This window comes from Dermacentor albipictus, chromosome 4, assembly GCF_038994185.2.
Source record: "Dermacentor albipictus isolate Rhodes 1998 colony chromosome 4, USDA_Dalb.pri_finalv2, whole genome shotgun sequence".
Classification (NCBI taxonomy): domain Eukaryota; kingdom Metazoa; phylum Arthropoda; class Arachnida; order Ixodida; family Ixodidae; genus Dermacentor; species Dermacentor albipictus.
The window spans coordinates 170,860,135-171,002,119 of record NC_091824.1 but is presented as its reverse complement, the minus strand read 5'-3'; the positions used below and the strand labels follow the sequence as shown (position 1 = coordinate 171,002,119).

At 45.5% G+C, this 141,985-nt stretch overlaps 3 protein-coding genes and 1 long non-coding RNA gene across 4 annotated transcripts in view; 1 reads left to right on the top strand and 3 right to left on the bottom strand.

Moving 5' to 3' along the window:
• Nucleotides 1–15,246, bottom strand: part of LOC135902490 (uncharacterized) — a 17,944-nt gene extending 2,698 nt beyond the window's left edge. The window contains exons 1-3 of the mRNA XM_065432599.1: nt 15,108–15,246; nt 7,864–7,965; nt 2,736–2,841 (exon numbers count right to left, since the gene is read on the bottom strand). Of these exons, the coding sequence (XP_065288671.1) occupies nt 2,736–2,841; nt 7,864–7,965; nt 15,108–15,228 (329 nt within the window). The 5' untranslated portion in view covers nt 15,229–15,246. The remainder of the gene's footprint in view (nt 1–2,735; nt 2,842–7,863; nt 7,966–15,107) is intronic.
• A 26,001-nt stretch (nt 15,247–41,247) lies between these two features.
• Nucleotides 41,248–52,382, bottom strand: red (LysM peptidoglycan-binding domain-containing protein red). The gene is made up of 3 exons (XM_065432530.2): nt 52,186–52,382; nt 49,552–49,814; nt 41,248–43,618 (listed from the first exon to the last, which is right to left on the bottom strand). Exons 1-3 carry the CDS (start codon nt 52,351–52,353, stop codon nt 43,477–43,479), a joined length of 573 nt encoding a protein of 190 aa, XP_065288602.1. The 5' UTR covers nt 52,354–52,382; the 3' UTR covers nt 41,248–43,476.
• Nucleotides 52,383–52,795: 413 nt separating this feature from the next.
• LOC135902451 (uncharacterized) lies at nt 52,796–58,553 on the top strand. The gene is made up of 2 exons (XR_010564513.1): nt 52,796–53,061; nt 57,556–58,553. It is a non-coding gene; the product is annotated as an uncharacterized lncRNA (long non-coding RNA).
• Appl (amyloid-beta-like protein) lies at nt 58,120–100,262 on the bottom strand. The gene is made up of 8 exons (XM_065432531.1): nt 99,861–100,262; nt 87,017–87,214; nt 84,510–84,891; nt 81,841–82,049; nt 81,209–81,472; nt 67,358–67,628; nt 60,961–61,274; nt 58,120–59,464 (listed from the first exon to the last, which is right to left on the bottom strand). The coding sequence occupies exons 1-8, from the start codon at nt 100,245–100,247 to the stop codon at nt 59,363–59,365; spliced, it is 2,127 nt and encodes a 708-aa protein (XP_065288603.1). The 5' UTR covers nt 100,248–100,262; the 3' UTR covers nt 58,120–59,362.
• Nucleotides 100,263–141,985: the final 41,723 nt, after the last annotated feature.

The window sequence follows — 141,985 nt, the reverse complement described above, 5'->3', positions numbered from 1 at the left end:
CCACCTGTCTCATCTATAATCGTGTCTATCTTCGGCATGGGAAATGGTATAAGCTCTGTCTGGCGGTTGAGAACCCTGTAATCTGTGCACAGTCTGAAAGTTCCATCTTCTTTCGGCGCAATAGTTATGGGAGAGGCGAAGGGTGACACCGAAGGCCGGATTATATTCGCGTCTAGCATCTCCTGCAATTCCTTCTTCAACCAAATCTTGCGCTCTCTTGACATGTTATAAGGCGATTTTCGGATGACAGTCTTGTCGGTTAGTTCGAAAGGCACCTTGTGTGACGTCATCGCTGGTGGGTAGCTTCCTATGCATACCAGTTCAGGATAGGTCGTTGCAATATCCCTCGCGCACTTGACAACTCGCAGGTTATCTTTTCTATCAGGCTGTGTCTCTTGCCTTGATAGTCCTTCCACTAAAACAGCATCGTCCCAGTAAACGTTGATTTTTAGTTTCTTTATATCTGGTCTGGATAGCAGAAAGTCATACGTCACCCCCTCAATCACCAGTACTTCACTCTCTATTTGATGACCTTGGAACTCGATGTTTACTGAGGCCCATTGATTATGCATTGTCACTTTTCCGTCGTAGCCTTGCACCCGTAGTACTTTTCCACTATGCAGGTGACTTGCATCTACCAGCTTGGCATTAATTATAGACACAGAGGCACCGCTGTCAACCAAAGCCATCATATGTCTGTTTCCCACTTTGACAGGGATGAGAAGTAGGCTAGAGCAAGTTAAATAAACAGTCTCAGTTGTGGTAATCGGGTCGGACTGATCACCCTTGTTTATCAGTTTTGTTGTCGTCGGAGCCTCTTCAGCGTCCGAAAGGAGGGGAACGGGGTCGCTGTCGACGTTATGCACCCGACCTCTGGGAGCGCGCCAACCCAAGTTCTCTGTGCCGCCTGCAAGGCGGCGCGGTTCTCGCTGATTACGGCTTGACCAATCCGCGCCGGACCGTGTGAAGCGACCGCTTGAGCTAGCGTTTATATTTTCTTCTGAAGTAAATGATATGTCGTGAAGGCACTCCAGGAGCCCGTCCATAGTTTTAGGTGACCGTATTTGCACTTGCTTCAGGACTTGCGCGTGCAGTCCGTGCATTATTAGTGCTACTACGGCAGATGGAGGAAGCAGAGGCTCGGCCAGCTTTAAAAGGCGGCATTTGTCAAAGAAATACTCGACGAGGGAGCCTTGCTTGAATTTGAAATTAAGCGCGGCGTCCCACCTTTGCACTGGGTTGCTTCGGAATGTCGTCAAGAATTTTTCTTTCCACTGATTCCAAGAGTTGCCAGCCTCTTCAATAACGTGCAAATCATACCACTTCCGTGCAACACCGCTTAAGTAACTACGCATGTTAGTAATCTTGTCCTCATTAGAGTGCCAGTTGTTCTTCCCAGCAGCATAGTCATAGAATTCAAGCCAACCTTCTGGACTTGATGACATGCCGTCGAATGCATCGGGTTCTACAAATTTAGTCACTGGCTTCTCAGCGTTTAAAGAGCTTATAAGCGATGTCACCAGCTGGTTTTGTTGCGAAATCTGTTCTTGTTGTAGCCGAAGTGCTTTCAAAACGAGGCTCACCTCTTCCGTCGACGACTGTGATCCAGAGTCCTGTCGACGCATCGGTTGAAGAACTAATTCGTCGAAGATCACCAGAGGCAAGTTCACGTTCACAGCACCCTTCCGACGTAGTTCATCAGGGTCCATGGAAGCCTTCTCTAAAACCAGGTTCATGAGTTCTGCCGAGTTGAGTTCGCGAGGTAGTTCCACCGCTGGTTCATCTTCAGCTTGGTATCTCGAAAAGATGATCTTGTCCGCGGAGGTCTCCTCAAGGAAAAATCTCACCCACATGTTGGAGTTCGCTCTCGACTGCGCCAAAATAATGTAGCGTTCCTATTTAAAGGACACAGTAGACGTAAAGCATTGCTGTGGAACTGGCGTCCATCTTGTCTACATTTTTATTCCCACCTCCTTCTTCTCTTCTCCTGTCTCCCGGTTCTCGCGCTTCTTCATCTTCTATTCGAAGGCTCATACCGCTTCATTTCTATGTGTCTATCCCTGTCTTTCTAGCGCTATTAAGGTTCCCACTATGACAGGACAACGAGCCCGAGTCAATGCCTTGATATCTTACATAGCATATAAAGCAACTGAATCATTTGAAAGGCATCACGATTTCACGTGACGAGTATGGCGCCACCTTGCACTGAACTGAAAGTCATCTCGTGGGCGTATTATCGCAGAAGTAAGCGGAGTTATTGAAACCGCAGTGAATTGTGCTTTCCGCTACTTCATATAAAGTTATTTCGTGTCGTGGCACCGTTACAGCTCATTTCTTAATCCTTTGGACATACGAATGTGTAGAACTCCCTTTGCAATAAGTATGCACTGATCTTCCAGCAAGCGATGAAAAGTACCGTCATCGTATATCGCGCCAACACAAGACACAATATGGGTTTAAAATGAATTAAATTCTAATTTGTTTTTAACTACCTGGTCTTTTTAGCATGCACGTTAATTTATTTACACGAACGTTTTCGCATTTAACCCCCGTCGAAATGCGGCCGCCGTTGCCGGGATCCAAGAGGCGACCTCGAGCTCAGCAGCGCGCCACCACTGCCACTAGGCCACCAGGTCCGGTCACACAATATAGATGATGCATCCGTATACGTATGCTTGCAAATTGCATATAGGTAACCAGAACGCAGCGTAGCATTAAGAGTGCTGCGCACTCACAGCTTGCAAGTGGTGCTCCTGCAAGGGCGAGCTGCGTCCTCGCGGCGCTCGTCCTCGGTTCCACCAGTTTCGTCTACGAGGGCTGCTTCTGGAGTGTCCTTCGCTCCTGGAAGATGGAAGGCAAGGAGCTATTACCGTTCATAAATTCACAGGGGCTGATAAGACTGCTCCTTAAGCATCGTAAGACGAATTTCAGCACGTTAGCACTAGAATGCGGACGTCTTGGTCGGTGCGACAAGCAGAAAATAGCCACTCATCAGTCCCACTGTTAAAATAATCACCGTCGATCACGATACTCCCTTATGGGAAATTTCAGCGCAGCTGTAAGCATGTTTTCATTTCGCATTATATACGCTGGCGCGGACAGTTTGTCACTTGCGGCACGTTGCAAAAGGGCCGAATTATGGCGCGACTGCCTCGCTAATCGGCGTATCGCGAGAAACAATGGGTGGGTGATGCATGGGCTCGATTCACAGCAGCCGCTGCCGACAGACCTCCGCTCATGCAGCGCTTTGTTTCCATACAAACGACACGCGTTACTCTGGCGCCATGTCGTAGCCATCGCCACCGCAAATCCCGCTTTGCGCGGCACTAGTTGGCTGTTTATGATTGTTCTAGAGCGCAACTCTTAGGTGCCCGTTCCTGCGGCGAGCGTCGGCGTCGTCCCTCGGCGTCCTCGCAACCGAGCGAACGAGCACAGCGAAGGATGAAAGAACGAACGCGGAGCGCGGATAAAAGACGGCGATAGCAACGCGAGAATTCTCTTCGCACGCTTTCGCTATACCCTCCTTCTCAGCATTCCGCCTCCTAGCTCCGTTGTACTCTTCTCCTCTGCTTTCCTTCTCGCTCTCGCGTTGCTATCGCCGTCTTTTATCCGCGCTCCGCGTTCGTTCTTTCATCCTTCGCTGTGCTCGTTCGCTCGGTTGCGAGGACGCCGAGGGACGACGCCGACGCTCGCCGCAGGAACGGGCACCTAAGAGTTGCGCTCTAGAACAATCATAAACAGCCAACTTTCCCGAACGTGGCTGATGGGTGATGCTGCTGTCTTTGCGAATACTTTATATTCTTTCAGTTGACTTTAAGTGCCCCGATGGTGGAATCATGGTGGATCATGATGACCAGAAAGTCGAAAGCTTCTATGAAGACGTGGAATCGGCGATGGGTAAACTCCAAACAAAATACACAATACTGACGGGCGACTTCAATGCCAGGGTAAGCAAGAAGCAGGCTGGAGACAAGTCAATGGCGGAATATGAAATACGCTCTAGGAATAGCAGGGGAGAGTTATTAGTAGAGTTTACAGAACAGAATAATATGCGGATAATGAGTACCTCCTTCCGCAAGCGGGATAGACGAAAGTGGATGTGGAGGAGCCCGAATGGTGAGACTAGAAAGGAAATAGACTTAATACTCTGCGTAACCTCTGCGCATCATACAAGATGTGGACGTGCTCGGCAAGGTAAGCTGCAGTGACCATAGGAGGGTAAGAACTCGAATTATCCTAGACTTGAGGAGGGAACAGAAGAAACTGGCACATAAGAAGCCGATCAATGAGTTAGCGGCAAGAGGGAACATAGAGGAATTCCGGATCAAGCTACAGAACAGGTATTCGACTTTAACTCCGGAAGAGGACCGCAATGCTGAAGGAATGAACGACAATTTTATTAGCATCATTAGGGAATGTGCAATAGAAGTCGGCGGTAACTCCGTTAGACAGGATAACCGTAAGCTATCGCAGGAGACGAAAGATCTGATCAAGAAACGCCAATGTATGAAAGCCTCTAACCCTACAACTAGAATAGAACTGGCAGAACTTTCCAAGTTAATCAACGAACGTAAGACAGCTGACATTAGGAAGTATAATATGGATAGAATTGAACATGCTCTCAGGAACGGAGGAAGCCTAAAAACAGTGAAGAAGAAACTAGGAATAGGCAAGAATCAGATGCATGCGTTAAGAGACAAAGCCAGCAATAACATTATTAATATGGATGAGATAGTTTAAGTGGCTGAGGAGTTCTATAGAAATTTGTACAGTAATAGTGGCACCCACGACGATAATTGAAGACAGAATAGTCTAGAGGAATTGGAAATCGCACAAGTAACGCCGGAAGAAGTAAAGAACGCCTTGGGAGCTATGCAAAGAGGTAAGGCAGCTGCGGAGGATAAGGTAACAGCAAATTTGTTGAAAGATGGTGGGCAGATTGTTCTAGATAAACTGGCCACCCTGTATACGCAATGCCTCATGACCTCGAGCGTACCGGAATCTTGGAAGAACGCTAACATAATCCTAATCCATAAGAAAGGGGACACCAAAGACTTGAAAAATTATAGACCGATCAGCTTACTATCCATTGCCTACAAAGTATTTATCAAGGTAATCGCAAATAGAATCAGGCAGACGTTAGACTTCTGTCAACTTCAGGACCAGGCAGGATTCCGTAAAGGCTGCTCAACAATATACCATATTCACACTATAAATCAGGTGATAGAGAAGTGTGCGGAATATAACCAACCCTTATATATAGCTTTAATTGATTACGAGAAAGCGTTTGACTCAGTCGAAACCGCAGCAGTCATGGAGGCATTACGGAATCAGGGTGTAGACGAGCCGTATGTAAAAATACTTAAATATATCTATAGCGGCTCCACAGCCACTGTAGTCCTCCATAAAGAAAGCAACAAAATCCCGATAAAGAAAGGCGTCAGACAGGGAGGTACGATCTCTCCAATGCTATTCACAGCGTGTTTACAGGAGGTATTCAGATACCTGGATTGGGAAGAATTGGGGATAAGAGTTAACGGAGAAAAGCTTAGTAACTTGCGATTCACTGATGATATTGCCTTGCTTAGTAACTTAGGGGACCAATTGCAATGCGTGCTCACGGACCTGGAGAGGCAAAGCAGATGAGTGGGTCTAAAAATTAATCTGCAGAAAACTAAAGTGATGTTTAACCGTCTCGGAGGAGAACAGCAGTTTACGATAGGTAACGAGGCACTGGAAGTGGTAAGGGAATATATCTACTTAGGACAGGTAGTGACCGCGGATCCGGATCATGAGTCTGAAATAAACAGAAGAATAAGAATGGGCTGGGGTGCGTTTGGCAGGCATTCTCAGATCATGAACAGCAGGTTGCCTTTATCCCTCAAAAGAGAAGGGTATAACAGCTGTGTCTTACCATACTCACGTACGGGGCAGAAACCTGGAGGCTTACGCAAAGGGTTCTACTTAAATTGAGGACGACGCAACGAGCTATGGAAAGAAGAATGATGGGTGTAACGTTAAGGGATAAGAAAAAATTGGAGGCTTATCAAGGTTAAGCCCAGTGGATGCGAAGCATCCACTGGGCTTAACCTTAGCGTATCCTTAGCGTTTGGAGGCGTCTTGACCGCATACACGCCCGGCGCAAAGACGCTGGCGCGGTTGTGGGCACAGTGACTGACGCGACGGCGGGCGCGCGCCGCTTCATCCCTGGCGTGACGTCACATATCACGTGATGCAGCGATGGTGGCGCCGCCGCCGCGTCGCGCGCGACGGCGCGAACCGAAGCGTGGAGGCCTCCGCCGGGCGACGTCCGACGGCGCGGTATGAGGCCCCATCTGCAGCCGGTGTGACGTCATCACGTGACGTCACATCATGTGATCTCACTTCAGGGTCAATGGTGGCCACCGCCGGGAGGCGACCGACGGCGCGATATGAGGCCCCATCTGCAGCCGGTGTGACGTCATCACGTGACGTCATGGCACGTGACCTACTTGAAGGTTACTTGAAGGTCAATGGTGGCCACCGCCGGGAGGCGACCGATGGCGCGATATGAGGCCCCATCTGCAGCCTGTGTGACGTCATCACGTGACGTCATGTCACGTGACCCCACTTCAGGGTCAATTGTGGCCACCGCCGGGCGTCGCGCGAAGGCCCGAAACCCACGTTAATATGCTTCGCATAAAAGAGCAGATTGGTTGAAGGAACAAACGCGAGTTAATGACATCTTAGTGGACATCAAGAAAAAGAAATGGGCATGGGCAGGACATGTAATGAGGAGGGAAGATAACCGATGGTCATTGAGGGTTACGGACTGGATTTCAAGGGAAGGGAAGCGTAGCAGGGGGCGGCAGAAAGTTAGGTGGGCGGAAGAGATTAAGTAGTTTTCAGGGATAACATGGCCACAATTAGTAGATGACCGGGGTAGTTGCAGAAGTGGGAGAGGCCTTTGCCCTGCAGTGTGCGCAACCAGAATGATGATGATGGTGGTGGTGGCGGTGGTGGTGGTATCGAACCTCTGTCCCTCAACATAGCAGTCCGATCGATGACCTAACCATTTGGCCACAGTCACACTTCTTTCTTTTTTCTTTATTGCACGAAAATATCAGTAATGTCGACAGAACACTATTTACGTTACATTTAGACGCACGCACGAAAAACAAGCGCACACGTGGTACACAAGTTCAAGAACGGGGCAAACAAACACAAGCGTCCTGATGGGAAATGCACTAAGGAACGGGATCGAATATTTCAAGCACACTACGCACTTGAGCAGCCTTCTCTCGAAAGATGGACCTTGCCGAGCCAGATGGCTCGGCGTGCCTGCCGATCATCTGGTTCGTCTATAAGGATTAAAATCCTAGTAGCTTGAACAAATCATGCTGTACATTACACGTATACCGCTGTCGTTCCAACGCCAACTAGCTCTTTGAGATGATCACCGCATGTATCACATTGCGCAACAGCACGGGTGCGCGAAAGCACATGCGCGCACGCCAGTGTCCTCTTCGCAAACACGCAGGGATGAAGTGGGCAAACTCAATGGTATTTCATTAAACGCAAGTTTTCCCAAAATCGAAGTTTTCGCCCTTTTTCTTTCTTTTTTTGCGCAGGAAGGGGCATTTAAATCACGCTTCGCTCATTATCGGACCCGGCTGCAAACCCATGCGTAAACCACATCATCGCAGCATGCAATACGCGAGAATATTCTGGCAGAACCTTTCTGGCATACAAGCATGACACAGCGTAAAAAAGGAGGTGATTAACCCACTGACGTGGTACTGCTCGCAATTGTTACAATAATTACAGGAGACGAAGAATACCTCACATTGGTGAGTGTAATTCAGACACAGAGTTGCCACTCACCGTTATCGCACCAGGGGGAGCTCAGCTCGAGCAGCACGCAGACAACGCGGTCCAGGTTCCCGTTCTTCACTTCCACGTCCCTCCTTAGGCGGCGAAAGGAAGCTGCGGAGAAGGGCGTTTATAGGACATAAACGTTAATATAAAACGCACAATGAGAGCTAACGAAAACTATTAAATCGTGGGGATATAACGCGCCAAAACTGCACAGTCGGTTATGAGGGATGCCGTGGTGGAAAGCTCAATAATAATTTTGACTGCGCTTCTCTAACCTGCGTCTAAATGTAAGAACACGGTCGTTCATGCACTTCGCTCGGGTTGAAATTCCGCCGCTGTCGCGGTCGGGAGTTAAACCGGTGACCTCATGGTCAGCAGCAGAATGACATACTTAACCAGTATACGCCAGATTCAATAAAAATATTCACCGACGATTGCGATACTCTATAATGCGAAATTTGAGCGCAGCTCTATATATGTTTTCATTCCGCGATACATTTACTGGCGCGGACAATCTGTCTCGTGCGGCACGTTGCAATGGGAGCGAAATGTGGCGCGGCTGCCTCGCTAATCGGAAGATCGGGTGAAACAGCGCGTGTGTGACGCGTGGGCGCGAATCACAGCAGCCGCCTTAGGCAGGCCTCCCCTCACGCATCGCTGTTGCCACGTATGGTATTAGAGAGTTTTAGCTTGAGCGTTTTTACGGCCAGCGGGGCGGAGCGGGCGAGCGGATACACCAGCGGAGAGGCGCGCGAGAAAATATTAATAGTTTTAGCCGGGCGGAATCGCCCGTCTTCTCGAGCGGAGTAGAGTCACTTGCTCTGCTGCTCCACCTATTGGTCACAATTCGAGTTAGAGTGAAAAGAATATCAATTAAACCTGCTAATAATGCGCTGAAACTGTTTAATAAAAGTAGGTTATGTGTTTTTAGTTAGTTATTTGGTTAAACTTCTAAACGGGCCTGAGCAGCGGTCGCCGTCGACAACGCAGCAGCGCCGGCGCTTGTGTTGACGGCTGCCATCTTGAATACCCATACACGCCCGCGCGCTTTTACGCACGCTCGCGCGCTGCCTATCGCTCCGCTGGAGAGGGCTTCCCAGCGGGCGTAAGCTGCGCTCCGTAAAAACGCTGGCCGGCCCAGCGACGTGCGCATGCGCAGTGGCGTCTGCGCTCGTCCGCTCCGCTCCGCTGGCCGTAAAAACGCTCAAGCTAAAACTCTCTATTATTAGAGAGTTTTAGCCCAGCGGGTTTACGGCCAGCGGAGCGGAGCGGGCGAGCGGAGACACGACTGCGCATGCGCACCACGCTGAGGCGGCCAGCGGTTTTACGGAGCAGCGTTTACGCCCGCTGGAAAGCACTCCCCAGCGGAGGGTATTGGCGGCGAGGAGTTACGGAGTCGCCATCTATCGGAAGCGCCTCGCTGGCGTAGTATGAGGGATCACGTGGCGCGCTCCTCATAGGTTTTGCTGTCAGCGCTTACTGAAAACACCACGCGCGAGCTCTCCCGGACATTTCTGTAAGTACTTTCGAAACGAGAGAAGTTTCTTAGTGTCTAAATAATAATCTTGGGCAAACTGAAAGCACACAATCGTTTACAGACGCTATATCTTTACCGAAAACGTACAGTGAACGCCACTGTGCGCGGTCGCCGTGATGGAGTCTCCCGAACCGGCTTCTTGCGTGAAAGGTAGGTAAACGCTGAGAGCAAACTATGTGAAATATGTTCTTATAGTGTTTGTATAACTAAATGGAGTGTACTAGAACGAAGCCTCAATGCAGCGATCGCGCAGATTCGCAGCGACCGACTGCGCGTCTGCATGCTTGTCCGCGCACTGTTTCGCTTTCTCCGCGCGCGCGTTTTCGCACCGTGCTATGAGCTTCAGGCCGCAGAATATGAGCATTTAACAGTATACAAGCAACCATTGTTGCGTGGGCGCTATCAGCGCTGTTCAAAAATAATGTCTTGTAGGGACTTCGATGCCTACGGGGACTCTGATGTGCCATCGCGACGATTCAAACTTTTTTTTTCTTCTAAATTCTTTGACCTTTCAATATTATTTCTCGAGTTGCGTCGCACTGTATGTTTATCGGTGTTCTCAGCGTGCAATTTCCCGCTGCTCCTCTTTGTAATCCAGTGCATTAATTCATAACACAAACATGACCATATGCCATGCTTCTTTAAAATGTGCTTCTTACCGCTCCCTTTCCATTCCACTGAACTTGCCAGTATCTATAGCATCGACAAGTTCATAGACCAAACCGTCATGACATTAGTCGGGCAGCTGACTCGGGCGAGCGTCTCAGTGCGCGTTTTCAGAACATCGCAGACCGGGCGCCGTAGCAGAAATCTTCCTCGCGTCTGTGCTTGCTGCATACCCGAGTTGTAGCCGATGACTGTTTGCCGGTTTTATGTTTCGCGAGCCAAGGTTCACGCAGCTTCTTGTCCTGCGGCTACGTGTGAATAAGGCTGACACCGGCCTCCGTTACGAGCGTCCGGCCCTGCGGCACCGAGTAGTAGCCTGCCATGTTGCGCGCCTTCAAGGGCAGCCACTACCTATTGTAGTGCTTTCAAGCGTTGTAAAGGAGACACTCGAAGCGGGAAAATTTCGCCACTAAATGAGGACCGCAGTGTACGAGGGAATTTATACTCGTTTTCAGCTCGCTTCGGCGCGCCCGAAGCAGCCGACGCGGCCGCTATGTCCACGTGATCCCTCCTAGCACGTCACGCCGACGGTGGCGCCAGCTTTTCCAGTGGTGGAGCTCGAGGCCAATACGCAGCGCGCGAGCGTGCGTAAGGGCGCGCGGGCGTGTATGGGAAATGCAAGACGGCAGCCGCGAACATGAACGCCGGCAGTTCTGCATCGAAGACGGCGACTGCCGCGCTTACCCGTACATTAGTACTCAGTACATTATTAACAAATAATGCACTGAGAACATGTAATATATCTTTATTCAACATTTCTTGCATAATAAAAGCAAGCGTAATTCAATTTCATTTCTCAGTAACTCCTATTCGAACCAAGGTGGGGCAGCAGAGCGCCCCGCTCTTTACCCCACTCGAGCGGGTGATCCGCTGGGCTAAAATTCTTTTTTCGCGACCCGCTCCGCTGGCGCAACGCTGGAGACCGCTCCGCTCCGCTGGCCGTAAACCCGCTTGGCTAAAACTCTCTATTGGTGGACCCGCTCGCCGCGTATCATCGGTGAACAGACGACGGCGCTGTGGCGCCATCTTGTAGGGGTCGTCGCCGCAGCGCCCGTCTTGCGCGGCACTACGCTTTCCTTCTCAGGCTTTCGCCATGCCCTCCTCCTCCACTTTCCTCCTCGCGCTGTCTTCGCTGTCGCCGTCTTTCATCCCCCGCTGCGCTCCGCGTCCGCTAATCACCCATATTTACAAAACAGGAAGCAAATTGTAGATATAGAAGGCTTTTACTCGGACCCATTAGCAGTTTCTTGTGACGCGCCACAAGGCAGTACTTTGAGGCTTTTTCTTTTTAATCTCTACATAAATGATATCATCAGTATAGCTCTAGCAATAAAATTCGTCATTTACGTGGATGATACAAGTATATTTTTGTCAGCGAGAGAAACCGACCAAGTTATTCGCCTTGCGAATGAAATTCTAGCTATGCTAGAAAAATGGACAGAGGAAAACTACCTAACATAAGTACACAAAAAACAAAGACAGTGTTATTCTATGCTAGAAATAAAAACATAACAATAAATGAAAATGTCCTGCTGAAATCAACCCCTGTTGAAATCGTCCCGTGTATTAAAACATTAGCTGTTGTCCTTCACGAGGTCGTGTCTTGGAATGCCCATATAAACTACTTAACAAAAACACTATCGCAAGTAGCTGGACTCATATATCGAAATCCAAATTTACTGCCATGTAATGTAATGACGTTACTCTATAATCCGTTATTTTGTTGGAGACTTAATTATTGCTATTTAGTTTGGGCCTCTACGACACCAACAATCTGCATAAAGTTTATGTTGTACAAAAAAGGTTTCTCCGTGTTCTGGCAAATGTCCCCATGGACTATCCCTCTGAACCTCTATTTCTCACGTATAATGTATTACCTATTGCAAAGACTTATGATTATCGTCTGTGGAAACGAGATAAGCAAGAGATAAAGAATAATACTTGTTTCTTTCACCAGTTAGTAAACAAAAAAAGCACTCTACCACATGTAACACACGAACTTTTGAGAGATATGAAGTTGACACATTGTTACGAACAGCCTGCAGGGGTGCCGACCTACCAAATTTTCCCAGCCAGCCGCAGCTGCGGGGGTGGCGAGCTTCCCAGAAGCGACCTTGGAACCCTTTCCCACCTGCTGCGGCGACTCGCTTTGTAGGGACGTCGATGTGCCGCGTCAAGACCCCCTCGGCGCCGCTGTAGTGTCACGGCCGCTCGATCCAAAAGCACAAGACACGGCCGCTCGATCCAAAAAGCACAACCTTGCTTTGCATCGAGCGGCCGTGGCAGTGTGCATTCCTCTTTCAGTCATCTTAGACTGATGAACTTTGACGTCCTCATGTACATACTGTAAATAAATCCTATATCCCTCGTTCTCGATGAGAACAAGTCTCTACCTTCAACAACGTCCTCAGCGCGGATACGTTGGACGACGGCATGGGCCAGCTACCACCTATGTTATGCCCGACCCCAACCATTACAACATGTAGGACAACATATGGTTTACAAATGTTGAAAAACCGGCTACCGAGGCTGTTAAATTAATAGCACAAGAAAAACATTGAACCTGAGAACATTACTTTCAAGAAATGTCGTGACTACTTTAGCAAATAGAAAAAAAAAACACGAAATCACTTCGCTATTCTTCCATTTGCTTTCTTTCATTACAATGCTTTTTGTACATATTTCCGGCGGTAATCTATTGTCGGAGTTACGCTCTATGTTTAAAGTCAAGCCTTTGAGTGGATTTGTCTTTGTTAATGTAGTAAGTTCTGTTTGTTTAATTGACTGTGAATTTGAACTTTGTTAGATGTATGGTGCCCTGAAATTTGAATGTATGCGGTTCGCACTTCTGGACATTGAAACACGATGCCATAAAAGTTGAACGTATTCTTTTTTTCTTTTGTATGCACATCTTTCAATGCTTGTGGATTTCCATATTAAATTTTGCACGATTTTCTTATCGCTACGTGACCTGCGGGCCTGCTACGGGCCTGCGGGCCTGCGGCCTTGTCAAGCTGCCATTATGACAGCTTTTTCTGCAGGCATCCATCACCATGTGAACGCGTGATCCCAATAAAGTTTATTATTATTATTATTATTATTATTATTATTATTATTATTATTATTATTATTATTATTATTATTATTATTATTATTATTATTATTATTATTATTAACATCCTTCGCGGTGCTCGTTCGGTTACGAAGACGCTCAACGCAGGAACGGGCGCCTAAGAGCTGCCCTCCTAAGTCTATCAAGGCAGGTTGTCTGGGCGGATTGAACGTGACCTAAGAAACGGCCACAGTAGACGCGTGGCCGTAATCGTAGCTGCAAGACGTGGTTGGTGGGCGAGAGGAAAATTCTGGGTCAGCCTCACGGAACCATAGAATAATGACAGGCAAGAAAATGCACAGAAATAACAGTTGTCAAGTCACTTGGACACTTGGAACACTTGGACGCTTAACAAATGCGCCATCAACGAGCAACTGCGGGGATGAAGTTCTCGCATTTTAGCACATGCTTTCAAACAGCAATGTGTTAGATATTCAAGAATTACGCCACGATGACCTCAGGTGCCGCTGCACAAGCAACTTCTGATAGATCAGAAAGGAATCAGAAACTTTTGCGAGAGTCGTGAGCAAAAGCTCATTTGCGAGAGTTTTATTGCAAGGCACCTGTGAAGCACAAATTTATTCGTATCTTTTCTCACGTTTCTATCTTTCATTCTTTTCTTTTTTTTTTTAGAAAGCAACCTTTGATGTCTAAGGTAGCTGCTGCCTGTTAAAGCTCCCTGGATAAATGTACTAGATAAGTTTCTTTTTTATTTTTCCAACTTAGGGCCTGAAAAAGAAAGCAATTCTTTTAATTGTCCGTTATGTTTTCGCGCAAAATATGTTCATCACGCAAGCTGATAGATAAGCCATTCCGGTGTTCTATAGCCCTTGCTGACCACGACACGAATCTCCTATCGCTCGACGGCGTGTTCAAGGAGTTGCAACAGGTCTCTATCGCGATGCGTAGTAGCTCCACGATAAAATTATCTGCCTACGGCTGAAACACGTCCTTCCACACGCCCCTAGACATCCCTTCCCACCACAAAGTTACCACATAGGCAGTTATAAGTAAGCTTTCTGTCTCTCTTACAATATTGCTTTTCAGTTTAGGGGGCTATAGCATATTACGTTTCAGATATCCAGAACATTTATCTGGAAAATCGGTTCTTGATATAGTGTAGAACTAAGGCTGGTAAAGGCTGGTACGCGTGTTCTTACGACGCCGTGCACCTTAGTGGGCTGTTTCACGTCATTCTAATTTATGGCGCACAGCGGAGGTGTTTTTTTTTTTTTTTCCTGTGTTAGTTGTCCTGAGCTCCGGAAAACAACAGACATGTTCTCTGAACTGCAGTACACTAATATATTTACGCACCTTTAGCGGTCACATGAAGTTGCAGGAAGTTTTAAAGATAATCCGTCATTGATTTGATTAGAGTCGCACAAGATACAAAATCTCGCTAATCGATTTTCCTTTGCCTTAATTGCATCGGCACGAATATTAATGTTGAACTACGGAGCTCGGAAAGTCGCTTCACAGAGGCTTTACAGGATAGACAGCTCTTATGTCGCATGGCGCCTTCTCCTTAGGCGCGCACAAAAATTGCATAATTAACGCGATATACGTGTGAACAGGAATGTGCTGGCCAGGCTACACTGATGCATATATACCCGAAAGAGCAAGCATATTAGGCCTTATGCCGAGGACCCGCACATATTTACCGGCAATTTTAGGCACGTATGGCTATGAGCAATTTAGTTAAACGTAGTATAAGCTTCCATCCCAAGAGGTGGAAAAGTTTAATGTATTTTTGTGTTCTTATGGGCTTGCCTACGCCGTAATCGCGATTTTTCGTTATCAGATTATGAAAAATATTGAAGTCTACAGGCACTTCTAAAACTATTGTAATTTCTTCGTTTGACAACGAATTCGTATAATCCGGTTTGGAAAACGGTCTTCGGCAGCAGTTCCGCATGACATGTCTGGAAATGTTACCTGTGCGAGCCAAGTTCATGTCACGCCGCCCCATCCAAGGTATGGCTTGTCCCGGCGACGCAAGAGCTCCCACCACCACGTTCAAACCGATCAGCAGAAGAAGTGCCATCGCCGTCGCCATCGCGATCGAGTGTGTGGGTCTGGCCGCGTTAGCGCCCTTTGTAGAGCTTCCAAGCCCGCATGCAATTTCCGGGTCCTGCCGGCCAATGGCTAAGCGCCGCTCGTGCGTCACAGCGCTGCCGTTGTCCAATGACAGCCCGCGGTGAAAGTGGGCAAGAAAGGCGGCGTTGTGTGGTCGCCAGCAGGACGTGCGATTTCCGATCAACGGATGGGCAGACATTCTAGCAATACAAAACAAGGGACAATAATACGTCCGTCAGAGGGCAGCAGGCGGCCATCGGCAATTCTCGACGCCCGCGGCACTCGGTCATTTCTCCGCCTTTTGTGGGAGGTTATTTGACGTCGCCGGTGCTGACGCCTGCGAAACCTTTTTTTCTTTTCCTTTCTTTTTTTCGAAAGTGCGCGAATCGAACACGCCATGTCTCACGCAAAGACCAGAAGTGAAGAGCGGGGAAAGCCTGAAATATTTGAATTTATGGTTCTACGTGCCGTTGAAGTATTTACGCTTTCTGACCCGGCCATATTGGTGTGTTGTCATTGCTTCAAAAGAGGAGAACGGCACAAAAGAATGGGGCCCGTTTGCTGCAATAGAGCAGAGTACCCAAAGTTCAACTACATTTTATCATTAGCAGCGCACCTACATTGGAAGAACTGGTGTTCTTTACATAGCACACTTGTCTGGAAGTCAGTCAGGAGCCCGTATATTTCGCATTCCTTGCAGGCGGAATAGAATAAACTGAACCATGACGTTAACACCGCAGTTGGAACATTATAGAGCCAGCTTCTTCCAAAAATACGGCCTATTCACGTTATCGCATGCAAAATGGCTATGCCAGAGGAAATCCCTCGTATCAGGAGATTAAAAGCAAAACGTTCAAGATAGCGTTACCGTTACAGCTTATTTCCCAACTGCGTATGCGCAATGAGCGGCAGGTGGTATCGGTAAAGATAGAATGTTAACGCTGTTATCCTAATTTCTGTTGGCGGTGTAGTCATCGTACCGTCAGAGGCGAGGCTTGGGGCCAGTGTTTGGGACGACTGTCACTTCAGATACATGGTCCAGGAAACCCCTCCTTAGCCCCAACTTCTCATCATGGCACACACTGATTCGCACAAGATGTTCCCCGAGCTTATAAGCAGCTTTGTGGCGTACTTGTAGTCATCTGCAATGCTCAGTCCCAGTCAGCTCTGAGAAACAAAAACACGGGCCAATAAACCATCACGCGGGTCACCAATATCAAGTACCGTCTCCATGAATGAGCAGTAAAAATGCGTCAAAAGTGTATTCGAAGTAGTGCCGGAGACTTTCTTGCGATAATAATCAGCTTTTAAGCCGCCGCATTCACACATTGAACACCTCGCGAATAGTGCTGTGTTCTCTCGATAGATATTGTGGACAGCAACCGCCGACAAGGATTACTCCTGGCTTATCCAGGCACGGAGCAATCTCACCGTCAGGCGCTCGATATTAAACTGTGGCGGAATGGCAGCACGTACTAATCCGTTCAATTTTGCGGCCGTTGGTCCGAACTCGGACGAGCTGCAGAGATTCCGCAATTCAGAACGCGGTAGCAGGCAGTTGAAAACTCGTTAAAACATCTCGGCGCTGTGCCGCTAATCATAGTTGTACTGCCCCTCACCGTCTTATAGGTTTAATCCTTTTTTTTTTACCGGTGAGGAAAACAACGTTGCAGCACGCATCCGTGCCTACGCGGTGATCAAGCTACAGGAATACGACACTATCGACCGCGTATAGCACGATGAATTTGAAGCATGAATTTATCGCAAGTGCTACGTCAAACAGGTTTCAGACGGCGTATACGTCGCACACCATAGTAGTTCTCAAACATGAGGCACAGTCCGGGCATGTCGCAGCACCTCGCCAGACACTACTCATCACCTGTCAGCACGTAATTATTGAAAACTCACACGCCACTGGTTGGAGGAAGGAACCGAGCCTGCATTTCATGATTCTATGCCCAGCGTTAAACACGTACCATACCGCGCAGCCAGGAACTTCATCATGCCGGCATGGGCCGATGAAATATACCGATGACGCTACCACTGTTATAGATGGCGTTTTACTGGTGAATACTTACATGTAAGGCAGTGGGTACAATTTTCATGCTGCGGCCGCTACATGCAAATGGGAGTGCAACGCAACAAAGCTCATGGGCGAGCTTTGGGTGCACGTGAAAAACGGCAGGCGGTCAACAATAATCCGGAGCCCGACATTACACGGTGTCTCTCATATGCTGAGTTGCGTCACCTCACCCCCCCCCCCCCCTGTCATCATCATCAGCCTGGCTACGCTCACTGCAGGTCAAATGCCTCTCCCATACTTCTCCAACTACCTCAGTCATGCGCTAATTGTGTCCATGTTGTCCCTGCAGACTTCTTAATCTCATCCGCCCACCTAACTTTCTGCCCTCTGCTACGCTTCGCTTCTCTTGGAATCCAGTCCGCAACCCTTAATGACCATCGGTTATCTTCCCTCCTCATTACATGCTCTGCCCATGCCCATTTCTTTTTCTTGATGTCAACTAAGATCTCGTTAACTCGCGTTTGTTCCTTCAAACAATCTGCTCTTTTCTTATCCCTTAACGTTACACCCATCATTATTCTTTCCATAGCTTGTTGCGTCGTCCTCAATTTTTTGCACGTTAAAGAACCCCAGGTGGTCGAAATTTCCGGAGTCCTCCACTACGGCGTGCCTCATAATCAGAAAGTGGTTTTGGCACGTAAAACCGCATAATTTAATTTTTTCGTCCTCAATTTAGGCAGAACCATTTTCGTAATCCTCCAGGATTCTGCCCCGCAGATGAGTACTGGTAAGACACAGCTGTTATACCCTTCTCTTTTCAGGGATAAAGGCAACCTGCTGTTCATGATCTGAGAATGCCTGCCAAACGCACCCCAGCCCATTCTTATTATTCTGTTTATTTCAGTCTCATGATTCGGATCCGCGGTCACTACCTGTCCTAAGTAGATATATTCCCTTACCACTTCCAGTGCCTCGCTAGCTATCGTAAACTGCTTTTCTCCTCCGAGACGGTTAAACGTTACTTTAGTTTTCTGCAGATTAATTTTTAGACCCACTCTTCTGCTTTGCCTCTCCAGGTCCATGAGCACGCATTGCAATTGGTCCCCTAAGTTACTAAGCAAGGCAATATGATCAGTGAATCGCAAGTTACTAAGCTTTTCTCCGTTAACTCTTATCCCCAATTCTTCCCAATCCAGGCATCTGAATACCTCCTGTAAACACGCTGTGAATAGCATTGGAGAGATCGTACCTCCCTGTCTGACGCCTTTCTTTATCGGGATTTTGTTGCTTTCTTTATGGAGGACTACAGTGGCTGTGGAGCCGCTATAGATATATTTATGTATTTTTACATACGGCTCGTCTACACCCTGATTCCGTAATGCCTCCATGACTACTGAGGTTTCGACTGAATCAAACGCTTTCTCGTAATCAATGGAAGCTATATGTAATGGTTGGTTATATTCCGCACATTTCTCTATCACCTGACTGATAATGTGAATGTGGTCTATTGTAGAGTAGCCTTTACGAAATCCAGCCTGGTCCTTAAATTGACAGAACTCTAAGGTGTCCCTGATTTTATTTGCGATTACCTTGGTAAATACTTTGTCGGCAACGGACAGTAAGCTGATCGGTCATTGATTTTTCAAGTCTTTGGCGTCCCCTTTCTTATGGATTAGGATTATGTTGGCGTTCTTCTAAGATTCTGGTTAGCACAGAGTATGAGGTCTATTTCATTTCTGGTCTCGCAATTCGGGCTTCTCTGCGTCCACTTTCGGCTAGGCCGCTCGCGGAAGAAAGTACTCATTATCGGCATAACATTCTGTTCTGCAAACTCTACTAATAACTCTCCCTTGCTATTCCTGGAGCCTATGCCATATTCCCTCACTGACTGGATGCAGGGGCGTAGACCTATACGGCGTTTATTTGTAACTCTTACTAATTGTCCCAAGACCGGCCACCCTCTCATTAATGCTATACAATGCCTGTATGTTACCAGCTATATCCTTATTAATCTGGAATCCGACTCCTAGTTCTCGTCTCTCCGCTAAGCCCCGGTAGCACATGACGCGCTCGCTTTTTAGCACTGTATGTGCTTCTTTTGTCCTCCTAGCTTCACTGAGCCCTATTATATCCCATTTGCTGTCCTCTAATTACTGCAATAGCACTGCTAGACTCGGCTCACTAGATAACGTTCTAGCATTAAACGTTGCCAGGTTCAGACTCCAATGGCAGCCTGTCCGGACCCAGGGATTCTTAGCACCCTCTGCTGCGTCACAGGTCTGACCGCCGCTGTGGTCCGTTGCTTCGCAGCTGCTGGGGACTGAGGACCGGGGTTTGATTGTTGTGTTCATATAGGAGGTTGTGGTCAGGTACTGCACGAGGGTGGCCAATACTGCTTACCGGTTCTGGTCACCGGCATCAGGCTGCTCCGTAAGACCATTCGTCTGCGGATGGTAGGCAGTTGTCCTCCTGTGACTTGTCTGGCTGTATTGCAGAATGGCTTGCATGAGCTCTGCTGTAAAAGCCGTTCCTCTGTCGGTGATGAGGACTTCTGGAGCACCATGTCGCAGCAGGATGTTCTCGACGAAAAATTTCGCCACTTCGGCTGCGCTACCTTTCGGCAGTGCTTTAGTTTCAGCGAAGCGGGTGAGGTAGTCCGTCGCGACGACGATCCACTTATTTCCGGTTGCTGACGTCGGAAAGGGTCCCAGCAAGTCCATCCCGATCTGCTGGAATGGTCGGCAAGGAGGCTCGATTGGCTGTAGTGATCCGACTGGCCTTGTCGGCGGTGTCTTGCGTCGCTGACAGTCTCGGCATGTTCTGACATAACGGGCGACGTCGGCGGTCAGGCGCGGTCAGGCGCGGTCAGGTCTTGTATCCTCGATAGTGTCCGGGAAAATCCGAGGTGTCCAGCGGTCGGATCGTCATGTAGGGCGCGCAGTACTTCTGGACGCAGCGCCGACGGAACGACAAGAAGGTAGTTGGCGCGGCCTGGTGAGAAGTTCTTCTTCACGAGTAGATTGTTTTCAAGCGTGAAGGAAGATAATCCGCGCTTAAATGCCCTGGGGACAACGTCGGTGTGCCCTCCTAAATATTCGACGAGGCCTTTTAGCTCCGAGTCTGCCCGTTGCTGTTCAGCGAAGTCTTCCGCGCTTATCATTCCAAGGAATGCGTCGTCAATCTCGTCATCGTGCGGCGGCGGGTCAATGGGGGCGCGTGATAGGCAATCGGCATCGGAGTGTTTTCGTCCGGACTTGTAGATTACAGTGATGTCGTATTCTTGTAGTCTGAGGCTCCACCGCGCCAGTCGTCCTGAAGGATCCTTTATATTCGCTAGCCAACACAACGCGTGATGGTCGCTGACGACTTTGAATGGCCTGCCATAGAATGGCGAAATTTAGCTGTAGCCCAAACGATGGCGAGGCATTCTTTTTCGGTCGTAGAATAGTTGCCTTCCGCTTTTGACAGCGACCGGCTAGCGTAAGATATCACCTGTTCGACTTCACCAGGACAACAGGGGATGCCCACGGGCTTTTTGACGGCTGGATGATGTCGTCGCGCAGTAGTGTGAAAAGCAAAACTAGCTTTTATTGGGCGAACCTGTGCCCACAAAACAGGCTACACTTATAGCACAACTATAGCGGCGAACACGCCCGGCGATCGTCGAAAATCTGATCAGCGGGTCAAGCGCGTCGGCTTTTATAGAGCAGTCATCGAATGTTCCAGACTAATCGTTCGGACCCGCGTGCCTTCCACAAAGTTCTACACCATTCGCGTCAGGTGATGAAATCAGATAACATAACGTTCGGCGACGACAGACAGCGGATAGAAGCATCGATAACGTTCCAGAAACTTCGGATACATACAGGCGCGTCCCACGCTGTGCGATTACATTTGTTAGGCTGCGAAACGTGGTTGCCCGATAAAGATAAGTATACGTGTCAATACGATCATATAAAACTCTTGCAATTGGTTTTACCATATTTGACGTAAGAGAGATAGGCCTAATGTTGTCAAGATTGTAGCCGGCTCCTTGTTTTTTAAGCAACGGAATAATTTTGGCTGTCCTACATTCTTGTGGAATCCAAGCATTTTGTAGAGAATAATTTACTGTGTTCAGAATGTCATCAGGAGACATTTCAAACAATAATTTTAGCATGGCATTGGAAATGCCGTCAGATCCTGGAGCTGAGGCAGGCAGAGATCTACGGACATTAGACAATTCTGACACTGTGACTTCCACGAAGTCATCGGCTATTGGAGACCTTAGTGGCCCATTCGGCAAACGTGATCTTAAGCGTTGCCCTAAGCTCTTTCCTATGAATTCTAATGAAGCAGATATCTCGCGTGGTGAAAGAATTATCGGTTCAGTATAAGCTGGTGTCGGTATGAATTTTCTATATCGAAGGAATCAGAACAGAGCTTTTCTGTTGCTGGGCTTAGAGAGGAATTCATTATGTTTTTCGTCATACTCGTGTTTGGCATTCGATACTGTTCTCTTGAACGCAGCAGCAGCGAATTTATAATCGCTCCAGTTACTCGGACACTGATTGTTAGGCAATTTCTTCCACGCGGCTTTTCGTCTTCTATAATCCCGCGTGCAATCGGAATTCCACCAAGGAGAGGTAGTACTTTTGCTTATGTTAACAATAAATTGGGACTTTTTAAATGAACTTTTTAATGCAGCGCAAAGCATCATGGCTTTGATGTCATTGGGTACCGTTTTCTGGGAGTTGAGGACCGTTTTCAAGACACTTTGAAATTTCTGGTAGTTAACAAAAGTCCGAGTCGGAGACTCCAGGCGAATAACAGGGCAGACAATATCAAACCTAATAGGTAGACGGTCACTATTTGAGGCTGAGTCGACAGTAGACCAGGAAGTTACGGAAATTCCTGAACTGGCAAATGTAAGATCCAATGCTGATTTAGAAAGGCCCTGAATATAGCTGAATTCGTGTTTAAGCAACAAAAATTTTGACTAATTGCCCAGTCCGACAATCGCTTTCCACATGAGTCCAGTAAAGTTTCGTTCGTTCTCCGCGTCCTCGCTTCACCGTTGGAACTTGAAGCTTCTCGGATGATGATCGGCAGATGTTGATCAAACGCAGGCAGGAAACGATGAGGTCAGATGTACAAGAAATATTTATACGTGAACTTTTCTATATACATGGCAGGTAAAACAAATACATTACAAACTTGAACAATTGAGAAACAAAGTCTCGCTCTTCTACTGTCTCAATGACTGTTAGAGCCCAGACTCGTTTTAACGTACATAGTACGGAGGCTCACTGATCTATCAGCAATCCTGATTTCAGCCAAGTCTGAAGGACAGCATGTCGTCCCGATTTTTATAGTCCAAATATACAAAGAAAAAAAGGCGGTAGGGCCGTTGGCCCGTCCCACAGGTTCAGTTGCCAATCAGAGTCAACCGTTTGTTAAGCCACAACCCACAGGGTTGGGCTTACTCTTAAAAATAAACATATTGGAAAACAAAGCTCTTTTCCTTCTTCGCCAAAACTCCGTTGCCCTCTCATTTCTCCGTAGTTAGTGGCGGGCTCAGCAAAACACGCCAGGCCCGAACAAGTTATCGCTAGACCGTTTCAAATCCCAACGGCGTCTAGGCCGCAAATGTCTCGGAAGCAGGGGCATCAGCACCACGAAGTGCCGCTGTACTCAAAGTTTGGCCGTGCGGGAGACGGATGACCCTCCTTGTCCTTCAAACTTATTGTCTACAAGACAAAGTTCTCCGAGTGCGTGTTTCCAAGACGCCGTCGTCTGAATGCACTCTTTACGTGTGCACCGCATTCCTACAGCGTGCACGGTAAGCTGGCCTTCTACACCACACAGGCAGTCGCACCCAACAATAAGGCTGGCGATTGCGTTCCGGACGCGTAGCAGATTAGGTCCATGCTCACTGCATGCGGCACGGGGTCAGAGTTGCTAAGTCCTGCTTAACCTCGGCGGCGCCTCCAATTAGTCAGGCACGCGGGCGCCAGACCCACAATACCTTGTACAGCGGTCCGTTTCAAGGCTGGTCTGTGTGACCCGTCGGCGGACTGCCAACATCGTGCGCACAATACCGACTTCCAGGAATCGGCACTCGCCCGCCTGGCACCTGCCGCGACGCGTCACCCAAGCCTGCGCGTTGCCTGTGACCCCACATAACACAGCAACTGTCGCCCCGCTGACATGGGGGGAAGTGAACCCCCTCTCTATACACAAAGCACGAGGCCGATTCGTGAGACTTAAGAACCCGAAAAATCAGAGCGACCTTACAAGTCCGTTTTGAAACCCCAAGACACATGATGCGAATTAAAGTCTCCTGCTACCACAATTTCTTTCCTACAAGATTTGACAACGGTATCGAGGAAACGAGTATCATGCACGCCTGTGAGACAATATGTATTAACTAAAGAAAATGGGGAACAACCAGGAATAGTTACATCTATTGCTAATATCTCACACTTCGTAGACATATATTGATAGTAAATTTTTACTTTGTGGCATATTTTAGATGTTATCAAGAAAGCAAGTCCTCCGCCTCTCGATGGACGCTCCAATCGAAATAAACGATAATTTTTATATGAAAATCTTTGCCATTGGAAAGCCAAGTTTCCTGCAAAAGGATAATGTCGGGAGAAAGTTGTGCACAAAAATATAATAAGTCGGTAGCTGCTGAAATAATGGAACGGCAGTTCCACTGTAATATCTTTAAATAATTAAATAACCTATGATGAATTAATGCCTACTTTGGAGACCGCTTGCTCGAAAATACTGTCTTTTAGAAAATCTTTCTTCGAAATACTGTCTTCACCGTACTTTGTGGGTTTTGATTCAGGGACAGAGCTGGAAGAGTTAGGATTAGAATCTGACTTGAAGAGACTATCTTTCACAAACTTCTTGTTTTTTGAGTGCGGCACAGAGACCGACGAATTATCGTTAGGTGATCTTGTGCGTTTGAGCGTCGGGAGGTCCATTTCTACATCGTGGTTGTTTTACGACACTGATCCAGAGAAGCATCCTTTGTCGGTCTGCTGAGTTGAAGTTGATGGCCTCGCATTGTCTGCGTCATCTACAATAACTGATAAGGGATGCATTAGCTGTTGAGCATTCGATGTTAGGGTCTGTGTAAGAATCTGCGAGCTAGCATTAGAACTCGCTATAGGACTGAACAGCTGAATCATTTGTGAAGTCAACACTTGAGCTATAGCGTCTCCGACAGGTTTGATGTTAATTGTTCCATAGCTTTTGACAACGCCTTTTCGACCGCTGTCGTAAAGGGCTGAGTCTGCAACCATTTGCTGACGGGCTGTCACTCCTGCATATCCCCCAGGTCTCCCCTGGACCTCAACAACAGCATCACGGGGAGCAACGTCTCCTTTTAATTACATCTATAATTTGCATTTCCTGTGTTCTTGCAGGGCAATTCGAGTAGTTGGCGGGGTGATCTCCACCACAGAGGCAGCATTTCTCTTTTTTTTGAAGAACACTCACTAAAATTGTGGTTGTCTCCACAAGTACGGCAGCGAGGTGCAGATCTACAGCCCCTGACGCTGTCACCAAATCGCCAACATTTGTTGCATTGTAGAATGCGTGGAGCCAGAGCCTCTACCTTGTAAATTAGGGGCCAGACCTTAATTTTTGTTGGCCGCATCGTCCCAGCACATGTAATTATAACCGACTCTGTTGGTACCTTTTTATTGTGAATTACTCGACTACACCGACAAACGGATATGACTCCAGCCACCGAGAACATGTCTAAAATCTCGTCAGGGGTTAAAGTGACGTCTACTCCTCGCACAATGCATCTATAGCACGCGAGATGTGGCGGTACAAAACAGCTCACCGGATGTGAAGCGAAGGTGGTACAACTAAGTAGTTCTTTGACACAGGTCTGGTCTGGTGAGCAGCACAGTATACCCCCTTTGCCGAATTGGCGAACCTCTGTGATCTGGCGGAAGTGAGGTGAGGCCTTCTGCAATTCGCCCTGAATCGTCTTTGGATTTTTCATATTGATCGTTCCGCCGTCGGTGGGCACCATGGCCACAGGAACATTGCCGGCTCCACTGCGAAGAAAAAACTCAAGCGGCAGCTCCTGAGGAGCTACCGAGGCTGACCACGGAGAAGCCCCGTAGCCTGTTGATGATACAGACATCAAACAAGGCTAGCACAAAAACACATAAAGAAAAAGAGTAACGGAAAATTACAAGCTGAGCAAAGAAAATACCACCCGATACTTGACCTATGCCCCCAAAGCAGGAACAGCCAGAATCGAGGAACTCGTTTCCTAATCGCAGGAAACGAGTTCCTCGATTCTGGCTGCTCCTGCTTTAGGGGCATAGGTCAAGTATCGGGTGGTATTTTCTTTGCTCAGCTTATAATTTTCCGTTACTCTTTTTCTTTATGCGCTTTTTTTGTTCCATCGTTCCATCGCTCCATCGTTTTCCTAGCTTTACCGCAGCAAGCACATGATTCTTCCTTCTTACATCTCGCTTTATAGGTGGGTGTTCTAAGGCATCCTGGTCACGCTTCGAAAAGTAATGAGCTCCCCTTTGAGTTATTATAAATTGTTTCTTTCCTGATTTCGTTTTTTTTCCCTCTTAAGTAGTTACTCATGGCAGGTCTCTTTTCTATTGCCGCCACCCATGAGATTATTTCAGCCTCTCTGACTTTCCGCTTGACGTTGTTTGTTGCTGTGTTGCCCATCCTACATGCCGCATACTTGCTGGTAAGCTTTCTCATTCTTTTCATCCACTGTGAATCAATGTTTTTCCTGTACAGATACATCAACACTATCCCAGCCCATTTACTTTCTTCCATATTCCTCAGTTGTTCTTCATAATAAATTTTACTGTGAGCCTCCCAGACTTCAAAACTAGTGTGGCGGAGGCGAGTACCATCTGGAAGTGTTTCAAGGAAGCGGGCGCGCCGCTCCGTGTACTGAGACGCCGTCTCCGGTCTGTGCATTGTAGAAACGTTGAAAAAGGGGTTTGAGTTTTCGCGTAACAGAATTACGTTTTTTCGTACAGTCAAATTACAATCCGAGAGATGTCATGTCTGTAGTTTGTGTGTAAATCGTAGTTTACGATTTTTCTACATGTTTTAGCTTGAGAAATCCAATTAGTGCAGTGAATTCCTTGCATTACATGAAGGGCCTGGGTACGTGTGGCTCGAAAATCATCTTTCTTTTTTTTTTGTCGTTAACAAAGTTTGACGCCGGATTTTCTGCGACACGGGCTCCTTAAGAGGAATCTTTAGCTCGGGCCCAACTCCGACGCGGCCTATTCAAATAGATGTAAAACGCAAAAACGTTTTTCTGAGATAACCCAACGACCGATTTTAATAAACTTTGTTTCATTTGAGAGGGAAAGTTAAACCAGGGGGCGAACACTCCGTATACATCCCATTGGCCGTTTTTGAGCAGACGCTCTTTCGACGCTAGCGCCAAGGTCCCCTTCAGTTACGGCCCTAATCAAGGGGCGACGCATTAGGCAAAATGGCGGCGCACATGATTGTTTACGTTGCCATGGCAACAGCAACAGCAGCCGCGCGGCGCCTCCTCTCCCAAACGTTTTTCTTTCCTTTTTGTTTTTATTATGCCGACCCGCTCCACTCTCTTTCTCTCTTTCCCCCATGTCGCGCGCGCCGCTCACTTTTTTTTTGTTTTTACCCGTAAGCGGCGCGTTTTTTCTTTTTTATAGCGCGCTTGTTACCGCGCGCCACGCGCCAGCTCGCAAGCAATGCGCGCGCTACGCGGCGCATTGGCATTGCTTGCGAGCTGGCGCGTGGTGCGCCGTGGGCTATGCATTGGCACGCACGCAGTCTTGCCCATACTTATATTATACCAGCATGTGGCGGGACATAAAAAAAATTCTACTTCCAACACAACAGATGTTTAGCCTCGCTTTATTGACTTCGTTTCCGAAAAGAGATTTTTCTTACAACGTGGTGTGATACACGCTCCAAAAATGAGCAAAAGTGAGAGGTGCATGACATATACAAGAGTACTAAAGACAAAAGTTCACAGATGGTGAAATAACAAAAGAAAGCGTGCAGTGAAAGCGCTAGAAAACGCGAAGGCCATTCCATGTACACACATAAAAACAACATTTTTATATAACGTCCTCAAGACCTAAATGTAGACGAGCTCCTGATATGTGCACTAAGATATTGCACAAAATTGGACGACGTGTATGACGTAGTCATGACGACTATAAAAAGGGAAAACTCACTAGTAATGGCAAAAACAAGGACACGCAAAACACCTGAAAGATAGAATAAAATGCTAACATTGTTTGATTGAGAGCCATACCAAAAGAAAGCTCAGTTATAGATCTGCACGAAAATATATGAAATGCTTGACATGTTCATTACTACTGAACAATTTGAAAAAAACATGGCAGAAAAAATAACATCGTACTAAAAACTGAAACAAACATTATCACATTATTTCGCACTTGGTCACAACTTGAGTAAAGGTGGCAAGGGAACAGGAGATAGTCGGCTTTTGCAGCAGCACATAGAAAACATTCGCAGAAAGGCGTATTCCTCAATCAAAGACCAGGTAAAACAAGCCAACACGACCCTTCTTTCTACCCGAATGCAATGCTTAGCAGTAAAATTACGTCACTTAAGGCACTAAGTCGTACCTACTGGGCTGTCCCTTGTATAATAAACATGAACTGCAAAAATCTGCATGTAGGACACTTGCAATGCTCATGCTTTCCAGAGGAAAAAAAAAGCGTATCATGCCTACACATGAAGGTTGTTCGCGCGGTTTTCCCATCGGGGGTTACTGAGATAGTACACAAACACTAACAGTAATTTTTCAGCTGTTAGTTGGTTTGTAGAACGTGATACACAGAAAAAGCACTGAGGGCGGTATGGAAAGCTGGGCAAGTTACTGAAGTTGCAGAATGAGACATGGCACAGAAAAACACAAGTCACAGACCAGGTGACAATGAGGAGGAACATCTATTTGTCAGCTTTCTCTACCGGGAAGAGGCAAGTGTAGCACAATCAAGGCGCAACGACGTCCGGAGCCTCATGGAGTACACAAATGGACAGGGCTGTGTTCGTGTACATGCGCCTTCTGATGTCCTTGGGTCTGAGCGCTCACCTGTTGTCTTTGGGCACCCGGAACAACCTTGCAGGGCTTGTTTTTGAGGTATTTGTGCACCACTGCACGATGCACGAGCGGTACGAGTCGTGAAACGGGTGAAACATCGCGGAGCACAAGCACACAGCTACCGAGGAACACAGAACTGACTAAACTAGCCACGTCGGTAAACGCACAGCAGCGCACGTATCTCGATGACAGTAGATAACAAAAATAAAGCGTTACGTAGCGGACTAAGCAGCAGCCGGGCCGGCGGGGATGGCACGGCGGCGCGGCGCGTAGACAGTCGAAGGTGAGGGAGTTGAGTGTATTACGAGAGAGGGCGTAGGGAGAGGAGCCTAGCGGGGGGAAGGGCTTGGCCACCTGGATCGGCGCGCGTGCGCGCGATGATCTACGAGGCCATGCAAGGGAAACGGATTTTTGCGTCGCCCTGTACACAGATGGCGCCAATTTCCTGCGCCACCGGAACCGAGGAGTGTCCCCCCCCTGGTTAAACTCTAGTGACTGTTGGAAGGGGGATTTCGATTTAGGGCTTCAATTTTGTTTAAAATATTTTCAAATATTCGACCGTTTGAAAAAAATAGAAGCACGAAGGTTACAAATTCATAGGTCTGCATAAAGAACTGATATCGCGGTTCTGTATACGGCATCCATTAGATCATTCAAAGCGGACCAATCCGATATGTCATTTTACAACTTACATGAATTTATTACGTTGGTTACAAGGGTTCGGCAAAAGCTGTATTTCCATATTACTAATTTTTTTTATTATGTGTAACATACCAATTTTGCCCGCTTTAGATGTACTGTTAGATGCAATCCACAGAACTGTATTATCAGTTTTCGTCGTTGAGTGACAGAGTTGTAAACTTGATAGTTTCGTTTCTTGAAAATTTTCGATATTAACCAATTTTTAATAAAACATTGACGATCGAACTCAAAAATTCGAAACCAACAGTCACTAGATCTTAAGTTTTTCTTTTAAATGCAACAAACCTTGTCAAATTTGGTGCAGTGGTTGCCGAGAAAAACGAATTCTCCTTTTACATGTATTTAGATAGGAGCACACGAACAAAAGCTTCCTCTTAACTAACAGTGTCAGTATGAGAAACCGGGTGACAAACTCCACGATTTGAAAATATAGCAAGATATTGAAAGTAATGTTCTGCTCACCGTGAAGAAACAAGTCCCAAGTAAAGTGTTTCGAACAAACCGGTATCGTATCAGTCGTCACCTTTTCCCAATGCGAAGTTTCTTATCCAAGTTGCTCTCCGATGCGCGTCCTCTGCTTTTGCGAAAAGATTAAATCGCACATTGCTGTCTTTCTACCGCGATGGCACGCACAATGGTACGCCACAAGCCTTTCGACACCTGTCCTTTTTTTTTTTCGGACTGGCGCACGGTGGCATCACGACGCTTTGTGAACTATGAAGCATTCAGCGCATGCCGCACGTGGTAGAGGCCTTCTTCCGCTTCAAGCTTGAACCTGGATGAGCTATTTCGCGACGCGGGCGCTAGGGGGCGCGTATTTAGTTGGAGTCGCCAATAGATTTGCTGGAATTGACATGAACTTCATCACTATGTCAAATACATACTACAAACCGGCGCGAATACTGTGCCACGTCTATGGTGGACTGGGAGTGACACGACAATAAACGACTGGGTTGTTGCAGTATGCCTTGAATTGCGAGGGCATTTGAAGCCTCCGGCTTCGGGTGGCGTGTGTCGTGTGGGGAAGAGAGGGGAAGTGCTCGGCTCGGCATCGCTCAGAACGTGGAAAAACAGTCGACAGTCGCTCTACCACAGCCGCAAGTCACTACTCGTGTACTGACATTCTAGTACAATTTCAAAATTTTCGCACCACTCCTGTCAAACTCTGTAAGACAATCGGTTAATCTTTGATCGGTTAATCGTTAATCAATATTACCAACCCTATAACGCGGCCATACCATGCACAGCCGCCGCCGGAGTAAGGTTTATCACGGTTGATAATGGTTCGACGGGCATGGATAAGGCGCTAAATGGTTATAACGGCTTATACTGATCGATACGTCATCAGTGCACCTGGCACCGCCACCTGCAGTAGTTTGCTTGCGTCATCGATTCACCTTGCGCTGCTGTTCAAAGCAGTTGGTGTCACCGCAGCGCTGTCGTTTATACTGGCCCGAATTCATAACATTCATAATGACACCGAGCTGCTTGGAGATGAGCAAGTGTCATGGTGCTTATGCATACTTAGACAACACCCAGAGGAGTTCCTGTGTTACTTTTTTTTATTGTTGTAGTTTCAATATTGAATAGGCATGTTTGAAGAGCCAAATTTTTTTATCGAATCAATACCTTATTCAACAAAAATTACCTTTGCAATATTGAATCGAATGCTGAATATTCCCAATTTCTAAAATAGTAAAATGAAAAGTTCCGTGGAATCTGTCCAGCGCAACTAAAGGCATTTGTGCGTTATCGGACATGTCTAATGCCATTGACACTTGAATGTCTGGTCAACTCAGAAGCTTGTAAATGGGAAACAAAGGAAAGTACAATCACATCTGGTGCACAATGACAGTGACACTAGTACAAAAAAAAAATGAGCAGCACGTCACAGATACATGTAGTAGAGTATAGTAGAGAATAGAGCTCTAGGAAGGAGATATAGGGGCAATACTGCAGCCCCGCGTATCATTTTGAAGGAATCTAAACATATGGTAAGGTTGGCCAAACAACAAATTGCGTTGCCTAATTAGACGCAGCAAACGTAAAGTTTGCCTAAGGCAAGATATGCTTGCCCAACCAGGCACGTACCCAGGATATGTTTCGGGGGGTGGGGGTCCAATCGAAGGTAACTTTTCTATGCAAATGAGAGGGGGGGGGTACCTTTACTAGTACAAATGTGAATAACACCCACCATTCGCCATAAAAACGCGTAAACCCACAAAAGAAAAATGAAATAAGGTGTATTTTACAGGTACGCCTGTGCGATATACACCTCTCCTTTACTTGGCAAACAAAGAACCACGCCAACTGGACTCGCGCAGGAAGAACACTGCCAAGAAGTAAAGAAGCGAAAGTGTAAAATAAAGATTACTTTAGTAGAATAGAACTTTAAAAACAGTAGATAGCAACAAAGGCACACGGACCGCGCGGAGTTGTGTTACTCCGCCAACCAATGACAGAAGCAAAGACGTCGTCATGCGGCCTATTCAACATGGCGTCGTACTTGATACCTCCAGAGCGCCTGCTGTTCTCCAAAACTCTTTTCATCGGCGGAAACAATGAAGTGTGCAACAGACATGGATAAAATGTATCGAGTACGAGCATTTCACTCTTCAAAAGTCTGCTGTGCAGCTCATCTCACTGCTGAACCCGTTTTACTCATGAAACTTCACTGCCAACTGAAGTGAAACTTCACAGCATATATAGTTGTAGCGAAGCAAGCATGTCATTTCGGTTAAATAATGAATTAGGCATTCGCCATTCCACTATAACAGGCGAGGGGAAAGGTATAAAATTACGCGCTAACAATTTTATTTTTGTAGTTACCGCCTTATTTGGGTAACAGAAAAGGTTTGAAGTACGAATTATTTGCAGCCTCGCGGAGGAACAGTGGCTGGCGGCTATGAGGGCGTGGGCAGGGCTTTATTGCAGACTTAAGAGGAAGCTTTAGCTCGGGTGCTCCTATCTAAATACATGTAAAAGGATAATTCATTTTTCTCAGCAACAACTGCACCAAATTTGATGAGGTTTGTTGCATTTAAAAGAAAAACTTAAACTGTGACTGTTGGTTTCAAATTTTCGCTTTATATTGTCAATTTTTTATTAAATATTATCAAAAACCGAAAATTTTCAGAAAACGAGACTATCAAGTTTACAACTCTGTCTTTCGGCAACGAAAAATGATATCACAATTCTGTGAATTGCATCGATTAGTAGATTTAAAGCGGACAAAAGTGATATGTTACATATGAATCTCAAAAAATTTAGTAATATGGAAATACACCTTTTGCAGAACCCTTGTAAACAACGTAACAAATTCACATATGTAAAATGATATATCGAATTTGTCCACTTTGAATGGTCTAATGGATGCCGTTTACAGAACCACGAATTCTGTTCTTGATGCAGAGCTATGGTGTAAACTTCGTGCTTCATTTTTTTTTTCAAACTGTCGAATATTTGAAAATCTTTTTAACAAAATTCAGGCACTAAATCGAAATTCCGCTTCACACAGTCGCTAGAATTTAACTGTATCTCCCAAATACAACAAATTTCATTAGAATCGGTCCAGGGGTTATCTCAGGAAAACGTTATTGCGGTTTACGTTTACTTGAATAGACCGCCTCGGAGTTGGGCCCGAGCTAAAGCTTCCTCTTAAATTGTATCCGGCTATAGTAGCGTTTTTTAATTATCTCTGGAAGAAATATACAGAAATACATATTTGCAGAACAATCACAGTTCTTTTGGATCCCTCATTTACTGCTCTAACAAGTTAAGTGCCACAACCGACTCGTATTATTTGGGAAGTTACGTAACGATGCGTGGCCGCCAGTGGCCGCCATACAACCGCGTATGGCGCAGGAAGCTGCGACTCTACACGTACTGCGCCCACAGCGGAAGGTTAGAAAAACATCTACATAAGCACAGTAGAGAAGTGGCAACGTTAAGCGGCTCGAATGATAACTGTAGAAGCGTCGTTCAGACACACGGAATTGTCCTCCACTTCCGGCTACGTTTTCTCTACTTCCTTTTTAAATAAAAAGATGTTGATCGATGAATATGTTAATAAACAACGGTTACATTTGTTAATTTTCGCTTTTCCTTCCTGTTTGGCTGTTGCCTTGGCTCTCTCCTTTAGTAGATCGCTTAATTTCTCACATCCTTGCGACTCTTGTTTCCAGCTGGCAATCTCGCACGAAAATTTAAGAGGGAAAAACCGGACGAGTTAAGAGGTGACAGCCATATATTGCCTATAAGTTTCAAGGTTATTGCAGGGATTGATGATGGATACTATCTCGCATTATTTTATTTTCCACCTTATCTAACCCATATCACGGATGTATGGGTCCGATGATCTGTCAGCGTCGCGGCAAACCGTCACTCGAGGAAATAACGAAACAAAAAGAAAAGTTAAATGCAATTGGCATTTTCTCTGGCCGCAACTCGCTCCACGTGCATACAGGCCAGCTGACCACGAACTGAATCCATTTCGTGGTCCCTGGATCAGTCTAAACGAAGAAGGTTGAACTTACGAAGCAACGAAGGGCGTGACCGTTGAATAGACGGTAGCAACTGAATGCATCTCGAGTTAAACGCGCGGGCACCGAATTGATGAGGAAACTGGCCATCACATCCCAGGAGACGCCGATAACTACCGCCATCCAAAAGGAGTGAAAAAGGCAACAAAATGTTGATCGCCGAATAGCTGCCAAGTCTCAACATTGATTTGGCGGCGCTTTAGGAATGTGTGTGAGAAAGGGTGGCGTGGGCGGGGAACGGGGGGGGGGGGTTATGAGTCATAATTTAAGGGGGGGGGCGCCCCCCCCCTTGGGTACGTGCCTGTGCCTAACTATAGTGCGTAAATGACCTCCTATATATTTAGTTCAGAAACTGAATCACCTGCCCAACGACCACAGTTATCCTGCAGCATAATCATTCAACGGGTCTCCATTTATGTCAGTCTTTCTCCTTGACTGCAGAACTGTTGTTGTCCCTTATAGTATTCAAACGAAACGAAAAATATACTATTTGACCACTTCAAGTAGTGAATTCTCAAATCAAATACAAATTGAATAGCAAGGACTATTCGATTCATATTCAAAATTTTGCATATTCGCACACTCCTGGTACGAAATATACTATTGGACCACTTCAAATAGTGCATTCTCAAATCAAATACGAATTGAATAGCAAGGACTATTCGATTCATATTCAAAATTTTGAATATTCACACACTCCTGGTACGAAATCGAAAGACTGCCTTGTAATTCCAATATACAGCGAATTTTCTTTAAAAAAAAAAGTAGGTTAGCACCCACATGCATCTCATTTCCCAGCCAGTCAACCATCCCTTATTTTCTTTGTGTTGCTACTATACCCTGTCCTTTTACAGTGTGCCACATTTGCCCTGATACTAATACTTGCTACTGGACAGGAAAATTTGGTATGCAGCATCACCTATGATAACATGCATATATTAACAAAGAATAGATGAAGTTAGAAATTGTAAGTGAGCATATATAATATGCAAAATACTTAACCAATAATCTATAAAAGTACCAAGATGGGTACCAGATGAAAGGTAGGCAATAAAATGCAGCAGAGGATTAGGAGGAGTAATTTGAGATTACATAATACACTGGCGTAGAATGGAGTTAGCTAATACAAGGCAGAGATGTGACTGGAGCTTGCAGTCCTGCATCAGACATAAATAGGCTTATCATTATAATGATCATCACGTATGCAGTTTACAAAACATGGGAGCTTGAACATATCAATTAAAAGTACCCACCAGCTCAGATTGGATTCAGATTGTATTTATGCCAGAGGATGCCCGTCTGTCCTGCCAGATGGTGTCCTGCTCGTCGCCCCTCACAGCCACCAGTAGTGAACGTTAGTGGCAGCTGATACAACCAACACATACAATAATGCAGAACAGACTCTAGGTGAATTTTTGAAACATGGAAGCCTTTGGAGTTCCACAGTTGGTAACAAAAGTCGTACACAAATTTTTCTGTCTTAGCACAATTTCTGCACATGCAGACTGTTTTCGTGTCGGATCCTAGCTGTACTTCAAACCACAGTGTGCCACATGGCCCTGTTCTTGCCCTTTTACTGTTCAGCATTCGTCCTGCATGGAGGCTACAAGACATCACAAACACAGAGTTCTCAATCTATGCTGACGACAATCTGATCAATGTCTGGGAATCTTGGTAAGTAATGTAAACAGTTACAAAATTTTCTTGATGCACTCAATGAATATATCTACAGACTGCTGGTCCCCAACTATCAATAGGAAAGTGCTGCTGCATTCATGTTACTAAAATTAAGGTCAGTCTTCGAAACTGACTTTGAGCTAGGAATCAACCCGTCAGTCTTGCTAAAAATGAAAGAGTTACCTCCCTTAGCCTTGAGATACATCATTCGAGTTCAGGCTCAAACTGCCCTAAGGCGGTCTCGAAGTCATCGGCCTTGACTCTGCACTTACCATAGTGTACAGGATTGAGCCAAGTACTGTTGGAGCTGGCACTGAGGTTACTCGCCAACTCGCAAGTTTTGTACTTTGACCATGTATTACCCATCACATACAGTTTCGTTGACCGAGTGCTCAGCAGAAGGCTAGACTTGATGTCGCCATTCGAGAATTAAGTGAGGGCAATAATATAGCACTAAGTTGTGTCTTATCTCAATCCAAATACTTAGTTAAATTATGGTGTTTTATGTGCCAAAACCATGATCTGATTATGGGGCTAATTGTAGTGGAGGACTTTGGAAATTTAGACCACTTGGGGTTCTTTAATGTGCACCTAAATCTAAGTACACTGGGGTTTTTGCCCCCATCGAAATGGGGCCACCGTGGCGGGATTCGATCCCACGACCTCATGCTTAACAGCCCAACACCATAGCCACTAAGCAACCGCAGCGGGTAAATCCAAATACTTAAGCTGCATGCCCAGCTTAACACAATTACAGGATTTGTCATTCTGTGCAGCACGTAAGACAGCTACAATAACAGATCTCTCCATGGGTCGCAGCTCTCTCTTATTTCTACAGAGATCCCCCTATGAACATGACAGTTTTGACCTCCTTCTATATGGTACCATACTTATATTAACACTAATAAAACAATAAAGCTTCGCATAAGTAACCATGTAGCTATCTCTCACATGAGAGATCAGGGTGCCTTGAGGACACTGTGATTTACACAGACTATGATGTTCAGAGCAACAGAGGATGAGTCGCAGTCATCATCCCTTTTACAGCAGCAAAATTATTTTTTCCTTTTTCTGAGCACACCTGTTCATTCGACACAAAGAAAAGCCTTATTGCAAAACTGAAGACACTAATTATGAAGGCTGCGAGATCCTGCCACACTAAATTATCTAGGAAAGCTGGTGAATATTATAGACATCGAAGAGAAGAAAAATGTAAACATGAAAACTATAGGCAGGCTGGTGTGTACTTTCGGGCTACCATTTATTACTGTAAGGATATTCTAGCTTCATATGTGATGGCTTTGTGATGAGAAAAGAAAGAAGTTATGCAAGGATGCCAGCTGCTATGGGGTACGCTTTACGAGAAAATATAGGCTGCATTTGTACCTGTCTGAGTAAACCATTGTGTTCCCTGAACAATGAAGCCATTTTAGCCTACAAATGCTGCCTTGAGCTTACATCTCTTGCTTCAATTTTGGCAAAAGGTATCTTGCTTTTCGAAAACAAATTTCACAGCGAAGTGCTGCATACTTATAAGGTGGATATGATATCTAAGGCAACATGTAAAGCTTTATTTTGATGGTGCAGCTCTAGTAAATCCTTAGCTGTTACTAATATACAAGCCTGTTACAAGTCTGTTTCACATACTGATTACGCATACATAGCGTCAGTTCCCAAAACTAAGAAATCGGCTCCATGTGCCAGGTGGCACGTGTGGTGCCTGTGCACTAAAGAAGGGAAACTCGGGGCTGCCTAAATCAACACCTAAAATCTATTGTGTATTCTTCTGTTAAACTGTTCAAGCCTTAGGTTATCTTCACATACTTCTCCATAGCTTTTTACTAACAACGTTCTTTCTTCTGTGCAGTATCATTTTAGAAGAGACCTTTCGGCTATTACACAGCTAGCCACACAACTTCACAGCTTTGAAAAGTTAATAAATCAGGGCAATTATATCTGATGTTTATAGTACAAGGGCTTGGAATGAGTATAGAGTGCCATAAATGTCGCATGATGCATGCAATAAATAAAAATGGATTACTATGAATAATATTGGCTGTATACAGACGCAAAATTACTAGCTGCATAGGAGCCTAAGATATTATGTACAGTGCTCACGGAATGAAACGCGACACGGAGTATTTAGAAGAACCCTGCATACGTGCTAAGTACGCGAGAGCGCCATGTCATGTCGCAAGGAATTTGGTCACAAAAGGTGACGAGGACTCCGATGTAAGTGTATGCGCCAAAATTACGTCTATGTGACACTAACTGCAGTCGGTGGAAACAAAAGTCTGCGCATTACTTAGCCCTAAATTTATGCGTTTCGTTCTGTAAGCACTGTACATGTACTGCTGCTAAAACTGCAACCCTATAAGTGATGTTTGATTACTAAAATGCGTGAGGAAATAAGAAGATAAAGCATTTGAGCTGGGTGGTCTTTTACCAAACACTCTGGGCCTTGCCGTAGCCCTTATTCACAAGGATCTCAAGGCTGGTGCTCCATGTGCACTGCAGCATTGGGGCTTGTGAGGCAACGATATAAGAATTTGAACACGCTATATCCAACATACCTACATAATTAAACAAATACTTGACAGTTTTGCTATTGAAAATTAGACTGTGGCCGAGGGACCAGACTGTGTTGAAAGGTGTATAATGTCTGTAATAGAATATATTAAAGTGTTACATTGTTTCATGGATAGACATTCTATAAAAACATGGAGGTCAGGTACATAGTTCCTCTACACTTGTTGCATGTTGACGACTCACTCCTCATCAGAAGGTAGGAATGCGTACATGCCACCCATTCTTAACCTACACATTCCAAATTTCAGCCACCTTGCTTGTCTTTCCATTGGGATGGGACTGCACAAAGCGTAAAAGGTAGAAAAAGAAAAATGACCAACCCTTCTCCTACCGGAAAACGGGGGTAAGCAAAGCTTGTCCTGCATGCACCTGACCATTACGGTTAAGTAACCCACAATTAACAGTGCCACATTGCTTCGGACTCCTGCTCCCTCAGCTTGATATTATCTTTTCGTTGCTGTCGGATTGCCTGGGCTCAAGCAGTTCTAACAGTTAGATTGGTATGCCGACGGCGAGCCTTTTCATAGGCAAGTTCACACCGCCGCTTGTCATATGCTGCCAGTTTCTTATGGGAATGCACAACGTGTGGCCATCCCATCTGTTTTCCAAGAATTAACTAAATGGAAACTAAGCCAGCGCAGTGTGCACGAAATCCCTTCCTGTCCTTTCCTTTCCTGGCGGAAGCGAAATGGCTCTGATTGGTTGCAGAATCCTTGCTAATGACTCATGCTCCAGTGCCGGCGCAGCTGTCAACTCGTCAAACCACCGTCTCCCGCAGCTGCTCTGCTCTGGCAAGGGAAAGGTCCAGCTTCAACAAGTGGGGAGAGAACAAAGCTATGAAAGTGCATGCAATTGTAGGACTGCACAAGCAAGTTTGAAGCTACATCCAGTGAAAAATTATTTCCGTCTCACTTTTAGTCATGAGAAATGGCTCTCTTAAGCTGCCACATTGAGATATTTATTTTGCATCACTCACTCAACAAACAATATATAACTTTGGCCTATTCAACAGCCTTTATAAAGTGTTTACTACACATGACAACATGCTTAAGCAGAAAATTGCATTGATCATGGGAAAGCTTTTGGGGCCTTTTTCACAGATAAATTATAACTAAAGCTTCACACATATGATTTCAACAATGTTCAGATCCACTTGCTACCTTGCAAAAAAACTTCTCAGCCTGTTTTCTAGCACACTAAGACAATCCACAACACAATACCACCATCACAATATACACATTCAGTGCACCGCTACTTTCAGGAAAATAACAGGTAGACTGTCTCGTTCTAAGATATGTAGTCAACCTTCATCAGAGCAACAAGCTTACTTGTGATCAAAGGATGATTGCTTCTGTATTATCGTTTATTTACAGTTCTCGCATCCATAACTAGTTACAATAATTACAAACATCCCAACATGTTCATCAGAATGGAAATAAGGAAGTCCTAGGAAAGTGTCAACAAACTTTCACACATTCCTTTAAATAAACATTACAATCACAATCCACAGCTGCACATTTCTGCAAGAACAGCAAGGAGGCCTCACTGGCACTGATGAGCTACACACCTAACAGCAGCAACACATCGCAAATAGTAAGCTGACGCATGCGTGTTCCATAGGATCAAGACAAATTATTGCTTGCCAGCACTGTCCCCTCACAGCATCTTCAGTTGATGCTAGTTGAGAGCAATTAATTGAAAGGGACACTAAAGGAAAGTATTATGTCATGCTTGATCAACAAAGTATTCGTATAGAAATCTATTACATTTTTCTGAAAGCCAATACATCCTTACTTGCCTGTGAAATCGCCGTCGAAAATCCCGCTGCTGCTTCCCATTTTGAACCACCCGCTACAAAGCGGAGGAGTTGATGTCATCTCCGTGTGACCGCCCTCCATGCCGTTATGTCTTTTGTAGACTATTTAGCTCATATACTAAGCGTACTGCTTGGCAAGTGTAGGTATTCAGCTTGCACAAGTCATTTTTTGGCTCTGCTTAGGTTCACGTTACCAGTTACAGTCACTTGAGCCTCCGCTGCCAGAGCCACGGTGCACAAAGTGCACAGTGGCATCTCGTGGCAGCTCCCTGTCAATCAGAGGTGCCGACGCCACACATAAGCTATACCATGTCGACAATGGATGGTGCCACTCGAATTTTCTATTTTTATCATTTTCTCGTTCACAAAAGCTCTATCGTCATTACGAATAAAGAATTTATTATAACAGAAGCGAAATCTCTCAATCTTGCTTGACATATTTACCTTTAGTGTCCCTTTAAGTCAAAATTCGAAACCTACTTTTAACAGCTACAGAACAGCTCATTCATAGCGAGTTGCAGAATAAATGCCTTTCCAAAGCTGAGTTGAAACCATTTAGCTGCATTCTGACCTAAAGCCCACATATTTTCAGCATCAGAGCTTAGGGCTCAAGTGCAACTAACTAGCAATTGCTTGGGAGTACTCAAATACAATTAAAAAAAATATGACCTTGTTGCTCAGTAACCTTAAATATATAATATATAATATAATAAATGCTGCATCTCACAAATGCAACACGAAACTATAATGGCATGCAGCTGCATAACCATTAATTTAGGGAGTTTACTTGAAGCAGATTTACAGAAGGATATCGCGAGATCACTCACTTGACAGCCACACAGGCAAAAAATATCAAGATTAATTCAAAATTGAAATAATGCTTTTCTCTGACAAACATATCAAATCCGAAATTTTTCCCAGCAGTCCAATTAAATAATGTTCACAAATGGTTGAGCAAGAAGTTTTCAGTAATGTTTTCCTCAACCTGGTTATGCAAAGTCATTCGATAACAAGAAGGATGAATGCAAAAATATTTTAATTTTTGCAATGTTATGCAATGCAATGTCATTATGTGACGTGTGAGCTCATATAACTGTCTGCAAAGACTGCACTAATACCACACATACCTTAAAACAGTTCTCCTCCATCACAAGCATATTAAGCAAGGGAGCTTTTATCAAAGCTTTCTTATCCTACAGCGTGCTCAGTGCAAAGAGTCAAGTGCACTTGCGAATATGGATTAGTCGGCCTTGCACAGCAGGACATTAGCCCTTATCGCAATCTTTGGCCTTTGAAAGGTAACAAGAGGCAATCTATATTTAGCACACTAGTTATGGTCACAGCATAAGAACAAATTTCATAGTCATATGTTCAGCAGCTTAAAAGGCTGCAGGTTTATTAAGTATATTCTTGCAGCTCTGCCTTATGTAGGTCAGAAATTTCAAGGCCACCCAAGGGCTTTTTGGCTCCAAGGTTTACGACAGCTGCCCGACATCTCAAGGAGCATTCAAGAAAAGAGCATGTCAAATGGACAACGTAATTCAACACTGCTTTATCTTCACAGCAGGCTATTCTACACAAGGATAACAGTACAGTACCATTTATACACTTCAAGACAAACTTTCTAGATATGTCATGCATATTGTAAACCAGATGCAGTGCATAACAGAGTAACACTTTAGCATCAGTAATTTGGCAATGATGAATCCTTCTCACTTCCAACACAAACACATTGAATAGTCATTAGAAATTAAGAGCACCAGCTTAATGCTCTCCCAAAGTGTTGCACTTCTTATATGCGAACATTAAAACAATGTAGTCTTGCAGCAAAAGTCTATATGTCATAATGCATGTAGTAGACAAAATTAATATTCCGTGCACTCAAAGTAGTTGCACCACTAATAAAACAAGAATGTTAACCTTAGAGCACAAGCACAACTTATAAAAATTTCCAGCTATTGATGTCAATTCTGCCCCCATACATACATAGCAGGATATGCCACAGAAGCTAAAGCAATTTCTTGCACTGCCTGCATTTCTTTTACTAAAAATAGCGCATCACATACTATAAGCAAAAAAATATACACCTGGATGCAAGAGACGCAAGGGCCTGGAAATAGTATGTGACTGGATGTAACATCCACATATTATAGTCTTAACACACTATGGTGTTATTACTAGGGCATAGGGATAATTTAATTCTTCAAAAAGATGCTGTAAGGTTATAAAACATCTCGCATCAATTTTCTTGCAACAAACTACTTAAACAGTTTTGTAAACTGAGGATAATATGCCAGTGTTCACTGGCAGTTTTCTCAATGCATTAACGAATGAACTGGCTGTGTTAGCAGAGTGAAAGTGATCCAGTGCTATGATGTATCCATACAGCTCACTTTCCATTCAAGCATCCTCTGGATAAGAGTGCGCGTTCAATAAAAACCTAGCAGCTTATTGCACGGCTCGGCAGCAGCTTGCTGCAACTAATGAAAAATAGCTGAAGCAGTCAAGTCAACACAAAGGTTAGAGCGAAAGGCATAGAATCACACCATCAGGTAAACACTTCTATACCTATACAGTTGCATCTGAATTTTTCACAACACTTCTATTTCCTTTTTTCTTCCTGCCTGTCGTCTGAAACTGTAACTTTTATATCCACATCCTTGGCCAGCATGCCAGGAAATATGCAGTTTGAAGGGGTGGTCAGCCAAGTACCTTTGCAAAGCTGTCCAACATTGAAAATTCCCATACTCCCTAAGACACGCTGCATAGCCTCATGAAAAACAGAATGACAAAACATCAGAAGGAAAAGGTGCAAAGCATTTCAAACATCTTTTCGCAAGTACAGGAGATTGGTGATCTGCGAATTTATGCTACCAATTTGGCAATTCAGAGTCCTAATGATATGCAATTCTCATGAAGTCATCCGTATCTTGCAAACAGCCATGCACCAACAGTCGAGGAAAATGGCACTTGATGGGTCATGCTAAATACTCTAAGTTTCATTTATACCGACAGTCGGTTTAGAACAACATAACTTTGAACAATGTACAGCAAAATATTTGATAGTATAGTATCTTGTGCCATGAAAACAGATGAGCCTTTCATGATCCATGAGAGAACATACAGCATCTGTCAAAAGAAATCATACCCCTGGAAGCAAGATCATTTCTGAGTCCTGACTGCATCACTCTGTGGTTATGCAAGTTCTGACACTACAAGGCCTTGAGAATTAGCAGCTTTTATTTGGTAGTTTTGTGTAGTGTGGATGCGACAGAAGTCGAACTAGACATCCTAGTGTCAGCTGCTGTTGTGCACACAGTGGCTTGGTTTCTTTTGGCAAAAGCTGTACCATGAAAGACGGTCATGTTCCAACCTGGAGCGTTTTTTAAATTCACGCAGGCATTCAGCAAAGCCTCGCCTCCTGACAGCGATGATCCAGCATCACCGCATGCCACTTCTGATGAGGCAATGTCATTACGTTCCTTCAAAACAGGCAGACAAATTGGAACATGCTTGCCTATTCCAGCTAGAATAGAATCGGCAAAGGAAATGGCAGGGCTTTATTACAATGTTCAGTAAGCAAGGACCTGCCATCGCCAGAACATGTCAACCATGAGAAAAGGGTCATAACTTGACAGCCCCTTTTCACAAGCACAGGAGCGGTAGTACCTGCCAATTTGGCGGAGGGTTCACACGCACTAGAGCACACACACACACAGAGCTGGGGTCATTGGCTGAGTGGGGGAGCACTGCTAGAGCTGGAAGATCTCCTCATGGTCCCGCTCGTGCCTCTGGAGCGAGTGCTTCACCTGCCGGGTCATCACCACTGGTGCTGGTGCCGAGTCTCGTGCTGCTACGCCAGCTGTGGGCTCCTCAACACTGCCATCTTCAAACCTGCAAACACGGCACAGGCAACCTTTTATTGCCTGAATTCAATTGGACAAAACTGCACGATTTCACTAGAGGAGACAACAAAAACTCGGGAGCCTTTAGGGTGGATCAAAATGTGCCAACCAGAATTTTAACCAAACAGATTTTAAGAGCTTTTAGACAAGTGAAAATTGTCATTAGTCTATGAAGGGAGCCAACCAGAAATCAAAAGTCTAAATTCACAAACCATGAAAATTTCGTCCTAATCTAGAAATTCGACACCAAGGCCACCCATGTGGCCAGTGCATTTTCTCTGCGAAATAAGCTAGCCAGGGTGCCAGCACGGTGATGCCATGCCAATTTATCCAACAATTCAATGTGCAGAAAGCTTGAAATAGCAAGTTTACAAATGACTAAATGAGTTCCATTCAAATCCCACAATTTGTTCTACTTTCTCCTGTAGCATTCTGCTACAATCAAGTAGATAGCAATTCTGATGATGATGATGATGATGATGATGTGTAGGGTTTTTTGGCGCAAGGGCCAGTGATGGCCAAAGAGCGCCAAGAAATGGTGCAGGAGGGTCGATGATGCAGTTAGTGACAACTAAGATGTACCGAGGTTGTATAGAGGCCTAAAATATTCCCTGTAAGGTAAGAAAAATATACAAGTACGTATTAAAATATGTCAAGGACAAGTGATGTGAGCGATGACCATAACATGTATTCTAAAATGAACTGAAAAAAAATTTGATCCCACTAGCACTACTGCCTCACTACGAGCCTTGAGCACAAGGATCTGGAGGCACGTGCTCTACAAAACACTAAGCTCGCAGCAAAACCCTCTAGGTAGAGGGAGAGCTACAAATCTCTCGAGCTAATAACATGCAGCACATCATTTAAAAGTTAACCACTGCCTTGCTTTCAAATAGAGGTTCTGGGCCAAGAAACAGTGTCGGATGTAAAGGGATACGCTGTTTGTATGCCAAAGGAAAGTGCAATCTTTGCTCTTCTTCTGCTTCCCGGCACTCCAGCAAGACGTGGAGTAGGGTCAGCCTTTCGCGACATCTGCCACAGAGGGAAGGTTCAGCACCAGTTAAAAAGGTATGAATGTGTAGCATATGTATGCCCTATTCTGAGGCGGCAAAAGAGAACTTCAGATCATTGCGACTTTGTTAATGATGGCCAGTTCCCTAGAATTGGCTAAATTAGATGGAGCTTATTCAATGTTTGCTCATCCCATAAGTGTTGCCAATAGCTCCCGAGTTTTTTGTATAAGAATGATTTCAAGTGTATGGCAGAAACGGGTATGGTCGGATTTCTAGGTTTTGTTGCTATTGAAGTTGCCATTCTATTTGCAAGCTCGTTACCCTCTATACACCTGCGCCCAGGCACCCAACATATTGCCACCCATTGGTTGGATGCATACATTTTGCAGAGCAATGAATACAGGTAGTTGATTACAGAATTTTTTTTCGTGCGATTGTAAGGTTTGGACAGCACTTAAAGGGACACTAAAGTCAAATACTAAGTTGACATGGACTGTTTAAATACCATTCCCGACACTTTGCAACGCTTGTTTCTTGCCAAGAAAAGACTTAGTTTAGGAGAAAATTGCATCTGAATGGTCCGAATACCGTTTTCGAAATTCAAATATCCAGCCACCCGACCGGAGGAGTGGCGACATTGCATACGCCATTGCCACCCTCTGCTGCCGTCGGTGAGTAAAACGGCGCCCGACAGATGGCAGTACCGAGCCAAGACAGAGCGATGGATTCACCGCTGCAGCTGCGTTTTGGTCAAGTGGTGTAGACTTGACTTGGTCAAGTGGTGTAAACCAAACATATATATATAGGAGCGGAGGCCAAGTTTTGCATGAAATGAGCGTACCAGTGGCATGATTTGTTCGTTCTTGCATTAATCTTTCTTAAACATCACAGATAAACATATACTACACAGTGGTATATCTACATCACCATCTTTCTATTTTGCCTTCTGAATGTGCTTGTTTGTAAACGTGTCATTATCTCAAATGAAGCCAAGAGCTGTAGCCAAATCACGAATTCTGGCAGTCCAGATACAACTGCATTCTTCCTCAGTTGGCAGAAGCGTGGTACTGATGGCTGATAACAGTGCAGTACCAACTCCCTACTGGCCAAGGGGCAAAATCATCCAGCATGGTAACTGCATGCATGTGCCACAATAGCTCAGCAACTATTACAATCTGCTACTAAGCACAAAATACTGTTCAGCACGAAAACACTCGTATGGCATGCTTTCAGTACAAGCTTAAAAAACCCCACAAAGCCAAACCTTTCAAAGAGGAAATTGTCATCCACTCGATAGTAGCACAATTTTATCACCACTTGTAGAGACAAATCTTTCTTTACCTGCGAACCTTTCCATCTAAGAAACCTGTATGGGTTTTATTGTAGCTTCATGCTAGTGTCGTGTACATTACAACTTTTCCTTTCATGAATCTTCCTCCACCTAGCGAGTTTCCACAGAAATGATTGACCATGGTCGAAGTTAGTATGGAGCTCTTCATTACGGCATCTCTCACAAATCCTGTGATACTCTGTGATATTATACCTCTACAATCAATCTACAAAACTGTGGCACTGTTCATTAGTTGTGCTCTGAGAAATGGGTTCGTTCTAAAGTTAGTGCCACGTATATAATATCTAGACAGGGGCTGTCACTACCACAGGTGTCTGTGGCAACAGCATGCTACAGCGTGTCCCTGCTGTCAGCGAAAGATATAACAGGTTTTTTTTTTAGACAATACAGATTTTTATAAAATGGCAATGACCATGAGACACCTGTCGTTTTTGCACATAAGTTCTATGGCGGGTCTGAAACACCTTGAAGCTGCTTAAGTTGCGCTGAAAAAATTAATTACCAAAATTTGTTCACTTTTTTCATTATTAACTTGAAGGCAGTTGTTCACATGAAAAACTTGTAGGGCATCACAATTTATGGCACACCCATTTATTTTAGAAATAAAAAGAATTGCACATAATTTAAGATATTCTTCTAAATTAAAGGGCAAATTTAGGCAATATTGATGCTGAGTGCGTCCCTGCGCGGGGCAAGTGGGAATGCCCCATAATGAAGTGTGGGGCGACGTTTAAATGATAGCATACCATGGCTAATCCTGACTCGACACACAGCGGCACATGGGTAGGACGGCCTTTGTCAGGCAATTGCATCTGCCTTTAGCCCCTACATCCTAGACGATGTATTGTCTAAATAAAGCATTCAAACAAAAAAACATGCTTGCCAGGCAAAGCGTGCCGTATCAGTAGCTGCTGTGACTGGCCAAGACATTCAGTGTCTAACTTTCTTGCGCTTGTCCTGATGGGGCATTTCGGTGTGATATGATAGTGTGGCCACCTTTTCTGCATTCTGCAGTGCTCAATTTCCATATTGCCTGGATTTGCTATTGAAATTCTCTGACAAAATCTTGAATGAGATGAGATACTCAAGATTTAAAAAAAAAAGAGGGTGCACTAAAGTGTGACTGTTTCAAATTTGCCATTTAAACAACTGCCCCTAAAGCACTAATAAAAAGTTTAATGAATTTTTGTTAATTGGTCTTCTGAAGCTCACATTATTAGCAACACAGTACGCCCGTCTCGCCTAGGAACTTGTCTGCAAGAACTGTGTGGGCTGCACTTATAGCCTTTTTATAAAAATTGTCTTTAAAAAAAGTGCCTTGTATATTTCTAGAGGAGAGGGATCACTATCACAGGTATTCGTGGCAAAAGCGTGTCCCAGCTGTCAGTAAAAACAATCAGTTTACCTTCCTTTCCGGTCTATGCAGGTCTTCCTCTGGATCATCTTTACAAATCTTGTGGCAAGCAGTGAGTACAGCACAGTTTTAGTTGGCTGAAGCTGGGTGCGTGGCCACGGCCATACCGGTATGTGATTCTCCTGTTGCTGTGTGGTGCCCCCACCGCCAGCTTAGCAGATCTTAAAAGACAGACCTCAGGCCACATTAGTAAATGTGGTCCATACGTGAGGCCATTGTTCTGCATTCCACGTAGCCTTGCTTGTGACACTTGTGCATCAGGAGTTTCGGTACTCTGAGCATGACATCACTCCACTGCTCAAGGAGTCTTGCAATTGGCAGTGTTAGATGGTCAGTGTCTGGAGGACTTTTGTAGCTGAAGTGCATTGGTACAGAGAAGCAAGGTGAGAAGCCTTTGGCCAGCTTCTCTATGCTGCCTAAGCATATTATGACTCATTGTATGGCTCAATGACTGCCTTGAGTGATGGCAGGTCCACATACTTGTACAGCTCAGTGCTCCAGGAAGAGCATCCGAATTTAGTGGGTCTCTGCATGCCAAAGTAGCTACTGAGGCACCGGATCAGGTGGAACTCTTTGTACCGGGTGGCCCCAAGTTGGCACAGCCATCCCTTACATCTGCCAGTCTCATTCAGCGAGACTACCCGGAATTTGTATCCACTGCCTGGTTGAACACTCGATAGGCCAGCCACGAGGTTGGGGGGAAGATCCTGGCCTGTTCTGTTTCATGGTCGCCCAGGAGGAGAAATGCTAATTCGAAGGACGGGTGAAAGCCAATAGGTAGTAAACGAGTATCAATGGTGTCGAGCCCAAGCTGTATGGTGTCATGGACTTCATCAGTATTGAAGCTGGTGTCTTTTGGATCCACCTAAAGCATGATGATATCAGCATAGACTACTTCGAAGCAGAAGTTCCACAGCCACGCCTCACATCATCATGTCAAATAGAACCAGCAAAACAATGGCTCCTTGTGGTATGCCTCCACCATGAGGAAGTATGTTAGACTGCCACTGAGTGTGGTTTGAAAATGACAGGCCGATGCACATCTCAAATGTGCACGGGACAAAGGGACATGTCTCTCATTCTGTACTTGTTTTCGGTGCATTACCCACATCAAATCATGCATTATCAGCTTGTCCAAACCACGGTATAGCTTATCCGATAAAACACAAAAGGAAGCGACCTATCATGTTCTAGAAATGTATTTAAGAACATGTTCCTGGGCTAGCGTAACTGAATTTTTGTGTCCTATCATGAGAAGCCAACGAACAAAGACACCAAGGATAACACAGGGGAAAACTTATTACTAATTGAATGAAAGAAATCATAAATTAATGGCAATGAAAGTGTATGAAAAACTAACTGTCGCAGGCGGGGAACAATCCCATGTCTTCGCATTACGCGTGCGATGCTCTAACAAATCGAGCTACCGCAGTGCTGTTTTCCCATCAACTTTCTTGGGTATTCATGTTTACTACTAAAAAAAAAAATTAAATTATGGGGTTTTACATGCCAAAACCACTTTCTGATTATGAGGCATGCCGTAGTGGAGGACTCCGGAAAATTTCGATCAGCTGGGGTTCTTTAACGTGCCCCTAAATCTAAGCACACGGGTGTTTTCGCATTTCGCCCCCACCGAAATGCGGCCGCCGTGGCCGGGATTTGATCTCGCGACTTCGTGCTCAGCAGCCTAACACCATAGCATGTTTGCTACTAGAACTAACCTTGGGAGTGTTAGGCAACGCCACTACTCACAAACCTTGGCAGCGGATGTGGAACAGCCTTTCTGCCACAGGCATCACGAGTACGCGATCTTTTAGGGTGAAGGCATCAATGTTGCCAGATTCGAGACCATCATTATGTAATTTATAAGAAGTAGTTGGCTTCTCATGACATGATTAATAAAAATCGGGCCCCTTGGTTAACCCCCTTTGTTCTTGTAGGTTTTTGTGTGAAACAGAGAACTATCCGGATAAATTCTCACCACCTGAGGTTCTTTGAATGCACCCAATTCACAGCACATTTGTACTTCTGCCTTTTGCCCCCACTGAAATGCGGCCACCACGGCCGGGATTAAACTCGTGACCTCGAGCTCAAGCAGCACCATGGCGTAGGCACTGGGCTACCGCAGGGGGTAGCTGCCTCACCTCGTATGAGACAGTTGGCGCAACTGGCTGCGCGACTTGGCAATAGAATTGTCAATACGGCCCAGGAAATCTGCAATGCTCTCGTCGGACTGCAGAGGTGTGTCCTCAAGGCCTGCCCTGTCCTCACCATTGGTGTCTCTGCCTCCTGAGGCTGAGGCACCACCCACTGTCGGCACCGCCTCTACCACAGGCACTGCCAGCCATGTCCGCAAAAATAAGCTGTCACTTGTCCAGAGGCGGTTTGCACGCTTCAGCTCTTCCGTCTGTAAAAGTAATCCATTCTTGCAATCACTAACTTTGACTATGGTATCACTGCTAACAATCTGAGGCAAATCATCACTTACATAAACTTGCGCCAGCTAGCATTTAGGTCTTCAGGTAAGGCACAAGAGCAGGAAGTACTAAAGCATAATATGCAATGACAATGAGAACAAATTCGCACTGTTACCAGAGTTAATGAGCAAGAAGATAATATCGCAGTAAGAGAACCAAGCTGTAAGGAACAGAGGCATAATATTGACTGGCAATGAAACGAGGCAAGCTGTTTACCATAGAGTTGCCAAACACTGTTCTGTATACCTGTAACCATAATAATAATTTCACATGAACATGGCATTATTTCAACCGTGTTCAACTACTGAAATTAAAATTCTTTGTAGGCAGTGAGCAGCTGAACTGCAGCTGAAGTTTTACAACCAGCATAACAAAAGCAGAAAAAAAAAAGGAAGATAAAGTAAGAAAAGTGGGAAAATGTAGGATGAACTCTGCTAATGCATAGCCCTTTACACTGAAAAAAAAAATACTACATCACTCACATGCCTGAACAAATAAATGAGATGCTGTTATGCTGCCTCTGTGCAAGCAGAAAATGGTCCTCTTTTGTGGTTTTGTTTTGTTAAGGTCACAAAGCAATTAAAGCGCATCAAAGCAACTAGTGTACGCAAATTTAAAGAAAACAGTTTACCTACTTTATTTTTTCACATGCTCATCATCCAGTTTGAAAACCACTGATACCCATATGAAAACTGAAGCATGAAGTGTCAATTCTCAAGTAACCAAAGCCACCTACAAGCATTATGAACAAGGTCAAATTAAGCTATGCACACTCAAGAAACTAATGAACATTCAACTTCTAATTTGTTGACACATAAAACAACACTTCCACTAGCTTTCAAGCAAACGGGAAGAAATCCAGGCTTGCAAAGCTTCAATGGTTCCACGTCTAACAAGCACATGTTAGTGATGATATAACACTGAAACCAACAACATATCTACTCAAGTAAAGTGTACCCGAGTCCACACGATATGACAAGGATGAAACGCGACCTCTTCATCTGCAGTCCTTATCTGAGCTACACTAGGACATCTGTGAACAGCGATCTTGCGAAGGCCGTTTATGACACCACATACAAGCTATCAATTGCTGCAGCTTGGCACAGCTACAAAATCACCAGCATCCATCCCCACTTGCGCTACCATCTCGGCAAAACTGCAAATATGTGATCATGTCGAGCAGAAAAGAGATCCGCTGATTTTTCAATAGCAACAATGATGAGCGCAGTACTGACTTTAACACTTTACCTACACAGTCATAACGTGCTATGCAGCTACAACCTTCGAAATCGGTATTAGAGGCTTTATGTTACAAAGAGCACGATTTGAGTGTCTGTCCAGAAGAGAGCGGTCGTGTTACTAACCGATCAGCATACTTACTGCTTATTTTCTCCTAGCAGATGAGAGGGGAAGAAAACAGGTGCGATATAAGTTACTGTGGCAGATCTTATGCTTTCGAGTAAAAAGAACCACCCAATGAAAGTAACTTGCCGCCTTTTGTCACATCTCCACTTCAATATGTATATACGGGAGATATGGCAACGGAAATTCGTGGTGCACATTAACAGGGCAAAGGACCTTAAGAGCAGTGTCAAAGATACAAGCGCAGGTTATACGCTCCCTGCGCCGGTCTGCTCTCTTCTCCCGCTTTTTCCGTTTCTTTCTTTCATTATTTTAAAAGTAAAAATTAAGAGGATTGGCGGCACGCAGCTCACGCCTTGGTCGCGTGACAAACGAAACTCGCTACTTCTCGAACCGTGCATAGTGCCCAAATATTACACAGTATTTGTATTGCACCCACATACAAGCTTTGCCACATTCTAATATGCCACACCTTCGGCTATCCGCGCAGCTGGAACGAGAGAGCAGACACATTTTTAGTTTTGCTCCTACGCGCTGTTTCCAGGATAACTATGCCAGTCCCACTGGGCAAACCCACCTTAGACGCAACATCTCCTCCGCGACCTACATATAGCTCGGCCTCGATCCTGTGCTCCTCGCAGAGGTGTAATGCTAGTTCCTGCTTCAATTTATCGCATTCTTTCCAGTCGACCAGCGCATGTCCAAGCTTTAATTGCAACACTGAACAACGGCAAGCACGTACTGTGTGTTGGCCGCGAGCTTCATTCATACACAGCTCCCCGCTCATGTTTCCCGGCACTGACCAACTACCTACAAAGTTATGTGGAACCTAAAACCTTGAAATATGACGCAAATGCAACAGTTTCGTTTCTGAAGAGACACCCTAGGTCGTCGACCGCTTGTACTAAAGCGAGACTGACCGACGCACTGTCTGCTCACCGTGACTCCGTAGCGCAGCGCAATGCCCTGTAGCGTGTCGCCCGGCTGTACGACGTGCTTAATTGTCTTTCCGCTGCGCGAGACATACTTGCAGGTGCTGCCGTACTTCACCTGCTTCCTGGCGAAACTTCCGAGCAAAGCTGTCTCATTCCCACCAGAGGCGGACATCACCCCGCTGTCACCTAGCGAGACAGGCCTGGCAAATAGTGTCAATAACCTGGCATCAGTAGAAAACACAGAGGGCGCTGCAAAATTTATAATTTTAGGTCAAGCGGTTAGCTTTGAAGCCATGAAAAATACATAATACTTCTTTCGTATTCAAGTTTTTAGGTTGTTAATAATAGTACTTCTGTTAAGTTGTCCAAATACATGTCCCAACAACGGTTTTCTCCGAGTTATATATATCCGAGTGCATAGAGTTTCTCATATTTGTCCCAGTGGCAAAAATCGGTACACAAGCAAGGCTAGAAGGTTATCTAACCTACAGTAGTGCACTAGTACACTGTAATCTAACCTCTATAAGCAGACGAACCGGGCGCTGCTTTGTGCACCGCCTATAGAGGCGCCACTGATGGCCACCTAGCGTGCGCTTCCAACAGTACGCGCGGGAGCAGTAGCAGACGTAAACGCTTTGCAGCGCCAGTGTGTGTCGTGTCTTCCTTTTGTGGTTCGTCTTAGGTGTTTGCGCTGTAAGTTTAAGTTCAGAGGCTTTGTAGCAAGGATGGCTGAAGTTCGCGGCAGCAATTTCTCCTTTGTTCGGGCGCCAGACTGCTTCTTCTGCGGTGACAGCTGTAGGGAAGACGCTGACCTCTGTGGGTGCGGGTATGAACACGATGTTACCGGTGTTTGGGGCAACATGGTCCACATACGTGCCAGGTGCGTCCCGCAGAGAAACGCCATGAACCCCATTTACATAAAGTGGAGCTCATGTTAACTAGCAGATAAATTTTGTTGAGTAATGCGATGTCGCGATTGCTTTTTTTTATTTTTATTCTACCCTTGCCGTAATGCTGCTTCTGTACTTCAATACTAAGCACTCGTCCACCCGTCGTTAGTGCAGACTTATACAAAAAAAAAACCACATGGTGCGATGACTGCATATGCCGTTGTGATTTTTCTGCTGATGAATACATGTGACATGGCCGAATAAGTGCAGTCAAAGTCGGCCCAAGAAGAGTAATTGCGAGTTTATTTATGGAAACGCGTACACTAGTCAACGAAGTCACCAAACGCACGGCTTATTAAAGGCGCGTGTTAGCGCTGTACCGCCGATGCAATTCTGATGTATACGCCGATGAATTGCCATTCCCGCTGCTGTTCTTGCAATCTTAAATTCCCCAAGGGATCTGCTTGTAAGCGTACAAAGATAAAGTCTGACTAACTTTTCAGTACTTTATTTTAATGGTACGAGAGAGCGGTGCTACATTTAAAGGCAAAGCAGCGCTAGTCAAAGAAGATGAGCGCTGGCGGCAAAAGGCAGGGTTTAGTCCTCTGCGGCGCAAGCATAAGAAAGAATTCAGTTGAGTACAAAATTCACATGCAAGAAGGGACTAACTTGTGAAACAAACCAATTACTCGGTGTGTTAATTCTGCTCGGACAGCATCGAGGTGTGATGACTTCCCAAACGCGACGCGAACTTTTCAGCGAAAAATGGAACAAAAATACCATATGCAGCGACTATATTGGCGATTCTCGCCCGGAACTACCTATTTTCTAAACACATTTCCCAAAAATCCGCAATATCTAAGATGCCCTCGGGCGAAAAGAATAAAACTGTTGCTTTATTATAAAGAATAAAGCACTTGCTTGGTATCATTCCGATAAGACACAGCGTGGTTTATACCCTTTACAAACGAGGAAGGGTGAAAACCTCGCAGCTCAAAAGAATCAACAAGAGTTATGCATGAAGCAGCTAGCAACAGTTAAACATCTGCGAAGCCACGCATAAAATAGATGTAAAAACATGAAGTGCGTGACAGCTAGCTGGTGCGAGAATTTACCGGGCCACATTAAATCAACGATTTGAGTTCTTGCAAACTTCAGTAGCTTTAACATACAACACAATGCGCTCGGGCAGTCATGCTGCCTAGCTAGCGCAACGCGGTAAAGAAGCGGAAAACAGTATAAGCGGCAAACGGCATTCCGAACTTTAGCGAAATGCATTTAAACCACATGCTGCATTGCAGACGAGCTTCGCCGCTTACGAGTGGGAAAAAACACCGACGCGACAAAGGATGAGAACAAGAAATTTCTCACCGAAGCAACGATCCATTGCTACCAGTGGCGTAGCCAAAAATTTCGTTCGGCGGGGGCCCACATTGCAGCTCGGTCTCCTCCTTAAGAGGAAGCTTTAGCTCGAGTGCTCGTATCTAAGCACATGTAGAAGGAGAATACGTTTTTCTCGGCAACCAATGCACCAAATTTGACGAGGTTTGTTGCATTTAAAAGAAAAACTTAAATTCTAGTGACTACTGGTTTCGAATTTTTCATTTAGGTAGTCAATTCTTTATTAAAAATTGACCAAAATCGCAAATTTTCAGAAAACGAGTTTAAAGGGCCCCTGAAACGGTTCGGACAAATTTTGTAGGCGCGTAGGGTACAGCTTAAGTAGAACATTCGCACCACAATTTAAGTGAAGCGTTACGTATTAATGGAGCTGCAAGCGATTAGAAGTTACCCTCCTCCCTAGCTATGCTTTTCCTCCTCAACTCGCTCGCCGAGCGAGCGGCGCTAAGCTCCACCTTCACTGGTTCAGCGTCACGATGCGACGTCACATCGTTCACTTCCGGTTGTTTAGGAGCACGCCCCCTCCCGCGCGAGACCTCTCCGCTAGCCGCTTGGCCGTCGACCGAGAGCTATCGAAGCAGCGTGCGTTGCGAGCATTCTGTCGTAGCGCCGAACGTGTCCGGTACTCCGCTAAAAACAGGCAAGCTGGTCGTTTCGGCAAATGACTGGAGGCATAAACTCAAGCTGATGAAGGAACTTTAGCGTAGACGTACGTGAGCAGCCTGATCGGTCTGCACGGTGCAGACACTTGCTGGCGCAGCGCTTAACCAGTCAAACAAAGCGCTAATATTGCTCTAACTAAGTGTAAAGCATTTTAAACATTTATAAATCAACGTGTTGATGATTACACTCCTGCGAAAAATACACACCAGCAGCAAAGAATACACTTCGTTGCTGCTACTGTGTATGGTTGAGCTCTGTGCCACCAGGTGGCTGCACCGTGCAGACCGTTCCCATTTGCCCTTCTGCTCATCTCGTGGCTCATCCCGGCACAGTCAAGCGGCCAGACCCTGTCCCCTTGCGCTTGCCTTAATACTGGACTCGCGGTTTGCAGGTCGCTAGGTTTGCAGTCCACAAGGCAACAAAGTCGAATCATAGTGCTCGCGAAAAGACTGAGACCGACTCTGACCGCGGAGCTCTCGTCAAAATGGAGTACGTTGTAACACAAGCAGACGACACTTGCTGTGTGCCGGAAGTGCTGAAGTGTACTGAAAAATTGTTCTTGTGCATTCTCTTTGTTACTTTCTTTTTATAAAAACAAATGAACTAACATTCCAACTATTACGAAGATTATTTGTTTACCATACAGTTGGAAAAATTATCGACCACGCGCCCTGGTCAGCCAATCAGATAGCTCGCCCACGTGACGTCATATGGGTTATTTGCATAATATGGGTAGGGGCGGCTTAAAATTCCGCCGAGCAGTGTGCTACGATCGGCAGCGATGTGTATTTTTAAAACCTTATAATAAATTACACGCTTTACGCACAGCACTTAGATGCATCAATTAATGATCAGAAGAACCTACTCTTAACGACCCAGTACGTTTGTAGAAAAATCGCCAAAATCGTTTCAGGGTCCCTTTAATGACCATCGGTTATCTTCCCTCCTCATTGCATGTCCTGCCCATGCCCATTTCTTTTTCTTGATTTCAACTAAGATGTCATTAACTCGCGTTTGTTCCCTCACCCAATCTGCTCTTTTCTTATCTCTTAACATTACACCTATCATTCTTCTTTCCATAGCTCGTTGCGTCGTCCTCAATTTGAGTAGAACCCTTTTCGTAAGCCTCCAGGTTTCTGCCCCGTAGGTGAGTACTGGTAGGACACAGCTATTATACACTTTTTTCTTGAGGGATAATGGCAACCTGCTGTTCATGATCTGAGAATGCCTGTCAAATGCACCCCAGCCCATTCTTATTCTTGCTTATTTCAGTCTCATGATCCAGATTCGCAGTCACTACCTGTCCTAAGTAGATGTATTCCCTTACCACTACCAGTGCCTCGCTACCTATTGTAAATTGCTGTTCTCTTCCGAAACTGTTAAACATTAGTTTTCTGCAGATTAATTTTTAGACCCACTCTTCTGCTTTGCCTCTCCAGGTCAGTGAGCTTGCATTGCAATTGGTCTCCTGAGTTACTAAGCAAGGCAATATCATCAGCGAATCGCAAGTTAGTAATGTATTCTCCATTAACTTTTATCCCCTATCTTTCCCAATCCAGGTCTCTGAATACCTCCTGTAAACAGGCTGTGAATAGCATTGGAGAGATCGTATCTCCCTGCCTGACGCCTTTCTTTATTGGGATTTTGTTGCTTTCTTTATGGAGGACTACGGTGACTGTGGAGCCGCTATAGATATCTTTCAGTATTTTCACATACGGCTCGTTTACATCCCGATTCCGCAATGCCTCCATGACTGCTGACGTTTCCACAGAATCAAACGCTTTCTCGTAATATATGGTTAAACCTCATTTTAAGAAAATAATGGATATAACAAATTATGTACATACATGAAAGTGAATCTAAAATGTTCACTGCTGATAGCATGCAACACATACTTTTATAACAAATATCAGGGCCAGTATAATGTAAAACTATTCTTCTGTGTTATTATTCTAAATCGGCCATTAGCCCTCTACGATAGGTCAAAATGGCTCAGGCTCTGCCCATATGGGCATGGCGCCTGCCCAAATAGGCTTGACCCGAACCATTTTGACCCATTGCGGAAGGCTTGATCAAACCAAGCCACCCATCACAGAGGGCCGATTTGGAATAAAGAGACATTGGAATAGTTTTATGATATACCGGTTCAGATATAAAGAAGGCACAGTAAATCCTTGTTATACAAAATTGTTTTATTCAAATTATTGCTTTTTTCAAAATTTCTCCGCGTTCCAACCCCGAACACATGCATTTTACACCGGATTACTCCAAGCATACCAATAAGCTGGTCCAACTTCTGAGCGAGCTACCCAGGGGCTTGTGTACACTTGCACTGGTGCTCAGCACCCTACGCTTCGAGCAAGCAACCTTCGCCCTTGCCAGCTACACCATCACAGTGCCTGTGCATCTTTTTCTTGCAGACTGCATCTTATCTCCCTTCCGCATTGAGTGAGCAACCCTCTTCACAGGTGCCATAGCGGCACCTGTGAACCCTTTTCTTCCATGCTGCACCAGCGCATTACCAGCAGCGAGCGCCGCCATCATGGAAGTAGTGCGCAACAGGAAAATGTTACAGTGCACAGCCTTTCATGTGCCCGGCATGTCCAGAGTTCCCCGTACCAAGGCTTTCTATTACTTCCTCTGTACTTGTGTACGATTGATTTCGGTTGCGATTAAAATTGCACTGTGCAACATTCGTATTAAACTTCCGCAGAGCTGCTGCGCTATTTCAGCTTATATAGAATTTTTTCGCCGTCCCATTCACTTGATTTTAATGAGTTTACTGCATTTTCATGTTGGCTTCATTTCTTTTGCAACAAGGTTTGAGTGTAAATGAGTATGAATTCAAGGATGGGGACCAAGTTACAACAGCTGTTGCGTCACGGGGACCTGTTGTGTCACTTAACCGCTTCTACATAGATCCTTGTCTTGAAAATTTGTGGACATTGATCTTCATTCTTTGGTGAAAAAATGCAAGCAAGCAGTTGATCGAGCCACAAAATTTTATTGTCAGCCTGTTCTTTCAAATACACTACACAGAGTGGGTTACACTTGTGTGACCTTGTGTTGCAAAATAAGGGGTGGAACACTTGTACGAAGCCAAAGCAGAGAGAGGTGGCAGGGCCGTGTGCAGAGACGAACATACGGAGACAAGGGGTGGCAACACTCGACGTATGATATGTTCACTGAGACAAAATGACCACACAAACTGCCCTTGCAACAAGCCCTACGATGCTGCTGGCCTCCAACCAAACACATGCACGCACGCACGCACTTCCGGTCAGGGGAGAAAGGGGGCATGCAGAGAGGCACTAACGCTGGACAACCTGTACAAAAAGATGCCTAGGCCTTTAGCTGCTGGAAAGCTCGGCTCGTTGGTGGTGCGACACCTTAAGGGTCAAGAAAAAAAAAAAAGAAAGTGGCGCTACAGAAACTCCAACCGGAAGAAGAGCGGAGAACACAAGTGGCATGCCACCAACCCGAGGATTACCGTTTACCTATGCTCTGGCCACCCTGATTCCAATTAAAACAACCTGAGCCCCCCCCCCCCCCCATCAAGACGCGAGTACACAACACCCATAATCTTATGTGCTCTGAAAGTGACAGCTAGCCAAGCTGCCTTGACAGTGTCAACCATGTCCGTCAGCTTAATGAATTTCACATCTTTCACAACACAAACCGAGGGAAGGAAATTCTTTTAAGTAGACATGCACACTTCACAAATAAATTATTCAACATGCCGTTTTTGTGACCCTTTTTCCAGACTATCTCTAAATAAAAAGTGAATCCTTGCATTGGTGGCGGCTACCTAGCCTCAACCCTATGCTGCTCGAGGACACCTCGGTGCTGAAGTGAAGTGGAGACTGCGGACAAGACGTTCATTTGCACACATGCACACGAGCTGACAACACATTGCTAGAAATTTGCTAGATGCCAGCCGCAGTTTCCACTGTGTTGCTCCACGAACCTGTCCTAGAGCACAACCTCTCGGGAAGGAGTGCCTCAAACTTGGTGTCATCTTGCCTGGCATCATGTTGTTGACATAAATCCCACCCCTCTCGCAAGTGGTACAACAACCCTGGGGCACGTCCCCCTGCTTGCACTGTCATCTGCTCCTCTCCCGGGCCACGTCCCTTTAGCGCCAGCCTTGCCCTCGGACTTTAAGACGCCTAAGCGGCCGCAACGGAGCCTATGTACAGAAAGAGAGAGGGGCATGGTGTGTTGTATTCAGTTGGCCTCAAAGTACTTGTAGGTGGGGTTTTCGTAGCCGTTGACCTGCATGGCCGTCAGATGGCGCTCCTCAGGAGAAGCTGTGGGTCCTCCTCCCACCTGCAGTAAAAGGCAGCAAACACCTTAACAAGATATCCCCCTAAATTTCAGTGTTTTGGAAGTTAAATGCACAGAGCAGAAAGGTAACAAGATTGGCACTTGGGATGTGCAGGCAAAGTGCTCTCTGCATGCAGAAAAAAGGACCCTTCAGATGCACGCAAGTGGGTGCCCAACAAAGGTTCCGGAAGATGAAGCATATGAAAAATATTAAAGGCGCTTTCTAATGTGCTTTGCAGCAAAAGGTGTCCGAGGTGAGACCAAACAGGGGCTGCCAAATGCTGATAGAGTGGAGCCACATGTGTCGCAAAAAGACTTGCATCATTCCAGCATGGCACACAAATGGAACCAATGTCTATTGTGTGTGCTGCACAAAACACCACAGTACAGTGGAATCTCGATAAACAGAAATCACTTGAATGGAACTGCCTCTTAAATGGAACACCATCCTCATGGTTGGTTGGTTTTGTATTCATGCAACTGTATTCAGTTTTGTCTATCAGTAAATGGAACTCCTGATAAACAACCAATTTCCCTGGTCCCTCGAGGTTCTGTTTAAAGAGAGCCCATTGTAATATGAAAAGATGACCTTGAAATTCCTGCATTCAGTGAAAAGCTGATGGCTTACATCCCGAGGCTTTCTTTTCAGCATAGTTTGCAGTTTGATGTGTCCTTTCCAGCAGGCCTCACCAAAAAGTCCTACAAATGGTAGCATATGCTTGAAATAAATAGACCACGCTGAGCTGCTGTAGAGGCTGCAGTTTATAATAACAATATAATAAAAAAATCTGGTGCTGGTGTCTGCACATGCCACCCATACAATGCTTGATACAGCACGGGCATAAGAGGCCGTACCACATGGAGGTGTCCAAGGACCACCCTTATAAGCTGAACTACCTTCTGGTTTCAGATTTTAGCCCAATTTGTCATTGCAAATTTATTGTATGGCAATGATTAGTACAATGCTAGAAAGCAAATGCTTCGATGATGCTGTTTTTGGAACATTAACTATAAAAACCTTAAATTATCAAAAATAGTTGCCCGCGCTATGTGCTACAGTGCAAATTCCACCTAGGTGTAGCATTATGCGTGCACTGTACACCACATGACAAAATTAATTAGTTTTGAACTTATAACACTTAAGTGCTCTAATGAAACCTGTTACTGGCATAAAACATATGAAATTCAAGGAATGACCAAAAAAAAAAGCCACATTGCATTTTCTCAACTAAGCCGCAACAAATTAAAGAAAAATCCATGTACTATGTATTATACTCATCATCCAGCTCAGTCACAAAGCTCTGTGGTGACTAGATAACTACAGAACCAATATTTCTTTTAGAAATCGCAGTATGCTATGGCAGAGAATTGAGGGGATCCAAGGAGCTCAATTTCTTTGTTAGTTGTGACCACATAAACAGACAGACAATGATGCCAGAGATGGCAGAGGCACTTCTCTAATTATTGCCTGGACAGTAAACCCTACAACGTCGACTGACCTGTACAAATCCACGAGCATGGGGCGAGCGTTGGCGTCTCAGCAGCACAGCCCCTACAAGCAGTGCGGTGAGCAGTGCAACTCCGGCAAAGGCAAGTGTGATGTATACGCTGCCGCTCCACTTCAGCCGTCCCAAGGCGTCGGCGTGCGAGGGCCGCCGAAGTGTGTATGCAGGTTCGGCGTGCTGCAGCAACTGGCTCTGGGCATGTGCCGGTCGAGCAGTCGGTGCCACGGGGGCCATTGGTGCAACTGGCGGGGCCAGTGTGCTGCTGCTGGCTGGCAAAATGCTCTCGTCTTCCACCGACTCGGAGTCCTCTGCAGTGAGCCAGCAAAAAGAGGGACCTCCATCATCTGGGTGTGCAGCAGCGCACAAACTTTTGGAATAGTGTGTAATCCGTGCGCAGTACACAAATGCCTTTATGACTACCGGGTAATTGGACATGAATGTAGCCTAGCACCTGTACATTGCCCTGATACCACTACTCTGACAAAACCTTGCACCATGCAAAGACTGGAAAGATAAGGCAGAAACACTCTCCACTGCTCAGTAACCTTTTGGCTCAAGCAGTGCTAAAGTTAACTAAACCAGGACAAAGGAATGACGACAGAATGGAGATGAACTAATTTGATTACCCAGTGGGTGAACGAGTGAAGCCTCATGACAAAGTGACAGTGAAGCTGTTGTAGGGGCTCAGGCTTTGCCTTTGCTCACCCAGTCATAATTACCTATTGAACAAATTGCATGTGCAGTGACGCATTGATAAAATTACCTTTGATTTAATAAAAATCTCTATACAAGAAAAATGTCAAACCCTTTCATTAAGTACCACACACTATTTCTGTAGATTCTGTGAATATCACACCATAGGCTCTATTTAATGAAGGGCACTTTGACAGCCTCTGTGACAGCATTCCAGATGGAAATGATGCGAGAAATGTGTCACTGTGCCTTTAGCCACTTTGGCACTTGGTAGGCACCCATGTTCATGTTAAGGTCATGTCCAATATGTGTGCTAAACACTTTGGAGGGGCCTTGAATCACCTTTTTTTTTGAAACCTCAAAAATGCCTAGGAACAAGTGGGGTGCCTTCCAGGGAACATATTACAGAAATAATTTTTCAAAAAACCTGGTACAAACGGATATAATTCGGGCGCAATGTTTACTTCTCTCATTCCCCCTCAATGTCCTCTGTTCCAAGGAGCAGGGCTCACTAGAACATGTTGTGCTGGCTCACATTGTCCACTGAGGTCTGTGCCATGTTTGCACATACCAAAAATGTTCTGTGTGGTTTGAGGCTATCACAGGTTGTTTTGCTTATGGTGTTGCTTATGGTGTGCTGATGACAACTCAGGAATGAAAATAACATTATATATACAGTAGAACCTTGTTGATATTGTACCGCTTTGTACGTGTTTCTAGCGACAATGTTTGCGGTCACAAACACAAAAATTGACCCAACACAGTTATCATTCTTTTCTACCGGGTAATACGTTTCCTGAAAACACCATCCTTTGGCACCAACGTTCAGTACGTCGTCAAACTTCTATGATATGTAATACACGTTGTCGCTGCTAGGTCCCCTGTAAATAAGAAAAGGTGCGAGACGTGCGTGATCGAGAACTGTAGCTGTGAATCGCAGCAGCTTTGCCACAATATTTGCCCACCTGTCTCACGTGAAAACACCAGTGCGCACTCAGTTTCCTATTGCAGTACCAGTAAATCTCCTCCCAGGTTGTTGCACGCCGTGTTCAAAGCTATCGCCGCCAGCCTTAGTGCGATAAGCATCTTCACCTATCTGGCTCAGCGTGTGGGATGTACAGTGCCATTGGAAACTTACCACACAGCTTTTATAGGTAATAACCCAAACATGCTGCTGTTCCCTGCTGCATGTGAGGTGAAGTGAAAGTCATGTTTCGCTCTGACGGCATTGTAGGCATCGTATTTTAGCACTGCCCACCAGCGTGATTTCATTCAGGTTTGTTGTTGCCTTGTTAGAAGACTAAGCAATAGGAAAATGACAACGTGCATCTCAGGGCCACTCGGGCCCCACCAGCTCGGCGCATGTCGGCATTTCATGCTGCAACAATTCACATTGTGTAGATGTCAACAAAGGCCGAGTCTGCCTTCAAATTGTATGTTTTCCCGGCTGGTGCGAATTTTCTAGTTCTTTTCTAAAACGTATAAATGAGGTTCTATTGCATACCTGCCATATTTTGGGGAAATCAAATTCGGGAGATTTTCTTACCGGGGCGGAGTGTCCCCTGACGATTTATTCAAGTACTACTGACAGACACACACATATCTGCCCATAGACAACTTGATTAGATCTTTATTTACAGATCTACAAATGACCAAAGTAACATCAATGTCTCACTTTTGCAAGCATTTTGTAGCTGCTGATTTTGCCTTTAAATATTCTTTAAAATAAAATTAATTAAATTCTGGGGTTTTAAGTGCCAAAGCCATGATCTGATCATGAGGCATGCCACAGTGAGGAACACCGGATTAATTTAGACCACCTGGCGCCCTTAACCCTTTGAGGGTCAATGACGTAAATATACAGCGCTGCAAACAAGCCCAAAAATGGTCGATGCCGTATATTTATGGCACAGCCTGTACATTTAAAAAGCGCGCCAATTTCATAACTTTTTCTTTTCTGTCATGTGCTGCCAGTATGTGGGAATACAGATAATTTTTTTCGTGTGCCTCCCTCTCTCGGTTTTCGTTACATGGTTTGTTTTAAAGCTAGTGTGCTCCCGCGCGTCTATACAGTACCGCTCGCACATTGGCACGCTGGCGGGTGGGCAGGCAGCGGTTCGGGTTTTGTTCCGATGCCATTTCAGCTTCTTTCACTTGCAAAACAGATGGCTATCTCGTTACTAATCACTCAAAGGGCTACCGCTTGTTTCTCGCTCGTTTAGTGCTCACAAGGGTGCACATAGAAAGGATGCTGCCGTGCATGCGTTTCCGTTGCTTCTTTTTTTTTTGGACACTTGCGAAAACTAATTGCCTCTAGTTGGCGATAAGATGAAGATTAGCGAAAGTTTGTCACACGTTTTGCTTTTTTGGCGGGCACACAACTACACAGTTTTCGTGAGTGCACGCTCCTATGCAATTCGATTACACTATGGACGTAAATATTAGTGCAAGAGCAGGAACAGGTGAGAGTTGCGAAATATTCTCGTGTGCGCAATTTCAAAGCATTGAACTATATATATGTATAACAACGCATATATTTTTAATTCTTGTATGTTTATTTCCTTTTTTATTGTTGTTATTCATGAATGAAGAGTACATATATGCCAACGCAAAATATTTTTTTCTCACTTTACGGTCACCCTAGAAAAATCACGGTAAATTTTTTTTGATAAGTCCCTAAGAAGAATTGGAATCTGCAATAAGAACATCGATCCGGGGCGGTCACATATGGCGAAAAAAATCAACCCTCAAAGGGTTAACGTGCACCCATTACACGGTATATGGGCATTTTTGCATTTCACCCCCATCAAAATGCAGCCGCGGCGGATGGAATTTGATCCTCATTAGAAACCCCAGTGGGCATTTAAAGTTCTTCGGAATACGTTTGACTGTAACAAATTCCTTTTTTTTAATGTTTTGCAAGCAGGGTGTTTCCCAGTGTCTCATCGTACATGGATAAGCGGAATGATGTTCTTGTCTTTTTGACGATGTTAAATTGCCGCTCGTAATCTGCATTGCTCTGTGGTATCAACAAAATACCCAACACCACTTCTGTCAAGTACTACTTTAAAAATACTTCAAGATACTTTTTGTGCTCACATTCCTTGCTTAATCATATTTGACAGTACGCCAAAGAGAACGATGGAGAGTCTAGTATTGTTAGTTGTGAAATGTGGCACTCGTTTGCTAGCTGTATGAGACTAGGGCCACTAGGGCGTAATGAGAGGCACGGCGATTAACGAACTAACCCGTCTAGGGTTTCCTTACTACTTACTTAATAATGCTATGCGCTATGAACTTCCAAGTCCGATTGGATTTTTTTTGCCAATGTGGCCATATGAAGCACTGGACACGGATAGAAACGGGCGCACAACTGCAATTTCAGGGAGATTTAACTGTCAGCCGTACAATTGGAAGAAATGGTCGATATCCCGGTATCTCCCAGATAATCTAGGAGACTTGGAGGTATGCTGCTGTATATGAAGAAGACCAAATTCCTTGAATTTGAGCATACAGTTGAACCTCGACATAAGAAACATCAACATAATAAGTTATCAGAAAAAACAAGCAATTTTTTGCTGACATTAATGCGTAAAGAACACAAGCTTAAAAAGAATGGCTGGGGTTAAACATGGCTTGAACCTAGTTATACGAGCAAAAGCTCTGTTAAAGGGACACTAAAGGTTACTATTAAGTCAAAGTGGACTGTTGAAATACCATCACAGAAACCTCGAAACGTTTGTTTCGTGCCAAGGAGAGACTTATTTTAAGAGAAAATGCGTTCTGAAGCGTCCGCGTACCTCTAGCGCAGTTCAAATCGCCCGCCCTCCGATCGAGGAGTACTGACATCATGGTCTCATAGTGACGTTGCGCCATCGGTGAGTAGAACGCCGTCCGCAGACGGCGCTACGGCTTTTTTGCGCAAAACGCAAATGCACGGCCAGAAGCAGAGCCAAGACAGAGCCGACAGCAGAGCGAAAGCGGGAGTATGGTGGCTAGCGGAAGGAGAAACGAATTACGTCCCACATTACGTCCCATGGCACACGGAGAGTCCGTTTTCGTTAAACTATAGGCTGCGGCGAGCTCGCAGCGTGGTCGGCGTGGTCTGTGAGCCTTTTCGCACTCGCAACAGGGCATAAAAAAGTGCGAATCGACGCAAAACTCGGCCTAGAAACGTGCTTCGCCACAGCCAGGGCTCAATACGTCCCAAGCTGGCATGACCCAGATGTCGTTTCCCGCACCGCCACCAGGCGCCGCTACTATACCTCAAACTCCAGCACAAGACGCCCATAAGCTGGTACTTCATTCTATGACGCAAACTTCGACGCTCGTCGCAATGGACCCTGACACCGACAGATTGGCTCGCGATGGTGGGCTCAACTTCAGCGATTTGAGCACCGACGAGCGCGACCTGCTGCTGAGGGCTCGCACTGCCGGCGTCGTTGCGTACTACGACGGCGGCCTCGACACCGGCTCTCCGGAGCGGGAAAGCAACGAGGGCTTCCCACAACATCACATGGACGTGGCATTCTCGCTGCTTGTTCCAAATGAAAGTTTCACGAGCCAGCAGAACCCTCACAGCACAACGCGATAACGAAAGTACTGAAACTCCAAAGCGTGCGCGGCGCACAGTCGAGCGCGCAGAGTCGAGCGCGCAGAGTCGAGCGAAAACGAGACCTTTTGAACACCCATATTACTGAAGGGTAACGTCAAAATGTTATTTTTTCTTAGAATCGAATAGACGTAGACAAGTAGCATTTTTTTCCGTCTTATAATCGAATGAAATGATATTTTTAATGCGAGTAGTTGATTATTAGTAACACAAATTATGAGGAGTCCTTTCGTCATCGCGCTAGTACCGGAATGTCGCTGGGGGGTCTCAAATCGTGTCATGCATTTACCTCAATTTCTCGGTTACTAAAGCTCTGTTCGCGATTAAATTGACACCTTAGACGTTCTAGAACATTGCTCTACCACTTTAACTTGAGTTTCTGGTAACCTTTAGGGTCCCTTTAAGCATGGTTAGACGCGGTTCTTCAGTGGTTCTTCCCGGCAAGCTGTATCGGCAGGGTGCTCAAACTCAGCCTGTGGCGAAGAGTTGACGCACTCACACTGGTGCGTGCTTTATCCATGGCGAGACTGAGCGACCAAGTGCTGCCGAAGCAGCTGTTAAGGCGTGTTTATCGACCGACATTATCGGCGCACGGATGAGTGTCACTCGACGCAGGGAGCACTGGAGTGCGTTGGTAGTGTCCGGTTACTTTGACTGCACCAGTGCGTCGAACCATTGATCGAACTATAGACACTGTTGTTCTAGTCAATGTAACTTAATGTGTGCATGCGCTCATGCTACGTCAGACTATATTTAGACCTTTAAACCCTCGCCTAGTGACGTGGCACACAGCGGTGAGGCTCGAGCGAACGCAGCTGTGATGCCTATCCACAGTAGATCCCGTGACGTGATGTCACACCTTCATACTTGGGCGTCGGCGGCTGAAAGTCAAACGCATGCCAAGATTGACCTTGGGAGTTGTACCTCAAGGAGTTGAGATTTAGCTCAAAAAATATTAGACATAACTAAGGTCTTTCTGTATTATATGTGCCTTCCTTATTATGAGCTTTAATTCTGCAGCGTTTGTGCAGAGTCATGCTGAGTCACGAAGCATGAGCTAGTTCAAAGCCCAGAGCAACATCCTACCGGCTGTGGTTGGTGGCGGCGGTGGTGGAGGTGGCAGCAGGGGCTCACTGCTGGTGGCTCCCCGGAGGGTGCTCCAAAGCTGACCAAGGCGACCCTTGAGTGACTGGGGAAGCATGTCCAGGCTGTGGTTGGCTAGGCGGTCCAGTGAAGTCAGGTGGGCACGCACTTCCTCAGCATCCCCTCCATGCTGCCGGTACGAGTGCAGTGTGTGACTCCTGTCCTTCTCCAGGGCCCGCAGCAACCGTTCCAGGCAGCGCTCCACGCGCTTGGTCTGAGTGCATGCACCAAGAGGAGCAATAATGACACAGTCCCCTTGCAGCGTCATTGATGACACTGAAGAATCTTATGTTTGCAAATGGTTATCAATAATTTGCAGTGACGTTAAATGGCTACTTATGCGCTAGTGTCAGTGCTGCACTTGGTTCCCATGATATTGACAGAGTGAGGCCAATTATACAATGCTTGCATGAATACAATGCAAGGTGGAACTACTGATCAACTCAGATTTAGAAATGAGAGACCAGGGATTGTATACGGTGTTGATTGGCTAAGCCGGTGGGGAGGATGGCCATTAGCGTAATGAAGCACTGCATGAGGCACCATGTTGCAGAAAAGTGAAAGTATCCCCTAAAGTGATCAAACGAGACCTTAGATCAGGAAGCTGCATTTGTGCATAGTGAACTGTGGTAGCAGGTAATGGGATCATTCTGCCAGCTCTGTACCATCGCTTAACCGCATTTTGAAGCACAAAATTAAGGGGAGGGATGTTCACTACATGTATCTGAATAAAGAATTGCATTCTTTCTAGAACAGGAAATAACATGTAAAAAAAGAAAGAAGAAGAATGGTTGTATGCAAATTCTTTATGCTGTAAGAGTGCTCTGTTCTGCATCTGCACGAACTACTGTCTTACAATGATCCTATGGATTTATAATGATTCCAGATACAGTGGATCCTGGATATATCAAACACTAATATATTGAGTTATTGTCTATAGCAAACCGTTTTAACATCTGCTTGAAATTGCCATGCAAAGGTATCGCACTCTGCTACACGTATATCGAAATCCTATTCACCACCACATTCCATATATCTAACGGTGTGCCACGCTGCACCACTACAAGTGCACTTCTCGATCACTTCTTGCATCATCAGAAACATTAATTCCGAAGAAACAGCATTGTTTTGGCAGATGCTGTCAAAGAAGACATTGAATCTCAAGGCAGTGCATGCCATGGAGGAAAAATGAGCAAGGTGCGCTCATGTGTCAAAATATGGATGGCTCGTGCAGCAAGGGTCTTATATATGCTCCCTAATGCTTTAATAAGATTCACAGGAACATAGCCAGGAATTGCAGAGAAGCATACAGACAGTGGAACGAACTAATTGCTGTTCAGTGAAGGATTCTGCCTGCAGTCGTTCATTATCGAAAAGAGGATCACCATGCTGCTTCAAAATCGCAAACGGCCTCTTGGTCTGATATGTGCGCTACCCAAAAAAGTGTGGAGTATAGAACATGTTAGTGTGTTCTAATCTTGTGCTACCTGCATGTGAGCCCATTTTCTTCTTTGTCTGCTTTGCAGGCAATAGTTGTGCTGCTATAGCACTACATTTTTTTCAAGTTTCCTTGATCCCTTTGACAAACAGCAGAGACTGCTATTCCAAAATCCTGGCAACGGAATAAATTTTTTCAAGTTCCCTTGAATGGCATTTTAGAGCTCTGAGTGCAGCTAGGGCCGATCAAACCCCAATTGCCATTTGGATAGATCTTTACATCACAGTTTGGATTTAATAAACTCATGGTATGCCACATCCCCCTTTGCAGAAAGGCCCATCGTGGCCGAGGTACGCAAGACTCATTGCTATCCGAGTGCCCGACTGATCGACTCCCTGCCAACGTATGAAGATCAGCCTTTTAAATAGTGCATTTAATGGACACGTGGTCGAGCACGTTCACACAAGATTCACAACAGTACAAGTGAGCTGATGGTGGCATGGTGCATCTCCATACAGACTGGTTTGCTTCTGCGCTGTGCCCATTTTTAACTTATCCTGCATAAAAACACGCAAGCACTTCGATGCATGCAAGGTACACGGCAGTCTCGTGGCCGGGTGACGTGGCTTTTAGAGTTAGTGTTGCTAACAGTTTGATTATCAAAGACCATACTGTGGCATGAGTGACTCGGAAAAAAAAAATCTATAAAAAAAAGCACACACAAAATAAGTAAACTTTAGTGAGTTCGACATGGCGTTGGAGAAAGGTACTGGTAAATACCCATGTTTCACGATCTCAGGAGATCGTCCAATATGTGTGGAGTTTTCAGATAAGCTTCCGACAGGCATATTTTATATTTCAAATTATTGACATATCAAATTATTTTACGATCCCTTTTGAGTCCGATATATCCAGGATTGACTGCGTAACAACTATTGGTTAGAATGACCACATTTTGGTATACTTACAGATGTCCAATTATACTAGTCCAAACTGCGATAACAAGCATTTTTGAAAGCACCATAATATAAAAGCAAGACCTTCAAATCCAGTCGAAATAAAACGAGGGTGCACACAAGAAAGGAAACACATGTAAAAAATATGCCTTTCGAAGCACAAAAGTGCGATGGAACTGGGCAGGCCTCCCACTCAAGCCCAACCGCAAGAAAGATATCAAGATGAATAAGTGAGTACTACTGAAACCAGCTTGCTCTAGAAAGTCATGCAACGGCCGCTCAAGCATTGCTACTGTTGCCATTATGAATGCAGCACAACATGTTAGTGGCACACAAAGTTGCAAAGGGACAGCAGTTACTGCAGCATTGCAGCCTCATGCTGCTGATGTGCAGCTGTAATGGCAGAATCTTGGGAAAATTTTCGCTTCCCACAGTAAAAGTTTCTAGGCGACTAGAACACCTCATCCTCGTACTTAAAATCCACTAAATTCCTGAAGATAAATGATATCACAAATTCTCAAAGAAAACAAATGATGGCAGCTGTGCTAGCAATTCCGAAATGCTAAAAGGCAGGATTTAGTTATCTACAAAGATGTTGGACATAAATGAGGCGGCCCCTTTTAACAAAAATTTTCAGCTAGGTGCAGGAACCGTGCATCTCCATCATCTGGCAGAAAATTTAACAAGAAAAGTGAAACTATGTTTCAGGTTTCAATATGTACATGTCATACTTGATATACAGTCAACAAATGATTTTTCGGACGTTTTCACATCACTGCTATGCACTCCATAGAGCCAATAAAAACGTCAAAGATTTCGGAGGCCTACACCCACCGCCGTTCAATTCTCCAGAGTACCATATATACTTGTGTAATGGCCACATCTGTGTAAAAGTTGCAACCAGAACTGGTGCAGGAATTCAGAAGCTTCTTTTTTTTAAATGAGTGGCAAGAAAAGGCAGCCATGCCCAGTTTTCGGCACCTCCAGGTATCAAAAGCACGGCCTCAGAGATTTAGTGGCTGCCTCTGAGACGCTGCCATCGTAGGTCTGTGGGGCATCGCCATTTATTCCAGCCAGCAGGTGACGCGCTACGGGAATAGCCAAGAATAGCCAGAGCTACTAAAAGTGAGTAGTGTAGTTCAATAAAGGCAAATACCACCTAAAACATTTATTATAAAAAATTTTGTCTTTTTTGCCTGTTTATTGGCCGCATGCCCGATTTTCACCCAAAATCTTCGAAAAAAAAAAGAAACCTGCGGTGATTCCACGAGTATACATGGTATTTTCCGTGACTGCAGGTCCGAAACGCCATTAGTCAAAGGCACTGCCGCAGCCATTTTGGTTTTCTCACAGCCTCAAACCAGAGCTGTCGCATGCCGATCTGCTGGCAGCTGTAGCCACCACTGCAGCAACGTTAGGCCTAGGCTCTTGAACGTTTGCTAATAAGCTTCTTGCTGTTGGGTGCCATGTTTTTTTGTTGAAAGAATTTGCCGCCTTTACCTTTAGTAACTACACCAACTCCACTTTTGACGTCCTTGCCAATGGCTTCAAAGCACAGCAAAAGTTAAACGCTGCATAATGCTAGTTCCCAAAAGAGCTTCACCGCAGTACAGCGGTGCTACGCGGTGAACCACATGCAATGTATTGCGGTGAAACATACTAATGGCACATTCACACTGGGGAATCCAGTGTCTACAACTAACCGAATTCTCCTTCCGCCGAAATTCGCGTCTTGCACACTGCTTGCCCACCGTGCCGCCGGAACGCTATTCAGAGCCATCTGCCATGTAGAACGCCCACCTCCAAACAAGCACGGGATATCACGGATGTTCCTGCGACACGAAGCTAGAAGGTACTGGAATGGGGAAGTATGTCCAGCAGGCAGTTTGGCAAGCTCAGAGGGTGCTGCAAAAAACGCTGAAATTGTGGCCGCGCTGCTGTCACCTTCTTCTGAAGCTTCACCAGTTTCGGCAGCGCCCACTGGCTGAGGCGAACTCACGGACTGAGTGGCTGTCGTCTGCTTGACGCACCATCGTTTTCGTGTCGTTAGCATTGTTTCCGTCGCTCTTTCTCCATTTTATTGACTGCAGGCCGGCGGGGAAGAAAATCACTGTTTCCGCCACCGAGTATCAGAACTACATGCAGCAGAGCGAAATGCCTGTCAAAGCTCCATGCAGCTGAGGTAGGGTCTCCGATGCGACTGCGTCCGACTGGCATGCGGAGCTGCTAATTCAGGCGAAGGCGACGGTGACGTCACTAATCTTTTAATAAAAAAAATCCTCAGCAGAGAGGCCACCGTGGCCCCACTCCCACATTCTAGTATACCCATAGAAAACTGCGCAGTTATCTCCGCTCGGGTAGAGTTTGTGTGTTTTTATTTTGGCCTCTTCATCACTGCTTGTGACGACAATAATAAACCTTGAGCAAGAAGAGGCAGCATTGCTAGGCCTGCAGCTATTTCAGCCCGCTGCAGGTGCGTCGATCAATCTGGGGTGGTGGCGCCCTTCGGAGAACGAGCGAGGACGACGACGCTAACCGACCATGCGCCGCATTTGGAGGATCGGTGACGACAGCAGGGCTGGCCACGTTTGGCACCCTGTGCATTGTTGGTTAATTCGCCAGGTCGTCATGGTTTCTCTGCGGCACAAGGAGCCGCCTTGGCAAAAGGGTGCTTTGCGGAACGGGGACCCCAGGATTCGTCACAGTCTGCCGACACACTAGGCTACCAAGGAGAAAGGCAGCTCTGGAAAGTAGAGGCGCCGAATGAGTTCGACGAGCCAACTATTGTTACCCAGCTCCCCAACGCCGGCCTGATCTGCTACGGGTGGGGGAGTTGCCGCAGGAATGTCGTCGTGGGCTCCTTCCCACACGCCGACCAAGATGCAAGACAATGTGCTACCCGGGCGCGTTACCCGGGCGCGTTACCCGGAACGGCTCCAAGTTCTACGAAGCCCACTGACGTCGGCTCCGGACCATTGCACCTGTGTGTGCGTGTAACCCGTCCCGGGGAGAGGTGGTCTGTTTAGAATGACTGGACGAACGTTTCCGTCCCCTTGGAATCAAGGGGGGACCAAGTGCTTATAAGCAGCGATTGTCGGCTGCTAGAGTGTGCTCGTCGTCGTGCGCTATGCTCGAAATGTACTCGTGAGCTGTGTGCTCGTTTTCTGTATGATTCGTCTTGCGGACTCCATTTGGGAGCCACGCATAGACTGTGCAAATGTATCCCATGTTCAACTGTAAATAATGTAAATAAACCCTGTTCACCTAGTTCCTCCGATCGTCCTACAAGCCCGATTCCAAATCTTACAAATGGTGGCAGCGGTGAGATCGTCCGACAACTCCTACATCTGGTTGACAGTGGTGGGATCGTCCGACGAATCTAATATCGAATGGCAGCGGCGAGACCGTCCGACGACTCTAATAACGCGCAGAAGCATTCGTCGAAGAGCTGACGCCAATGGCGTTGGTGGGTACGTCCTGCTTTGCAAGAGCGCGCTTAGCCTGGTCACGTCACCTTGTCACGTCGCTTAGTCCTTGTGCTTCGCATGGTACTTGTCGAAAAGGACTGGCCGGTTATGCACCAATTCGATGAGCATTTCCAAAGTCGCGGCACGTTCGAAGACTGCGATATGACAAGCGCGTCAAGCTTGGCCGCCATCTTTCGAATTGCTGAGGCGCGCTCCGATTTGTTCGCAGTGAGGGAATCCGTCAGCAGCTGCCGCAAAAATCGGTCCGGGAGCGATCAGCACGGAAGGGGCTAATCTGGCAGATCTCGCCGCCGCCGAACTGGGTTCCACGCCGCTCCAGATGCCGAATGTCTCAGTGTGAATGCGCCATAAAAGTCGAGCGGGGCCGCTCGACTTTCACGGGACAAAGTATGTATTTCTTAATTATACATATGTGCACCCGCCATCTTCTGTAACAGTACGAACACTGGCACTTCTAATAGTGTACCGGTATGCCTTCAGAGCTATTTCGGACATGCCTGTGGCGATTTCAACCCTTGAGGGCAGTAAAAGGTGTGCATTAATTATATCGTGATAACGATTATATGGACACTTTAAGCAAATTTCGGCTGCCGTAGTCATTAATGTTGGCATCGCTGTGATTTTCCGCATAATGTTCAAGTGAGATAAGATTGCAGCTGCGCACCTTCTTTTGTAGGTGCAAGGAAAGCATGCAAAGGAAGCCGAGAAAGGTGGTGGCTTGATCTCAAACATGCAAGCGAGGGGAGAATCTGCGGAATCATTTCACGCGCGTTAGGCCAAGGGGTAGGGGCAGGTTAGTGTGCTTCTCCTCCTCTACTCCGGTTGTGGCAACGTGCGCCCTATCTTGAGTTAATCTGCGGTAGGTGCAAAAGCTAGGCAACCAAGGTAGCTGATGGCTTCATGTGCGCTGTCTTCTTACATGCCTAGTTTGCGATGAAGAGAGGCAGCATGAAGGGCATTTTGCTCGCCGGCGCTAATGATCTTCATCCCATCAACATCCTGATTGCAAGTGTCCACGGTCGAGTAAAATGTGTTCATGTATGCCTGTGTGCGCGTGATACCATGCTTGTTAATTTAGTTCATACAGTTCATTTAGTTACAGCAGTTTACGTGCCTGGTAAACTACTATCCTTAATAATTTGTTTGTATTAATAGTTGTATTGTTGTTGTAGTTAATTTGTATTTGTATAGCTGTCAAATAACTTGCTATCGCAATCCATGCTTCGCCTTTCGAGTGAAACTGCAACTTTCTTGCAGACTTTTACGTGGGTTCTAGAGAGTCTGAAAAATTGGATGCCGACTGTATACAGCTAACTACAGTGGAATCTCGTTGATAGGATTCTCACGGGCACCGAAAATAAAAACGTATTATCCAAAAATCGTATTCTCCAAAATGGACTCCAAAAGATCGCGAATAATACATACTTGGCACAGAACTTGTTTTTATTAAAGCACTTTAAAATAATCCGTCACTTTGCGCTGCACTTTTTGCTTTTCGAGGTCCTGCAGCAAGCTTTTCTGGAACTCGTAAAAACGAGTAGCAGTTTCCTCGCTGAGCTCCGCAGACGCGGCAAAGCCACGAAGCCCGTCCAAAGCTTCGAGAGCACCGTCAGTATTTAATGGCCGACGATCGCTGCTGCAATCTCCGGCGTCTTGGTTGTCATAGTCGTCGCTCTCCTCTTCAGCGGTAACATCTGCAATGATGTCTTGGACGGTGCGCAATTCACATGTCGCCAGTTGGTCGTCCGCCTATACAAACTCTTCCGGAGACGCATTGACATTGAGGTCAACCCAGTCCGGGATGTCAATCTCTGCGCCGTCATCTCCATTTTCCTCAGTATCGCCAGGTGCACAAAAAAAGCCGCACTTCTTGAAGCAGTTGGCGATGGTGTCAGGTTTGACGCGATCCCATGACATCGCCAGAAAATGGATGGAATCAAGAAGATCCACCTTCAAGCTGGCATCTTTCCGGTCAACCTTGGCCAAAAAGCGTCTGATCAACAAGCTCCTAAAGTGAAATTTCATGTTTCTAATGATTCCTGCATCTAGGGGCTGCAAGTGGCTGGTGCAGTTGGGCGGTAGGAAAATTACTTTTACGTTTTGCAGCCACGAAGTATCGACAGGGTGCGCGGCACAATTGTCGAGAACCAGAAGAATTCTACGGTTCGCGGCACGCATCCAGGCATCCAGAAATGTGAGGAACTCCGTGAAAAGGGCTCCGGTCATCCATGCCTTCTTATTCGCTTTATAAATGACAGGAAGGCGTGGGTTACGCGAAAAGCAGCGTGGCTTCCAGTATTTGCCAATGACAGTAGGCTTGAGCTTCTCGGTTCCATCAGCGTTGCAGCACAACAATACGGTGACTCTTTCTTTGCTTTTTTTTCCGCCTTGACACGTCTCACCTTTTATGCTGAGACTTTTCTCGGGCTGAAGATTGATGAACAACCCAGCTTCATCTGCGTCGAACACGTCCCTTGGCTGGTACTGAGCAATCACCGCCGGCAGAGTCGAAAGCCAGTTGGAGACCTGATCTTGGTCGGCAGACTTCCCTTCGCCGGAAACGGTTTTATACGACAGGCCAAGCCGTGTTTTAAAACGATGGAGCCATCCGCCCGAAGCTTTAAAATCTTCGATGCCCAACGAGAGTGCTATCTCATCAGCTCTCTCGCGAACAACTGTCCCATCCACGTTCACGCCCGCCGCCCTTACTTCCCTGAACCATGCCAGAAGAACCTCTTCCATCTTGCCATGCTGGGCGCCCCTTGTTTGCTTCACGCCGGCGCCGAAGACTTGAATGTTCTTCTGAATTTCTTCTTGCTTGCTGACGATCGTGTTCAGCGTGGAGACAGGCAAACAAAGTTCGCGTGCCAGGTCGACACGTTTCTTCTGCGGATTTTCGTCGACTTTTGATAGGACGTCGAGTTTTTCTTTCAGCGATAACGCTTTACGCTTTCTAGACATGGTGAAGTGCACGGGTGAAACGCGGCACCAAAACAGAAGAAACGATAAGGGCGAAGTGCAAGCTGAACGCTTGAAACACCAAAATGGCAACGAGAAATGGCAAGCACAAAGCCAACAAAGCCTACAGCATCGTCAATGCATGCGCCAATCACTGCTTCTTGGTCACGTGATTTTACCGTGAGTACTATGTCTTAGGATAGATGGCGCTAAAAACCTTCGGTGCGTTTGGTGTGCGAGCTTGCGAAAATTGCTCCCAGAGGCCGCCACACTGCTGCAGGCGCTGTGCAGAAGCACAGCCGGACTCTAGCCGAGCCGAGCCAGGCCAAGCCTCGAGCATACAAAACGCGCGTCGCCGCGTCTTTAGTCCGCCGTGCCTGTCGTTTCGCTCGATGTTAATTTCAGTAGCTCTGCCCACCCGCTTCAAAGGACTGGCTCTGATGTTATCATCATACAGAAGACGTTTCCGGGATCGTATTATCCAAACCGACGTGGAAATACGATCGTATTAGCCGTACAAAAATGCATTTACCTCTATAGGGCATCGGCCGGGAACGAAAAAAAACGTATTATGCCGAAAAACGTATTTAGCCGAATCGTATCAACGAGATTTCACTGTACCTCATTTGCATGACATAAAGCAATGAGTCAAATTTTTCTTTGCAGCATATGATTCACAAGGCTGCTGTTTTGCTTGCTAGCAGCCCTTAACATCACAATACTATCAAGTTGAAATCTCAGGTGTTCCAGTCAAAAAATTCCCTTATAAAATGACCCAACTACAGTCACAGCTACTTTATATCAGCACTGGCAAATTTATGGCAGTGCCAAATGGGAAGAGGCAGCGAAAAGGACAACATCCTTTTTACAGAAACATATTAAAGAAAATTATATTGTGGAGTTTAACATCTCGAAAGTGCAAAGTGGGTTAAGAGGGACGCCAGAGTAAAGGGCTCCAGTTTAATTATGACCACCTGGTGCCCTTTAATGTGCACCCAAAGTATTGTACATGAGCGTTCTTGCATTCTGTCTCCAGCAGAATGTGGCTGCTGCAGGTGGCATTGAACCCATGACCTTGTGCTTAACAGCACGTCTGAGCCACTGCAGAGGGTTAAGAACACATTACTAGTTGGTGAACACATCAGTAAATGTGTGATAACCAAATGGATATTCATGATTTGCTATGGACCTATAATGTTAAATATTTTAGAGAACCTCTTGCAATTGTAAAATCGAAGCAACTCTGGATTTATTTTGCCCACCTGGGGTTGTAGCCAATGCAGGGTACACAGGCATTTGAAATGTGCCCGCTGCAGCTGGGATTTGATCCCACGAGCTCTTGCTTAGCAGCACAAAGCCAAAGCCACAAAGCAACCACGGCGGACTATCTTAAAACTGGTGCTAGTCTCAGGGTTCCTGCTAAGCCTACACAGTGTTGCACTCTACCATCTTTAATTTGACATGTGCAATGTGTGCTTTAATGTATTTAGGCCTTAACTAAGCTAATCAGATATCATATATTTACAGACAGCCAACCCAGCACTACTAGTAACCCATCATACAGTAGCCGACCGATTTTCCGGACCTCGCGGAGACCGAAACATAGTAACAAAAATTGAACAGTCCGAAAAACTCTGTTCACCTCCCCCCTCCCCCTTCCCCCGAATTAGTAGGCTTAGAGCAGCTTAACCCTTTCAGAGTCGATTTTTTTTATTGCAGATTCCACTTCTTCTGAGGGATCTATTTCGAAAAAAATTTGCTGCAATTTTTCTAGAGTGACTGTAAAGTGAGAAAAAATATTTTGCATTGGTATATATGTACTCTTTATTCATGAATAACAACAATAAAAAAGGAAATAAACTTATAAGAATTACAAATTTTATGCATTGTTATAATTCAAGGCTTTGGATATGTGCACACGAGAATATTTCGCAAGTCTCAAATGTTCCTTCTCTTACACTAATATTTATGTCCATAGGCTAAACGAACTGCATAGGTCAGCACACCCAAGAAAACTATGTGGTTGTGTGCCCGTCAAAAAAGCAAAATGTGTGACAAACATCTGCTAATCTTCATCTTATCGCCCTTCAGAGGCAATTAGATATCTTAAGTCCCCCCCCCCCCAAAAAAAGAAATAAAGAAAAGAAAAGGAAACGCATGCACGGCGGCATCCTTCCTATGCTCACCCCTGTGAGCACTAAACAGGCTAGAAACAGGCGGCCGCCCTTTAAGCATTTAGTAACGAGATAGCCATCAGTTTTGCGAGTGCAAGAAGCCGAAACCGCCCGCGGAACAAAACCCAAACCGCTGCCCGCACGCACGTGCACGAGCGGTAGTATAAAAACACACCAGAGCAAACTAGCTCTAAAACAAACCATGCAACGAAAACCGAGACAGGCACGAGAAAAAAATTCCCTGTATTCCCAGATTGTGGCAGCACATGCCAGGAAAGAAAAAAATTAGGAAATTGGCAAGTTTTTTAAACGTACAGGTGGCACCATAAATATATGGCATCGACCATTTTGGACTTGTTCGCGGCGCCGTATATTTACATCACTGACCCTGAAAGGGTTAAGAAAATTCCTAATAATGCCCCGCCATCACTTGGAGACGATCAGATTTGCTTGGATTTGCAGAAGAGCGAAGTCTCCATATGCAGTCGACAAAAGCGTCACTGCGTTGGTGATATCCCTTGGCGGAGATTGCCATGGAGATCAAAGAATCAAGCAAGGTCTCTTCGCTCCTTTTGGCCCTTGTGAAGGCACACGAGGTGGTGCAGATCCCACAAACGTGAAGCCGCACAAACACACACAAAGATGCAACGTCTCTGAACATGAAGAAACAATCTTCATAAAATGTATCCATTCACGCATATTACATCTTCTAGTGAAGTTTACTCACCTACAATTCATGAACAAGCGAAGAAAAGCAAGTACAGATAACAAACTGCTGCAAAGCAAGCGTGAATCTTGATGTCTGTCCTTCAACTTTAGCGATACTTTTTACGTAGCACATAACTGTAGATGCAATAACAAGTTCTCATAGTTGAACAAAACATGTTTTTGTGTAATAATAAAGCTAAAACAGCTTTGTACAGTCGCCGACCGTTTATTCGGACCTCACGGGGACTGCGAAAATGTCCGAATAAACAGGTGTCCGAAAAAGCAGATTAAGAAAAAAAAATGAAATCCTTTATTTCCACGCACTTATTCGGGCTTGGCAGTAGGCTTGGAAGAAAGCGTGAATGCGCCGTTGCACGCTGTTCCGTTTACGCGCAATCAGATAAGCCTGAATCTCGGAGAGGGTCGTACGGTCACTATTAGCGGCTGATAGCACAGTCACTGCTTGTACACGCTCCACATGCGACGGCAGCATAGCACATGGTGAGTAATCTTCCGACTCTGAGTCATCGTCCGGCGGTGCAGCAGAAACCTGACGAATGATCTTGCCGTCGTCGAGTTCTGCGCATGTCAATACAGCAGTGTCAGCACCTATGAAACTGTCAAATGAGATGGTGTCCGGAACCGCAATGCAACCACTGCGCAGGTCTCGGAAGAACATTTTCCGCGTCAGGTGGGGCGCACATCGGAAGGCGACTTAGGCCTCCCGGCACCCGCTAGCCGGCATTCCCCAGCGAAGTCTGTGCGGGCACTGTCGGCGCCATTAGACACTTGACGCGATGTTTCCGTACACCGCGTTGGATCACCGAAACCTCGACACAGCGCACAAACGAAAAACGTGGCCTGCTCGCAGCGTCGTGCGCGAAGAAACAAATAAGCTGCTGGATTGTCTTGACATGGCTTACTAAGCTGAAACCGGAACTGCTGCAGAGCCACTCTAACCAGGCAGAAACGAGGATGATGAGCGGGGATTTCCAGTAGCGCCACTTCGTGGGGCAGCAAGGAAGCTCTGTTCAAAACAAACATGGCGTTCAGCAAGTCGAACGATGTATGGAACCATGCACCGGTCAGAGTCGGTGCATGGTGCTCTCGACCGAGTTGGCTCAAGGAGTGTCCGAAAAATCAGACGAGAGGTTGCAAGGTGTCCGAACTTTCGGCAGTTGTTATACATTATGGTCTATGGGGAGAATGGCGGTGCCGCGAAGCTGACCGAATAATCGGGCATGTCCGAATTTTTGGAGTCCGGAAAATCGGTCGGCGACTGTACGTGCTGTTTTAGTCGAAAATTAATGTGGCAGACGGAATGGTGCTTGCCTGGCTCTCCGAGAACGATGCCAATCCGAAGTCACGATATACCGGCATTCCCATGCATACCACAGCGCAGCAGCGCCAGATTTCCCTCTGGGTTATATAGCGAGAAACTCTATGGGTAGCATGGCTCAAAACAAGCAATTTAATCTGCAAAATCGAACTGTGGCAACTAAATTTGTCCGAAAAATTGGTCGCGGAAATGCATTAGCTCTGTGGGAACCCTGACGATGCATTTATGATTGGATTGGACAAACTTTAATAAAGGTCCTGCAGGATGCACGTCAACGTGCAGTGGGCGGCTCCCATGCAGGGAATGACAAGGAGCACCTGGCGGCCGCTGCGCGAGCCTACTGGACGGCCCATTGCTGGTCTTGAAGGAGCGGGCTTAGTAGGCTCTTCTCCCACTTCTCCGAGGTAAAGCCGGGCGGAGAGTTTCTACACTCCCAGAGCACGTGTGCGGGTGTCGCCGTGACCCCGCACGAGGGGCACGGGTCGTCTGGGTAGACATCAGGGTAGATAATGTGTAATGTGGCGGGGTAAGTCTGGAATATCCAACAAGTCTGAATTTTTGGAGTACGAAAAATCCGCTGGCTACTGTATGTTTACTGACAGCTGGCACTCCCTCTTTTTCAAAGAGAAGAAGAAAGGGGTCTTTACAGCAATGTCTTTAAATGAAGGCCCAACACATTTGAAGCAGGCGGCGTGATCAAGCATATTGGACTGCACCAGCGGAGCTGACTCACCTTTGGTGGTTTCTCCTGCAGTGCGTGGTGGTAGCAATCAAGGGCCGCCTTCTTGCGCCGGTTAAGAGTGGTGAGCACACGCTGCCTGTGCATCGCTGCGAGGCGGTGCCGCTCAGCCGACCCCTCGGCTTCCAGCGCCTGCACAGTCTTCTGGAATCGTGCGCTCATCTTACGCCGAAACTCCTCTGCGCCCTTTGGGTCCCGTGCCTTCATTGCCTGGTAGTGCTGTTCCAACTCGCTCCACTCACGCATCACCCGTGTCACCTGTATGACGTTGTAGAGTTAAGTTTCAAGTTACGGGGCTTTTCATCCCACTGCTGTACAACAAAGCACTGCATGTGGAGTCAATGAAGGCCCAATATTTTGCGACAGTGGGTGCAGTTCAAGTGCTACTCAGGAGACTTGGAAGTGTTTGCAATATTTTGCCTGTCCTAAAAGGGTTAACAATGTTTAGTAAAAGATCCCGATTTCCAGTGCCTTCTCCTGCTGCAGCTCTTCATGAGCAAAACTTATCACTCTGGCTCACATCCCTTTATTTAACAACACAGTCACTGCTAGCATCTGATATTGTTTAAGAGCCTAGCTGACAGAGCACACAGAGGGCCAAACTGTGTCATTGCTGGGCCACTGACCTGTGCCCGGTGGCTCTCCTGGAGGCTGTGCTGTGCTGCACGGAACGCTGCATGCTCGTGTCGGCTGTCGTAACGGCTAAGGTATTGCTCCACTGGTCCCTCAGTAGTTGTTGTGGTCGTAGTGGTTGAAGTGGTCGTGGTTCCATCATCATCGTCATCCTCCTCACTGTAGTCGTCATCGTAGTCATCCTCACTAGAAGTGTCCTTGCCTGCAACACAGTGCAACATACATTAGCATAGCTGCATCGGGTATGGGATGACACCTTTTTTAAAGAGCAATGCAGACTACTACTGAGTTTTTTAACTCAAAATTAGCTTTGGAGTCGGTTTCCGTCCATTTCTCCTTGCTTGCTGTTCCCCATGTCGGCTTCAACTGTGTGTTCTTAAGGGTGAAATTCTTTGAACATGGCATTCTTGGTTGCTATAAGATACTGTTATGAACATTTGAGCCTAGTACAGTAGACATCCGTTAATTTTGCATTTAATTCGATCCCACAATGAAGGTCTCAGCCGATACCTAGGCATTTCTACAGGCCAACGTTCATCATTTCGATCCTAAAATTGGAATTCACCGAATAATTCAAACTTGACCAGTCAGTACACACGCACCTGAGCCCTATGGTGGCCCCAATAATAACCCCTTTAGTGGCATCTGTCTTGGCAGAGCTTTAGGTATAGTGAATTCATTGAACACACATCATCTCCTGTCGAAAATGCCTATTTCTGGCTCGCCCTAGGAATATTTTTAAGCAAACAAAAGCTCATAATGTCTGATTGCGGTAATTCAACGACTCTAACATCTGTCTTTCTTTCTTCAAGGAAATTAGGACGAAAATTGGCTGAGAGGTGCAATTGGAAACGAAACCAAACTGCCTTAGCGACATTCATACACTTTGCTGCATAACGTAACTGCATTGCAGCGCTGCTGACTTTACGAAATTAACTGCCATTCTAAAAAATTTGAAAGCACATTGGATTTCTACTTTTAGGAGCCTTAATGTCATTTCTACGTTAGTTTTCTATTTTGAACACAAATAAATGGGTCATGCGTTTGATTTAGCGGTGCTTTAGACTAAGGGAAAATACTGTAAATGAATCTGCAGTGCGTTTTGTCATTTTTTCTTCACTTGTTTAATTCAACCCATCGGATAAATGAATCAATTTTGTCTGTCCTGCCAGAGTCAAATGAACAGAAGTCAACTGTACTGTCATTACTTTCAGTAGAAAGAGTACACCTTAGTTCAAAAAACCACATGTTCTTAGCTTCAACTCTTCAGAACACGGCCACTTTTCCTGCCTACTAACATGATAGCCTATGGCCAGATTCATTTCAATGTTACGACTAAGCAGTGTATCTGGCAAAACCAAAATTAAAGCAATCAGGTTACTGATGGGTGGCAGTGCGATCTGGCTGTGTAGACTGACATCACTAATGATATGTTACTATGGCCTTTGACACTCCCTTCGGTGCAGCAAGAGAGCTTTTGAGTGAAATGGAAATTACAAAAAAGAACACGAAGGGCATGAACATCTGGCAGCAACTGCACTTCAGAGCTAATAACTCTGTTCATACTAAGCACATTCAAAAACACTGTTTTAAAATATTTAAGATATCTTGCCATACCTTTAATAAAAGCTGTTGCAGGGACCATTTAACCCTCTGAGGGTCAACCCTCTGAGGGCCATTTAACCTCTGAATTTTATTTACTTTTTTTAAATGTTCTTTTTTACAGCTTCAAAATTCCCTTAAGGAAAACATTTTTTTCCCCAGTTCGTTGATTGTAAATACAGAATTTTGCACTTCAGTCAACACTTCCAAGACAAGGTTATAAAACTCATGCAACACAAAAGTTTAAAGACCACGGCAGGGGCAATTATTCACAATTTCTTCCAGCACAGCCGAGCAACGTAGAATTGTGATAGTGCATTTAATCTCTAGAACATGAACGTGCCAGTTGAACCCCTTGATTTCAGTGTGCATGCCAGGGCTGTGAAAAATACCCTTTTTTTCTTTTCACTCTATGTGGCATCTGTAGTCTCCAACCTATTTGCCTCAAGTGTGCACAAATGGCCAAGAAAATGGACAGAGGAACAGCAGGAGCTGTAGCTAAATTACAGCAAGCTACAGTCTTTGTCACATATAGGTTGCAGGTTTGCCTCTCACCAGTAGCAAAGGTTTCCTTTTGTGCCCCTTTCATTTTTTGTTATACTTAATAAGAGAACCCGCTGTGGCGGTTTAGTGGCTATCACGTAATGCTGCTAAGCACATGGTTGTAGGATCAAATCCCAGATGCGGCAGCTGCATTATGATAGGGGTGAAATGCAACAATGCATGTGATTGGGTGCGCTTCTAAGCAACTCAGGTGTTCAAAATTAATTTGGAGTTCCCCACTACAGCATGCTCCATAATCAGATAATGATTTTGGCACATAGAACTCTAGAATTTAGTTTTAATACTAAATTAGAGTGCGAAATGTGCCGCAAGTTTAACCCTTATCTATAATTATTCTATGGTTGAATAAAAACTACAATAATAAAGTAATTCACTTACCCTAAACTTTCCCTGGCTTCACTGTCTACTTTACATGGTTGTTACTCAATATTGAGTGCCTAAGTTTCCCTTATTGAAAACATTGCGAAACAGCAGTGACACAGTCAAGCACACACACCTTGCGAGTCCCTGTCGGACGATGGCGATGAGGCAGGTGGGCAGCAGACAAATTCGACCCCAGAGAAGATGTCGACGCCGCAGGGCAGCAGCATGGCGAAGCTGCGCAGGCGCATGGCGCGTCCACGGCAGCTCTGCGCTGCCGTGCGGTTCCACTCGTCAAAGCTCTGGCACACACTCTGGTTGTGTATGTGGTCGAAGAGGCAGTGCTCGGGCACCAGCAGGGCGTCACTCTGGAAGTCGCCTTCGAGGCACCTGTACGGCTTCACCCAGTGCACACTGCCCTCCCCACTGGAGCAGTGCTGGCCGGCCTTGCACCAGCCGTCAAGGCGGTAGTAGCGGCTCGACTCCACTATGTTGCGGATGTCACGCTTGGGGTACACCTGAGAGGTTAAATCCTAGTTGAAGGCCTCACTTAGGCTGAACTGGTAACAAATGAGTAGCACGCACACAGTACTGAGCCAATCTTGGCAAAGCTGGTAATTGTGTAGTTTTCTTGTTAGCTACCATTAAAAATCCCCTAAGCATACAACATGTGCACTTGCTGACTGGTGTATAATGATCTTAAGTCGCATAACGTCGCCTCCGGTGAAGACACTTCACCGTGAACGCCTGTACTGCGTAGTGCCGAAAATGGAGCTAGCCGCTCCTCCAGCTTATGCTGTGACTGTGCTGCGTCTGCAGCAAAAGTCTGAACTTTCTTTCTTTTGTACCATTTTGGTATCCCAAACGTCTACTTTTGCGATACTTTTTGTGATGCATCCACTTGTATTTCGGACAAAAGAATTTTGCTCAGGTCCTGCTTTTTATCTATGCTATCTGAAATTAGGCTTCTTGAATGGCCCGAAATTTAGTTGCAGTTGGCCTTTAACCTCCACAACTTAACACACTAATTACGTGGTATAAGTGCCTGAGGATAATAACATGACAGTCAACTGCAAGTTTACAAACCACAGAATTCAAGAAAAGCCCAACTGTCTCCACAATGCTGTAACAAAGCTTGGTATTCGGATTTCCAGCCTGTACTATAGTTGTATATGTGAACAACACAACATAGTGTTGTATGGTTTTACTGGCTATGCCCACAAGCTGCTTAAGAATTCAATGTTTTATCAGATCCCACAGTATGTAAACTTCCATAGTTGGATTGTACTTCATAAGAGAGCTCAAGTGTGTAACAGAAGCAACCTACATTTACTACAAAAGATGCAACGATCATCTATAGTTCACATCATGCACACCAGTCATTAAAGTTAGTGTGCTATCAAGTGCATTAATCAGTTTGAGTACATTATCGATGCATATTTTCATTCCCAATAATATTTCATATTTTGGTGCCTTACTTCTCTTTCTTTATTCAAACTATTACTTGGCTACATTTTTCTTAACGCGAATACTTGTACTGCTAAGATATACTAATATCAAAATTTGTCAATGCTGCAGTTATAAGAACATAATGTGAAATTTATTTCTTGATGAGTACCTGAGTATTTGATGAGTATATTTGATGAGATGATGAGTATGAGAAATACATGAGTATTTCTTGATGATACTGTGTTACAAAATTGGACGTTTTGTAACACAGTATGGCATGCAGAAATGTAGCCGTGCTTTTTCAGACAAGCTTCTTTTCAGAACGAATACTTGCACAACAGGGTACAGACCTGGTCAAGTCTTTCAAAGCTTTTTGTGTATTCATGCAGCATTGTATATACTGTGAATGCAATGCTGAAATAAACTGTGGAAATAAAAACAATTGGACGTGCATTCAGATGACCGTGCAGCTATGCCAGAGATGGTAAGTGACAAATGCCTTTGCAGTGGCACAGAGGCCCTTCTCCAAGTGAAATAAACCAACACAAAGTCCTTAAGATATATCAACAAGCTCCCAGGTTAATAAACAACTTAGGTTATTTATGGCCAAGAGTCTCGTATTTAACTCAACTGTTTTTCTTATCTACCACCCACTGAGCAGAACCTGCAGATGGGCATCAGCACCACAGATGGTGTCCAGAACATGTTTCACCCATGTTTCAAGAAGCCGTCATCTAGTCAAGTGCTTTTGAGTAGAATTTTAACTAACCATGCCTTTGATTATGTAAATACAACTGAGCAAATTTGACTTTTTGTGCGAGTCTAAGCTTGAAAGCTGCATGTTCCACAGGTCAAACAATGAGCAGCGACATTGCAGTGCACCAAAAGCACAGCCTTCAGCTATATCGCATGACATGCTGTTGCAACAATGGAACACTAATCTCAAAACCCACGCAGAACTTTTGTCGCAACGATAAGATATGCAGTAGAACGCTTAATAAAGTATAATGCCTGTGTATTACTTCCTGATCTGTTCTACTAACATGGCTGAGCCATGGCACCACCAATGCCGAGCCCTCCCCACGTTTCTTTCTTCCAAGAGCCAAATGCTTCCCATTACCGAACATCATCCATTCCTTGTCTCATCATAGCCGCCAGGCCTTAAGCCATTCCTCATGGTATCAGCTCACCCACCTTTCGGCAGTACTCGAGGATGCTGAGCTTCTCTCGGGTGCAGACTGCTTTAGGGTCAGGATCGGAGACCCAGCGCTGGTTTTCACTCAGGTACTGGTTGCTGAGTCGCCCATGGCCACACAGCAAAGCCACCATTGGCTGAAAGTGGCCCACATCCGGCTCTACACTTGAACCAGATGCTGCCGCTGACGCTGATGCCTGACAAGAGACATGCAACAAACACTTGTTCAGAGCACAGCTGTGCACTACCAAAAGTGCAGCTCTCAGGCTGATATGGGAAGGTCACAACTCAACTTGATAATGATGCAGTAGTTTAAGCTTTCCTCAAATGTCACTGTTTTTATTTTTCAGCGGACATTTCAGAATCAGATCAGCCTGGTTACAGGAAAGCGGAAGCTGCAATTGTGATTCAGTCTGCGTAGCCTCCTGCCATGCTCTACGGAAGAGCACACCAATATGCAGCATGGTAGTTTTTATGCTCTTGTGCAGAGTACTATTCTGCTGTATGAAAGTGCATACTGAGACACACAAGCTGTGACTTGTGCATTCACTGCGACAAACTTCAATAATTCATTCAGAATTTGCAAGTCTAGCTAGACTTGGTCAATTCTGACGTAGTAATTAAACACGGTAAAAACGCAATTGAGATGCGAAATTCAACTTCTTTAAATGATGATGAAAGCTTCAGGACATGATGCTTCATTGCTACAAAGATTTGGGCACAAGAACTTAGAAATAAACATTCAGTTTTAAAGCGTAATTTTCTCGAATAATCAGTGAGCCCTCTCCATCAATCAAGTGCTGGCAATATTCCGCAAGAGAACATGCAATTCAATGATTTTATACCAATAGATGTTTTATCTAAGGAGGTGTCTCCAGCACTTGCTTGAAAGATATGTATGACTTGAGGGACTGGAAGGTTGAAGCCTAGAATAAAATTAGAATTGTCCAATTTAGATTAGCATGGCTCAGAAATAATGAAAGTTTGTAAGAAGATCTTTCATAAAAAATCAGCCTGGACAATTATTCAATAGAGCTAAACATCCTTAAATAATTTGTTGCGAAGTGTTGCATGCCTGATAAAATTCAACATAAAGCCAACAGATTACAAGAAGTACACATCCTCAGTCAATTATAAAACTACAAGCTCTGCTTGAGCAAGGTACAAACTAATTCAAAGACATACAGTTACTATAATGCCACTCGCTAAGGCAAATTCATTTGGAGATATCATGCACTTGTTTAACTTGTTTACAATAAATTGGGGATAGTCCATTCTTATGAATAGTATTTTCACTCGCCCTGTAATTAAACACAAAAATGGTACCCACAACAAACATTAGTCTCAAGTGACCATCAGTCTAAATGTTTTGCAATGAAAGATTGTTGAGTGCTAAATAGTTTATCTTTCAAACAGAGCTGCGAACTTAAAGATTGCATAAATCTAAACAAATTAAATTCTCACTGTATTGTCATCTTAATTTTACTTGTAAAAAAAATCAGGCCCAAACAAAATTAATGGTAGAAGTTAAACAGTACAATAATGTACCTAAGTGAGTTGAAATGGTCGAAGAAGTCACAGGTTTGGTTATATTTATTGCCTTTCTGGCTAAAGATTCAGTATCTGCTAATTTTACACCGCAGCACGAAGTAGCAAACATGTGCACGCCTTGCTGCAGTCGTTGAATTATTCCGCCAAACAAAATGAAAAATGTTGCTGCGCAATCTTCCAACACTGGTGTCTTTTCAGGTTTTCTTCAGTCTCACGAGAATTTCAAATTGTCACATCTGAACAGAAGTTCGCGCCTACACTCTTCAGAGATTCATGTCTTTCAAATGTAATGAATGTTTATATATAAAAAAAGAAAACAATAGCAAACACTCTCTGAAGATGGGTTCTGAGGGCAGGGATTCTGTAATGTAGCTTTCTAAAAAATTCAAGTTGATCTTCATTCCTAATTTCATCTACAGTACTAAGGCATACAATTAGCGTTCAACATGCAAGAAGTCTGCATAGGCAAGAAAGCAGCATTTTCATGCAGTATGCCACAAAAATGTATACAAGCTACTCAAACAACTTTACAATTTTGGAGAAAGCACACAAAGATCAATCATTACCACAAGCTGTATAAATTATAGACTCAGCAACAAGAAGAGTGGCTTTCAGAGGCAAAAGAAATTTTATCATAAAGATCATGAAAACAAAATATATTCAAGCAATCATGTTCTTCTGCTGACGTATGAACAAGACGAGAGGAAACCAACGGGCTCATTTTTGTTGAAGTGTAGAAACTGATGAAGTGTAGAAATTACAAGCTCAAGGGAAATGAAATTGGACCAAAAAAACAACTTGCTGCCAGTGGGATCCAAACCCACAACTTCCATAATACTTGTATAATGGCAAATTAGTTATTACTGAATTGAAAAAGGGAAACTCTTATGCACATGAATGCCTCTCATGAATGTCTTTGACATTAATATGCGACTAGACTCTGACCAGATCATGTATAAAAAGGTGTGTTACAATGAAACTTGCAATGAAAAGGGACAGAAAATGACTGCCTATTATGTAACTACCAACTAACCTTTCTCCGAACAAGTTGTTTCTACAAACAAAGCAATCAGAATTGAATACCTAATGTTAAGAGTTCAGTAAATTACAAATATCAAATTTTTACTGAAAAGAGTAAACAAAAATTATATTCTTTGCAGTAGCCATTACATATGTGAAAAAAAAGAAACGCCATTTCACTGAACTTTTCCTAAAATACTCTGCCATCTCTAAAATAATATTTCTAATTTCTACAGCTTGGTTTCTGATCAAGAACATGGAGGTTTCACTAAATACAGTAAGTCAAAATGGTCACCATAGCTGTCAATGATATGAATGAAGGACCACCCGGGTGACTATTACGTTAGCACTTTCAAACACGCTGATTTCTCCCACATTTTCTCAACCATTTTTATGAAAACTCCCTCGCAGCCTACCACTTGGAAGTTCAAGTGCAAGAAAAAGAAATGGTGGTTTATAGCATGCCAAGTTACTATGCCAGTCTATAATGTTCTACCACTACCACCAGTGAGCTGTAGGTAAATCAGACAGGATGCACTATTAGATTTAAAAAATATGCGCAGCTTGCACTAGTAGTGCAAGGCTGGAGTCAACAGTGGAGCTTGTGATCACCTAGCTTTTACATGGCTTGCCTAAGTTGTTTGTAGGTTTTGCGAGGTTATGCTAGATCTTGCTAAGTTGTTGTTAAGCTGGGCTAAGTCGTTTCTGGGTTTTGCGAGGTTATGGTAAGCTTGGCTAAGTTGTTTCTAGGTTTTGCGAGGTTATGCTAGGTTTTGTTAAGTTGTCTTTGCAGGCTTGACGCTGGAAGTTTTTGAGCAGTTGCAGGCCGGGATCGCTTTCTAAGCGACATCAAGCATTCAGGCACCAACTTTCACGTTCCCTGCACTGAAACTCAGTGATACGAATCTTGACCAGGTGAGGTGGCTCTTCACCACAAGAATCAGGAAACGATGACGAAGACAGGCATCATGAGGATGAAGGAAAGTTGAAAACAATGTATTCACTTCATTGGTACATGGTTGTAACTATCCGAGCCCGAGCGGTTCCGATTAACACAGGGGCTAGGATGGCCTTAAATAACCCTTCTTTCCCTCATTGAGGAAATCCACTGGCCAATCACAAATGCCGAATCATTTACCACCTCTATCACTCTTCACTGGTCTTCCACATGCTGCTCGGGTACGTTGTGCACATGTCTTCACCGTACCCTCATACACATGCACGTCTTTATTGTGTCATAATAGGAGGCAAACACCTGCCGTTGATGCTTTTCCCTAGGAGTTCTCCACAAGGGCCCTGTCATCGATAAGTGGCCACTTCGTGATGGTCAGGAGGGTGACGTTACCTTGAAGCGAAGTGAATGATGAGGCGTGAACATCAACCGTGACAGCTGAATGTCGCTGGTGGGCGACATGCAGCTGTCAACAAGTCTCTAAGTGACTCTTTCACGCCATTGTCCGACACGAATCTGGTTTTCTTGAGCTGTTTCTTCAATCACCCCGAAATGTAAAAGTCGCAAGGTGACAGGTCAGGGCTGTATGGCAGATGTTGCAGCATTTCTCACTTGAACTTTGCCAGTTTTGTGTTAACCACATCAGCAACTTGGGGATGAGCATTGTCATGGAGGAAGGTGACCCCTTCGTCTATTTTCCATGTTGTTTGTTTTTGATCGCAAAATGCAGCCAACCCAGCATTTCACAACATTGGAAATGATTCATAGCCTCCCCAGGTTTACCAAACTCGATAAGTAATGGCCTCTGAAGATCGAAAAAGAAAGTCGGCACTTTTCCGGCAGAAATGATGGCCTTTGCTTTCTTTGGGGGTGTTGAATTTGTATGCTTCCACTGTAAGCTTAGCTGTTGTGTTTCAGGCTCGTAGTAGTGGCATCATGATTCATCCCCGGTCGCAATTTCAGACAAGAAGTCGTCACCCTCATTGTGATACCGGATCAGATGAGTCAAGGCAGCGCCAAACCTCTCCATCTTCTGGCGATGGTTCAAAATCTTGGGCATCCATTACACAGAAGAGCCGATAACCGAGACATTCATGAATTATGGTGTGAACCAAACCACGACTGATGTTCACACGCTCTGCCAGTTCATCTATGCTCATCCTCCGTTCTTGTCTAATCAGCTCATCAAACTCTGCAATTGTGCTAGGGGTGATTGCATGGTGGCTTTGGCCATCGCTTGAAACTGGTTGAGAAAACAAGCACTCTGCATATATACTATTCCTAGACATACAGCAAGCATTTGATTCGGTACCATATAGGGCAATTGTTTTCACACTTATGACTGAGAATTTCGGGTTGTTTGCTTCGTTTTGTGGGCCTTTTTTTATCGGAGTGCAAAATGAAAGAATGCGTTGGAGGAGCAACAAGTGAATCTCACATTGTTAAGTGTAGTGTCTCGCAAGGCAGCGTCTTATCACCGCTTCTCTTCAACAGCATAGTTGCAGAGCTTCTAAGCCGACTGCCTCAAGAATGTGACTTTCCAATAGGCCTAGCAATCTACGGTGATGACATCGCACGTTGGATCAGCGGTCTTTCACACCACGGTACACGTCTTCGGGGAATCTTGCAGAGAGCTCTGAATGTCACATCAGAGTACATGGATGAAGCTGGTCTGCAGATTGCACCTGCTAAGTCAGCCGCAATTGCATATCATCCTAGACAACGCGCTCATCGAATCATGAGCCGACTATACCATGGAGATACACCAATAGGTTGGGTATGGCAACACCGCTACCTGGGCGCAATTATTGGTGATTGTCTATCATGGTGCCCTGCCGTCACTTCCATGCGGCGAAAATCGCAGTCCCTACTCAGATATGTGGCCGCCTTGACGGCTAGGGGTAATGGCTGTGACGAGATGACAGCAGTACAGGTATACCATCTGTACTTTCTGGAATGATGTATGCCTTGCCAGTGTTGAACGTGCCGCCTAGTTTGATGACTCAATTGGAACGGGACTATTGTGTTGCCCTCCGAGTCATTCTTGGCATACCTTGTGAGGTGCAATCTGTTCCATTACTCACTGAAGCACACCAGCTGCCCCCGAGGCTGCAAGCATACCAGAGAGCGTTACATCATGTAGAGCGTCTGCATCGAGCATCAGACAAACAAACCCTTATTACCCACAGATTCAGCAACCATTCTCCCGCATGGGCAAAATGGTGGCATTGTTCATTGCCCTTGCTGGCAATTCAGAAGAAATACCTCACTGGCAACTCCGAAGGAACACAACAACAAATGCCCCATTCCTATTCATCTTTCGATTCCCGAGATATGCAAAAAGTCTGACTAACCTGTTTCAGCACTATTCCAGTTGGCCCAGCTGCACTTATTTGAAAAATATGGAGACCATCTTAAAGTATTTACGAACACACTGGTAAGCAGCAATGCTAAAGGTGCAGCAGCAGCTTTCTTCTGCCCTTCGACTGACATAAGAGGGGCGTTTTGAATACCTCATCCATACTCATCAACAACTGCGGAGTTCAACATCGAACATCGAAGGTCTTCATCCTTACAGACTCCCATGCTGCCCTTAGCAGGCTGTTGAGAAAGGATGCCAACAGCCAAATTCTACACAGTATATAAGAGTCCATCAACAAAATTACTTCTCGTGGGGTGTCCCATACTGCCCAGTGGATACCTTCACACGTGGGTATTGCTGGAAATGTAGAGGCTGATCGCCTAACTTCGACTTGTGCTCACAACGGGAGTGACTGCCAAGAAATTTCCTGTATGACTGAAAAAACGTGTGTTAATCTGCCGATACCTCCTAAAGCAGCACCTAGACGACCATGTTGCAAACAGCTTGTTCCCTCCCCATGTTCGTAGTTGTGGCTTGCCTCGTAGTGCTAAAGCACGGTTAGTGAAATGAAGAGTGGACGTGTGGACAGTCTGCCGTGCACCGTCCTGTGAGGCACTTGAACACCTTGTATTGGAGCATTCGTCACACAAGGCGCACTGCTAATTAAGGAATATGGACTGATGGGATCAAGTGTACAACCTTTGTTGATTGCCTGTTTCCGAGAGAGAGTGCTGGCTGCTCAATGCGACCAGGCCCATAGAGGCTTGCTAACTTTCATGCAGAAAACTGATTTGGCCTCTCGTTTATAGTCACTTTTTTCGTGTTCCTACTTTCTTTTGCCTGTGTCTCCCGCCATTTGTTTATTTCCTATTTCTTTGTTTCCTATCTTTTTCTTCTCTTCTCTTTTCATTCTCTCCTCCTGAAAGAGTAGGCAGATATTGTGCCACTCTCAGTGGCAGTTGTCAGCTTGCTCCCTCCCTGTTTCCTTTGAGTGCTTGCATGTTTCCGTATCTAATAATAATAATAATTTATCTTGGTCTTGGGTCACCTTTGAATCTTTCACGTCCTTCTTTGAACCGTTTGTTCTAACGCTTCAAAGTGGCCAATGAAATGCACCATTCAATGTACACGCCAGTCATACAGCTACTAATTTCTTTTTGGGAAACACCTTCAGCTGTCAAAAACCTCACGACACCATGCTGTTCAACTTCTGGAGCGTCCATTATGTAACGCAACAATGTTCAACCCAATGTATGAGAGCATTAAAGAACATTTATCCTCACACCTGCGTGTCACTTTTGTAAATGAGAGATGCCTGTGTGCAACGCGCATGCCTCGCAGATAATGAACCGAACTATTATTGCGCGGGGTGGGTTGGCTCCCTTTCATCGACTCGCCCTCGTAGATTAGAAATGCGAACATACAATGGAATATACAAATGCGAAGATACAGCTTGACAAAGGGCAAAAAAGTGTCACTGGAAACAGTTTGCAGCACGTATACACAAAACCTCGCAACAAGATATTTAAATATAAGTATAAGCCTTCAATAAATCTACATATCTAAGAAAAAGTCACTGTATATAATGCGTCAAACAAGGCAAATAAACATATTCCGCAATTACAAATTCACAGAACCGAATTCGCCTGCAGTGTCGCTATAATTGCTGTCGCAACAATATAATAATAGTATCCGGCAACTGAAGCGTCCCGTGGCCCATTACTTTCCGCAAAAGAAGTAACAATATCGAACTTTCACCACGCGACAATTCACTGCGCCGCAACAATGGCTTCTTATTTTCTTTTGTGGGGTGGGAGCACCGAAATGAGAAAAAAAAAAAATTCAAAGGAAGCATGTTGGCCACCAAAGGAATATAGAAGAAAACGTGAGACACTTGGCCCACAGAGAACCCCTACACCGGCGAGACAAGGTTTTGTAGAGAGGTTGCGTTCAAGTGAACGTCTTGCAATCTGTCGAGTCCCCACAGTGATGGCAGCGATCAAACATTGTTTCTTTTTCTCGTCTGCCAGCCAGAAAGCATCCAAAATTCTGCCAGGCAAAAATCTACTCACTCAGAGAAAAACAAATGTGCACCGAAGTGTGCTGCGCGGTGGGCCGGGGCAACACGAGCAAAACGCATGCGCTCTGGCTGGCTCTGGCAGCCTGCTCGTAGCGAGAACAAGAAAAGTGAAGTGACTCAATGTGTAATAATAATATTTGGGGTTTTACGTGCCAAAACCACTTTCTGATTATGAGGCACGCCGTAGTGGAGGACTCCGGAAATTTTGACCACCTGGGGTTCTTTAACGTGCACCTAAATCTAAGCACACGGGTGTTTTCGCATTTCGCCCCCATTGAAATGCGGCCGCCGTGGCCGGGATTCGATCCCGCGACCTCGTGCTCAGCAGCCCAACACCATAGCCACTGAGCAACCATGGCGGGTGACTCAATGTGTGCTTGCGAATCAAAGTCAAAGTAGAAAAATAAATAAGACCGTGTTTACCTTTGCTGGCATTAGTGTCTTGACATGGATGCTTTGGCGCAGTTGAAAAAAAAAATGTTGATATTCTTTCCTATGACATGACGGCACAAATGAACCACCATAACGCTTCGTCTCACTATCAGACCTTGCTGCGTACTTTGTCAACTTGTCTGATAGTGTGCTGATTTGGCTTGTCTCATTGTATGGTCCGATGAACGACTTAAAAAATAATGCACCTTTGGCGTCAAATGTTTATAAGAACATTAAGGGAACAGGGTAGGCAAAGTTTCTGAAAAAAATCGATTTTTTGTTTTTGTGTAATTTAAAATATCTATTCTTTCCTTAACATGGCCCAGTGTTTCATTTGCGCGCACGCGAAATATTTAACTCAAGATCAACACTTTTCGAAACCTAGGCAGCATCCAGCCACCCCCCCTTTCACACATGCTCGGGAACTTTGCCTCTCCTAAACTGAAAAAAAATTTTTTTTTTCACCGCCTATTTTTTGTCACGTTTAGCGGTATGGCTGTTACTCGTGTGGTAACAGTGAAAACCTAGCTAGCATATTTCACTTAGCCAAACGAATCCTAAGACGCAGCTGGATTACTCGCAACGCGCGGCGTTTTGCTCGTGCGTTGGCGTGTTTTCGCGGACAATCGAATTTATTTATACTTTGGTGCTAGGTATTTAGCGGTAATGCAATGACGAAGCCAAAGAAGTGCTTTAAAAACGTCTCTTCCACGGAAACCGGCATAAGTCGGCCTCCAATGACGCCAATTCTCCGCAACACAATCCAGGAGTGGGCGCCGGGGCCACCACGTGAGCGTTTCCATCGAAGCTTTCGCGCTCGGCGGAACGATTGAAGCGGAACGCCGGTGTTTCAGCAGCTCTCAAAGCCTGAGCTTCTCCAGAAATGTCTCCATGGAAAAACTCAGAACGCGAATGAGGCGTTCCACAAGGTTGTATGGGAGCGCGCTCCGAAGAATGTCTTTCTTGGCCTCAAGACGCTGAAAATATCGACAATGGATGCTGTGCTAACGTTTAATGACCGCAGCATTGCTCGAGCCGTCATTTTTAGGTCATTCGGAGTTTCTCCGGGATGGTTCACAGTCCAGTGGTTGCGCGAAGTTGACCGGCGGCGACTGTACTTTGCACAGAGGGCTACACGACTGGTCACTAAGGAGGCCCGGAAAACAAGGCAGCTAACACAGAAAAGAATTGTTGACGATGGAGGGGACTACCAGGCTGGTGGCTATTGCAAAAATGCGGCAGAATTTGTTTCTATAGTCCTATACTGCAATAAAGCTCTTTCTTCCACTTCAAAGCCAATTATCTCAAAACGCCAAATTTTGCTGCATTTGACCCTTTTTTTCAGAAACTACAAGCGCTAGGGCGAAAAAATTTTCCAGATATTGAGCAAACATTACAGAAAGTCTACTGAACCAGGATTATAAATATTCTTCAAGGGAATTCTTGTTTACAGGCTATTTACTGCAGATTTTGGCTCTAAAATTTGGTGGGTCCAGTAAAAAAATGAAAACAAAAAATCAAATTCTTATAAAGAAATAATCCTGGTTCAGTAACACTACCTAACATTGCTGATTACAATGCTACCAAGATTAATGTTCCAACCCCAGCAGATCACGAGAAAAAGGGTCACGAACATAGCCTAAAATGCATGGCTAGAATAGGACCTACCCTGTCCCCTTAAACCTACAAAGTTCCAAATTGAAAAGCTAAAGCACAACTTTGAAAATGTCAATGCACCTTTTGCATCAAAAGTTTATGGGAACATTATATCCATAAAGTTTGGGAATTGAAATCCATGCGCTTCGTAGATTCCACAGCCTCTGCGAGATGCCGCGACGAGCCCGCTCGCCATCAAAATGCCCTTGAAATTTTGTGTTCAGATGGGGCTTCTTGCGGTATGTGATAGCCGGTGCATGGGCGTTGCCGTGAAATCGCAACGATTGCGCTGAAATGCCTATTTGAACTCGAAAAATACATTCTAGACAAAATCCAGAATGATTTCCGGCACCGGGGGGGTTGATTCGGTCAGCGGTGCATGACAGGACAAACTAATTTCAGAGGGCGGGGGGGGGGGGGGGGGGGTGATCACACAGATCCAGGCTGAAAAATTTGCTTTCTTCTGGCATACTGCTAGCTTCACCATAACTGCTTTATGTACCAATTTCCCTGATTCAAAGCAATTAAAGTTGCAGATTTTTCCTTTGGGATAGACACAACCTGGGTACTGGTATTGTTATTGTCAGAACCCCTTTCAAGTTTAGTGTCAGGCAGTTGTCGGGCACTGGGTGCTGCTAATGTAAACAGCGACACTGCACTTGAATGACAGAACTGAATAGCTGCACGGATGGGATAACCACACAACATTTTACTGTGGACGGCGTGCTGCAAGGTGTACTTGCACACAGGCCTTTCACCTGTCTGCACAGCCTCGCACTTCGTCCATGGTTGTCCAGTTATGTGCAAATAAATATTATTATTAATAATCTTTACAAAATTTTGCTCCCTTATTCTTGAATACACAAACACAGCCTAAGTTCAAGGAAGAGTCAGGTTTGTCTTTGAACAAGTCCCTTTGAATACCAAGGACTTCGGATACTGAGGCTAGCTAGGAGCCATGACATGATGGGTCCTACAACTGCAATTGTCCAGTAACTTATGCTCCTCCTGCAGTTACTCCATAAGTGCACAAAAATGACTATGTAATCTTCAAGAAACGCTGCAAGATTTGCTGCTTCTTTTGAATCCTTATTTTACAATGAGCAGCTTTTATTGCCACTGACTAAAGCTTCAGTATGTAAAGGTAATTATCAGAAATACTGATGAGATAAAATATGCCACATTCGAAAAATGAGCAGGTCCTACATGGCCCAAATCAGTAGGACCAACTAGTTGTCAAGGTAACTACTGCTGTGATACTTGATAAAATTTTCATTTTTTTTCCCCATAGCGCCATCCAAGGGTAACATAAAACTATGTTAAGGCAGGCCAGTTATTAGCACATAACTTTTATTTCAAGAATTTTTTCTGCATGCACTTAAATATGATTACATGGTATAAGGTATGGAATGTAGCCAAGAGGCTGTTTTCCAGGCATCAGTTAAAAAATGTTCTACGTACAGTGTAAAAATATCTAGTTTGTTCACTTACATTAACTAATGAAATTTGTTCACACGTTAAGGATCAATACGCCTACAAGTGTCCCAAGAAAAAAAAAGACATATAAATAGCAGTCATTAAAGGGGTTAAAAACTAATGTCAGCACACCAATTTCCTTCAAATTACTTTTTAATAACATTTATGTGTTGAATGTGTTGTATTCTTCTTGGGCTGCCACCTTCTTGTGGGTGACAAATATTTTTATGAAAAAAATGCCTACTTCGAGAGTGTCTTGATTTCTGCTTGAATCAGTACATATACTTTCATTTGAAGTGCGCAGTGTGCCAAAACATTCTCTGCTACAGATATATCCCAGTGCCAAATAAGTTAGTTTTACGGCTCCACCTCTGAACAATGCAGAAAAGCAGAGCGAGGGTGTTTCCTAAGCAAGCAACTAGTTCTTACGCCCACTGTAGGGCGACGCATAATGTATATGATAATACATTGTTAAGCAGGGCAATCGTACTGCCCACTTTCAGGCTCCCTGTAATCGGAATGTGACGCTTTGATTTATGACGCTGGGGAGCACATAAACGGAGCACTACATGGAGAGCGGTTATAAACTAGTCCTAGCTCGGCGTTTCGATGGAACCCCTGTCTGTCCCGACTGACAAACGGTACTCAATAGCGAAACTCGGTCACTGATACTTGCTGCTGAGATTGCACCAGCACTCTCAGGCGTTACTCCGGCTTGTTTGTTAAGCCTGTGAGCATGCCGCTCTGCTGCTTATTGGTGCACAACAATAACGAGACGAAACGGCACCAAAGAGAGAGAAAAAATTGAAAAGAGGGAGGGCAAGTTGCCAGTAAATGCGTAAGGTCCGAGGCACCTGCAGCTGCGGGTTGCAATCATCCAATCAAGGTCGGCGACAGAAAAAGGCGACTAAAGCCTGAGCCAGAACCTAGGCCCTTCGAGTCGAGCGGCACGCACACCACACGGCGAAGCAGCAGAAGCGATCGGTCGGCGGCCGCCCCGCCCTGGCGACGACGTTATCGAGCGGGGACCACCTGCGACGCGGAGCCGCACTGCTCGGGAAGTGCCGTCACGGATTGCCCCACCAACGAGCATCGCGCTTTAGAACGGCCGCCCCATAGCTGAAGCAAGGCTCGCCGTTAGCCTGAACACGGGCCTGTCGCTGCGAGATCCGAAACACGGCGCGCCGCCTGCGCGTGAAGCCTCTCGCCTGTCGGTCGTGCGTGCATCAGGCATGTCGCTGTGAAGGCGCTCGGCGCACAATGGTATCGGAACGATACGGTTTATCTGGAGCCGATAAGACGTGCGGGGCCTACCTCGGCGTAGCCGTCGGCTCGACTGCAGCACAGCAGACCGAGGACAATCCAGAAGAACAGGGCAGCGCCCATCTTGAGTCCAAGCATCGCAGCCGCCGGCGCTGTGTCCGCCATTCCGGCCTGGCTGGGTCGCTTGCGCTTGAGGGGGGGCGAAGGCGAGCGGCGCCCGAATGCAGCGAGCAGCCCCGTGATTGGCCCGCACCCGGTCGACTGCTGCGCTGCTGCGCTGTACGCGGCCTTGCTGCTCGCTGGCGACGGCCCACGCGCACGCGCGTTTTGGCCAAGTAGGGAAAAGGCCCCGCCGCCGCGATTTCGGCGCCGCACCCGCCGCACCACTGTAGCCGCCGCTACACTACTTGCTTCCAGGGACGACCCTGTCGCAGTCATCGGTCGACGCGCCCGGCGGTGACGCGCAAGCGGACTGTCCGGTCTGAGCAAGCGCCCGTGCTTGTTTTGGCGGCGGCCACTGATCCTCACGACTCTCCGCGCGGAGACTGGCTTTTTGACTATTTGAAAGCGACTGGGTCCGCTTTTGCACTTAGGGAAGGCAGCACAGTCAGGCGTTGTGATTGCTGTTTTCGCCTTCAAGATTTTCAGAACGGTGACTGGCTTTTAATGTTTGTCCTACGCTGTCCAAGGCCAGCTTCCGCATGCGGGTATTCCTATTCTATTTTCTCGTTCGTTGTATTCTCTTCACCCGTCAGCAACTTGAAAGAAAAGCTTTGCTCTAGTTATTACGTACAATATTTACACCCTGGTATCATCGGCCCGTCTATCTTTTTTTTTTTTCAGAGGCTTCATATTTACACCTTTGAGTTAACGGGGCTCTAACTCAAATAACACCCTTCAGCACAAATAGCAGATATGCTGATGGCTTAACAAAAAATGGGCTCGTTTTTCAGATGGTCATGAATATAGCCGTGTGGCAGTCTTGCTACTAGATAGGCCATCAACGCTTTCCGAATGTTGCACAACTTCTCGCTACGTCGCCTCAGCTTCACCATCGGGAGACTCGCAATATTCAGCAATGCGGCCGCAACACTAAGACTATTTGAACAAAAATTGCAATTAGGTGAAATGTGGAGCAGATTCGTCTTAAGCACACTGCGGAACACCTGGCTACCCATTAATAGTTAGCATAAACTTCTGACACGCACATTCAGGAGCATTCAAGGGTAGCACGCATTTCAGCTCAGATAGAGTAGATGCTTTCATCATATCGGGGACATATATGCCAGAGACAACTGCGAGGAAAAGATATTTACGATAATTTTATTTCTCCGAAGGGACATAACTTCACGGGTTCACTCTTACCAGAATCTCGATAGCAGGGTAAAAAAATACGTTCTGAGTTTTCGTGTACGTGCCAGAACCACGAAATGATTATAAGGTACGCCGCAGAGAGAGTGAGAGAAAGAGAGAAAACACTTTATTGTAGGAAAAGCAAGCAAGTTGTCGGGGCCATCAGTCCAGGGTCTCACGCCTGACTTGCAGCTTTCTCCAAGCGTGTTGCCGATGAAGACTGCAAGGTGCTGTCGGTCTTGGTTCGAAGTGGCGGTGGTCAGCCACTCAGCAGTGGGATTAGATGTGAGGGATGTGAGGTGAGGTTTTAAGATGTAGTGTGGGGAGGCAGTGCCATAAAATGTGGGGGAGTATTAGGGTAGCCTCCACAGTGTCGGCAGAGCTGTGGGCCTTCTGCGCGGAGGCCTACGGGCGGGTGTAGGGAGGGTGCCGGCTTATGCCTGGCGGATGAGCACGCCTCGTCGGCGTGTCATATCGGGATCTGGTTGTGCATATATTCGGCCTGTGTCTCGATATGGCTTAAGGTGTGGCCGGGTTGATAATGATTGGTCTCGGTCTGGCCCGGGAATGTCAGGAGCCTGGTTTACTGCTTCGCCGGCAAGCTTATTTGCTCGTTCATACCCCAACATTCCCGCGTGGCCAGGGATTCAGATTTCTACCACCACCACCTAGACTCTCTTCTCTACCGGGTAATAAAGACATTGCTGTAAGTGTTTCGTGATATTTGTTGGTACGTCGTTGTGCAGGAGCTTCCTGCACGCAGACATTGAATCCGTGAATATGATAGGTGTGCGTGTGGGCGAGTGAGGAAGGCACTGGATAGCTGCTACGATTGCATGTAGCTCGGCTGTGGTGGGGTGTGCTGTAGGTACGAGCTCTGTGTGTAATGTGTGTAGGCGGTGATCGAATACGGAAATGGCCGATCCCTTTTCCTTTACACTGGCGTCTGCATGGTAGTATGTACCTAGCAGATTACGCGCGGTGTACCGTATAGTATGCTACTCGTTCTTGCCTACGGGCTTTGTTATTTTACGGGTTCACATGACGTGGAAGAAGTGCTATATGTAGCAGGGATTTAGCTTCTGGAGTGAGTGGTAGTGTATCTTCAGGGTGCGTGGCAGACAGTTGCAGTCCTACGCTGCGTAAGACGCTGCGACCTTGTTCTGTTTGGTGTAGGCGTAGCTCCTGACTGCGACAGTGGATGGCGATGAGCTCGGTGACAGTGTTGTGACTTCCCACGTCCATGAGGAACTCTGTGCTAGTGCAGAGAGGGAGTCCCAGCGCCAGCTTGGTCGCTTTGCGGATGAGCGCGTCGAAACGGGAGTTGCCTTGGATGTGTAGGTTGGCATGGGGAAGGTGATGCCGCAGAAAGGAACTCCGGAGTAATTTTGATTACCTGGGCTTTTTAAACGTGCACCGAATGCATGGTACACAAGCGTGCTTGCGTCCCCATCGAAACGCGGCCGGGATAGAACCCGCGACCTTGAGCTCAGCAGCGCCATAACCGCTAAGCTATACCGCGGCGGATTAGAGCAGGCTACCTTTCCAAAAGAAAAAAAGAAACAGGACCCACCACTTAACATAACTGACTACTTTTACATATGCAGGGTGCCCTGGCTAACTTTAGCCAAGCTGTCCAACCAAAAAAAGAAAGATATATTAAAAGTACTCACCTACGGGGCAGAAACCTGGAGGCTTACGAAAAGGGTTCTACTCAAATTGAGGACGACGCAACGAGCTATGGAAAGAAGAATGATAGGTGTAACGTTAAGGGATAAGAAAAGAGCAGATTGGGTGAGGGAACAAACGCGAGTTAATGACATCTTAGTTGAAATCAAGAAAAAGAAATGGGCATGGGCAGGACATGTAATGAGGAGGGAAGATAACCGCTGGTCATTAAGGGTTACGGACTGGATTCCAAGGGAAGGGAAGCGTAGCAGGGGACGGCAGAAAGTTAGGTGGGCGGATGAGATTAAGAAGTTTGCAGGGACGGCATGGCCACAATTAGTACATGACCGGGGTTGTTGGAGAAATATGGGAGAGGCCTTTGCCCTGCAGTGGGCGTAACCAGGCTGCTGCTGCTGCTGCTGCTGCTGCTGATGATGATATTAAAAGTCATGGTGCAAGATACAATCATAAGACTTGCGGCGTTCGGTCGTCCGACCTCTGACGACCGAACACCATAGGTCTTAAAATCGTGTCTTACACCATGGTATTTAAATTTTTTTTTTCGTTGTCGAACTTGGCCAAAGTTAGCTGGGACACCCTATTTACTAATGTCGCTGATGCAAACAGAAGGTGTTAAAGCATACCGTGCTAATGCAATTACATATGGCGTGGAGTGGGTGAAATGTTCTACAAGGTTTCCCTGTTGCCACCAGGACATTCTCGTGCATACGCTGCTTCGGTATAAAGGTGATAAGAAGACGTGCTGGAGCGCGGAGTTACGCGGTTACGCTGCCTGCCTAGCCGCTACTAACCGTGGTTACCACCTCCTCTCTTGCAGAGACTTCTTGAGAAAGAGCGCCGAGAAACGGGGCGACGATTGCCGAATGATCTGAAACCGGCAACGACGGCGTGCGCAAATTCGTGTCTTGCGTGAAGCCGCGAAACCACCTCGGAGGCTGCGAGCGAGCGTGCTTCGTTGCTGTGAAGCCTCTTCGAAACTTGTGCAGCGTCAACAAGAATTGTCTTTCCATGGGTGGAGAAAGTGCTGACATCCGGCTGTTTTATATTGATAGAAAATTGCAACCTATGCCGTCAATGCCAACCGTGCCGTCGACTTCGCTTCGAAGAATTCCGACATGCACTGAATTCGGCTCGTTTAATGCGAAACATTCTTGGAGAGTTAAGCCCAGTTTTCTGCAACGAGTTTCTGGTACCTGACCATTTTCAGGGCCCAATCCAGTAGACAGTGCAATCTTAAAATGTGGGCCTTTCCCGTAAGTACGTGTGACTGGGTATGTGTCGCTCATCTATGAACCTCTCTGACACTAACTTGAGTCACTAGGTCCCACAGCAACAAACAACACCATGCGCTGCGCTCCACATCAGTTCGAAACACGGTGCAAGAGCAGAACAATTACGTAGTTATCTAATTAGGCGGAATGAAAAACAAACTAATATATCTCCAAGTGACGGCAAACAACATTACCTTGATTCTGTCCATGCAGCTACGTGGAATTAGCATATTTTTAAATTCTGGCTAAAGTTATCTGGGACACCCTGTATATATGCACGGACAGCGTCAACTTTAGCTAGATGACTACTAACATGGTACCTTACGGCGATGCGCACATTTGAGCATGTAAAACCTAAACGGTGCCATTTACCTTAAATAAATGCACATACGCGTAAGTGTGGATGTTTTAAATGTTTGTCGCGAGACCTAAAATCGATGGGAGTAAAACTTTACGGGAGCGAATCAAAGGTAACCATGGCGCCAGGCTTCTTATTACAGCGCACGTGTAATATAACATGCGCTTAATTTAAGTGTATGCTGCCTTTGTAAATATTATAACATTGATGCCACCTTCAGACATAATGAAAAATTGTCGAAACAACTAAGCTGTGATTTTTTTTCTTGTAAATGAGTAGTGGTAGCAGCTCTATTGAAGTTACTGGGTAAGACTTGCCGTAGAGCTACTGGAACCAGAGTTAAGCACACATCAGCCATTTACGAACAAGAAGAGTTCCGAGCTCACGAAAGAAAGAAAGAAAGAAAGAAAGGAAGAAAGAAAGAAAGAAAGAAAGAAAGAAAGAAAGAAAGAAAGAAAGAAAGAAAGAAAGAAAGAATACTGCAGTAAGCGCCACTTTCAAGACGGGACCAGAGAAGGCACCGACGCACGGGACAAGCGCTTGTCTCGTGCGTCAATGCCTTCTCTTGCGCCGTCTTGAAACTGCGCTTGCCAGTATTCATTTATTCGCATGAAACAAGTAGTCCAGCAACGAATTTTGAAAGAAAGAAAGAGGAGAAAGCATGACGAGCAGGGGAAACAAGTTACGGTCCTGACGCTTAACTGAAAAACGAGAAGCGTGCGGAACAGATAGACGCAGGTTTCTGCAGCATTTATACTGGCGCAAGAAGTACGGTGACCAGAAATAAAGAGGGGTACTGGATCTTGCCGCAATAAGATAGATTTGGGCAGATATTTCGTTTCCTCTCCCAAAGACGACTTGCCGTTGCCGAGATATAATTAAAAAGAAACTCCGATCCCATTTCGTCATTGTTGCAGTGCGAGAAATAAAGAATGCAGGAAAATTGAGCGTTGTACGTGCATCTGCGCGCGTTTGTTTTTCCTGCGTCTGCCCAGGCGTGCTCTGGAAAGTAAATCTAATCCAAGGACGTGTTTGCTCGTTTGTCCGAAAGTGTGGCGCGCGCTAATATTTTCAAACGCATCTACATTTCATTCTAAGGTCGCATATATATATATATATATATATATATATATATATATATATATATATATATATATATATATATATATATATATATATACATATATATATATATATATATATATATATATATATATATATATATATATATATATATATATATATATATATATTAAGTGCATGAATCGAGAGTATACACAGTCCAGTGGGGTCAGGACTGAACTTGATGAAATATTAAAACAGACACTCACCATAAAAGGTTTAAAAAAAATTAAATTATGGGGTTTTACGTGCCAAAACCACTTTCTGATTATGAGGCACGCCGTAGTGGAGGACTCCGGAAATTTCGACCACCTGGGGTTCTTTAACGTGCACCTAAATCTAAGCACACGGGTGTTTTCGCATTCCGCTCCCATCGAAATGCGGCCGCCGTGGCCGGGATTCGATCCCGCGACCTCGTGCTCAGCAGCCCAACACCATAGCCACTGAGCAACCACGGTGGGTTATAAAAGGTTTGATATAATGATAACGTTTTGGTTTCCTATGCATACAAAAGTCTTGTTCACAAAGGGATCCTTTGAGCAAGCCTAGGCTTTCTCTTTATGCGATATGCTAACTTTGCTGAACATTTTGAGGCCGGTGTCTGTCTTCTCATTCATCAAGTTAGCAAGTATGGAGGTCGGGAAAGACATCTTAAAATAAAATAATTTATATTAAACTTATCTTAAAAGGCCGTCCCTCGCGTCATCGACATTCACGTGACATCATGACAGAGATAAATTTGCTGAAGTCGTGTGGCAATATAAGCATATAAGTATGGTGGTAGTGCTCACAAAGAAAGTAAACTATAGCGTTGCGCGTGTTTCTTTCGGCTGGCATCGCGTGCGTCAGCCGCAGCGGTCGCAGGAACGGAGTCAGGCACTGTATTCTGACGTCATGATGTATTCACCACCTGGGGAGGTATTCTCGGACGGTCACTTTCGGCGATCTATAACACTGTCAGTGAGCGCTTATTAGCTGGTTGAGCGAAACCGGATGAGCTGATTGGCTGGTTGAGCCCTACGTCAAGCGAATGCATTGGTATCGACGAAAGTGATCATGTAAGAATACGTCCCTGGTATACCGAAAACGCGGTCTGTATAAAGAAGTACTATAGCAAATTATTTAGGGCCTGGTTCTCTAGCGCTTGCAATGTTTTTTCCCAAGGTTTCAGTGTTTGGGCTTTCACTTAGCGCAAAGAAAGAAGTTATAATATGCCATGCCAGTACTTTTTCGTGGGAAAGAAGGGGGATTCTCACGTAATGTGTATTTGTCCAATAAAACAATGTCGGCATGTCCCCATGTACTCAGAAAACAATACTTTCCAACAAGACTTAATGCCCCCAAGAATATAGTCGCGTGATGCGCGAATTGCAGATGTTATTCCTTCAATGCTAGCTGGTTATACAGGCTGCTAGTGGCGTTGCCAGTACTTCTTTTCTGGAAGGGCGGGGGGGGGGAGCAGTGGGGGGAGGGCACCAACTTGACCGGGGACGAAGAGGTTGAGGGGAGAGCAGGGGGGCCTCATACAAACACCGAAATTTCGGGAAGGGGGGGGGGTGCACAAGCATGGTGTGCCACCCCCTGGCCATTGCAGGCTGCCTTAAGATTCGAGATGATGCACCTTGCAAGCCAACGGACGTAGAAGTGACAAAACATTATCATATCAAAGCATTATTTCTTACTATGCACCCGTTTCACTTTTCAGTAGCAAGCCCCCTGATTTCACTCTGCGTGGAGCAGTGGCGTAGCAACAGGGGGGGCCGGGGGGCCGTGGGCCCCGGGTGCGAGGGGCCAGTGAGGGGGGGGGGGTGTCATATACGTCTGAAGACACCCCTCTTTCCGCCGGTTACACCCAGGGAGTGGGGTGACAGAAGACCTATGGGCCCCGGGTGCCAGACGACCTAGCTACGCCACTGGCGTGGAGTATAGCAGAAGGTGTGAAACTACATTTGGATGTTAAGAGTTATAAACAATTTACAAGCGCGCTTAAGTGAAAGTCAAGTGTTATTATTTTTAGGCAAGAAAAATCTGGCAATAAGTGATTAAGTGCTGTGACGACTTGTCCATTCGAAAAGAAATGAAAGTTCACGCAATTCATTCCGACGTCCTTCTGTCAGGTATGTTGCTCAAATCAACAGGAGAAATAAAGTTACTCCGGGGCAAGAAACAACCTGTAGAAGCTGGCGATCATGTCTGAAGAATAAGAATGGCAAGTCGTTTAATAAAGCTGATAATGACTGAAGAGAGAGACGGAGAAAAAATAGATGTACGTGTTTTGAGCGAAAGTAGAATGTGCGATGTTAGAGGAAGAATTAGCAAACTGAAGGCTTACACAAGATAAATGCGAGTATGAAGCCGTTGCCGCCATTAGTCGCGCGTGACCCAGAAAATAAAAGAGGCAATCAACGCCCATTTTCCTTCGGCGATTCGTAGCGGGAAACACGCTCGCGGCTTTCCTAGCGTTAATTATAGCACGTGGAATATTCCGACAAGTGGACGCAGCCTAATGCTTTCAGTTCGTTCGAGATAACCTTTGTATACATGCATAATAACGACGACGTATAAATATGACAAGAACCCCCTACAGCCATCACTTATCGCGTATACCGATGTTTAACAAAGCTTAGTAATTCCATTTGCGGATAAGTCACTTCATCTATTTTGGGGGCAGACAAATAAATATAACTTTCATCAAAACGAGACAACCGGAGCAAGATAAGAAAGAATGACTGGAGAAAGAATGCCATTCGGCCGCGCATTTTCGCGTCCAATTAATTTGAAGGCAATGCGGGCGCGATGCGCGCGTGTACGTGCGACGACGTCCTTGCTGCGCGGTGCGGCCTCGTATTGATTGTGCGCGTCGCGTGTATTGATCGGGTAAGGTATATGCGTAACCCGCATACTGGGCATTAAAAATAGAACGCTTGATTTCAGGGAAAGTGATATCACTTCAGGGAAATGCGACTGCTTCGCGCTGCTGCTTCGGCATGCACCTATCGGTGTTCTTTCACGTTGTGGTAACAAGCAGTTGATTAGTCATGCTGTTGCGCACGCTGTACACCTGGTGGACGTGGGAGAAAAATTGTAAGCACTTTGAGTGCTTCGAAAGGAGTGCTCGGCGCTGGCATGTCACGTTGAAATGAACCTTGATCCTCATGCATTTTTAAAAACTTTTTTTTGTGTGTGTGTGCGGCGGTGAAAACCTACGAAAGTTTAAAGAAGGCTTGTGTACGATTTGCGGTCACAACCGGAGGCGAGTCCCGAATGGAAGTGCGCTCAACTGTACGTAACCATGACGACGACAAAGGCGTGCCTAGATGCAAGCACGCAGCTAAAACCGGTTGAGCTGCGTGGTGCGCTTTGTTTACTCCTCAACAAATACCCTGGCGGGTGAGCGCTAATCGCGCGATGCCTGGCGAATTTTTAGCCCTAATAATTGTTGCAATCTGTAATCAGCATTCGTATCAACACATTAATAGAAGTCACTCTCTGAGGTAATTGGAATCACCCGATACTTTGAATAATGCATGCTCAAAATTTCAGCTCTGATGCATTTATAATGCTGCAAGACAGCAAATTAAAACTTCATTGAACGTTTGTAGTATCTTGCCTTCTATCGTCGCCCGCGTCATTAGTTCTCATGATGAACGGGAGTTAAGCATATACCGTTATCCTGATGATATGTGGTGTTTTATGGCGCAAGGGCCAGGTTTGACCAAAGAGCGCCATGACATGTGGTAATGTTGGCGATGTATTGTGGATGACATGCACAATGAACTCATCATGGTAGATGTGATATGGCTGTAAAAGGGCCTAAAAAACTTACGCTGTAAGTGGAGTAGAATATATAGGTGGTAAAATAATGACGGTGACTAGGATGTGATGTGGGCTATGGCAATGGGCTTTCGTTAAAAGAGGATGCAATAAAACATAACACTGACACCAGAGTTTCAAGAGAGCCCTTGAATGCAGGGCTGTTAGTCGTGTGCTTAAAAGTTGCCTGGCCAGATGATTTTTAGGGTGTCCGTTTCGGCTAAAAACTCTAAAACTGTTTCCAGATTAAAAAGAGGTTCATCGCTCAGAAAAAATGCAGGGTGAAGGGGTAAATTCTCGCGATATGCAGCAGGGAAATACTTTTTCCTTTCTGTTTCTATTGCAGGGCACTCAATAAGAGCATGCAGGACAGTGAGATTATTGCCGCACTTAACACAAGTTGGAAGATCGCCCCCAGTCAAGAGATGAGAGTGGGTGCCATATGTGTGGCCTATCCTTAATCGGCAAAGAATTACTTCCTTGTACCGTGCTGTTTTGCCACTTATCCAATTCCGCAATTTTGGTTTGATAATGTGTAACTTATTCAATGTTTGTGTATCCCACTCTTCTTGCCAATGATTCCTCAATTTACAGCGCAGAAGGGGCTTTAGGTCTGTTGCAGGAATGGGGATATTTCCATCTGTGTTGTTAAAACTCACTGTCGTAGCCTTTTCGTCAGCAGCTACGTTGCCTTTTATGCCTTTATGGCCAGGTACCCAGCATAGTATAATCGATTGATTGCACATGTATGCGGAGCATAACACGCTATACAGCTTATTAAAAACCGAGTTCTTGTGCTTTCGTAAGCTAATTAGGGCTCTCACTACACCTAACGAGTCTGTAAATATAACAGCCTTAGCGATATTTTTGAGCCGTATGTGTTGAATAGCCTTAAGAATAGCGTATGCTTCCGCTGTAAAGATACTGGTGTATGGGTTTAGTGGTCCAGATGTTGAAAGTGAGGGTCCCAGAGCTGCGTAAGCAACACCAGCTGGAGACTTCGAAGCATCTGTGTAAAATTCATCACATGAACATTTCTGCTTGAGTTCCATAAAATGTGAATATATGTGTGCCTCCGGGGCTCGTTTCGATATTTCTAGGAAAGAGATGTCGCATTGGATAGTCTGCCACTCCCAAGGCGGTGGAAGCCGTGTAGGAGCCATTAGGATATTGTGTAAAAGAGGGACACCTATTTTTTCTGATAGTGCTTCCAACCGGAGGGACAGAGGAGGCCTAGTGGCTGGGCGGTTACGAAACAGCCTAGCAGTGGACAAGTCGCATATAGTGGAATGACAAGGATGTTTAACATCTGAGCTAACTTTAAGGGCGTAGGATAAAGTTAAATATGTTCTTTGGTAGTGCAATGACCATTCGTTTGACTCGACGTAGAGGCTTTGCACAGGGCTAGTCTTAAAGGCGCCTGTAGCAAGGCGGATACCTAAGTGGTGAATAGGATCAAGCATTTTCAGAGCACTAGGTCCGGCAGAATTGTAGACTATTGCTCCGTAGTCAAGGCGTGTTAATACTAGACTTTTGTAGAGCTTTAAAAGGCACCGCCTGTCGCTTCCCCAAGATGTACGTGACAAGAGCTTCAGCAAGTTCATAGACTTGAGGCACTTTGACTTCAGATACTTCAAGTGTGGTACAAAAGTCAGCTTACTGTCTAAAAGGATTCCTAGAAATTTGTGTTCATGGCTCACAGATAGGCGTTCTCCATTTAGATATATTGCGGGGTCCGCCATTATGCCTCTCTTGTTAGAAAATAGGACGCATGTACTTTTTTGTGGGTTTAGTTTGAAACCATTTTCGTCCGCCCACTTAGATAATTTATTTATGCAAAGCTGTACTTGTCGCTCGCAGATACTTAAGTTACTTGATTTGAAACCTATCTGGATGTCATCCACATATACGGAATAAAACATAGTATGTGGTATGGCAGTCTGGATCGCGTTCATTTTGACAATAAAAAGAGTGCAGCTCAGCACACCACCTTGTGGAACACCAGTCTCTTGCGTAAATGGACGAGACAGAACGTTACCAACTCGAACACGGAACGTCCGATTGGAGAGGTAACTATGAATCACGTTCAGCAAGTTGCCTCGAACTCCCATTTCAGACAGGTCACGAAGGATTCCAAAGCGCCAAGTTGTGTCGTATGCCTTCTCCAAATCTAAAAATACGGAGAGGAAAAGCTGTTTGTGGACAAAGGCATCGCGGATATTTGTCTCGATGCGGACAAGGTGATCTGTTGTGGATCTACCCTCTCTAAAACCGCACTGTAAGGGGTCGAGTATCTTGCTGCTTTCAAGAAAATGGATGAGGCGACGGTTAATCATTTTCTCAAATAATTTGCATATACAACTTGTCAGAGCTATGGGCCTATAATTGTTGGGTGAGGAAGGGTCCTTGCCCTCTTTGAGGATAGGGATTACGATTGCTTCTTTCCAAACAGAAGGAATGTAGCCTGCAGAGAACAAGGAATTAAAGAGTGACAGTAGTGTTTTTTGGGTTTCGGGGTGTAAGTATCTGATCATCTCATACATTATCCTGTCACTTCCTGGAGCGGACTTGTTGCAACAGCTCAGTGAGGCCTGGAACTCAGCCATTCCAAATGGACGATTGTATACTTCGTTGGATGTGCTTTTCCGATCGAAATTCATCTGTTCTGCTAGTCGCTGATATTTTACGAATGTATCTGTGTAGTGGGATGTACTGGAAATGTGCTCGAAATGTGCTCCTAGACAATCTGCCTGATCCTCCAGGGTGTGTCCTTGTGTATTTAATAAAGGTAAGGGATGAGTTTCGCGGCCTTTTATTTTGTTAACCCTTTTCCAGGCTTTTCGTTCGTCTGTGTATGAATTGATGCTGCTTATGTAGTTTTTCCAACTTTCCCGTTTAGCGAGGCGGCGTGTTCTTCTCCCTTGCGACTTGATCGCCTTGAAATTAATTAGGTTCTCTGTGGTTGGTGAGTTACGGAGGAGATTCCAAGCCTTGTTTTGTTTTTTCCTGGCTTCCCTACACTCCTCATTCCACCATGGAATACGTCGTTTCGAGGGCGACCCTTTTGTTTGGGGGATACATACTGATGCAGCATCAATAATGAATGCTGTTATGTATGCTACTGCGTCGTCTAGGTTAAGTTCACAGATATCATTCCAGGGCAGCTGCGTTAGTTCGCGAAACTTCGTCCAGTCGGCTGAATCAACTTTCCATCGAGGAACATGTGCAGGACACTCACTTTGTTTTTTAAGGTTTAGGACGATGGGGAAGTGATCACTGCCATAAGGGTTGTTAATGACATCCCACTGGAGATATGGTACAATTGTACTAGACACTACGCTTAGATCTATCGAAGAAAATGTTTTATGTGTAGAGCTGTAAAATGTTGGCTTTTTCTTGTTAAGCAAGCAGGAACCTGAACTGAATAGGATGTTTTCTATAAGACGTCCTCGCGCATCACAGCAAGAGTCGCCCCAAAGTGGGCTATGCGCGTTTAGATCACCGACGATTATGTAAGGGTGAGGCAGCTCATCAATAAAGCTTTGAAATGTTGTGCTAGAGAGTTGATAACTTGGGGGGATGTATATGGACGTGATAGTAACTACTTTATTGAATAGTACTGCTTGGATAGCAACTGCCTCAAGGGGAGTTCGGAGTTGCAGTTGCCGACAAGCCGTTATCCTGTGCACCCGTCGTTGACGCCATGGGCAATGCGTTATTGTGAGAAATAGCGAAATGGAGGAGTTAATTTAATCTTGACCAGCAGCGGTGGCGTAGAGGTAGAACACCCTCCTCGCGTGCAAGAGGTCCGTGGTTCGAATCGCGGTGCCGGCAATTTTCCACGGATTAAAAAAAAAATCCGCGTGTTGATAAAATTGCATAAACAGGCCTGGAGTGTGGCCTGATCCCGGTGACCAGAACCGGTAACGCACTCCCTCACCAGAGCAAGATTGGCCACCCTGGTGCAGTACTTGGCCACAACCTCCTATATGAACAACACAATCAAACCCCGCCGCTCAGTCCCCAGCAGCTGCGAAGCAACTGACCACGGCGGCGGTCAGACCTGCGACGCTGCAGAGGGTGCTAAGAATCACTGGCTCCGGACAGGCCGCCATTGGAATATGAACCTGGCAACGTTTAACGCTAGAACGTTATCTAGTGAGGCGAGTCTAGCAGTGCTATTGGAGGAATTAGAGGGCATTAAATGGGATATAATAGGGCTCAGTGAAGTTAGGAGGCCAAAAGAAGCATATACAGTGCTAAAAAGCGGGCACGTCCTGTGCTACCGGGGCTTAGCAGAGAGAAGGGAACTACGCGTCGGATTCCTGATTAATAAGAATGTAGCTGGTAATATACAGGAATTCTATAGCATTAACGAGAGGGTGGCAGGTCTTGTTGTGAAACTTAATAAGAGGTACAAAATGAAGATTGTACAGGACTACGCCCCTACATCCAGTCATGATGACCAGGAAGTCGAAAGCTTCTATGAAGACGTGGAATCGGCGATGCGTAGAGTGAAAACTAAATACACTATACTAATGGGTGACTTTAATGCCAAGGTAGGCAAAAAGCAGGCTGGAGACAAGGCAGTGGGGGAATATGGCATAGGCACTAGGAATATCAGGGGCAGGCACGTACCCAGGATTTTTTTTCGGGGGGGGGGCCACCACCTCCATCATCATCATCATCATCATCCTAATTTCATCGCTCCACTTAGTGTTTTGTCGTCCTCGATTGCGTTTTCCTTCTTTTCGTACCCATTCTGTAACCCTAATGGTCCAACGGTTATCTAACCGGCGCATTACATGACCTGCCCAGCTACATTTTGTCCTCTTGATGTCAATTAGAATATCGTCTATACCCGTTCGCTCTCTGATCCAAACCGCTCTCTTTCTCTCTCTAAACGTTATGCTTAGCAATCTTCGCTCGATCGCTCTTTGCGCGGTCCTTAACTCATTCTCAAGTCTCTGCCCCATATGTCGGCACTGGCAAAATGCACTGATTGCACACCTTACTTTTCAATAATAATGGTAAGCTTCCAGTCAGGAGCTGGCAAAGTCTGCCGTATGTGATCCAACCTATTTTTATTCTTCTGTGAATTTCCTCCTCTTGATCAGGGTTCCCTGGGAATAATTGACCTATAGTAAACGTACTCCTTCACAGTCTTTAGTGGCCGAATGGCGATACTAATATCTTGTTCCTTTGCCCGGCTATTTATCATTATCGTCATCTTCTGCATAATAATATTCAACCCCACTCTTACACTCTCTCTGTTAAGGTCTCCGATCATTTGTTGTAACTTGTCTGCATTGTTGTTGAATAGAACAATGTCATCGGCAAACCGAAGGTTGCTGAGATATTTGCCGTCGATCTTTACTCCTAAGCCTTCCCAGTCTAATAGCTTGAATTCTTGTAAGCACGCAGTGAATAGCTTTGGAGAAATTGTGTCTCCATGTCTGACCCATTTCCCTATAGGTATCTCCCTGCTTTTCTTGTGTAGAATTAAGGTAGCTGTAGAACCTCTGTATATATTCTTACGCCAAGGACGAGCCAGTAAGACGAGAAACTATTTACAGATTATATTTACAACAACGGTTGCAGCGCTGACCAGTTAGATTCACAGCGCGAGCCCAGTTCGTTCTTCCTCCTCTTTTCTGGAGTGATGGCGCCCACGCACCTCGTTCAAACAAACAAATACCACACGCATGTAGCAATATTTTTCAAGCTTTTTACGTAAGCGTTCTGTAGTCCTTGATTACGTAGTGCCTCTAGACTGCTGGTATCTCTACTGAATCAAATGCATTTTCGAAATCTATATAAGCCACATAGAGAGGCTTATTGTACTCTGCAGATTTCGCGATAACCTGATTGATGACATGGATGTGATCCATTGTAAGGTATCTCTTCCTGAAGCCAGCCTGTTCCTTTGGTTGACAAAATCCAGTGTTGCCCTTATTCTATTGGAGATTATTTTGGTAAATATCTTATATAATACTGGGAGCAAGCTAATGGTCCTATAATTTTTCAATTCTTTAACGTCTCCTTTTTTGTGGATTAGTATAATGTCTGCATTCTTCCAGTTTTCTGGGACCCTTGCAGTCGATATACACTTAGTATAAAGAGCCGCCAGTTAAGCATTATTTCTCCTCCATCTTTGATTAAATGGACTGTTATTCCACCTTCTCCTCCCGCTCTTCATCGTTTCATGTCTTCCAACGCCCTTCTGACCTCATCGCTAGTTATGGGAGAGTTTCTGTATCCTGTTCATTACTGTTTCTAAGTGAGGTATCGTGACTCCTCTGGGTAGTGTATACAGGTCAGCTTAGAATTTTTCCGCTGCTTTTACTGTATCTTCTAGATTGCTTATGATATTATCCCTCTTATCTTTTAGTGCATACATGATGGTTTGTCCTATGCCAGGTTTTTTTTTTTACTGATTTCAGGCTGCGTTCATTTTTTTACGGCTTCTTCAGTCTTTCACATGTTATAGTTTCGAATATCAGTTATTTTCGCCTTGTGGATCAGTTTTGACAGTTCCGCGAATTGCGTAACGCTGTGCGGCCGCCAGTCCCATACAACTGCGTAGAGCTCAGGACTCTGCGATTCTAGACGTACTGCGCTCACCGAGAAAGGTGCGAAAAACACCCACATAAGCACAGCAGAGAAGTGGCTACGTGAGGCGGTTCGACCGATAACTGCATAAGCGTCATTCAAAGCAAGTAATTATTCTCCACTTCCGGCGGCGTTTTCTCTACTTCCTTTTTAAATAAAAAGATGTTGATCCATAAATATTCTCATAAACAACGGTTAAAATTTTTATTATTCGCTTTTCCTTGCAGTTTGGTTGTTGCATTGGCTCTCTCCCTTAGTAGATCGCTTAATTTATCAACTCCTTGGGATTTTTGTTTCCGGTTTCCAATTTTGCACGAAAAGTGCTATACAATTAAGGAAAAACAGACGAGGTAACTGGCGACAGTCATCTTGCTTATGGGTTTAAGGGTTATTGCAGGGTTTCATGATTGACGCTCTTTCACATCATTTTATTTCCCACCTTATCTAACCCATATCACGTGTATATGGTTCCGCGCATCTGCCAGCGTCGCGGCGAGCCGTAACTCAAGGAAAAAATGAAGCAAAGGGAAAAGTTGAACGCAATTGGTGTTTTCTCCGGCCGCAACTCGTTCCATGAGAGTACAGACCAGCTGAGTAACAGCCGCATCCCTCTCCTGGTCCCAGGATCAGCCTAAACAAAGAAGGTTGAACTAACAAAAGCAACAGCTATGCGCGTGACGGTTGAATAGATGGTGACAACTGAGCGCATCTCGAGTTAATCGCGCGGGTGCGGAATCTATGAGAAAACTGTCCTTCACATTACAAGAGATGCCGATAACTACCGCCATCTAAAAGGAGTGAAAAAGGCAGTATAAAGCTGACCGATGAACAGCTGCCAAGTCTCAACATTAAACTGGCGGCGCTTTAGGAATGTGTGAGGAGTGGTGGCGTGGGTGGGGAGGGGGGGGGGTATGCCACTTGATTTCGGGGGGGGGGGCCCGGGCCCCCCCGGGCCCCCCCCTGGGTACGTGCCTGATCAGGGGGGAGTTATTAGTAGAGTTTGCGGAACAGAATAATATGAGGATAATGAATACCTTCTTCCGCAAGCGGGATAGCCGAAAGTGGACGTGGAGGGGCCCGAACGGTGAGACTAGAAATGAAATAGACTTCATACTCTGCGCTAACCCTGGCATCATAACGCTAACATAATCCGCTAACAATCCTAATCGCTAACAAACGCAACATAATCCAAATCCATAAGAAAGGGGATGCCAAAGACTTGAAAAATTATAGACCGATCAGCTTACTGTCCGTTGCCTACAAACTATTTACTAAGGTAATCGCAAATAGAATCAGGAACACTTTAGACTTCTGTCAAGCAAAGTACCAGGCAGGATTCCGTAAAGGCTACTCAACAATAGATCATATTCACACTATTAATCAGGTGATAGAGAAATGTGCGGAATATAACCAACCCTTATATATAGCTTTCATTGATTACGAGAAAGCATTTGATTCTGTCGAAACCTCAGCAGTCATGGAGGCATTACGGAATCAGGGTGTAGACGAGCCATATGTAAAAATACTGAAAAATATCTATAGCGGCTTCACAGCCACCGTAGTCCTCCATAAAGAAAGCAACAAAATCCCAATAAGGAAAGGCGTCAGGCAGGGAGATACGATCTCTCCAATGCTATTCACAGCGTGTTTACAGGAGGTATTCAGAGACCTGGATTGGGAAGAAATGGGGATAAAAGTTAATGGAGAATACCTTAGTAACTTGCGATTCACTGATGATATTGCCTTGCTTAGTAACTCAGGGGACCAACTGCAATGCATGCTCACTGACCTGGAGAGGCAAAGCAGATGAGTGGGTCTAAAAATTAATCTGCAGAAAACTAAAGTAATGTTTAACAGTCTCGGAAGAGAACAGCAGTTTACAATAGGCAGCGAGGCACTGGAAGTCGCAAGGGAATACATCTACCTAGGGCAGGTAGTGACTGCGGATCCGGATAATGAGACAGAAATAATCAGAAGAATAAGAATGGGCTGGGGTGCGTTTGGCAGGCATTCTCAGATCATGAACAGCAGGTTGCCATTATCCCTCAAGAGAAAAGTGTATAATAGCTGTGTCTTACCAGTACTCACCTACGGGGCAGAAACCTGGAGGCTTACGAAAAGGGTTCTACTCAAATTGAGGACGACGCAACGAGCTATGGAAAGAAGAATGATAGGTGTAACGTTAAGGGATAAGAAAAGAGCAGATTGGGTGAGGGAACAAACGCGAGTTAATGACATCTTAGTTGAAATCAAGAAAAAGAAATGGGCATGGGCAGGACATGTAATGAGGAGGGAAGATCACCGATGGTCATTAAGGGTTACGGACTGGATTCCAAGGGAAGGGAAGCGTAGCAGGGGACGGCAGAAAGTTAGGTGGGCGGATGAGATTAAGAAATTTGCAGAGACGGCATGGCCACAATTAGTACATGACCGGGGTTGTTGGAGAAATATGGGAGAGGCCTTTGCCCTGCAGTGGGCGTAACCAGGCTGATGATGATGATGATGATGATGATGATGACCAACTGCATGGATGTTCTAACGTGCACACACAACGCCTTCCCGTAGAGCCTCCTTGCATTTCGCCACCGTCACAAATCGAGACCGCCGGCAGTCGAACCCGTGACCCTGGCTCCGCAGCAGAACGCCACTGGTCAACCGCGGCACGCACGCAAGACAGGCGCCGATGCAAACACGGCCACAGTCGGTTGTTTCTTGGGGCCATCAGCTTCGCTTCCGATTGCGTCTCGAAAAATGCGTTTGTTCTGCGGGAATTTCGATTTGTTCTGTCTGTATATATCACAACACCCTCTGTTCTGTCGACTTGGCACGACTCAAGTGGCCGTAGTCGTATAGATCAAAGCTGTATAGAAACGTTATTGTTTAAAATGGGCGCTGACACAACTCCAGATCAGATTTGACTGGTACACCATAGTTCTTCTAAGCTAAGCGTTGGCAAGGCGGGAGGAGCTTATTAATTAACCCGTTCGGTGACGGTGTATAAACATTTGTGCACGTGGTTTGTTTTTGCCAATTCTGTCCAGTAGCAGCAATAATGATAATTAAAGAAAACACGAACATCGACTTGCAGGTTCAGTGAACCTTCTGCTTACCCAATGTGACCCGCCGTGGGGTCTCTTAGTGAGTGGCAATGGTGTTGAGCTGCTAAGCACAAGCTCGCGGGATCATATCCCGGCCACGGCGACCGCATTTCGATGGGGGCAAAATTTGAAAAACACCCATTTAGGTGCACGTTAAAGAACCCCAGGTGGTCCAAATTTCCGGAGTCCCCCGGAAATTATTCGCGGCGTGCCTCATAATCATATCGTGGTTTTGGCAATGTGACCTTAGTTCACTTCAGTCTGCAGAGTGACCACACGATCACTTCTTTGCAGGCGCTGATACCATGTCTGACGGAATGTTCGACATGCCGCGTTCCGTCATCAATGCTGAAGGAATAGTTTTTCTTCCCTCCCAGTGCCTGCACGCCATAATTAACTTCGCTTTCGTATGTCAGACCTCACAGATTTCGCAGTCTTTTCGCAGGTTTGGGTGCACGGAACTAAACAAGACAGCTCTTCAAATTATTTAGGGCCTGGTTCTCTAGCGCTTGCAATGTTTTTTCCCAAGGTTTCAGTGTTTGGGCTTTCACTTAGCGCAAAGAAAGAAGTTATAATATGCCATGCCAGTACTTTTTCGTGGGAAAGAAGGGGGATTCTCACGTAATGTGTATTTGTCCAATAAAACAATGTCGGCATGTCCCCATGTACTCAGAAAACAATACTTTCCAACAAGACTTAATGCCCCCAAGAATATAGTCGCGTGATGCGCGAATTGCAGATGTTATTCCTTCAATGCTAGCTGGTTATACAGGCTGCTAGTGGCGTTGCCAGTACTTCTTTTCTGGAAGGGCGGGGGGGGGGAGCAGTGGGGGGAGGGCACCAACTTGACCGGGGACGAAGAGGTTGAGGGGAGAGCAGGGGGGCCTCATACAAACACCGAAATTTCGGGAAGGGGGGGGGGTGCACAAGCATGGTGTGCCACCCCCTGGCCATTGCAGGCTGCCTTAAGATTCGAGATGATGCACCTTGCAAGCCAACGGACGTAGAAGTGACAAAACATTATCATATCAAAGCATTATTTCTTACTATGCACCCGTTTCACTTTTCAGTAGCAAGCCCCCTGATTTCACTCTGCGTGGAGCAGTGGCGTAGCAACAGGGGGGGCCGGGGGGCCGTGGGCCCCGGGTGCGAGGGGCCAGTGAGGGGGGGGGGGGGTGTCATATACGTCTGAAGACACCCCTCTTTCCGCCGGTTACACCCAGGGAGTGGGGTGACAGAAGACCTATGGGCCCCGGGTGCCAGACGACCTAGCTACGCCACTGGCGTGGAGTATAGCAGAAGGTGTGAAACTACATTTGGATGTTAAGAGTTATAAACAATTTACAAGCGCGCTTAAGTGAAAGTCAAGTGTTATTATTTTTAGGCAAGAAAAATCTGGCAATAAGTGATTAAGTGCTGTGACGACTTGTCCATTCGAAAAGAAATGAAAGTTCACGCAATTCATTCCGACGTCCTTCTGTCAGGTATGTTGCTCAAATCAACAGGAGAAATAAAGTTACTCCGGGGCAAGAAACAACCTGTAGAAGCTGGCGATCATGTCTGAAGAATAAGAATGGCAAGTCGTTTAATAAAGCTGATAATGACTGAAGAGAGAGACGGAGAAAAAATAGATGTACGTGTTTTGAGCGAAAGTAGAATGTGCGATGTTAGAGGAAGAATTAGCAAACTGAAGGCTTACACAAGATAAATGCGAGTATGAAGCCGTTGCCGCCATTAGTCGCGCGTGACCCAGAAAATAAAAGAGGCAATCAACGCCCATTTTCCTTCGGCGATTCGTAGCGGGAAACACGCTCGCGGCTTTCCTAGCGTTAATTATAGCACGTGGAATATTCCGACAAGTGGACGCAGCCTAATGCTTTCAGTTCGTTCGAGATAACCTTTGTATACATGCATAATAACGACGACGTATAAATATGACAAGAACCCCCTACAGCCATCACTTATCGCGTATACCGATGTTTAACAAAGCTTAGTAATTCCATTTGCGGATAAGTCACTTCATCTATTTTGGGGGCAGACAAATAAATATAACTTTCATCAAAACGAGACAACCGGAGCAAGATAAGAAAGAATGACTGGAGAAAGAATGCCATTCGGCCGCGCATTTTCGCGTCCAATTAATTTGAAGGCAATGCGGGCGCGATGCGCGCGTGTACGTGCGACGACGTCCTTGCTGCGCGGTGCGGCCTCGTATTGATTGTGCGCGTCGCGTGTATTGATCGGGTAAGGTATATGCGTAACCCGCATACTGGGCATTAAAAATAGAACGCTTGATTTCAGGGAAAGTGATATCACTTCAGGGAAATGCGACTGCTTCGCGCTGCTGCTTCGGCATGCACCTATCGGTGTTCTTTCACGTTGTGGTAACAAGCAGTTGATTAGTCATGCTGTTGCGCACGCTGTACACCTGGTGGACGTGGGAGAAAAATTGTAAGCACTTTGAGTGCTTCGAAAGGAGTGCTCGGCGCTGGCATGTCACGTTGAAATGAACCTTGATCCTCATGCATTTTTAAAAACTTTTTTTTGTGTGTGTGTGCGGCGGTGAAAACCTACGAAAGTTTAAAGAAGGCTTGTGTACGATTTGCGGTCACAACCGGAGGCGAGTCCCGAATGGAAGTGCGCTCAACTGTACGTAACCATGACGACGACAAAGGCGTGCCTAGATGCAAGCACGCAGCTAAAACCGGTTGAGCTGCGTGGTGCGCTTTGTTTACTCCTCAACAAATACCCTGGCGGGTGAGCGCTAATCGCGCGATGCCTGGCGAATTTTTAGCCCTAATAATTGTTGCAATCTGTAATCAGCATTCGTATCAACACATTAATAGAAGTCACTCTCTGAGGTAATTGGAATCACCCGATACTTTGAATAATGCATGCTCAAAATTTCAGCTCTGATGCATTTATAATGCTGCAAGACAGCAAATTAAAACTTCATTGAACGTTTGTAGTATCTTGCCTTCTATCGTCGCCCGCGTCATTAGTTCTCATGATGAACGGGAGTTAAGCATATACCGTTATCCTGATGATATGTGGTGTTTTATGGCGCAAGGGCCAGGTTTGACCAAAGAGCGCCATGACATGTGGTAATGTTGGCGATGTATTGTGGATGACATGCACAATGAACTCATCATGGTAGATGTGATATGGCTGTAAAAGGGCCTAAAAAACTTACGCTGTAAGTGGAGTAGAATATATAGGTGGTAAAATAATGACGGTGACTAGGATGTGATGTGGGCTATGGCAATGGGCTTTCGTTAAAAGAGGATGCAATAAAACATAACACTGACACCAGAGTTTCAAGAGAGCCCTTGAATGCAGGGCTGTTAGTCGTGTGCTTAAAAGTTGCCTGGCCAGATGATTTTTAGGGTGTCCGTTTCGGCTAAAAACTCTAAAACTGTTTCCAGATTAAAAAGAGGTTCATCGCTCAGAAAAAATGCAGGGTGAAGGGGTAAATTCTCGCGATATGCAGCAGGGAAATACTTTTTCCTTTCTGTTTCTATTGCAGGGCACTCAATAAGAGCATGCAGGACAGTGAGATTATTGCCGCACTTAACACAAGTTGGAAGATCGCCCCCAGTCAAGAGATGAGAGTGGGTGCCATATGTGTGGCCTATCCTTAATCGGCAAAGAATTACTTCCTTGTACCGTGCTGTTTTGCCACTTATCCAATTCCGCAATTTTGGTTTGATAATGTGTAACTTATTCAATGTTTGTGTATCCCACTCTTCTTGCCAATGATTCCTCAATTTACAGCGCAGAAGGGGCTTTAGGTCTGTTGCAGGAATGGGGATATTTCCATCTGTGTTGTTAAAACTCACTGTCGTAGCCTTTTCGTCAGCAGCTACGTTGCCTTTTATGCCTTTATGGCCAGGTACCCAGCATAGTATAATCGATTGATTGCACATGTATGCGGAGCATAACACGCTATACAGCTTATTAAAAACCGAGTTCTTGTGCTTTCGTAAGCTAATTAGGGCTCTCACTACACCTAACGAGTCTGTAAATATAACAGCCTTAGCGATATTTTTGAGCCGTATGTGTTGAATAGCCTTAAGAATAGCGTATGCTTCCGCTGTAAAGATACTGGTGTATGGGTTTAGTGGTCCAGATGTTGAAAGTGAGGGTCCCAGAGCTGCGTAAGCAACACCAGCTGGAGACTTCGAAGCATCTGTGTAAAATTCATCACATGAACATTTCTGCTTGAGTTCCATAAAATGTGAATATATGTGTGCCTCCGGGGCTCGTTTCGATATTTCTAGGAAAGAGATGTCGCATTGGATAGTCTGCCACTCCCAAGGCGGTGGAAGCCGTGTAGGAGCCATTAGGATATTGTGTAAAAGAGGGACACCTATTTTTTCTGATAGTGCTTCCAACCGGAGGGACAGAGGAGGCCTAGTGGCTGGGCGGTTACGAAACAGCCTAGCAGTGGACAAGTCGCATATAGTGGAATGACAAGGATGTTTAACATCTGAGCTAACTTTAAGGGCGTAGGATAAAGTTAAATATGTTCTTTGGTAGTGCAATGACCATTCGTTTGACTCGACGTAGAGGCTTTGCACAGGGCTAGTCTTAAAGGCGCCTGTAGCAAGGCGGATACCTAAGTGGTGAATAGGATCAAGCATTTTCAGAGCACTAGGTCCGGCAGAATTGTAGACTATTGCTCCGTAGTCAAGGCGTGTTAATACTAGACTTTTGTAGAGCTTTAAAAGGCACCGCCTGTCGCTTCCCCAAGATGTACGTGACAAGAGCTTCAGCAAGTTCATAGACTTGAGGCACTTTGACTTCAGATACTTCAAGTGTGGTACAAAAGTCAGCTTACTGTCTAAAAGGATTCCTAGAAATTTGTGTTCATGGCTCACAGATAGGCGTTCTCCATTTAGATATATTGCGGGGTCCGCCATTATGCCTCTCTTGTTAGAAAATAGGACGCATGTACTTTTTTGTGGGTTTAGTTTGAAACCATTTTCGTCCGCCCACTTAGATAATTTATTTATGCAAAGCTGTACTTGTCGCTCGCAGATACTTAAGTTACTTGATTTGAAACCTATCTGGATGTCATCCACATATACGGAATAAAACATAGTATGTGGTATGGCAGTCTGGATCGCGTTCATTTTGACAATAAAAAGAGTGCAGCTCAGCACACCACCTTGTGGAACACCAGTCTCTTGCGTAAATGGACGAGACAGAACGTTACCAACTCGAACACGGAACGTCCGATTGGAGAGGTAACTATGAATCACGTTCAGCAAGTTGCCTCGAACTCCCATTTCAGACAGGTCACGAAGGATTCCAAAGCGCCAAGTTGTGTCGTATGCCTTCTCCAAATCTAAAAATACGGAGAGGAAAAGCTGTTTGTGGACAAAGGCATCGCGGATATTTGTCTCGATGCGGACAAGGTGATCTGTTGTGGATCTACCCTCTCTAAAACCGCACTGTAAGGGGTCGAGTATCTTGCTGCTTTCAAGAAAATGGATGAGGCGACGGTTAATCATTTTCTCAAATAATTTGCATATACAACTTGTCAGAGCTATGGGCCTATAATTGTTGGGTGAGGAAGGGTCCTTGCCCTCTTTGAGGATAGGGATTACGATTGCTTCTTTCCAAACAGAAGGAATGTAGCCTGCAGAGAACAAGGAATTAAAGAGTGACAGTAGTGTTTTTTGGGTTTCGGGGTGTAAGTATCTGATCATCTCATACATTATCCTGTCACTTCCTGGAGCGGACTTGTTGCAACAGCTCAGTGAGGCCTGGAACTCAGCCATTCCAAATGGACGATTGTATACTTCGTTGGATGTGCTTTTCCGATCGAAATTCATCTGTTCTGCTAGTCGCTGATATTTTACGAATGTATCTGTGTAGTGGGATGTACTGGAAATGTGCTCGAAATGTGCTCCTAGACAATCTGCCTGATCCTCCAGGGTGTGTCCTTGTGTATTTAATAAAGGTAAGGGATGAGTTTCGCGGCCTTTTATTTTGTTAACCCTTTTCCAGGCTTTTCGTTCGTCTGTGTATGAATTGATGCTGCTTATGTAGTTTTTCCAACTTTCCCGTTTAGCGAGGCGGCGTGTTCTTCTCCCTTGCGACTTGATCGCCTTGAAATTAATTAGGTTCTCTGTGGTTGGTGAGTTACGGAGGAGATTCCAAGCCTTGTTTTGTTTTTTCCTGGCTTCCCTACACTCCTCATTCCACCATGGAATACGTCGTTTCGAGGGCGACCCTTTTGTTTGGGGGATACATACTGATGCAGCATCAATAATGAATGCTGTTATGTATGCTACTGCGTCGTCTAGGTTAAGTTCACAGATATCATTCCAGGGCAGCTGCGTTAGTTCGCGAAACTTCGTCCAGTCGGCTGAATCAACTTTCCATCGAGGAACATGTGCAGGACACTCACTTTGTTTTTTAAGGTTTAGGACGATGGGGAAGTGATCACTGCCATAAGGGTTGTTAATGACATCCCACTGGAGATATGGTACAATTGTACTAGACACTACGCTTAGATCTATCGAAGAAAATGTTTTATGTGTAGAGCTGTAAAATGTTGGCTTTTTCTTGTTAAGCAAGCAGGAACCTGAACTGAATAGGATGTTTTCTATAAGACGTCCTCGCGCATCACAGCAAGAGTCGCCCCAAAGTGGGCTATGCGCGTTTAGATCACCGACGATTATGTAAGGGTGAGGCAGCTCATCAATAAAGCTTTGAAATGTTGTGCTAGAGAGTTGATAACTTGGGGGGATGTATATGGACGTGATAGTAACTACTTTATTGAATAGTACTGCTTGGATAGCAACTGCCTCAAGGGGAGTTCGGAGTTGCAGTTGCCGACAAGCCGTTATCCTGTGCACCCGTCGTTGACGCCATGGGCAATGCGTTATTGTGAGAAATAGCGAAATGGAGGAGTTAATTTAATCTTGACCAGCAGCGGTGGCGTAGAGGTAGAACACCCTCCTCGCGTGCAAGAGGTCCGTGGTTCGAATCGCGGTGCCGGCAATTTTCCACGGATTAAAAAAAAAATCCGCGTGTTGATAAAATTGCATAAACAGGCCTGGAGTGTGGCCTGATCCCGGTGACCAGAACCGGTAACGCACTCCCTCACCAGAGCAAGATTGGCCACCCTGGTGCAGTACTTGGCCACAACCTCCTATATGAACAACACAATCAAACCCCGCCGCTCAGTCCCCAGCAGCTGCGAAGCAACTGACCACGGCGGCGGTCAGACCTGCGACGCTGCAGAGGGTGCTAAGAATCACTGGCTCCGGACAGGCCGCCATTGGAATATGAACCTGGCAACGTTTAACGCTAGAACGTTATCTAGTGAGGCGAGTCTAGCAGTGCTATTGGAGGAATTAGAGGGCATTAAATGGGATATAATAGGGCTCAGTGAAGTTAGGAGGCCAAAAGAAGCATATACAGTGCTAAAAAGCGGGCACGTCCTGTGCTACCGGGGCTTAGCAGAGAGAAGGGAACTACGCGTCGGATTCCTGATTAATAAGAATGTAGCTGGTAATATACAGGAATTCTATAGCATTAACGAGAGGGTGGCAGGTCTTGTTGTGAAACTTAATAAGAGGTACAAAATGAAGATTGTACAGGACTACGCCCCTACATCCAGTCATGATGACCAGGAAGTCGAAAGCTTCTATGAAGACGTGGAATCGGCGATGCGTAGAGTGAAAACTAAATACACTATACTAATGGGTGACTTTAATGCCAAGGTAGGCAAAAAGCAGGCTGGAGACAAGGCAGTGGGGGAATATGGCATAGGCACTAGGAATATCAGGGGCAGGCACGTACCCAGGATTTTTTTTCGGGGGGGGGGCCACCACCTCCATCATCATCATCATCATCATCCTAATTTCATCGCTCCACTTAGTGTTTTGTCGTCCTCGATTGCGTTTTCCTTCTTTTCGTACCCATTCTGTAACCCTAATGGTCCAACGGTTATCTAACCGGCGCATTACATGACCTGCCCAGCTACATTTTGTCCTCTTGATGTCAATTAGAATATCGTCTATACCCGTTCGCTCTCTGATCCAAACCGCTCTCTTTCTCTCTCTAAACGTTATGCTTAGCAATCTTCGCTCGATCGCTCTTTGCGCGGTCCTTAACTCATTCTCAAGTCTCTGCCCCATATGTCGGCACTGGCAAAATGCACTGATTGCACACCTTACTTTTCAATAATAATGGTAAGCTTCCAGTCAGGAGCTGGCAAAGTCTGCCGTATGTGATCCAACCTATTTTTATTCTTCTGTGAATTTCCTCCTCTTGATCAGGGTTCCCTGGGAATAATTGACCTATAGTAAACGTACTCCTTCACAGTCTTTAGTGGCCGAATGGCGATACTAATATCTTGTTCCTTTGCCCGGCTATTTATCATTATCGTCATCTTCTGCATAATAATATTCAACCCCACTCTTACACTCTCTCTGTTAAGGTCTCCGATCATTTGTTGTAACTTGTCTGCATTGTTGTTGAATAGAACAATGTCATCGGCAAACCGAAGGTTGCTGAGATATTTGCCGTCGATCTTTACTCCTAAGCCTTCCCAGTCTAATAGCTTGAATTCTTGTAAGCACGCAGTGAATAGCTTTGGAGAAATTGTGTCTCCATGTCTGACCCATTTCCCTATAGGTATCTCCCTGCTTTTCTTGTGTAGAATTAAGGTAGCTGTAGAACCTCTGTATATATTCTTACGCCAAGGACGAGCCAGTAAGACGAGAAACTATTTACAGATTATATTTACAACAACGGTTGCAGCGCTGACCAGTTAGATTCACAGCGCGAGCCCAGTTCGTTCTTCCTCCTCTTTTCTGGAGTGATGGCGCCCACGCACCTCGTTCAAACAAACAAATACCACACGCATGTAGCAATATTTTTCAAGCTTTTTACGTAAGCGTTCTGTAGTCCTTGATTACGTAGTGCCTCTAGACTGCTGGTATCTCTACTGAATCAAATGCATTTTCGAAATCTATATAAGCCACATAGAGAGGCTTATTGTACTCTGCAGATTTCGCGATAACCTGATTGATGACATGGATGTGATCCATTGTAAGGTATCTCTTCCTGAAGCCAGCCTGTTCCTTTGGTTGACAAAATCCAGTGTTGCCCTTATTCTATTGGAGATTATTTTGGTAAATATCTTATATAATACTGGGAGCAAGCTAATGGTCCTATAATTTTTCAATTCTTTAACGTCTCCTTTTTTGTGGATTAGTATAATGTCTGCATTCTTCCAGTTTTCTGGGACCCTTGCAGTCGATATACACTTAGTATAAAGAGCCGCCAGTTAAGCATTATTTCTCCTCCATCTTTGATTAAATGGACTGTTATTCCACCTTCTCCTCCCGCTCTTCATCGTTTCATGTCTTCCAACGCCCTTCTGACCTCATCGCTAGTTATGGGAGAGTTTCTGTATCCTGTTCATTACTGTTTCTAAGTGAGGTATCGTGACTCCTCTGGGTAGTGTATACAGGTCAGCTTAGAATTTTTCCGCTGCTTTTACTGTATCTTCTAGATTGCTTATGATATTATCCCTCTTATCTTTTAGTGCATACATGATGGTTTGTCCTATGCCAGGTTTTTTTTTTTACTGATTTCAGGCTGCGTTCATTTTTTTACGGCTTCTTCAGTCTTTCACATGTTATAGTTTCGAATATCAGTTATTTTCGCCTTGTGGATCAGTTTTGACAGTTCCGCGAATTGCGTAACGCTGTGCGGCCGCCAGTCCCATACAACTGCGTAGAGCTCAGGACTCTGCGATTCTAGACGTACTGCGCTCACCGAGAAAGGTGCGAAAAACACCCACATAAGCACAGCAGAGAAGTGGCTACGTGAGGCGGTTCGACCGATAACTGCATAAGCGTCATTCAAAGCAAGTAATTATTCTCCACTTCCGGCGGCGTTTTCTCTACTTCCTTTTTAAATAAAAAGATGTTGATCCATAAATATTCTCATAAACAACGGTTAAAATTTTTATTATTCGCTTTTCCTTGCAGTTTGGTTGTTGCATTGGCTCTCTCCCTTAGTAGATCGCTTAATTTATCAACTCCTTGGGATTTTTGTTTCCGGTTTCCAATTTTGCACGAAAAGTGCTATACAATTAAGGAAAAACAGACGAGGTAACTGGCGACAGTCATCTTGCTTATGGGTTTAAGGGTTATTGCAGGGTTTCATGATTGACGCTCTTTCACATCATTTTATTTCCCACCTTATCTAACCCATATCACGTGTATATGGTTCCGCGCATCTGCCAGCGTCGCGGCGAGCCGTAACTCAAGGAAAAAATGAAGCAAAGGGAAAAGTTGAACGCAATTGGTGTTTTCTCCGGCCGCAACTCGTTCCATGAGAGTACAGACCAGCTGAGTAACAGCCGCATCCCTCTCCTGGTCCCAGGATCAGCCTAAACAAAGAAGGTTGAACTAACAAAAGCAACAGCTATGCGCGTGACGGTTGAATAGATGGTGACAACTGAGCGCATCTCGAGTTAATCGCGCGGGTGCGGAATCTATGAGAAAACTGTCCTTCACATTACAAGAGATGCCGATAACTACCGCCATCTAAAAGGAGTGAAAAAGGCAGTATAAAGCTGACCGATGAACAGCTGCCAAGTCTCAACATTAAACTGGCGGCGCTTTAGGAATGTGTGAGGAGTGGTGGCGTGGGTGGGGAGGGGGGGGGGTATGCCACTTGATTTCGGGGGGGGGGGCCCGGGCCCCCCCGGGCCCCCCCCTGGGTACGTGCCTGATCAGGGGGGAGTTATTAGTAGAGTTTGCGGAACAGAATAATATGAGGATAATGAATACCTTCTTCCGCAAGCGGGATAGCCGAAAGTGGACGTGGAGGGGCCCGAACGGTGAGACTAGAAATGAAATAGACTTCATACTCTGCGCTAACCCTGGCATCATAACGCTAACATAATCCGCTAACAATCCTAATCGCTAACAAACGCAACATAATCCAAATCCATAAGAAAGGGGATGCCAAAGACTTGAAAAATTATAGACCGATCAGCTTACTGTCCGTTGCCTACAAACTATTTACTAAGGTAATCGCAAATAGAATCAGGAACACTTTAGACTTCTGTCAAGCAAAGTACCAGGCAGGATTCCGTAAAGGCTACTCAACAATAGATCATATTCACACTATTAATCAGGTGATAGAGAAATGTGCGGAATATAACCAACCCTTATATATAGCTTTCATTGATTACGAGAAAGCATTTGATTCTGTCGAAACCTCAGCAGTCATGGAGGCATTACGGAATCAGGGTGTAGACGAGCCATATGTAAAAATACTGAAAAATATCTATAGCGGCTTCACAGCCACCGTAGTCCTCCATAAAGAAAGCAACAAAATCCCAATAAGGAAAGGCGTCAGGCAGGGAGATACGATCTCTCCAATGCTATTCACAGCGTGTTTACAGGAGGTATTCAGAGACCTGGATTGGGAAGAAATGGGGATAAAAGTTAATGGAGAATACCTTAGTAACTTGCGATTCACTGATGATATTGCCTTGCTTAGTAACTCAGGGGACCAACTGCAATGCATGCTCACTGACCTGGAGAGGCAAAGCAGATGAGTGGGTCTAAAAATTAATCTGCAGAAAACTAAAGTAATGTTTAACAGTCTCGGAAGAGAACAGCAGTTTACAATAGGCAGCGAGGCACTGGAAGTCGCAAGGGAATACATCTACCTAGGGCAGGTAGTGACTGCGGATCCGGATAATGAGACAGAAATAATCAGAAGAATAAGAATGGGCTGGGGTGCGTTTGGCAGGCATTCTCAGATCATGAACAGCAGGTTGCCATTATCCCTCAAGAGAAAAGTGTATAATAGCTGTGTCTTACCAGTACTCACCTACGGGGCAGAAACCTGGAGGCTTACGAAAAGGGTTCTACTCAAATTGAGGACGACGCAACGAGCTATGGAAAGAAGAATGATAGGTGTAACGTTAAGGGATAAGAAAAGAGCAGATTGGGTGAGGGAACAAACGCGAGTTAATGACATCTTAGTTGAAATCAAGAAAAAGAAATGGGCATGGGCAGGACATGTAATGAGGAGGGAAGATCACCGATGGTCATTAAGGGTTACGGACTGGATTCCAAGGGAAGGGAAGCGTAGCAGGGGACGGCAGAAAGTTAGGTGGGCGGATGAGATTAAGAAATTTGCAGAGACGGCATGGCCACAATTAGTACATGACCGGGGTTGTTGGAGAAATATGGGAGAGGCCTTTGCCCTGCAGTGGGCGTAACCAGGCTGATGATGATGATGATGATGATGATGATGACCAACTGCATGGATGTTCTAACGTGCACACACAACGCCTTCCCGTAGAGCCTCCTTGCATTTCGCCACCGTCACAAATCGAGACCGCCGGCAGTCGAACCCGTGACCCTGGCTCCGCAGCAGAACGCCACTGGTCAACCGCGGCACGCACGCAAGACAGGCGCCGATGCAAACACGGCCACAGTCGGTTGTTTCTTGGGGCCATCAGCTTCGCTTCCGATTGCGTCTCGAAAAATGCGTTTGTTCTGCGGGAATTTCGATTTGTTCTGTCTGTATATATCACAACACCCTCTGTTCTGTCGACTTGGCACGACTCAAGTGGCCGTAGTCGTATAGATCAAAGCTGTATAGAAACGTTATTGTTTAAAATGGGCGCTGACACAACTCCAGATCAGATTTGACTGGTACACCATAGTTCTTCTAAGCTAAGCGTTGGCAAGGCGGGAGGAGCTTATTAATTAACCCGTTCGGTGACGGTGTATAAACATTTGTGCACGTGGTTTGTTTTTGCCAATTCTGTCCAGTAGCAGCAATAATGATAATTAAAGAAAACACGAACATCGACTTGCAGGTTCAGTGAACCTTCTGCTTACCCAATGTGACCCGCCGTGGGGTCTCTTAGTGAGTGGCAATGGTGTTGAGCTGCTAAGCACAAGCTCGCGGGATCATATCCCGGCCACGGCGACCGCATTTCGATGGGGGCAAAATTTGAAAAACACCCATTTAGGTGCACGTTAAAGAACCCCAGGTGGTCCAAATTTCCGGAGTCCCCCGGAAATTATTCGCGGCGTGCCTCATAATCATATCGTGGTTTTGGCAATGTGACCTTAGTTCACTTCAGTCTGCAGAGTGACCACACGATCACTTCTTTGCAGGCGCTGATACCATGTCTGACGGAATGTTCGACATGCCGCGTTCCGTCATCAATGCTGAAGGAATAGTTTTTCTTCCCTCCCAGTGCCTGCACGCCATAATTAACTTCGCTTTCGTATGTCAGACCTCACAGATTTCGCAGTCTTTTCGCAGGTTTGGGTGCACGGAACTAAACAAGACAGCTCTTCACAGAGCAGTTGCAGGAATCGCCAGAATTAATGTCCATTTATATCAGGGTACAGCAAGCAGTTCGTGATCAACAATTGATCGGTATATTGACTAGTAGTTGGCCCGATTTGTGACGTCACAGGGAACTACTTCGGAAATCGAAAGAATTCGTCTCCCCTTGTCCTTAGATCTTTATCCCATTCTACAGTGTATACAAAAAAAAAAAAAAACGTCCTCTGCTTTCGGTAAAAGCGACATGCTCTATTTTTACCTTTTCAGTGCCTCTTTACGCGAATAACAACAGCAACAGAAAATTGGTGGTTCATAAATGACAATTGCAAACCAGCGCCTGTCAATGTTTCTGCTAGTTGTCATTGTTAAGCCCAGAGAGGCGCTCATGCATATCTGTAGTTTTCCGAATGAGAAGTACCCGAAGTAGGTGCATAATTCCATGCGTCAAATCTCGTGGCGCCGGCTACAACCGACGAGCTTTTTCTCGGGCCGTAAACAGGCGCTCACGTGTACGCGTCAATGAAGGAGCGCCGTCTTCAATTGAAAGCAATTGACCGGGCCCTGTAGAGACTCGCCTGCGCGTCACCCTATACACGAAGGCCTCGCGCTTCTCGACAGTTTGAAACCATTTTTTCTTTTCATCTCTGCATTTCACACTAGCATAACGGGAGCAACGAAACTGTAGGAATGATGCGTGTGCAATGTGGGGTCATATACGTGACTGTATGAGAGAGGAAGTCGCGTTTTAAGGATATATATGTATAATAATGACGAAGAGCGGCAAGGGAGCTCGGGCGCTGGCACTATGAGTGCGAGGAAGACGAAGAGGGGCTCAGAACAGAACAGCCGACAAGAGTTGACATTTCTCCGCCATCAATAAAGTGGTATTTAGCTCTTAGATTGCCCCTTCTTTACGCCGATATTTCAGGCAGAGTTATTGGCGATCATTCTAGGTCTACGAAAACGAATTCCCACACCTATTTATTCAGCCGTAATCATAACGGACGTCTTGTCCATTTGTTCTGATCTATCAGTGCCCAATTAATCTACAATTCTCCAAGAATTTTATTCATCTTTCCTCCAACATTTACGCCTCATCCATCTGGTATGGGTACCCGGGCACATGGGACTCACTTTAAACGAGTTAGCAGACGTGCTAACGGCAGAATCCCTTAAAGGCCCGGTACTCAGGATCCTAAGACATTCAACATAAATCATCTCTGCACGACCTAAAAAAAATCGGTCCGAGAAGAACATGTCGAATAATGAGCAATAAATAACACCTATTTTCGGCACCTCATATCCCCTGGAACAGCCGTTGGCGTTCAAAAAAAAAAAATTTGAAGTTTCATTTATGAGAACGAATTGCCTAATACCAATGCTTAATTGTTATTCCCACAGGTCTGGTTCGGCGCCTTCCCCTCAATGTTCTAGAGCGCAGCTCCTTGGCGCCCGTTCCCGCGTTTTGCGTCAGCCTCGCCGTCGTGCCTCGTCGTAACCAAGGTGATCATCCGTACGCTGCTCTAGCTTCGCGCGCTCCTGCTGCCACCTCTCGCGCGCGGCGCGAGTCTTGCTCTCCCCTTGTCTTAGAGCCCCTTGTCCTCCAAAGCCGGATCACGTGTTCTCGCCTATCCTCCCGTCCCATGTCTCGCCTCCTTCCTCCACGCAGCGCTGTTGCGGTGACTTTCGCCACTACCGTCCACTCCGCCCTCGCCGTCCCTTCTCCCGCTGTCGCGGTGTAGGCGGTGGGCGTTCCTTGCCACCTCGCGCGTGATCCAGAGCTTTCCGCTCCTCTGTCTCCGTGTCCCGTGGCTGTACGGCTCTCAGCCGTGTCTGTCGCTGCCCCGTTTGTGGGGCGCGTCCTTCAGAGGCATTTGTCGCCTCTGGCAGTACTTGCGCCTAGCTGTCCTTCGCCCGTGTCCATTCTTTCTTTCTTTCTTTCTTTCTTTCTTTCTTTCTTTCTTTCTTTCTTTCTTTCTTTCTTTCTTTCTTTCTTTCTTTCTTTCTTTCTTTCTTTCTTTCTTTCTTTCTTTCTTTCTTTCTTTCTTTCTTTCTTTCTTTCTTTCTTTATTTGTTTCCATTGCTAAAATACAATGACGAGGGCTAAGATAAAAGCTGCAATGAGGCAGCTTGAGGTGCCCTTAGCCCCCGTGTTACATGGTGGCAGTGAGTAGCGCAATCAACCGTACGCAAAGAACATTACATATAAATAATACTTACAATCATCAATCAAGAGACTTTTCTATGACGGAACAAACAAACAAGGAACAAAGAAATGGGATAAGGACAAATAAAAGCAATGCAGATAGTAGGCACCACCACATTACATACACTTGGCAATACATAAATAAAAGTTAAAATCGCGTACACTTGACGATGCATAATAAAAGGTGAAAAGAATCGATGGTCGATTATTATTGGAATTATTAACTGAAAGAAAAGGACGAGCAAAAATTATGTCATTACAAACATTAACAGGACACACATGTGAATATAGGTGAGAAAGGAATTACGCTTGATTCATTATTTAGGAGAAGGTTCTGATAAGTAACGACAGTTCTGACCGTGTTATGTTAATGATGTCAATACCAGCGTCATGTAATGTATTAAGCAGTCTGGGTAATTTATTTTTCGTCATTTGCAAACCGTAGTTAGTTCTTGAAGGGGGTATAGACCAATATTCTCCGCGTCGGGTAATATAGGTAGCTGTATTTCTTTGCAGACAAGCAATTTCATTAAATACGCTGTTTTCAGAGTTTGAGTTTGAGTGCCATGTACGAAGGAGAGAGCGGTTGTATAGAGAGTAGATTGTAGGTATGTTGTATTGTTTAAAAAGGTGTTCACTGTGACTGTGATATGGCACATTTGCAATTATACGTACGATCTTTTTCTGTAGTAAGTGTATTTTCCTGAGGTTAGTTTCAGTTGTTGTGCCCCACACAAGGTGTGTGTAATTAATGTGTGATGCAAATAGTGAGTGATAAATTAATATTTTTACGGATGTTGGTAGACGATATCTGTTCTTGTTTAGCATTCCTGTGATACGGCTAAGCTTTTGTACTACAGAGTCTACTTGTCGATCCCAGTTTAGCGTACTAGAGAAGTATGTACCTAATACTTTAATTTCATTTACTATTTCTATGCTCCCTTTGTTCATCTCTAAAGTGTGTCTTTGTGGAATCTTTGTGCCTTTCGCATAAAAGATTACGGCTTTTGTCTTATTTGAATTTAATTTTAGATAATTTTCTATAGACCATGAGGATATGTTCTGGAGAAACTCGTTTGCGCTGTTTATTAAACTAGTATAAGATGCCGATGAAATGAACACACTAGTGTCGTCTGCATATATGATAAATTTTGCCTTGGGATAGATCAGAACAATATCGTTTATGTATAAGTTAAAAAGTAGCGGTCCAAGAATGCTTCCTTGTGGGTCTCCTGTTTTTATTTCTCCAGAAAACGATTTAAAGTTATTTATGTGCACATATTGCCGTCTTTTTTCTAAATATGACTTAATTAGCTGCAGTGGGAGGCCCCTGATACCATACGTATCAAGCTTTGTTAATAATAGGTTATGATTAATATGATCGAATGCCTGAGTAAAGTCTACAAATATACCTATTGTCAGTTGCTTCCTTTCAAAATTTTGCAGTATATGGTCTTTCTGGTCTAGTAGTGCTAACTGTGTTGATTTGTTTTTTTGAAAGCCATACTGAGCTTTCGTGACAACGCAATATTTTTCACAGAAGGATGTTAACTGGATAAATATTATTTTTTCAAGTCCCTTAGAAAAGTGCGGTAAAATTGATATGGGGCGATAATTTTGAATATTGAGCCTGTCAGCCTTCTTATATATTGGAATGACTTTAGCAACTTTAATTTTTGATGGAAAGATGCCTTCAGCAATAGAGATATTATAGATATGAACTAGAATGGGGGCTATATCATGTATGACATATTTTATGGGCTTTATCTGCAGGTCGTCTGAATCACAGCTTTTAGAGTTTTTCATCGCCATAAATACAGAGCAGACCTCGTCAACATTAGTTGGATGGAAAAAGATTGTGTGTGGGTTTCCAGGTAGGGAGAGAGTGGTTTTCGGGTGCGTATGCGCTTGTGTTTCTCTGTTCAGGAAGTATTCGTTAAACGCATTCACCATGTCTGTTTCGGAGACTAAACGACCTTCTAGGCTAATTTTTTCAATAGGTTCTGCGCGTTGTTTCCGCTCCAATATATTATCAAGGTTCCTCCACAGTTTTTCTGAGTTTCCATCACACAATAAAAAGGATTGTAGATAATAGTTATCTCTGGTTTTCCTTATTTCCTTGTTTAGACTGTTCCTGAAAACTTTAAATTCTTTAAGATCAGCAATTTCACGAGTTTTAATGAATCTGGCGTACAACTTTTCGCGTTTTCTTATTTTCTTTAATAGCTCTCTTGTTATCCATGGTTTTCGGCACGACTTGGGTATATATTGCTGGACGGTGAAGTGTTTCTTATAGATAACTAAGAATTTTTCAATGAAGATATTGTAGGCTCTTTCTGCATTATATTCCTCAAGTACGTCCTTCCAACTTACTCGTTGTAATTCTGTTTGAAACGCTGCCATTGTACGCTCATTGATGTTCTGAAATATCCTAGTTATATTTTTGTTAACCTTTTTTAATTGGCGCTCGATAAAAATGCATATTGGATTATGATCACCAATTGGGCTGCTTAATACAGCACTTTTCACATATGAAGGCTCATAATTTGTAATAGATAGATCTAACGTGGTCTCCGAGGACATTGTGATTCTAGTACTCGATTCTATAACATTTATACAACCGTTCGACAAGATTATATTTAATACGTCATGCTGTCTAGCACTACATGCACTCATGTCAATGTTATAATCGCCGCCAAGGATCACTTTTTGCTTGTTTTCGCATGCGTACGCCAACAGATTATCTACAAAAGTGAGGAACTCCTGCACTATAGTGAGGAACTCACTATAGCACTAGGAACTCACTAGGAACTCCTGCACTAAAGTGAGGAACTCTTGCCCTATACCTCCCCTTACCTGACGCAGTGCCGTTGCGGTGACTCGGAAGACAGTTACAGCGTTTCGTCCCCTTACTTTTACTTCCCACCCCAACCTTGTTCGGCCCCATTGACGCCTGATTGTGAGTGAATGAGTGTGTGACCTCTACTCAATACCCCTGTTCTCCACCCGTTTCCTCATCCCACCTCAGAAGAAACATTAAATAATAATTGCTAATCCCCCCCCCCCTCTCTCCGCGATGGGGACCCACTATAAAATGGCGCGATGGCGCGCCGCCGGAGCGCCGGCTCGATCGCGGCGGATCCCGGTGTGTGCTGCCCAATCCGAAACGCAGAAGCGCCTTCGTTAGGCACTGCGTGTCCTGTATACGGTTGCCTGTTGTTGAAATGAGGCAGCAGCTGCGCTCAAAGATCGCATTATGAAGAAGCGTAATCGTCGGCCAATTTTTTGTTGCAATGAACCTGATACTATGGAACCTTTCTTTAGTGTAGATAGGTTCAACGTGCACAGTAAACTACTTTTGGAAAATCGCCTTCGCCAACTTGTATTGGTCTTTATGCTTCCTGTCAGTAGAGAATTTTAGTTTAGGGGACGCAAGGCGTTGGGGCCCCTAACGCTTGGGCATGCGTTTGCGTTTGGCTACGCAAGCAGGTTTAGTTTTGGGGACGCAAGCTGCTTGCGTACGCAAGAACTAGGGGCGATGATAGTGCGCAATCGCAGACACCTACGTCTAGGCCTGCGCATGCGCACTACCGTCGCCTCTAGTTCTTGCGTACGCAAGCCGCTTGCGTCCCCTAAACTAAAACTCTCTAAATGTTAGCGGCCCCAGACGCAAGCCGCACTGAGGTCGCATGCACTTGCAGCGCCATCAGCGTCTAATCGTTGCTGCGTTATCATTAAAAAAATATATATGAAATCAAGCACATGAAGTAATGTACATTAAACTGGTTTTATTAAGAGCAGTTAATAGATATAAGAACGATCTCTGCCGACACTAGGTAAAAAATTTATAAGATTATCTGCGCGCCTACGTTTCTACCGAGGCCGAGCTGCAGCAACGCTGAAATTGCCCGGACCTTGTCCATACTAACACGACAGCTGAACACCATGACAATCTACTCTACTTCCGGCATTGTGTGCGCCGCACTTACAACGCACTTTCAGACTGAAATTCCAGAGTTTCGTGGCTTTAAGGATGACCCTACCACCTGGGCCTGCACCGTTGACTCTGTTGCCCTGAAACACTCTTGGACAGAGTCCGTCATGCAATCCATTGCGGAAGGGCATCTCCTAGGAGTGGCTCAAGCCTGGCACCGCTTTCAAGGAAGCAAATATGACTCATGGCCAATTTGGAGCGCGGCCCTGACGTCAGCATTTGCAACACTTCCGTGTGCTTATGACGCTCGGTTCATGGAGATGTGGTCGCGCCAACAAGCTGGAGCTGAAGACATCGCAACCGACATCTACGACAAACTAAGCGCCTCTTGCAGGCTTGCGACACAGCCTGGACCTCTCACGCACCCAGACAATGTGTGATCGACGGAATAGATGACGCACGCGGCCATCCGCGGTTCAAGCAGGCAATCCAGGGTGACATCGATACTTTCGTCCGACGGGCGGCGAAGTTGCACGACACTGCTAGTTAGCGCGTGGCCGCAGGCTGCCCACAGGTGCCCGCTACATCGCGACGTGAATGCCTTTCGTGTAGGCGCTTCCGACATGGTTATAAGAACTGCCCACAGCGCAGCATCAAACCATCCAATACCAAACGCGCCCGCTGCCGACAGTCCAGGTCCGCGTCTACAGCATCGGGGAGCTTACGGCTCCCGCGGCTATCGGAGCCCAGCGTACGGCGCTGCTTCTACGCCATGCCCCAGTCACTCTGCAATCTCGGACCGAGGCACCCCTGCGGGACCTCGGCGGTAGCGTATTGCCTGTCGGTGCGCTGACCTGTAGCTCAAAGCCGAAGCCGCAAGCAACTTCCTTACTGCGGTTTCCGCCTTCGTGGACCTGCCCGCTGACATGGTTATAGGAGCCGACTACCACCTCTCTGATGAATTTCAGCTGATGAATTGCAGACGGCAGTAGTGTGAACCTCCGCTTCGTTGCTCCGAGTACATCTTTGGCTCAAGGTTCCCAAGGTGAGCCGGCAACACTGCATACACTGTCAGCCGTATTCGAAAGGCACGGATTACTTTTTTGCTGGTACTGCGGCTGCGCAGCTTCCCGGGACTAGCTTGCTTGAACACCATATACCAACTGACAACCATCCGCCGGTGTCCGTACCATTGCGACGATATGACGAACGAGAGCGGGCTGCTATTGCCGAACGTGTACAAGAAATGCTAGCCGTTAACATAATCAGGCCGTCTTCCAGCCCGTGGGCTGTACCTGTCGTTTCAGTCTGTAAGAAGGACGGTAATCCACGATTTTGTGTGGACTACCGGGAGCTAAATAAACACACCATACCCGACTCATAGCCACTGCCACGCATTGACGACGTTATTGACACTGCACTAAATGCAAGATTCTTTTCGTCTCTAGGTTTGAAAGCGGGGTATTGGCAGATCAACGTGGTTGAAGAGGATAAGTGCAAGACGGCCTTACGTACATCTTCTGGCCTGTACGAATTTAACCAAATGCCTTTCGGACTGCAAACGTACACGCTTAAACTTTGACGCTCTTGTGGGTGTAAGAGGGGCGTCTCAGTTTTTTCACCCTTGTAAGCACCCTTGAAACGCCCTTTCTTCCAGAAAAGGGTGTTCCTAAAGAGAACACCCATGGAACACCCCTGTCCATCTAATTTACATTCAAATTTTACGGTTGTAAATTAACAAGGCTATAGTATGATAAATGAACGTTGGTAGGTTGCGCATTTATATTGGCTATAAGTGAAACACGCTACTTGGCTGCCCCCGGGCGGCAAACTTCAGACAGTGCCAATTACTGGCTGCATTTCCTTTTAGAGACGCGAGTACTGTTCTAATCTTATTAGATATATTAGTATAGCAAAAAACAAAAAAAACCTACACACAGTCATCAGAAAGCCTTAGTTTCAGCAGGTCTCTGTGAGCTGTGCAAGAGCATGTTAAAAAGAAAAACTACACACACCCCTTACATACGTTATCAGCTCTGGATCACTACCGACTGCATCTTTCCAATAAAAAAATCGCTGATACGGCGAATGCTGCGTGAACCAACACGTGGCTACTCCCCCGCCGAGCAACGCAGTCTGGGTCGCTCCCCCATATTGGAAGGGTGACGTCTGTGTTACACCCATATAGGAAGGGTGTCGTTTACTTCCCCCTCCCCCATGTTGTAAAGGGTGCTCTTTATTTGACACCCATAGGCAAGGTGTCATTTTAAGACCCTCTTCTTTGTGGGGTGTTACTTAGCACCCTTTGCTTGGGGTGTAGCAATACAGCCAAAAATGTTATTAAAATTTTAGAGTGTACGTTCCAACGCGCCATGAACACAGTGCTGGATTCGCTGATAGACCACGCCTACGTGTGTACCTCTACGACATGCTGGTTATTTGTACAACGGAAGAAGAACACCTGCGAAATCTCGACAAAATACCGAAGAGGTTACATGACGCCGGATTCCAACTCAACCGCGAAAAATGCCAGTTTGGGATGACCACAATATCTTAGCTCGGTTATAAGATATCTCAGGACGGTATACAGCCCCTTCCTGAACGAAAGAGGGCGTAATCAACTATCCCGTGCCAATCTGTATTAAACAACTGCAGGTATTATTCGGAATTGCGTCACATTTGCGCGCGTTTGTCCCCAACTTTGCGTCAACTGCTGCTCCGCTCACGGACCTGCTTAAAAAGGAGCTCACTTCCAATGGGCACCACCGCAGGACACCGCCTTTCGAACCCTCAAACACCAGCTGACACATAGTCCTGTTCTCTACCACTTTAATGAACATTAGGGAAAACAGGGGGAAGGCGGGAAATAAAAATTCAAGACGATGGGCAAAACAAGAACAAGGTAAAAACGGGAGCCAACGTTTCGACAAGTCGACTTGTCTTTTTCAAGGCGACATATTGGGTGACAGAAGTGCACACCGATGCGAGTCAAACTGGCGTAGGGGCAGTACTAATTCAGCGTGACCCGGACGGGTGTGAGCACGTCGTCGCCTACGCCAGCTATTAACTCTCGGACGCGTTTCCCCTCCCCATGTGCAGAGTAGCAAGCTAGAGAGCGTTAGCTCAGGCCGACCTCTCTGCCTTCTTTCAAATAAATTATTTCTCTCGGACGCGGAGCGTCATTGCCATTCGAACGAACTGGAGTGCCTCGCTGTCGTTTGGAGCGTAGAAGAGAAGTTTCGTGACTACTTGTTTGGCCGACGATTCACGGTTGTAACGGATAATTCCGCTATTGCCATGAACGTTTCAAAAACAATACTTCAAACAGAAGTTTTCGCGATAGATCGCTCGGCTGCAA

What these genes read in the sequence shown, in the direction of transcription:
- red (XM_065432530.2), bottom strand. Translation starts at nt 52,353, where the DNA reads ATGTCCGCCTCTGGTGGGAATGAGACAGCTTTGCTCGGAAGTTTCGCC. An exon ending in CGCTGCGCTACGGAGTCACG is followed by an intron (nt 49,815 to 52,185) that starts GTGAGCAGACAG and finishes TTACTTTTACAG; the next exon opens with ACGGAAGAGCTGAAGCGTGC. An exon ending in CGCCAACTGTCTCATACGAG is followed by an intron (nt 43,619 to 49,551) that starts GTGAGGCAGCTA and finishes CCGTGTTTGCAG; the next exon opens with GTTTGAAGATGGCAGTGTTG.
- Appl (XM_065432531.1), bottom strand. Translation starts at nt 100,247, where the DNA reads ATGACTGCGACAGGGTCGTCCCTGGAAGCAAGTAGTGTAGCGGCGGCT. An exon ending in GCCGCCACCAACCACAGCCG is followed by an intron (nt 61,275 to 67,357) that starts GTAGGATGTTGC and finishes GGCTCACTGCAG; the next exon opens with AGGACTCCGAGTCGGTGGAA. An exon ending in ATGCTCGTGGATTTGTACAG is followed by an intron (nt 59,465 to 60,960) that starts GTCAGTCGACGT and finishes CTTTTACTGCAG; the next exon opens with GTGGGAGGAGGACCCACAGC.